Source organism: Oncorhynchus keta, chromosome 30, assembly GCF_023373465.1.
Source record: "Oncorhynchus keta strain PuntledgeMale-10-30-2019 chromosome 30, Oket_V2, whole genome shotgun sequence".
Taxonomy (NCBI): domain Eukaryota; kingdom Metazoa; phylum Chordata; class Actinopteri; order Salmoniformes; family Salmonidae; genus Oncorhynchus; species Oncorhynchus keta.
Window position 1 is genome coordinate 32810883 of NC_068450.1, and position 127784 is coordinate 32938666.

At 42.0% G+C, this 127784-nt stretch overlaps 7 protein-coding genes across 13 annotated transcripts; 3 read left to right on the forward strand and 4 right to left on the reverse strand.

Moving 5' to 3' along the window:
* Positions 1–7031: 7031 nt before the first annotated feature.
* LOC118363961 (diacylglycerol kinase theta-like) lies at positions 7032–38308 on the reverse strand. The gene is made up of 23 exons (XM_052488308.1): positions 37161–38308; positions 35485–35564; positions 35167–35266; positions 30476–30561; positions 24006–24131; positions 23772–23925; positions 19525–19599; positions 16700–16800; positions 15692–15906; positions 15422–15512; positions 15166–15220; positions 14959–15020; positions 14637–14787; positions 14407–14445; positions 13729–13844; positions 13445–13596; positions 12504–12652; positions 12224–12402; positions 11647–11747; positions 11103–11249; positions 10787–10898; positions 10432–10584; positions 7032–10293 (listed from the first exon to the last, which is right to left on the reverse strand). The coding sequence occupies exons 1-23, from the start codon at positions 37375–37377 to the stop codon at positions 10192–10194; spliced, it is 2763 nt and encodes a 920-aa protein (XP_052344268.1). The 5' UTR covers positions 37378–38308; the 3' UTR covers positions 7032–10191.
* A 6796-nt stretch (positions 38309–45104) lies between these two features.
* On the reverse strand, positions 45105–47844 carry LOC118363408 (tubulin beta-4B chain-like). Its single transcript, XM_035744236.2, has 4 exons — positions 47677–47844; positions 46818–46926; positions 46544–46654; positions 45105–46279 (listed from the first exon to the last, which is right to left on the reverse strand). Exons 1-4 carry the CDS (start codon positions 47731–47733, stop codon positions 45216–45218), a joined length of 1341 nt encoding a protein of 446 aa, XP_035600129.1. The 5' UTR covers positions 47734–47844; the 3' UTR covers positions 45105–45215.
* A 2741-nt stretch (positions 47845–50585) lies between these two features.
* LOC118363409 (lipid droplet-regulating VLDL assembly factor AUP1-like) lies at positions 50586–64570 on the reverse strand. Of its 3 annotated transcripts, XM_035744239.2 has the most exons (13): positions 63814–63902; positions 63609–63662; positions 63028–63165; positions 62403–62553; positions 62030–62214; positions 58508–58580; positions 57958–58031; positions 53793–53859; positions 53441–53546; positions 53173–53310; positions 51978–52126; positions 51215–51303; positions 50586–51070 (listed from the first exon to the last, which is right to left on the reverse strand). In XM_035744239.2, exons 2-13 carry the CDS (start codon positions 63647–63649, stop codon positions 51025–51027), a joined length of 1257 nt encoding a protein of 418 aa, XP_035600132.1. In that variant the 5' UTR covers positions 63650–63662; positions 63814–63902; the 3' UTR covers positions 50586–51024. The 3 variants fall into 3 exon arrangements, with proteins under 3 accessions (XP_035600132.1, XP_035600133.1, XP_035600131.1); XM_035744240.2 differs by lacking the exons at positions 63609–63662; positions 63814–63902 and adding an exon at positions 64481–64570; XM_035744238.2 differs by having other exon boundaries at positions 63609–63850.
* A 4467-nt stretch (positions 64571–69037) lies between these two features.
* trmt12 (tRNA methyltransferase 12 homolog) lies at positions 69038–78806 on the forward strand. The gene is given in 9 exon segments (XM_035745245.2): positions 69038–69148; positions 69151–69235; positions 69360–69463; positions 69465–69502; positions 69504–69516; positions 69598–69634; positions 69637–69895; positions 69897–69924; positions 78615–78806. Coding segments are annotated over 9 exon segments (867 nt in total).
* Positions 76476–94314, forward strand: sytl4 (synaptotagmin-like 4). 4 transcript variants are annotated; one of them, XM_035744241.2, is made up of 17 exons: positions 76476–76658; positions 86924–87097; positions 87385–87600; positions 87944–88053; positions 88361–88478; positions 88603–88749; positions 88851–88953; positions 89131–89236; positions 89374–89462; positions 89597–89689; positions 90107–90285; positions 91129–91231; positions 91607–91768; positions 91943–92045; positions 92152–92278; positions 92491–92699; positions 93303–94314. In XM_035744241.2, the coding sequence occupies exons 2-17, from the start codon at positions 86979–86981 to the stop codon at positions 93449–93451; spliced, it is 2133 nt and encodes a 710-aa protein (XP_035600134.1). In that variant the 5' UTR covers positions 76476–76658; positions 86924–86978; the 3' UTR covers positions 93452–94314. The 4 variants fall into 4 exon arrangements, with proteins under 4 accessions (XP_035600134.1, XP_035600136.1, XP_035600137.1 ...); XM_035744243.2 differs by having other exon boundaries at positions 88361–88475; XM_035744244.2 differs by having other exon boundaries at positions 76477–76658; positions 89131–89221.
* srpx2 (sushi-repeat containing protein X-linked 2) lies at positions 93725–102767 on the reverse strand. 2 transcript variants are annotated; one of them, XM_035744246.2, is made up of 10 exons: positions 101677–102767; positions 98224–98304; positions 97826–98017; positions 97518–97694; positions 96408–96531; positions 96192–96313; positions 95584–95763; positions 95339–95472; positions 94899–95017; positions 93725–94790 (listed from the first exon to the last, which is right to left on the reverse strand). In XM_035744246.2, the coding sequence occupies exons 1-10, from the start codon at positions 101744–101746 to the stop codon at positions 94610–94612; spliced, it is 1380 nt and encodes a 459-aa protein (XP_035600139.1). In that variant the 5' UTR covers positions 101747–102767; the 3' UTR covers positions 93725–94609. The 2 variants fall into 2 exon arrangements, with proteins under 2 accessions (XP_035600139.1, XP_035600138.1); XM_035744245.2 differs by having other exon boundaries at positions 94899–95020.
* A 135-nt stretch (positions 102768–102902) lies between these two features.
* LOC118363413 (tetraspanin-7-like) lies at positions 102903–110870 on the forward strand. The gene is made up of 8 exons (XM_035744247.2): positions 102903–103128; positions 105938–106126; positions 106225–106299; positions 106580–106675; positions 108764–108919; positions 109091–109174; positions 109391–109475; positions 110006–110870. The coding sequence occupies exons 1-7, from the start codon at positions 103042–103044 to the stop codon at positions 109457–109459; spliced, it is 756 nt and encodes a 251-aa protein (XP_035600140.1). The 5' UTR covers positions 102903–103041; the 3' UTR covers positions 109460–109475; positions 110006–110870.
* The last annotated feature ends 16914 nt before the right edge of the window (positions 110871–127784 follow it).

A 127784-nucleotide genomic window follows, 5' to 3' on the forward strand; every position in this document is an offset into this window, starting at 1 on the left:
TTGTTTTCAAGCTATAACATATATAATTTCATTAAATTAATAAAAAATCGTTACAAATATTTAAATTAAGTCAGTCAAAAATGATTATTGATCAACTAGTAGCACACGTGACAACATTTTTACCATCCATTTTTACTGTGTTACAGTTGAATTAGAATCCCTCAAAGTTCACGATAATAGGACAAAATAAGTATTTTCCCATCTTGGAACCGGCATAATATGAGCATGTTATGCTTTGCGATATTGATGACAATGGATTGATCCATTAGTGGCTCACATGTGACAAAACATCTTTAAACGGGCATAATATGGGCATCGTATGGTATGCAACAGTCATCACACTGGATTAATTATCTACTTGTGGCTCACATCTCAAAATATGTTTACCAGACATTTTGTGTGTGGAAAACTTGAGTTACATACCCTCAAAAGTTCACTTTAATATACTGAGTATACAAAACATTTCCATGACATAGACTGACCAGGTGAATCCAGGTGAAAACTATGATCCCTTATTGATGTCACGTGTTAAATCTACTTCACTCAGTGTAGATGAAGGGCAGGAGACAGGTTAAAGAAGGATGTTTGTGTATGTGTGCGGGGTGAATGGGCAAGACAAAAGATGTATGTGCCTTTGAACGGGATATGGTAGTAGGTGCCAGGCGCACCGGTTTCAGTGTATCAAGAACTGCAACGCTGTTGGGTTTTTCACTCTCAACAGTTTCCCGTGTGTATCAAGAATGGTCCACCACCCAAAGGACATCCAGCCGACTTGACACAACCGTGGGAAGCATTGGAGTCAACATTGGCCAGCATCCCTGTGGAACGCTTTCAACACCTTGTAGAGTCCATGCCACGACGAATGATTCTGAGGGCAAATGTGGGTGCATCAATATTAGGAAGGTGTTCCTAATGTTTTGTACACTCCGTGTAGAATAACCAATTATTTAACCAATATTTTAAACTTTCATAAAATGGTCATCACACTGGATTAATGATCTACTAGTGTCACACATAAAACATAATAAAAAAAGTATACCAGCCATTTTTACAGCTATTTTATATATATTTTTTACATAGGCGTCATCAAAGTTCACTGTAATATAACTATACTGAGCAAAAATATAAACACAACATGTAAAGTGTTGGTCCCATGTTTCATGAGCTGAAATAAAAGTTCCCAGAAATGTTCCAGACCTACAAAAATATTATTTATCTCAAATTAAGTGAAATGTATTTACATCCCTGTTAGTGAGCATTTCTCCACATCCCTGTTAGTGAGCATTTCTCCACATCCCTGTTAGTGAGCATTTCTCCACATCCCTGTTAGTGAGCATTTCTCCACATCCCTGTTAGTGAGCATTTCTCCACATCCCTGTTAGTGAGCATTTCTCCACATCCCTGTTAGTGAGCATTTCTCCACATCCCTGTTAGTGAGCATTTCTCCACATCCCTGTTAGTGAGCATTTCTCCACATCCCTGTTAGTGAGCATTTCTCCACATCCCTGTTAGTGAGCATTTCTCCACATCCCTGTTAGTGAGCATTTCTCCACATCTCTGTTAGTGAGCATTTCTCCTTTGCCAAGATGATCCATCCACCTGACAGGTGGAGCATATCAAGAAGCTGATTAAACAGCATGATCATTACACAGGTTCACCTTGTGCTGGGGACAATAAAAGGCCACTCTAAAAATCTGCAGTTGTGTCACACAACACAATGTCACAGCTGTCTCACCCGGACAGCTGATGAAACTGAGAAGTATTTCTGTCTGTAATAAAACTCTTTTGTGGGGAAAAACTCATTCTGATTGGCTGGATATGGCTCCTAAATTTTATTTAATTGTATTTAACCTTTATTTAACTAGGCAAATCAGTTAAGAACAAATTCTAAGTGGGTGGGCCTGTAACCTCCCCGGCCCACCCATGGCTGCACCCCTGCCCAGTCCTGTTAAATCCATTGATTAGGGCCTAATACATTTATTCCAATTGACTGATTTCCTTATATGAACTGTAACTCGGTAAAATCGTTGAAAATGCTGCATGTTGCATTTATATTTTTGTTCAATACTTAAAAAAAAGATAAAGATAAAATTTTTTAAAAAAAGATAAAGATAAAGAATGTGGGACAGATCAACTAAATGTAGTTAGTTAACACTAACAATAATTATATCATTTATAAAAAAGTAAATGCAAAGAAAACGTATTAAGCTCAAATAGATATTGCTCTGTGTGTGTGCGTGTTAGTGTGTGTGTATATTATGTCATGACTGTAAACACGTCTTGCTTTCACAATTGAACATTTGCTAAACAGCACCCTTGTTCGGCTACTGCAGCCTCTCGCTACCCGTGATATCAAAGTACATTTTCAAAAGGAGCCAAAATTAAATAAACGATTTGGTATAATTTCGATTATGGACGATTGAATATACCTGTGCTTCAAACTGTTATGATTGGAATGATTTGTAGCTATTGTCTGTCTATCTGCTCTATCCTTACAAGAAAATACGTGATGCCGTAAAGTGTTGTGTATTCACGCACCAAATTCAGGAGGAAGCTAAACGCATATAGTTTGACTGCTGCCGCGTTCAAAAAAACCTGGAGCTCGGAATTCAAGATAACTGGAACGCGAAAAAAAAACGAGCTCCGACTGGGGCAATTCGGTTTGAACGGTCATCCAACTCGAAATTCCAAGTCGGAAACTCGGGCCTCTTTCTAGAGCTCAGACTTTCCGACGTTGAGATCACTGACGTCATGATTTGACCTCGGTTTTCTTTCGAGTTCCCACTTGTGTTGAACGCACCATGCGTTTTTCGCGTGTCGGCTCATTTGACCGCAGTGAAATACCCAGTGACGGAGCAGTATATTCAACTTCTTCTTTGCAATCTATAATCATCTGTCCAAAACAGTTGCAACGAGAGTTTCCCTCCCGTTTCGTTCTGTTTAAGAAAGTTTTTGGCATAATGAATACGCCCCTGTTCTAATTTAAGGATAGGACTGTTATTTCAATTTTGCCCTGTTGATCAAGTGTTGGAAAAACTTGTCAATAATCAACTGACTGGCTTTCTTTTTTTTGTTGTTGAATTTTACCCATTTTTCTCCCCAATTTCGTGGTATCCAATTGTTTTTTCTTGTCTCATCACTACAACTCCCGTACGGGCTCAGGAGAGAGGGTTGAAGGTCATGCGTCCTCCGATACACAACCCAACCAAGCCGCACTGCTTCTTAACACAGCACGCATCCAACCCGGAAGTCAGCCACACCAATGTGTTGGAGGAAACACCATGCACCTGGCAACCTTGGAGTCGCTGGTGCGTGATGAGACAAGGACATCCCTACCGGCCAAGCCCTCCCCAACCCGGAGGACGCTATAGGCCAATTGTGCGTCTCCCCACAGATCTTCCGGTCACGGCCAGTTACGACAAAGCCTGGTTGTGAACCCAGTGTCTCTGATGGCACAGCTGGCACTGCAGTATAGCGCCCTTAACCACTGCGTCACCCGGGAGGCCCCTGACTGGCTTTCTTGATGTCTATAGTATTCTCTCGGGTATGCAATCTGGTTTCCGCTCAGGTTATGGATGGATGTGTCACTGCAACCTTAAAGGTCCTCAATGATGTCACCATTGCCCTTGATTCTAAGCAATGTTGTGCTGCTATTTTTATTGACTTGGCCAAAGCTTTTGATATGGTAGACCATTCCATTCTTGTGGGCCGGCTAAGGCGTATTGGTGTCTCTGAGGGGTCTTTGGCTTGGTTTGCTAACTACCTCTCTTAAATAGTGCAGTGTATAAAGTCAGAAAATCTGCTGTCTCAGCCACCTCCTGTCACCAAGGGAGTACCCCAAGGCTCAATCATAGGCCCCACGCTCTTCTCAATTTACATCAACAACAATTCTCAGGCAGTAGGCAACTCTCTCATCTATTTATATGCAGATGATAGTCTTATACTCAGCTGGCACCTCCCCGGATGTTGTGTTAAATGCTCTACAACAAAGCTTTCTTAGTGTCCAACAAGCTCTCTACCCTTAACCTTGTTCTGAACACCTCCAAAACAAAGGTCATGTGGTTTGGTAAGAAGAATGCCCCTCTCCCCACAGGTGTTTTTACTACCTCTGAGGGTTTAGAACTTGAGGTAGTCACCTCGTACAAGTACTTGAGTGTATGTGTAACCGATGTGAAATGGCTAGCTAGTTAGCGGTGGTGGTTCCTGGTTCGTGCCCGGGTATGGGCGAGGGGACGGTCTAAAGTTATACTGTTACATTGATGCTGTTGATCCGGATCACTGGTTGCTGCGGAAAAGGAGGACATCAAAAGGGGGGTGAGTGTAACTGAGGTGAAATGGCTAGCTAGTTAGTGGTGGTGCACGCTAAATAGTGTTTCAATTGGTGACGTCACTTGCTCTGAGACCTTGAAGTAGTGGTTCCCCTTGCTCTGCAAGGGCCGTGGCTTTTGTGGAGCGATGGGTAACGATACTTCGTGGGTGACTGTTGTTGATGTGAGCAGAGGGTCCCTGGTTCGTGCCCGGGTATGGGCGAGGGGACGGTCTAAAGTTATACTGTTACATATGGCTAGACGTTACACTGTCCTTCTCTCATCACATATCAAAGCTGCATGCTAAAGTTAAATCTAGACTTGGTTTCCTCTATCATAATCACTCCTCTTTCACCCCAGCTGCCATATTAACCCTGATTCAGATGACCGTCCTTCCCATGCTAGATTACAGAGACATCATTTATAGATGGGCAGGTAAAGGTGCTCCCGAGCGGCTAGATGTTCTTTACCATTCGGCCATCAGATTTGCCACCAATGCTCATTTTAAGACACATCACTGCACTCTATACTCCTCTGTAAAATGGTCATCTTTTTATACCCGTCACAAGACCCACTAGTTGATGCTTATTTATAAACCCCTCTTAGGCCTCACTCCCCCCTATCTGAGATATCTACTGCAGCCCTCATCATCCACATACAACACTTGTTCTGCCAGTCACATTCTGTTAAAGGTCACCGAAGCACACACATCCCTGGTTGCTCCTCTTTTCAGTTCAATGCAGATAGCGACTGAAACGAGCTGCAACAAACACTCAAACTGGACAGTTTTATCTCAATCTCTTCATTCAAAGACTCAATTGGGTCGGCAGGGTAGCCTAGTGGTTAGAGCGTTTGGACGAGTAACCGAAAGGTTGCAAGTTCGAATCCCCGAGCTGACAAGGTACAAAATCTGTCGTTCTGTCCCTGAACAGGCAGTTAACCCAGTGTTCCTAGGCCGTCATTGAAAATAAGAATCTGTTCTTAACTGACTTGCCTAGTAAAATAAAGGTAAAATTAAAAAATCATAGACACTCTTACTGCCAGTTGTGGCTGCTTTGTGTGATGTATTGTTGTCTCTACCTTCTTGACCTTTGTGCTGTTGTCTGTGCCCAATAATGTTTGTACTATGTTGTTTCTACCATGTTGTTGTTATGTTGTGTTGCTACCATGCTGTGTTGTCATGTGTTGCTGCCTTGCTATGTTGTTGTCTTAGGTCTCTCTTTATGTAGTGTTGTGTTGTTTCTTGTTGTGATGTGTGTTTTGTCCTATATTTATATTTTATTTCTTTTTAATCCCAGCCCCCGTAGGAGGCCTTTTGCCTTTTGGTAGGCCATCATTGTAAATAAGAATTTGTTCTTAACTGACTTGCCTAGTTAAATTAAGGTTAAATAAAAAATGTAATACATATATCTATGGTAGCACCTGCCCCCTGGTGACCATTACGTAGTATGGTAAAGCTGGGATGTTAACTAACAACATTTTACATTACATTTTAGTAATTTAGCAGACGCTCTTATCCAGAGCGACTTCCAGTAAGTAGTGAGTGCATATACAGTGGGGCAAAAACATATTTAGTCAGCCAGCAATTGTGCAAGTTCACTTAAAAAGATGAGAGAGGCCTGTAATTTTCATCATAGGTACACTTCAACTATGACAGACAAAATGAGAAAAAATACTTATTTTCCACCATAATTTGCAAATAAATTCATGAAAAATCCTACAATGTGAATTTCTGGATTCTTTTTCTAATTTTGTCTGTCATAGTTGAAGTGTACCTATGATGAAAATGACAGGCCTCTCTCATCTTTTTAAGTGGGAGAACTTGCCCAATTTGTGGCTGACTAAATACTTTTTTGCCCCACTGTACATTAGTGACAAAAAAACAAAACATTTTAGAATTCATTTCCTGCAATTCTACACATTTTGCCATGGGGCTTAGAGAATTTATTTAGCAATTTTGAAAACAAATTTCATGCAATTCTACTTATTTTGCCATGGGATGGAGAGAAATGTTTGCCATTTTTAATATATGAGTGAGAGTGACTAACAAAATCAATGGGAGCCCCCGGTTGATAATTGAAACATGATTACTACACATGTAGATAGATTGATAAAGTGGTCAAGCCAGCTAAACATTTCTAGCTGACCTGGCTAATTGAGTGACTGTCAGTGACTGACATAACAAGAAACAAACTGCTGATGCGCAACCACATTTTGAAATTGCACCTTGTGTACTGTTCTAACTCTCAAAGTTGAGACCCCGACTGAGTTTGAGTTTTATGGGGGCGAATTGATCTGCGCGCCTAGAAAAGGGGGCCTCGCCAGGCAGCCAGTTGCCCAACAAAGCCTGAGCCACACGACAAAGAAATGGCATTCACTTTCTAGCACTTACTACTATCTGGTACCAAATTATTTTCTACTTGATGCAATGTAAAATATCTGGTGACTTCAGTACCGTAAAAAAGTGCAACCCGTTTCTCCCTTGTAGTATTCGACACGGACATGACTTCCCAGACTTCCCGTATCCCAGATATGACTTCCCAGACTTCCCGTATCCCGGATATGACTTCCCAGACTTCCCGTATCCCAGAAATGACTTCCCAGGTTTCCCGTATCCCAGACATGACTTCCCAGACTTCCCGTATCCCAGACATGACTTCCCAGACTTCCCGTATCCCAGATATGACTTCCCAACTACAATAAAAACTCAGGTACAATAATACATAAGATGTCCCATTTCTTGATTTTATTTTAACTGGACACAATTGTTACACATAATCTTTTCATATATCTTTAGTTATTTTCACATATATCTTTAGATTTAGTTTTTTAAACATCAGAGTAACCAAACTTAACACCTAAAAGCATCTGTAAAACAATACCGTCAATACCGTCCGTCAATACCGTCACCCTGTAGTGCAATTTACAGTTCAAACTAAAAACAGCTTTTGTCTGCAAAAATATACATATTTATTCATTTAGCTTTTAACTGCTATTTAGACTTGGTAAAAACGTAAAATACCTTTATTACGGCAAACAAATAAAAACACAGAATTGACAACATAAGTCATCTATAGGCACATTAGCTCAAAATGGTCTAAAAATGCCTAGATGAAGATATTCAATCACTGCACCAGCAGGAGTGGACCACACATCATGTTAAACACTTTGACACACAGGTAATACCACCAAGGTTCTAGAAGCACTGGAATGAGGCACCACGTGGAGGTTAGGTCTAATGACAACACAGAACGACACTTTGGCCTGAAGGTTCATCGCACAGCAACAGGCACAAATGATGCAGAAGCTGTAAACTTACTACGATATACACATAAGCGACATTCAACACAAAACAGTACCTTGGGCATTGACGCAATGCTGTTATGGAGTTTTCAGTGCGGCAACATTGAGGAGAAATAAAAAGTGTATTAAAATAATGGCACTTTTTTAGGGCAAACACAAAAATGTTATGATTGATAGCCATCAAACTGTGTGCTGATGCATTTGCCAGCAATCAGTCATCACTTCTTCCATGTATATTCAAATCATCCCTTGGTGTGGACATTCTTCCGTCTTATAAGAGGGGTGAAAGGGGCATTCCTATTGGAGCATTATCTTTGGAGTGGATTGTTTTTGGTGATGGAGTTATGGTGTGACAAAACATCACAGCAATGGTTGTAAAAGACAGTCTATCCCAATGAGCACTGCAGAACAGAGCTGACCACTGACACCAAAGACAGATACCAAAGATACTTATTGATCTAAAACCAATCCTTGTCTTCACATACTGTATACACAGAAACACTTTATGCCTCTAAATGGAATACACATGGACATTCTCATATTAGAGCTAAACAGCTAAAAACATCACTATGTTTACTCCCGTTTTTCTTTTACACAGGCTGTTGACGGTACATGCATTTCACAACACAATAGCTGTGTCCCCTCAGTCTAAAATGGGTTCATGTCCTTGTCATAAGTCTCTATGGTATATGGTGAGTACCTATTCAAGCCCTTCATTTACTAGTGTTCAGGAAGGAGAAGAGACAAGGAAAGAAAGTAATTACGATGATTGGAACACAACCAATGAGGAACCACAGGTGAAATCACCACAGTGGGTGTCTTTACTGGGCCATGAGGACCCAACTGTCTAGGACCCTATTCATTCAAGCCCAGTTAGCTGTCAATGCAACTTGGAAATACTGTGCTTTCACAAATACTTTCAGACTGCATAAAAGGACTACAGATTCTGACTCAACCACAACACCAGCTTACCAGTTTTGATTGAATAGGGCCCGAAACGGCTAGTGGAGTGAAAGATTCAAACGTTTTGCTACACACTAGCACCAAGTCACAAAAGTGATTAAACTTAGAACCAATCAAATACTGTTCCGGCGACATCACATGAGCTGGAGTGTAAAAAATGAGATCCTCCTTCAAATGAAGGAGTCATTTCATGACTGCATTTCTTATAAATTCTACATCACCAGGAATGCGGACGAAGTGCTGACAACAAGAGAACAGGTACTCAGGCATACCATCTCTACTATGAATGAAACATGACCTCCAGGCCAAGCAACTGACTGGAGACATACAACACAAGTCTCTCTAGTTTATAATGCATATTTAGGATTGGCTGGTGGTCTCGTCCCTGCATTCATTCCATCAGCTACAAAAAAATGAGCAGCAACAGAGATATGTAGGACAACAAATGGAGTGCAACATTCAAGTCATGATTCCATTCAAACACAATGATACTTATGTTTGGAATACATTTGTGAGGCATTAAGTGAGGTGAATACTTATTCTGCAGCGAGGGTGACTGCTACAGAGAGAGGTTATAAACAATAGGAGGAACTTGGCAACAGACTTGAGTATGCACTAACTGAATATTAAGATGGGAGTGTGTTTGTCTGTGCGGATGTGCATATTTCTGAGGCTACTGTCGTAAGTCTCCACTTGGAATATCGATTTTCCTCAAAGTATTACAACTGAATGAAACATGTACGTATCAAATAACATGCAATGTCTCACATGCACTTCCTAGAATTGTTATTGAATGGCTAGTGGGGCTTTAGGCAAATAGTGAGTTTTTTTCACTCTAATATACTACACGTAAGCATTTTTACTTTGGTAAGTTGTGGTTTTACATTAATACTAGTACTTTGTCAAATCAAATACTAAACTATTTGTCAAGTACTAAACTATTTGTCAAGTAGTAAGAGACTATTTGTCAAGTGGTAGAATATATTTGCGGAGTACGAGCCTATTTGTCAAGTAGTAGCCTATTTGTCAAGTAGTAGGTCATTTGTCAAGTAGTAGACTATTTGACGTTAATCCAGCAAGCAGCTTGATGTCTGAACTTTAAAAAAGCAACAATTACACTTTATTTTACCGTCTGGTATTTACTTTGATATTACACGGTAACACAGTAATTACATGTTGTCCATAAACACCTCTCGGTTTCTTGGGGACTCATTGTAACCACCTGGTACCAAATGCTATAGTACCAGATAATACCACGGCCAATTGTTACAATGTATTTGTCTTCGATAAATGCCAGGCCATACCAACTCTGAAGGACTGCAAAAATAAAACAAACTAACAAATCAGACAGGAAGCTAATCTGAATAATCTTAACTGGGGCAACCGAACCCAACAGAGGTGAAATTGATCAGCAGTAAGATGAGAATGAGAGGGACTGCTAAATGCTTGTGATATCTCCTCCTTTATCAATGTAACACTCCAGGAGATGACAGTGCTAGCTACGCAAACCATCTGAGAGCCTATGGGGCACACGGGCCCCTGCCACAGCTGTTTAGAGCAGCCAACAGGCCACCATGCTCACATGGTGACACCAAGGAGCAGGTGTTGGGGGTGGGCATCAGTGTCCCCCATCGCTGGACGAAGGGCTTTCGGATCGCCTCTCTTTCAGGCTGGCAGGCTGCTTCTTCTGTTTGTGTTTGGACTTCCTCAGCATCCGTACCTGAACACAGCATCAAGGACACGATAACTTAACAGCGCTTTACTTTATAGATAGCTATGGGAGATTTGCATCCATGGTGAAGGACACCACAGTAAAGTTGTAACTATTTGCCCCATTATAGTAGGAAAAAGCTGTTACCTTTGGGCCTGCTGCAGATATGATGATATTTCCAGGGGCCTGGATCCAGGGCTCTCCATCCACCTGCACAGGGATGGGCTTGGTCACTGTGATACGCACGTAGTTGCCCTGGGCGAGACGGATCCCAGAACGCATGCCGCCCTGCACCTGGCCCTGGACCACACAACACAGATATATCTGTATACAAACCTCATTCGTGGTATCCTGATTTTAATGCTGTACACTGGAGAAAACATTCTGAAACACTGGGATCCTTTTTAGCACTGATGTCTCTCTTCTCTATGGTATCAGGACATACATGGTACTCAACAGAGTAAGGGAACAGGTATGTAAGGGCAGTAGGTGATGAACTCACCATGTGCACTACCCCGGTCACCCCCACCACCTCCAGCATGCCATCGTCAATGCGTGGTTTCCCGTAGCGCGAGTCACCCTCTGATCCCCACAGGTCTGCCCCAGAGCCCCAGCTGAACACACACACATGCAGTTGTAAGTACTGACTGTGTTTCAGATCGTCATGTAGTTTTAGGTTTGTGTGAGTAAGGGGACCGTGTGTGAGGCCATTCCTCTTCATGAGCATACATCTTGAAGTGAATGTCATACGTCATGAGTGTCTGACTGTCAGCCGCGTGTAGAGTTTAACCCTGTGTGTTTTTGTGTGTATTTCCTACCTGGGGATGTTTAGGAAGATGAGGCCTTCTATGCTGGGCAGTTCCACTTCTTGTTTGTCCACCTGCAGTTTAAGGTCCTTGTGAAGGTTCCGTGTGTGGCTCAGCTTCTGCAGACCCGCCTTCAGGTACACACCTTTGTTATGGAACCTACATACCACAGGAGGTTGGTCACACCTTAATTGGGAAGGATGGGCTAGTGGTAATGGCTGGAGCAGTATTAGTGGAATGGTATCAAATACATCAAACATGGTTTCCATGTGTTTAATGCTATTCCATTAGCTTCGTTCCAATCATTATTATAAACTGTCCTCCCTCAGCAGCCTCCACTGCCACACACACACACACACACACACACACACACACACACACACACACACACACACACACACACACACACACACACACACACACACACACACACACACACACACACACACACACACACACACACACACACACACACACAACAAGGATAAGTCGTTTTGGGGATGTTGTCTTTTTTGAGACATTTTAAAGCAGCTTCTTACTGGAGGTGGTCTCCTACCTGCTGTTGAACTTTCCTGGTTCTTCTTCACGGGCATGGTGGAAGTCCAAACTAAGCTCAGCATCGATGCCCAGACCAAAATAATTGTTCATCTGCACTATCTGCAACAAGGGAGACCACCAGTAAATGAATGACCAGGACGACCAGCGTGCCCATGCATCAACTGAATAGATTGAGTTGAGTTTATTTAATTTTCTACAGGGACAGTGCACATTAATCAACGTTTCAGTAAAAGTGTTGGTTTTAGCCAGCCGGCTAATTTTCAACCGCAGTCCCTGGGCAGGTTATTAAAAACAATTACAATATAGACAATAGCAACATAGGACAAGCAAGACATAGCATACAGACAGAGCAACATAGGACATGCAAGATGTAGCATACAGACAGAGCAACATAGAACAAAAAGCAGCAAGACAAAATTCATAAAAGCAACAAATTGTTTCCACACCTCACAAGTTACAGACAACAGACATGGAAAGCAGTAACACACAGCTAGGGACCAAGATCTCTTGGCATTATAGTTATGATTCAAATTATAACTATTGCCATTGTTATATCTGCATTCATCTGATTGTACCTTTGGTGGTTCCAGGAAGCCGTTCTCCTTGCCGTCCTCTGTGACTTCCTGTGCATCCAGCAGGATGGTCCAGCGGTCCATCTGCACCTCCTCCGCCTCATCTACAGACACAAGGATGTGGTGGGGGTCCTCTCCGCTGTAGCCCGCCCCCCAGCGCAGGATCCGTGCCAGGTCATTACCTGATGGAAGGCATTGGGGGGAGTTCAACTACTGATATATGCTGATTAAAGCTAACTTACGCACACTACAGTGATCAGAAGAGAAGGGTGTGTCCTCTCACCTGTGCCCAGTGGGACAATACCAATGGGGGGCTCAGGACAGACCAGCTTGTGTCGGATGGCCTCCAGGACCCCCAGGACCCAGCCCACCGTCCCATCTCCCCCACACACCAAAACCCGGAAGCGGGGTACCTCTCTAAACGTATGCAGTCTGTGGAGGATAGAAAAAAAGAACATAAAAAAGAGATAAGGTGCTTATTTCAATGGTTAAAATTATAGCCTAGTAAGCTAGTTAGATATATCTATCTATTTCAATGGTTAAAATTATAGCCTAGTAAGCTAGTTAGATATATCTATCTATTTCAATGGTTAAAATTATAGCCTAGTAAGCTAGTTAGATATATCTATCTATTTCATTGGTTAGAATTATAGCCTAGTAAGCTAGTTAGATATATCTCTCTATTTCATTGGTTAGAATTATAGCCTAGTAAGCTAGTTAGATATATCTATCTATTTCATTGGTTAGAATTATAGCCTAGTAAGCTAGTTAGATATATCTATCTATTTCATTGGTTAGAATTATAGCCTAGTAAGCTAGTTAGATATATCTATCTATTTCATTGGTTAGAATTATAGCCTAGTAAGCTAGTTAGATATATCTATCTATTTCATTGGTTAGAATTATAGCCTAGTAAGCTAGTTAGATATATCTATCTATTTCATTGGTTAGAATTATAGCCTAGTAAGCTAGTTAGATATATCTCTTACATAAATAACAATGTTTCTATTATTTTCTACAACATATATATTTAAAGTCAATCATGTATTCGCTGGTTGGCTAATTTCTTTGTGTCCGTGTCATGGCTAACAAACATACATAGTAGAAAAAAACTCCTTCCAAAGACCTTGTGGAAAAAACATTGCACAATACAGACCCCCCTTCTACAAACACAACAGCTCTCACATCACACTGCTGAATGAGGCTAACCACCACTTGTCTCACCCAGGCAACGGTCCCCCGTTGGTCATGTCAAACACTTGGTGGGGGTTGAGAAGCTTCCGGAAGCCGTAAAGAAGCTCTTGGCCCTTCAGCCCACCGCTCTTGGGGTTGACAAACACCAGTAGGGGCGAGCCACCTTTGGGCAACTTGTTGTGCTGCAGGGGAGTTACATCAGCAGCATAGTCAATGGAGTAAAGCAAGCCAGCTCCTTTAAAAAGGTCTGGTCATGTAAATGACACATTCAATTGGGATCTGGGATTGTTTACTTCACATTGATGCAGCATTACCATGATCTCTGGTATGACTAGGGAGGTCAGCTGTTGGTTGCTGACAGACGTGTCTTTGGCTAACATGTAGATCCTCTCAGCCTCAGAGAAGCACGATATCTGCACCACTACTGCACCTACAACTCAGACAGACAAGCAAACCTCAGGATGTGATGTTCTATAACAAGCACTGTAAATATGACCTCTCATATAGCCCAGACTGGCACACATTCAATGTTATAATGACATTTAGTACTTTGGATGTATTGCACCAAACATTCTCCACAAATAAATAGTTTATTATAATAAAGACATTGCAAGATAAATGGCTGTGGGCCATACAGCAGGCTTGATATAAATGGCCCATTTAGCTCTAGGGAAGTGGCAGCTGCAGTGGGACACTCAGTCAGTAAGAAAGAGGCTTATGTAACACTGAATGGGGCAGGACCCTGCTGCAGTGGCCTGCGGCAACAGAGGAGCGACTTGAGCAGTGTCAAGCAGGGACACACAGCCCAGAACAGACCGTCTGTTTCAGAGCCAACTAAAGCCTGTGTGTCCTGAATGGGGATTATGTGGAATGAGGGCACAGGGAGGGGGACAGGGAGGGGATTGTGGGGAGAAAAGAGTGAGATGAGATGGAGGGGGGGTGGAAAAGGGAAGGTGGTGCTCCACTGGCTGTTTCCATGGCGACATACCCACCTTGGCTCCCGTAAACATGTGTGATGGTGACCAAGTGACCTAAGGAGCAGATTCAAATCTAGTTAGTTAACAACAGTCTTAATCACATTTCAATCAACTATAGTCTATTTCAAGGGAAATGTTCAGGAGGATTTCTGGGGTAAAGCGGAACAACACTGAATACCGTGGGATTCCATCCGTTTTAATTATAGAAAAGGAGCAGCATGGTGATGCGATGTGTGTAGACTCACTTTTGATAGCTAAGTGCTCCTGTAGCAGGTTGGTATATTCCTCCTTGCTCAGTTGTACAGGAAGTCCCTCCAGCAGCAGGTTGACCTGCACAACTTGCTTCCTGCTCTCCACTATGTAGAAACGGGTCTGGTTCATCTGCCTTAGGGAGATCTGTCAGAAACAAAAAGACAAAGATAAACACACACGCCTGTTCATAAACACCTACACACACATACAGTGCATTAGGAAAGTATTCAGACCCCTTGACCTTTTCCACATTTTGTTACGTTATGCACACCCGATCGCCCATAAACTTAAATGTCAGGTTGAAGTTCCTCATACCTTCCTTATCTCCTGCAGTTTGTATAGTAGCAGCTCCTGGCCTGTCAGCCCTTGTCTCTGAACTGAATGTAGAGAGAGAAATAACACACCCCGTCAGTGAACTTTGATAAGATACAGTAATGAAGGCATATAATAAACAGAGTATGACACTTGCTATGTAAAAACCCAGCCTTGGTGTATAGGTCTGACACCTCCCTGTTTCCTGACCTTGCTTACTGCCCATGTAAACCTCCACAAGGCTGAAGCTTGATGGGTCTTCGTCCTGGAGAAAAGAGCATCACCAAACAACAGTATTGAACGAGAGTTGTCATTAACGGATACGTTTATACAGTCAGAGCAATGGAGTCTCTCGTACAACCATTAATTGCAATTTCTGTGAACAATACTAGTGCCAAGGTATGTGCCAAGCTGCAGTTAAGGTGGACTGGGTGTGTTATGTAGGAGACCTGCTGGTAAGCTGTACCTGTCTTCCCAGTTGAGCGAGGACCTCCTTAATGACAGAATCCACTGTGCTGTTCTTGGAGATGGAGATGGATATGTACGCCACACCAACCCTGTAAACAGAGCCAGGTTAGTAGAGATGGGAGATAGAGGTATGGTATTAGGGCAACTTTTACCATGGGAACAACTCATTAGGCATCAGCAAAGGATTGTTCAAAAAGGAATGCACTTTTAGGGAATAGTCATTTGAGATTTGCCCAATCACTAAGTATTGTCCCCCTGCAGTACTCACTTGAGCCAGCCCGCATAAACCTTGAGGACCTCTGTGTCCTGGGGTTTGGCCCTTAGAAGCCACGCCTCAGGCACATTCTCCTTAAAGATGGCCTTTTCGTCAGGGGTGCCGTTACGGTTGAGGATGTCATTGCTGTGTAGAGCCTGCTGGCCGTTGTCTTGGAGCTCGTAGTCCAGCGACTCATCTGGGATGTAGAAGGTCCTCAACGCTGACTCCTGCAGACAGGGATTAGATCAGTGATCATACTCCTGGAGAGACCTACTGGGAGTGCAGGCTTTGACACACCTGACCTGATTCTAACGACCAGTAGTACTTAAACAATTCGCATAGTCAGTGGTGGAAAAAGTACCCAATTGTCAGTAAAGTAAAGATACCTTAATAGAAAACAACTCAAGTAAAAGTGAAAGTCACCCATTAAAATACTACTTGAGTACAAGTCTAAAAGTATTTGGTATATACTTAAGTATCGAAAGCTAATTGCTAAAATATACTTAAGTATCAAAAGTAAAAGTAGAAATCATTTCAAATTAAGCAAACCAGACAACATCATTTTCTTGTTTTTAAAAATGTACAGATAGCCAGGGGCACATTCCAATACTCAGATCTCATTTACAAATGAAGATTTAGTGAGTCCGCCAGTTAAGAGGCCGTGGGGATGACCAGGGATGTTCTCTTGATACAGGCGTGAAAAGTACATTAATTTCATTTGGATTGTAGTGAAGTAAATGTTGTCAAAATTATAAATAGTAAAGTACAGATATGAAGAAAAAAACGACTTAAGTAATACTTGAATGTATTTTTACTTAACACCACTGCTGACCAGCTGAACATCAGGACCTTGAATCAGGTGTGACAGAGCAGGGCTAAAGGCTACATACACAGCAGATATCCAGGAAGGAGTGGTGGGAGAAAATAAATGCACTCTAAAAATAATGAATCACTTGATGCCAGAAAAAAGTGGAAATAATCCCATGTTAATCTAGTTTTAGGGAATGGGGAGAATCTCACCACCACTTCCTCATTCTTGGTTATCCGAGGAATGGAGACCAAGCGGAAGTGGCTGCGCTTGACTGCATCGTCCCCATCAAACACCTTGAGAACCTGCTTCCCTGAAGTTTGCAAAAAAAAACACTCTTTAGACAAACGTGGGAAATTCTACATGTATGGACCTGTATAATTAGGATTAGGATAGACTACTAAACATTAGCACCCGTTAGCTCAGTGTCATGCTCCAAATAGCACACACAGTTAAAGCAACACAAAATACAGTACCAGTCAAACATTTGGACACACCTACTCATTCAAGGGTTTTTCTTTATTTGTACTATTTTTACATTGTAGAATAATAGTGAAGACATTAAATACTATGAAATAATACATATGGAATCATGTAGTAAGCAAATCAGAATAGATTTTAGATTCTTCAAAGTAGCCACCCTTTGCCTTGATGACAGCTTTGCACACTCTTGGTATTCTCTCAACCAGCTTCACCTGGAATGCTTATACAACAAACTTGAAGGACTTCCGACATATGCTGAGCACTTGTTTGCTGCTTTTCCTTCGCTCTGCGGTCCAACTCATCCCAAACCATCTCAATTGGGTTGAGGTCGGGTGATTATGGAGACCAGGTAGTCTGATGCAGCAGTCCATCACTCTCCTTCTTGGTCAAATAGCCTTTACACAGCAGTTGGAACCAAAAATCTCAAATTTGGACTCATCAGACCAAAGGACAGATTTTTACTGGTCTAATGTCCATTGCTCATGTTTTTTGGCCCAAACAAGTCTCTTCTTATTATTGGTGTCCTTTAGTAGTGGTTTCTTTGCAGCAATTCGACCATGAAGGTCTGATTCACGCAGTCTCTGCTACTGTGTCTGCTACTTGAACTGCGTGAAACATTTATTTGGACTGTAATTTCTGAGGTTGGTAACTCTAATGAATGTCTCCTCTGCAGCAGAGGTAACTCTGGGTCTTCCTTTCCTGTGGCGGTCCTCATGAGAGCCAGTTTCATCATAGCACTTGATGGTTTTTGCGACTGCACTTGAAGAAACTTCATGTCTTAAAGTAATGATGGACTGTCATTTCTCTTTGCTTATTTGAGCTGAGCTGTTCTTGCCATAAAATAGACTTAGTATTTTACCAAATACAGCTATATACCATCCCTACCTTGACACAACACAACTGATTGGCTCAAACGCATTAAGAAGGAAAGAAATTCCACAAATTAACTTCTAACAAGGCACACATGTTAATTGAAATACATTCCAGGTGAATACCTCATGAAGCTGGTTGAGAGAATGCCAAGATGCCAAGAGTGTGCAAAGATGTTACCAAGGCAAAGGGTGGCAACTTCCAAGAATCTAAAATATATTTAGATTTGTTTAACACTTTTTTGCTTACTACATGTTTCCATATGTGTTATTTCATAGTTTTGATGTCTTCACTATTATTCTGCAATGTAGAAAATAGTAAAAATAAAGAAAAACCATGGAATGAGTACAGTTGAAGTCGGAAGTTTACATACACTTAGGTTGGAGTCATTGAATCTTGTTTTTCAACCACTCTACAAATTTCTTGTTAACAAACTATAGCTCTGGCAAGTCGGTTAAGACATCTAATTTGTGCATGACACAAGTAATTTTTCCAACAATTGTGTACAGACAGATTATTTCACTTATAATTCACTGTATTACAATTCCAGTGGGGCAGAAGTACACTAAGTTTACTGTGCCTTTAAACAGCTTGTAAAATTCAAGAAAATTATGTCATGGCTTTAGAAGCTTCTGTTAGGCTAATTGACATCATTTGAGTCAATTGGAGGTCGACCTGTGGATGTATTTCAAGGCCTACCTTCAAACTCAGCGCCTCTTTGCTTGACATCATGGAAAAATCAAAAGAAATCAGCCAAGACCTCAGAAAACAAATTGAAGACCTCCACAAGTCTGGTTCATCCATAAAAAAGCCAGACTACGTTTTGCAACTGCACATGGGGACAAAGATCGTACTTTTTTGAGAAATGTCCTCTGGTCCGATGAAACAAAAATAGAATTGTTTGGCCATAATGACCATCATTATGTTTAGAGGAAAAAGGGGGAGGCTTGCAAGCCGAAGAATATCTTCCCAACCGTGAAGCACAGGGGTGGCAGCATCATGGGTCTTCCAAATGGACAATGACCCCAAGCATACTTCCAAAAGTTGTGGCATAATGGCTTAAGGATAACAAAGTTGAGGTATTGGAGTGGCCATCACAAAGCCCTCAATCCTATAGACAATTAGTGGGCAGAACTGAAAAAGCATGTGCGAGCAAGGGGGCCTACAAACCTGACTCAGTTACACCAGCTCTGTTAGGAGGAGCGGGCCAAAATTCACCCAACCTATTGTGGGAAGCTTGTGGAAGGCTACCCGAAATGTTCGACCCAAGTTAAACACTTTAAAGGCAATGCTACCAAATACTAATTCAGTGTATGTAAACTTCTGACCCACTGGGAATGTGATGAAAGAAAGAAAAGCTGAAAGAAATAATTCTCTCCACTATTATTCTGACATTTCACATTCTTAAAATAAACTGGTGATCCTAACTGACCTAAGACAGGGAATTTCTACTTGGATTAAATGTCAGGAATTGTGAAAAACTGAGTTTAAATGTACTTGGCTCAGGTGTATGTAAACTTACGACTTCAACTGTAGTCCAAACTGTTGACTGGTACTGTAACTTCTTACAGAAACGTTAGTATAGTTGAAACATGGGAATAATTGTATCGGTTTTGATGTGACTTCACTGATCACAGGGAAACATTACTGGCCAAATACACGTGACAACTTATCCTCTCTCTACCTGAATCCGCTGTGGTTGCCGGCTGGCTCTCCTTTGTAGTTGCTGGAATCTGGGTGTCAACTTCGTCCAGGTTATCTGATGAAGCAAAAGTGTTAGGTAAGTGAAGGCAAACAATGAGGAAATAGAATGAACGTTGCATTTCTTTTCCCACATAGTTTACACACGTGTGAAACATGGAATGCTTTTTACATTTCAAAGTCAAGCACAGTTTATCGTTGCTCATCTTGCTTGACAAATGACATCTTGTCTGACCTAGAACAAGAGACAACGACAAGTTGACACTTGCTCATAGACAGACGTCATTCCTAACAGCCTAGAAGTCAGAATGTTTATAAAGGGACTGAAAAGTTGACTGTGTGGTATTGTCAGAGAATGAATTAGGCCTAGGTCTCACATTTTCAGAACGGAAACTCAGCCATTCAGTTACAGTGCCTTTGGAAAGTATTCAGACACCTTGACTTTTTCTACATTGTTACATTACAGCCTTATTCTAAAATTGATTAAATTGTTTTTTTTCTCCCCTCATCAATCTACACACACTACCCCATAATGACAAAGCAAACACAGAAATGGTTGCAAATTTACAACAACAAAAAATACAACTGAAATATCATTTACATAAGTGATCAGACCCTTTACTCAGATATATTTATTGAAGCATTTTTGGCAGAGATTACAGCCTCGGTCGAGTCTTGTTGGGTATGACACTACAAGCTTGGCAGACCTGTATTTGGAGATTCTTCTCTGCAGATCCTCTCAAGCTCTGTCAGGTTGGATGGGGATCGTTGCTGCACAGCAATTTTCAGGTCTCTCCAGAAATCGGGTTCAAGTCCGGGCTCTGGCTGGGCCTCTCAAACACATTCAGAGACTTGTTCCAAAGCCACTCCTACGTAATCTTGGCTTTGTTCTTTGGGTCGCTGTCCTGTTGGAAGGTGAACCCTAACCTGCTCAGACTGGGGATCTCTCTGTGCTTTGCTCCGTTCATCTTTCGCTCGATCCTGACTATTCTCCCAGTCCCAAAAACATCCCCACAGCAGGATGCTGCCACCACCATGCTTCACTGTAGGGATGGTGCCAGGTTTCCTCCAGACGTGATTCTTGGCATTCAGGCTAAAGAGTTCAAGCTTGGTTTTATCAGACCAGAGAATCTTGTTTTGCATGGTCTGAGAGTTTTTAGGTGCCAACCAAAAGGTTGCTGGATCGAATCCCAGAGCTGACAAGGTAAGAATATGTCATTCTGCCCCAGAGCAAGGCAGTTAACACACTGTTCCCCGGGCTCCGAAGACGTGGATGTCGATTATGGCAGCCCCCCGCACCTCTCTGATTCAGAGGAGTTGGGGTAAATGCAGAAGAAACATTCAACTGTACAACTGACTAGGTATCCCTTTGCACTTTTATTGATGCGTGGCTTCCGTCTGGCCACTCTAGCATAAAGGCCTGATTGGTGGAGTGCTGCAGAGATGGTTATCCTTCTGTAAGATTTTCCCATCTCCAAAGAGGAACTCTGGAGCTCAGTCAGAGTAACCATCGGTTTCTTGGTGACCTCCCTGACCAAGGCCCTTCTCCCTCGATTGCTCAGTTTGGCCGGGCAGCCAGCTCTTGGAAGAGTCTTGGGGATTCCCAACTTGTTTCATTTAAGAATGACGGAGGCCTATGTGTTCTTGGGGACCTTCAATGCTGCAGAAATGTTTTGGTACCCTTTGCCAGGTCTGTGCCTCAACACAATCCTGTCCCAGAGCTCTACAGATAATTCCTTCGACCTCATGGCTTGGTTTTTGCTCTGACATGCACTGTCAACTGTGGGACCTTATATAGACAAGTGTGTGCCTTTCCAAATCATGTCCAATCAATTGAATATACCACAGGTGGAATCCAAGTTGTAGAAACATCTCAAGGATGATCAATGGAAACAGGATTCAATTTTGAGTCTCATAGCAAATAGTCTGAATACTTATGTAAATAAGGTATCTGTTTTTATTTTTAATTAATTTTCAAAACCTTCGAAATACCTGTTTTTGCTTTGTTGTTATTGGGTATTGTGTGTAGATTGATGAGGAATTGTTTATTTATTTAATAAGGCTGTAATGTAACAACATGTGGAAAAAGTCAAGGGGTCTTAATACTTTCTAAATGCACTGTATATCTTATTACTTTCTTAATTTACTTTCCAATTTTGTGTGCACACTGTCAATATTCGTTTGAATGGTAATGTCTGAGTGTGAAACAGTTGCTTAGAGGATGTGGCTTTGGGTATGGGGGTGGGGATGGTTAATGGACGGTGGAGACCAATGTTCCCTCAAAAACAATTCAGCACTGAGCAAATTTCAGGTCTGCTGAGCTCAAAGTTGAATGTTGTGAAAATTCTGTGCAACTTCCAGCGCGCGTTTACTGTTAACACTGAGGCTGTACCTGCTTTAAGTTACAGTTTTAACAGTGGTTCAGTAGGCTACGGTGGCTATTTGGTCATAATGTAGGCCTACCAGAGTGGCCTACTATCGTAACAATAGAGAAAATGAGATGACTGAACATTTTGTTGTGTTGTGTGATGCAAGAAACCACTTTACAAAATAAAATGCTTCATTAATTCCCATACAATTATTACAGAGAATCAGACAAATGATGCTACCCTCTGCCTATTAACTCCTTTGCTTATTCAAGCCTGTCTGTCTTAAAAATACAACACTACCCCTTTAAGACAAACAAAAATCTCTTTACCTGACTCGCTTTCAAAGATGTCTAGAAATGTACACATTTTGTGCTCTTATAGAACTATGCAAAATGTCTTGCATAGTTTGTTTTGTTTCGGTATGTTGCATTGAAAGCTGCTAATATTGCGTTGAGTCGATCACAATTGCCACAATAAAGGAAAACGCTGATAGTGTCAGCAGGGAAAACTCTAGAACAGTGGCCACCAACCTTTTATGAGTCAAAACGCAAGCCGAGATCGACCACTCAGATTGTTTTTTAACATGACTTAAAAAATGTAAGCCTACGCAACATTAACCAATTAAAAACAGTACTGTAGCAACGAGGTTTGTGCAGTAAGCTATAGGCCTAATACATTAACACCACATATTGGCTTTGCCAATGCATTGTTTTTAAAAATATATATTAAACAATTTGAGGTAGGCTGTATGATCACACCGGTAATAGATCAGTTCTTGCATTACTTGTGAAGCACAGCTGAGTGAGCATACATTTAAATAATTAGCTTTTTATTTTACTGGGCTGATGGTGCCTGCATCTGATAGTCAGTCTCAGTGGAGGGAGAGAGCAGCAGACTGAGGTTCCTCCACTGACACTGACAGAAAAGGGACACCGAAACTCGAGTCGGACCGCATTATTTCTGCTTCATGCACAAATTCATGTTGTTGCTCTTATGAACAGAGAAAGTGAAATATTCCTTGATATTAAAAAACACCCAAGCCACGAATAATAATAACAATGCAAGACACTTTCCTCCTCATTCATTACTGCTGCAGTGCTTGTTGTAGCGCTGAGTGGAAATAGGAAGAACGTGCATGAATACAAAGTGTTGAATACAAAGTGTTGACAGTGCTGAGTAAGAACTTAAACATGAACTCAATCATAAAACCAGCAGCTCTTTGCTGTATTCATTGACAGTCTCTCTCTAGTCATGGTTTTAAACATTTTGAAATCTCACAGTATGAACTTTGCTGTAGCTTTTTAATTTTTATTTATTTATTTAACTAGGCAAGTCAGTTAAGAACAAATTCTTACTTACAATGACGGCCTACCAGGTTAACTGGGGCAGTGGGATAACTATCTTGTTCAGGGGCAAAACAACAGATTTTTACCTAATCAGCTCAGGGATTTGATCCAGCAACCTTTCGGTTACTGGTCCAACGCTCTAACCACTAGGCTACCTGCCACCCCAGCTATGCCTGCTACGTTACTGCAGACACAGTAATCTGAGCCATCCGATTGTCTAGCGGTAGGCCTGTAGAGTACTTGATTTGCTCTTCAGGCACGTCGGGAAGGCAGAATTTGTACCTTCAGACACACGAAAAGGTTCAAAATGGCAACAGTTCGCCTACCCGGAGCCCAGTGTAGCTGAATCACATGCACCTACCGCCAACAGCCTATCGTTGTTTTTTTTCTTCCACAGAAATGTTTTCCGATCAACTAGGAAGGCCTTGGAGATGGACCGGTTGGTGACCACTGATCTACAACGTTGAGTGAAGTTCGCAGCTTAGAGGGAACATTGGTGGAGACCACCAGCTTACCCAGGTCATTCTGGCAGCTCTCAGAGATGCGGTAGCAGTGCATCTTGCTGAAGTTCCGCGAGCATATTCGCACGCAAGCGGGGTGAAGGAGCATGCTACGTAGACGTCCTAGGCCACACTCTGGAGGCACAATGACATAACAGGCAGCGTGTGTCTGCAAAGGATGAAACAAACGCATTATTAACTATAGTTGTTCTTTAGTGGCGGTACATTTGGTGTCGTTTTGAGGCTTACCGTCATACCACACCACTCGCACCGCATCCCCGCCAGGACGTCCGAGGAGCCACAGGTGCGTCGGCAGACCTCACAGCGTGCACCTGAGGGGATGTTTCCCTCCCGCCAGTGGTGGTGAAGGGTATCCTAGGACAAGAAGAGAGAAAAGGAGACGGAGAGAGAGGTGGTTGAAAAAGCAATAAGTGAATTAGTCACAACATCGGAATACACTCATTATCCTGCTGGATTTGCTTTAATGTAGAACTGGCTGGACCAAACATTTGATATTGCTCAGCACAGCAGTAATTTCTCTCACATCGTTTCAGTGTGCTTGCTCATGGAACTCTTTGGCTCAAGATGATCCCTCCCCTGACCGAGGCAGGTTATCAGTGTTAAAGCTACAATCTGTAACTTAAATTCCGCCTCAAAAGTGCTACCCTTGCTCTAGTCTTCTGTTTTGCCTCTTTACCTACTGAGAATACTGTACCTTTCCAGCAAACTGTGAACATTCCCAGAACATTCCCTAAGTTTCCCATTAAGTTTTTACGAACATTAGAATGATAACATTCCCAAATATTTTTGCGAAGAAAATGCTTGAAATGAAATATCCTTGGAATGTTCTTCTAACATTCATTAAAATGTGTATTAATTACCATGTAACATTCACCGAAGGCTGTCATTAGGTTTCCAGGGATTGTATTAACACAATGTTCCGGTGAAAGCAATAGAAAAGGTTCTAAGAAAACATTACAGGAATATTCTGCTAATGTTGATGGAGATGTTATTAAAAACAAGCAAGGAATGCTCTCATGAAATTAGTGTGACGTTATGACACGATTGTTCCAATAACGTTTTCTAAACATTCTTCAGCAATGAGGCCTAGATTCAATTAAATTAGTTCTGAGAAAACATTACTGGAATGTACTGCTAACATGAATGGAGATGTCATCCAATACACCTACCAAGGTATAGGGTCTTAATTTGACCAGTTTCTCACAGCAGGAAAATAATCCTGCAGCACCAGGAAATTTGAATTGAAATGTGGATGATAATTAAGGGACATTTTTGTATGGGTTAATACGTTTTTCGTTAGAACAAATCAAGTCGGAAATTTTTAAGTGGAAATTACAAACTTTAAAAGCCTTGAATACACTACAAGTTGTCATTTCCTACAACAGGGTGGTCAAATTAAGATCCTGTATAGGCCTAACAATTAATGATGCGTATTGATAACAACAAACCACCCAGCAAACCGGAAACATTCCCAGAACATTAGCTCACATTCCCATTAAGTTCTAGTTAGAGTTTGAGCTAACATTAGGATGATAACGTCCCACAAACATTCAAAGAAGGTTTTTGACCACCACAACCTTTTTCTTAATAAAATGTTATAAATTAAATATTGGAATGTTCTTCTAACATTCATTAAAATGTGTATTAATTACCATGTAACATTCACCGAAGGCTGTCATTAGGTTTCCAGGGATTGTATTAACACAATGTTCCGGTGAAAGCAATAGAAAAGGTTCTAAGAAAACATTACAGGAATATTCTGCTAATGTTGATGGAGATGTTATTAAAAACAAGCAAGGAATGCTCTCATGAAATTAGTGTGACGTTATGACACGATTGTTCCAATAACGTTTTCTAAACATTCTTCAGCAATGAGGCCTAGATTCAATTAAATTAGTTCTGAGAAAACATTACTGGAATGTACTGCTAACATGAATGGAGATGTCATCCAATACACCTACCAAGGTATAGGGTCTTAATTTGACCAGTTTCTCACAGCAGGAAAATAATCCTGCAGCACCAGGAAATTTGAATTGAAATGTGGATGATAATTAAGGGACATTTTTGTATGGGTTAATACGTTTTCGTTAGAACAAATCAAGTCGGAAATTTTTAAGTGGAAATTACAAACTTTAAAAGCCTTGAATACACTACAAGTTGTCATTTCCTACAACAGGGTGGTCAAATTAAGATCCTGTATAGGCCTAACAATTAATGATGCGTATTGATAACAACAAACCACCCAGCAAACCGGAAACATTCCCAGAACATTAGCTCACATTCCCATTAAGTTCTAGTTAGAGTTTGAGCTAACATTAGGATGATAACGTCCCACAAACATTCAAAGAAGGTTTTTTGACCACCACAACCTTTTTCTTAATAAAATGTTATAAATTAAATATTGGAATGTTCTCCTAACATTCACTAAAATGTTGTTCACAACATCTGTAAAAACTATCACAGAACATTCTGGTAAGGTTCTCATTAGGTTGCCAGGGAATGTATTAACACAATGTTCCGGTAATGTTCTTAGAACATACTGCCGCAAACAAAATGTGGGCGCAACAGAAGTACAGGAATGTTCTGCTAATGTTGATGGATGTTATTTAAAACACCTATAAACAACAAGCAAGGAATATTCCTGAAATGGTCTCAAAAAGGTAGTGTGATGTTATGTCATGATGGTTCAAATAACGTTCCCTGAACATACTGAACTAAAATGTTGGAGCAATAGAATTTGTAAAAAAAGAAGACATGACGACACAAAATTGTTCTAAAAACCTACTTCAACAATAACGGAAGTAGTTCTGAAAACAATGCTGCAATGTTCTGCCTATATTGATGTGTAATGTGACATAATTACATGATGTTGCCAAACTTTTAAACAAATGGCATTTTAATATTCTTACATCATTATATTTTATTAAGGTATTGTCCAAACATAGTGCCTTCAGAAAGTATTCATACCCTTTGACTTACTCCACATTTTGTTGTGTCACAGCCGGAATTCAAAATGGATTAAATATATTTTTCCCCCCTCACCCATCTACACACAATCCCCCATAATGACAAAGTGAAAATGTGTTTTTAGACATTTTGGCAAATCTATTGAAAATGAAATACAGAAATATCTAATTAACATAAGTTTTCACACCTGGGTCTATACTTTGTAGAAGAGTGATTACAGCTGTAAGTCTTTCTGGGTAAGTCTCTAAGAGTGAATACAGCTGTAAGTGTTTCTGGGTAAGTCTCTAAGAGTGATTACAGCTGTAAGTGTTTCTGGGTAAGTCTCTAAGAGTGATTACAGCTGTAAGTCTTTCTGGGTAAGTCTCTAAGAGTGATTATAGCTGTAAGTGTTTCTGGGTAAGTCTCTAAGAGTGATTACAGCTGTAAGTCTTTCTGGGTAAGTCTCTAAGAGTGATTACAGCTGTAAGTCTTTCTGGGTAAGTCTCTAAGAGTGATTACAGCTGTAAGTGTTTCTGGGTAAGTCTCTAAGAGTGATTACAGCTGTAAGTCTTTCTGGGTAAGTCTCTAAGAGTGATTACAGCTGTAAGTCTTTCTGGGTAAGTCTCTAAGGGTGATTACAGCTGTAAGTGTTTCTGGGTAAGTCTCTAAGAGTGATTACAGCTGTAAGTCTTTCTGTGTAAGTCTCTAAGAGTGATTACAGCTGTAAGTCTTTCTGGGTAAGTCTCTAAGAGTGATTACAGCTGTAAGTGTTTCTGGGTAAGTCTCTAAGAGTGATTACAGCTGTAAGTCTTTCTGGGTAAGTCTCTAAGAGTGATTACAGCTGTAAGTGTTTCTGGGTAAGTCTCTAAGAGTGATTACAGCTGTAAGTGTTTCTGGGTAAGTCTCTAAGGGTGATTACAGCTGTAAGTCTTTCTGGGTAAGTCTCTAAGAGTGATTACAGCTGTAAGTGTTTCTGGGTAAGTCTCTAAGAGTGATTACAGCTGTAAGTGTTTCTGGGTAAGTCTCTAAGGGTGATTACAGCTGTAAGTCTTTCTGGGTAAGTCTCTAAGAGTGATTACAGCTGTAAGTGTTTCTGGGTAAGTCTCTAAGAGTGATTACAGCTGTAAGTCTTTCTGGGTAAGTCTCTAAGAGTGATTACAGCTGTAAGTGTTTCTGGGTAAGTCTCTAAGAGTGATTACAGCTGTAAGTGTTTCTGGGTAAGTCTCTAAGAGTGATTACAGCTGTAAGTGTTTCTGGGTAAGTCTCTAAGAGTGATTACAGCTGTAAGTGTTTCTGGGTAAGTCTCTAAGAGTGATTACAGCTGTAAGTGTTTCTGGGTAAGTCTCTAAGAGTGATTACAGCTGTAAGTGTTTCTGGGTAAGTCTCTAAGAGTGATTACAGCTGTAAGTGTTTCTGGGTAAGTCTCTAAGAGTGATTACAGCTGTAAGTGTTTCTGGGTAAGTCTCTAAGAGTGATTACAGCTGTAAGTGTTTCTGGGTAAGTCTCTAAGAGTGATTACAGCTGTAAGTGTTTCTGGGTAAGTCTCTAAGAGTGATTACAGCTGTAAGTGTTTCTGGGTAAGTCTCTAAGAGCTTTCCACTCCTGGATTGTGCAACGTTTGTCAAGCTCTGTCAAATTGGTTGTGAGCATTGCTAGACAGACATTTTCAGGTCTTGCCATAGATTTTCAATTATATTTAAGTCAAAACTATAACTCGGCCACTCAGGAACATTTACTGTCTTTTTGGTAATCAACTCCAGTGTAGATTTGGCCTTAGATTTAGGTTATTGTCCTGCTGAAAGGTGAATTAATCTCACAGAGTCAAGAGGAAAGCAGACTGAACCTGGTGTTCCTATTGGATTTTGCAGTATTACTTTAGTACCTTGTTGCAAACACGATGCACGTTTTGGAATATATAACAGTCATTGAACATTAAACTGTTAATGTGTAGCCTCATGGTGAAATCCCTGAGTGGTTTCCTTCCTCTCCGGCAACGGAGTTAGGAAGGACGCCTGTATCTTTGCAGTGACTGGGTGTATTGATACACCATCCAAAGTGTAATGAATAACTTCAGCACGCTCAAAGGGATATTCAATGTATGCTTTTTGAACATTTGGAAAGTATTCAGACCCCTTGACTTTTGTTACATTACAGCATTATTCTAAAGTGGATTAAATTGTTTTTTTCCTCAATCTACACACAAAACCCATAATGTAAAAGCAAAAACAGATTTTTGGCAAATTTACATAAGTATTCAGACCCTTTACTCTGTACTTTGTTGAAGCTCCTTTGGCAGCGATTACAGCCTTGAGTCTTCTTGGGTATGACGCTACAACCTTGGCACCCCTGTATTTGGGGAGTTTCTCCTATTCTTCTCTACAGATCCTCTCAACCTCTGTCAGGTTGGATGGGGGAGCATTGCTGCACAGCTATTTTCAGGTCTCTCCAGAGATGCTTGATCAGGTTCAAGTCTGGGCTCTGGCTGGGCCACTCAAGGACATTCAGAGACTTGTCCCGAAACCACTCCTGCGTTGTCTTGGCTGTGTGCTTAGGGTCCTTGTCCTGTTGGAAGACGAACCTTCACCCCAGTCTATTGTCCTGAGCGCTCTGGAGCAGGTTTTCATCAAGAATCGCTCTGTACTTTGCTCCGTTTATCTTTCCCTTGATCCTGGTCTCCCAGTCCTTGCCGCTGAAAAACATCCACACAGAATGATGCTGCCACCACCATGCTTCACTGTAGGGATGGTACCAGGATTCCTCCAGACGTGACGCTTTCAGGCCAAAGAGTTCAATCATCAGACCAGAGAATATTGTTTCTCTTGGTCTGAGAGTCCTTTAGGCAATCTCCAAGTGGGCTGTCTTGTGCCTTTTACAGAGGAGTGTCTTCCGTCTGGCCACTCTACCATAAAAGCTTGATTGGTGGAGTGTTGCAGAGATGGTGGTCCTTCTGAAAGGTTCTCCCATCTCCACAGAGGAACTCTGGAGCTCTGTCAGAATGACCATAGGGTTCTTGGTCACCTCCCTGACCAAGGCCCTTCTCCCTCGATTGCTCAGTTTGGCTGGGCGGCCAGCTCTAAGAAGAGTCTTGGTGGTTCCAAACTTCTTCCATTTAAGAATGAAGGGGGCCACTGTGTTCTTGGGGACCTTTAAAGAACTGAAAACGGCTGATCTGTTAACCTTCTTGCAACATCAAATGATGTTTTGTGCACCTTGACACAAACATATGAATGTCAGCACAACTGATCAGTTTTAGTGTTTTGGGAACCTCTCTCTTGTCATATCCCCACAATGTTCCCACAACCTAAAGACAATTGTAAACATACAAATGTATTTCTGGGAACATTCTTGCAACATCAGGCAAATGTTTTTTTAACCTATTAGTAACATTGCAATCATCAGCACAACTGGATAGCTGTTTGTGTTTTTGGAACATATATTTTGTGATGACCCCACAATGTTCCCACCAGACTGCTCCTACAACCTAATGAAACATTCTGGGAACATTTAAAGAATAGACAACATGTGTTCTGGGAATGTTCTTGCAACGTCAGGCGAATGTTTTATACAAACATTGTATAATCATCAGCACAATTGGACTGTTTTTGTGTTATGAGAACATTTGCCCCAACTTAATAAATGTTCTGGGAACTTTCAAAATAAGAAAATAACCAATTTTGGTTTGCTGGATTAACTTTAAATGAAAAAGGTGTGAACACAATGCACCTTTAAGACAGAAGGCGTGGAATACTTACAAAGTCCTGACTCCCATCCTGATGGCAGAGACGACAGTCACCACAGCTGAATGCAGCACATTCCGAGTGGGCATGCAGCTCACAAACTGAAACCGAAAACAGAGGTTACATTACTTCTGTCAAAGTCACTACTATGACTGATGGACCAGTTAGATTTCCCCCAAGGAAGTTTAAATACAGTGTGAATCTCATTATTCGAAAATGTATGCACTCACTACTGTAAGTTTCCCTGGATAAGAGTGTCTGCTAAATTACTAAAATGTAAAAGTACACTCCCCTACTACTGCAGTTTCGATTTGAGATAACATGTTTCATATGAGGTGACAGTAGAGAATGTTACCTTTTATTTTAGGGTCTTTTCATACATATCTGATTTACTGTTTAGAAATTAAAGCACTTTATATATCTTTATAGACAAATTAACTTAATGTATTAAAGTAATCAAAAGTTGAGTATTTAGTCCCATATTTCTAGCATGCAATTACTACATTAAGCGTGTGACTTTACAAACTCATTGGATGCATTTGCAGATTGTTTTGGATGTATTTTGGGTTATGTTTTGCCCCATAGGAACGGAATGGTGATGGCTGGAGTCATTTTCTTTCTAAGTGGGTAGATAAGTTGTTTCTGAACACTTTTAAATCAATCCTGATATTTACCATGATTAAGAAAAATCATGAATAATGATGAGCGAGAAAGTTACAGAGGCTACAACAAAGCATGCTATCCTCTCACCATTACCAATGATGGGGGAGATAAAACATTTTTGGGAGGTATATGACCTTCGTCCCTCTAACTTTCTCACTCAGGCCTTCGGAGTGGCGCAGTGGTCTAAAGGCACTGATTCGTAGTGCTTGAGGTGTCACAGCCCCAGGTTTGATCCCAGGCTGTCTTTAGAGACGGCCGTGACTGGGAGACCCATGCTGCGGCGCACAATTGTCCCAGCGTCGCTCGGGTTAGGGGAGGGTTTGGCCGGCCGGGATTTCCTCGTCTCATCACGCTCTAGCGACTCCTTGTGGCGGGCCGGGCGCCTGCAAGCTGACTTCGATCGCCAGGTGAACGGTGTTTCCTCCAACACATTGGTGTGGCTGGCTTCTGGGTTAAGCAAACAGTGTGTCAAGAAGCAGTGCGGTTTGGCAGGGTCGTGTTTTGGAGGACGCATGGCTCTCGACCTTCGCCTGTTGTGGAGTTGCAGCAATGGGACAAGACTGTAACTACCAATTTGATATCATGAGAATGGGTTTTGAGCCCAAACAGTTCAGATTAGTATTTTTTTGTTGCCTGTTTTGCATTTTATTTTGGCATTCATTGATGTCACATATCAGCTTGCAAATAATGTAAAAATAAATAATAATAGACTTAATAAAGCCGCATACAAACACGGTCTCTTTCTTGAGTAAGGCAGCTCCAAAATGTAGGTGTTTCAGCCCAGCTCAATGCTTTCTGTGGTGGTGGGGAAGCCAGCGAAAATACAGAGCGTAGGGGTTGGTAATCTTCTCTAGTTGCGGCGTGATTAGCTCAGTGTTCTGTCACTCATGAGGACACTACTTCACCGGAGAATCTACAGGTAGAGCTAGGCAGTTCAAGCCCCCTTGGGTGCTGCCATAGATTTACATTAGAAGTCCCTGTCCAAGAATGCTTAAGGCCATTGGCCAGAGATTAAATGACGTCAAATCACATTATATCTACCATAGCTTTGATTGTACTGATCATGTCAACATCATACTTTCACAATCTTACCTAGCTAGCTAGACAACCAGTCATCATCATGAATCACATTGACAATTTACAGGCAAATCCTTTTCAATACTTGTCATATGAAGAGAAATTATAGATAAATCGTATCGGTGCTCATTGGCCATAAACATTACACAACAAGTCGGAAATCGGAAATTCAACAATGAGTGGTTTGGAAGGAATCAAAGGCTAACTGCAAGTGTTGCAAAACAATCACTATTTAGCTTCCCCTGCCAGCTATTTGGTGGAGAGGATGTGTGGTCCAAGTCTGGGTATGAGGATTTAAAACATCTCTCTGAAAGGGTCTCTTTTCCACGCTTAAAATGATAAACATTCACATTGGTCATGCTGTCAGTCCAGCATGACTTATACCGCGTTCAAAACAACTGGAAACTTGGAAATCTCATACTCCATTGCTTCACTCTGAAAAAAAAACAAGCTCTGACTGGGAAAACACATTTTGAACGGTCATCCAACTCTGAATTCCATGTAGGGAACTCGGGCCTCTTTGTAGAGCTCCGACCTGAAAAATCACTGATATCATGATTCAACCTTGTTTTTTTCCAGAGTTCTCAGTTGTCTTGAAAGCACCATGAATCCAGAAAATGCCAGACTGTGACAAAGTTTGATAACAAAGTTTGCCCACAAGAAGGACGTTCAAGTGAGCACAGCACAACAACGGTGAGTCCAAAAATATCTTGTATGCTGCTGCATAAATGATGTAAAATGCCAGGGAGATATGTATACTGTAGATAAGAATGTAATACTCATGACCAATGATGTTACATGCTGACCAGACCAAACACGTCGCATGCGTGAGCATCGCAAAATAAATGTAGAAATCCATGTTATTCAATTATTGCACCCACACTGCTCGCACGCGCCAACGAGCGTCTGCGATGCCAAGGGATAAAATAGAACTCCTTTCTATTTCTGACACAGATCGCGCTGAAAGTCCTGCCTCTCCCATCTCCTCATTGGTTTATAGAAGCAGGTACCCACGTGCCATTTCCTCATTGGTTATACCCACGTGGGTGATTGAAAGACTAAATGTCAGACGGTTTGGGTTGCGTGTAAGTGTATGTTGTGTAGTAAGCTGTTAGTAGCGCATGTTACTCAGCCTATATAATTTGGTCCCTTTTCCCTTCATAATTTAGCCTACTGTTCTGATTTGGTGATGCACCTGTAGCCTATAGCCTGTTTTAGAGAAATGTCACCATCAAATATGGTCAGAGCTTTCTTTGTCAGCTCATATGCCCCCGTTATTTATCCTACGTTCTTAGGGTGCACAGGGAGAATGCTGTAAGACCGGCCCATGTTCTGAATTCTGTCGCGAAATGTGCTGAACAAATAGTTATATCGACTACTCGCTCATTAATGTCTTAATCGAAATGACGGCTTGCCTCTTATCCGGTCATCGTGCCCTTATGCATTAGATTGTACATCTCAATTGTTTTATTGCTTATATAGGTCTATCTCATTAGTATCTTATTCATCATTTTAGGCCATGTTGGAATTAGTTCATTGTTTTGCTTACTTTGTGTATTATAATTATCTCATGTGCTTTTCTTAAGGAGGAGGGGATACTATGTAATGTTGTTGGGTCTGTAACCATGAGGAGGGGATACTATGTAATGTTGTTGGGTCTGTAAACATGAGGAGGGGATACTATGTAATGTTGTTGGGTCTGTAACCATGAGGAGGGGATACTATGTAATGTTGTTGGGTCTGTAACCATGAGGAGGGGATACTATGTAATGTTGTTGGGTCTGTAACCATGAGGAGGGGATACTATGTAATGTTGTTGGGTCTGTAAACATGAGGAGGGGATACTATGTAATGTTGTTGGGTCTGTAAACATGAGGAGGGGATACTATGTAATGTTGTTGGGTCTGTAACCATGAGGAGGGGATACTATGTAATGTTGTTGGGTCTGTAACCATGAGGAGGGGATACTATGTAATGTTGTTGGGTCTGTAACCATGTTTGCCAGTGACAGTCTCTTCCCATTCAAATATCGTTTTTTTTTCAACAAAAAGTTCAGTAATATACCCATGTAATTCCAGTTGATTTTGCGAGGGTTGTTTTGTTTGCGCAATGTGCTGTCATTGCGTCAGTATATTGTCTATAAATGTGGATCCTCATGATTGTATTTCCCTTTCTTTTTAAACCACATAGGCCTATTCAAATAATACAATGTTGTGTAGTGGCTTTGTTGGCATGCATCAAAAAAAACATTTTTAAAAAAAGAAGAAAGTTGAATTTGCCCCAAGATTTACATGCTAAAATCACCCCTGGGTAGCATCCACATTCATGTAGATGTGTTCACAAACATATATTCTTACTAGCAATCAAAATGACACAATACATTATTCTCCATTCACTTCCTATTGGACCAAACAATGTGAAACACAACCAAACAAGCTGTAAATGCATTCAACCACTTTATAGCGTTACAAGCTTGATACAGACATTGTGTGCAAGGTACATGTGACCAAATACTAAACCTTTGACTACTTTAAATCCACTATAAGTGAAATGTGTCCAAATATATATGACATCTTCAAATAGTGGACTAAATATATTAAGTGCTTTAATTTCTAAACTGTAAATCAGATATGTATGAAGGGGACCTTCTGTACTGTCGCCTCAAAAGAAACATTTGATTTCAAATCCAAAATGCTGGAGTATAGAGCCATATGTAATATTTTAGCATCACTCTCTAAACACATATGGAGGGGAGTGTATAGAACATCTACTTTGGGTGTGTACACGTGTGTTTACTGTCCAATGTGGCCTATGTACACGTACCTTGAGGTTTAGCTTCCATATGCAACATCATGACCTGCACACTTCTACTAAGTAAACATGCAACACTTTGGCCATACGTTGCAAGTACATTGTGCCATTGGTCGCATATACACTGTCTGTTGCGAAAGCTCTTGAAAACGAACCTTCACAGCGAATGGCTGTGTTTCCCTCCAGATGTTTTCGACACACACAGCAGAATCTCTTTTTCTGCCCTGCTGGACCAAAGCAATGGGCCACAGGGATCTGGAGTTCACAAATGGACAAAAAAGGAATATGCACACTTCTACGAAGTAAACATGCAACACTTTGGCCATTCGTTGCAAGTACATTGTGCCATTGGTGGCATATACACGGTCTGTTGTGAAAGCTCTTGAAACCATGCCGAAGGATTGTCGGGCTAGCATGCACTAACCACAATCACAAGCAGCGATAGAGCAGTTTAACTTTGTGCTGTCACTCACCCGCACCAGCGTCGGGGCCATACATGAACACGCAGTCCTCACAGTCTTCAGGCACTTCTCATGGCACATAAAGTTACATACTAGGGGTGGGAGGAGACACCAGAGTCAGTCAACTAGTCAATTCATCCTTGGAGCATCAGTAACAAGGCTATCTAAAGTCCCATTCATTTCTTGTAATGAGATTTTGGTGTTACACTGTCTATAAACTACCTTTGTATTGGCTAATGTCTTGTAAATGCTTTAGTAATGCATTCACCCAATAATGCATTATAATATTTGCTAAGCATTCGTAATAATCTTCATAGATTGGCAATTCTACGGTAACCAAGTGACTCTGAGACTCAATGTTTTACTTTAAATTGTATGCCAAACAAAAACCAATAATTGCTCAATTTAAAAAAATAAGTAAATGTGTTTTTGTATAGTGTTCTATGAAAATTGTTAAAAGTGGTCCTTGTGTATAGAGTTGTATTCTTTGTTTAACTTTGCAATCATTGTTGTTGTTTTTAAGTGAAAATCTGATTCTCGGTGTCACCCAGATGCACACAGTTGTGGCAGTCATGATGCATTAGAATAGACCTACTCTAGAAAGTGCTACCGAAACTGGTTCCTGACAAGGTTACGGCTCAGGGTCTATATGTTGAAAGGAGCAGTGGTTCGTCACAACCCACTGGGCACACACTGCTTGAGTCAGGCCATAAGCAGCCATATAGACCTACTGAGATATTATGGGCTTCTGCTAGATGGCACAGTAACAAGTGTTCTAATAAGACAAGCTGTCTAACAACAAGAGTGCATGATCGCATCCACCTTCACGGAGGCGACATACAGTCTATGCTTCACATTTGACACATTAGCAAATAGGCTGTCACAGCATATAAGAAGGCACATAAGTCTATAATCTAGCACCACTGTAGCATTATAAAAATTTCTTATGCCATGTCTAGGGTGTTTAGTTTTTTGTTGTTGCTCTCGAGCATCCAGTCCCCTGTTGCCATGCCGACCAGTTAAAGTGTATCACGATTTGACTGCAGCTAATTGCGCACCAGAGACTTTGCATTTCCCCTTGTTCGCTCTGCCTGGTAACACTGGGTGCCGTCCATCAGTCTTATGCTGTTATGCAGTGCTGCTGTGCTGTCCCCAGTGTAAGGCTAGGCATTGCTTTATTTCCTATATGTTTTTACACATGTTCATGGGAGGTACATTTTCAGATGGAGTAAAGGAGAGGGACTTTACTGAATTGACATTAATCGATAGCATCCTAATGTCAGTCTGTGCATGATAATGGCATTGGTCTACAGGCTGCAGTTTAACATTTTTACACACACAAATGTATTGGACACAACGACAAGGCCTCTTTCACACACACATACACAATGTTACTACACACATACAGCTCTTCCTCTCGCCTACGACACGCACACAAACTGCCATCTGGGTAAGTACTGCTCTAGGAACATGCCATACTGTACACGGCGACAATATTTAGACAAGTTTAGAACCTATACGCATTACGTCAACCAAAATGCTTCAGTTTGAGAATTCAACAATTCAAGGAAAATTCCCCAACGTCAAGCACATTTTACATTTCAGTTGAGCCGTTTCGTTTCAACTCAACTGGTCTGGTCAAGTGAAGAAACAAAAACAAATGTCACGTCTCATGTAAACCAACCTACCTTCACAAATGAATCCGATAAGACCCCATATGAAATCACTGCAGTTGTGGCAGAACGTTGGCTTGGTGAGAGTCACTTTCCTAAAACAATGTCCGGGTGCACTGACAGGGTACCTTGAGCGAGACCCAGGGGATTGTTCTACCTTTTTCCTCCCGGACAGGGGGCTTGCGCTTTCCATGATGGAATTCTCATTCTTCGTTCGAGTGCTGTTTGCCATCGTATCTATGCACCACAAGAGTCGTGTATAATGAAAACGTAGCTAGGGTGTTTGAGTGAAAATATGTTTCCGCTGCCAAGCGGCAAAATCAGCGAGCTCCAGCTACGTTATGCCCAACCGCCGTGTCATTACACTTTGGAGCCAGTGGTGCCAGCTGCTGCTGGAGCTATAGCGGTCATGAAGTTAGCTAACAATAGACATGGCAGTTAGCTACCAGCCTTGCAAATAAATTAAAAACATAAGTCTTGAATGATCCAGAAATATGGTTAATTGACAAAACACTCAGTCTAGTGGCTCGTCACCAGGAAACATGAAAAAGAAGCTTACTGGCTAACTTAACGTTAGCAAAACGCTAAATTTACTCGCAAAAAAATTAAAGGCAAGCAAGTTCAAAGAAAATCCATCAAAGCAACAAGTGACAATCTAACTAATTAACGGCTTAAATTGCTAACTAAATTGGTTGTTTTTATCCTGCTCCGTTTTTCTTTTGCAGCTTTTACACATCAGCTGCTAGCTACTTCCGCCCGCAGTTTTCATAGTTGTGCAGCGGTTTTCATCCGCCCTGACATGGTTGGCCCTCACAGCGCCTAGACATGAGTGAGTGACCAGCATCACAGAATTTTCAAAGCAAATGAAGCACAGCACAAACAGATAAGTCATTGCGGGGCTCCAGCAGCCATCTCGACCATAACGCGCAAGCGACCCTATTGCCCTAACAACTCATTGGGTTCTCTAGATTATAAAAAATATATATTTTTACAATGCAACAAACTCTTGGTTTTTATTCACTAGCCTACTTGTATTTCCCATAATCTTTTGGCATGCGGCATTTCACCTACCACCGGTCACCAGTATTGTAATGACTTGACTAGATTAAAAAGGAACAATTGTCCAGACAGAGGCTTGAGTTTACGAATTTACGGTGTATTAACCCAACTTCACACAGGCTACTGTTTGGCCGTAGCCCACGCCAAATGAATGAAGGATACCCAATAAAACAACCGTGACCTTCTCTCGTGAAGGCCCGCCATAATAGAGAGAACAATAGCTAAACCTGGTCTAAACTTCCAATGCTCCACCCCCCTGCCCGAACCCCTCTACGCCACCCCGCCAACCACCAGGATGCCCGGCATCAGAACATTCCAGGCATTCCCATGATTGGAAAGATAGCAGGTTGATTGGCATGTCGGACCCCGCGAACACTGGGTAATGGTAAGTACAAAACAACCAACTAATAGCATAACACATAACACACAGCTGTCAGTGCGGGTTGTTATAGTATTATACTTATCCGTGGTCAAACGAATTGGTGGAAACCTGTCAATACTTATAACCTATCAACTCAAAAGTAAAGTGATAAACCCCAATGGGCCTCTTTCTGCCTTTCTTATCATCCCTGGCATTCAATTCATCAGTCAACCAACTCTTGGATATAGGCCGGTTATTATTTATTTTTTAAATCTTTATTTAACTAGACAGTTTAACAGTCAAGAACAAATTCTTATTTTCAATGACGGCCTATGAACAGTGGATGAACTGTCTTGTTCAGGGGCAGAACGAAAGATTTTACCTTGTCAGCTCGGGGATTCGACCTTTCGGTTACAAATCCAACGCTCTAACCACTAGGCTACCTGCTGCCACCTAGTGGTATTTAGGTGAAAATACATGTGACAACTCACATTACATGAACACAGTGAAATGTATTAACCTTGGCCTGAAACTTATGTCACAGTGGATAGCTAAGATCATGCAGATCAAGAAGTAGATCAAAATGATTATGTGGTGTTAGATTCTGCTCCTTTAGATGTAGTCCCTCATTTTTGGATGTCGTTTTTATGAATCAAATCTCTTAATATATAACATATGCTACAACAAATACACTTTTATATGATCCCATGACATATTTCTAAAGTGAAGAGTAACACAATTGAATGAGGGCTCAGGATTAAGACTAAGCCGTTCTGCCAGTCACATTCTGTTAAAGGTCTCCAAAGCACACACATCCCTGGGTCGCTCCTCTTTTCAGTTTGCTGCAGCTAGCGACTGGAACGAGCTGCAACAAACACTCAAACTGGACAGTTTTATCTCAATCTCTTCATTCAAAGACTCAATCATGGACACGCTTACTGACCGTTGTGGCTGCTTTGTGTGATGTATTGTTTTGTCGTCTCTACCTTCCTGACCTTTGTGCTGTTGACTTTGCCCAATAATGTTTGTACCATGTCTTTGTGCTGCTACTATATTTATATTGTATTTATTTTTTAAATCCCAGGCCCCCATCCCCACAGGCCTTTTGGTAGGCCGTCATTGTAAATAAGAATTTGTTCTTAACTGGCTTGCCCAGTTAAATAAAGGCTAAATAAAATAAATAAAAAAGACACATGGTCATTTTAATCTGGATTAAATGGGCCCTGGTGACCAGCTTTGAGAGGAATATGAAAACATGTGTATTCTATTGTAGGCCTACCTCTACTAAACAAAACTATAAACACAACATGTAAAGTGTTGGTTCCATGTTTCATGAGCTGAAATAAAACGTCACAGAAATGTTCTAAATACGCACAAAAAGCTTTTGTGCACAAAATGTATTTACATCCCTGTTAGTGAGCATTTCTCCTTTGCAAAAAGAATCCATCCACCTGACAGGTGTGGCATTTCAAGAAGCTGATTAAACAGCATGATCATTACACAGGTGCACCTTGTGCTGTGGACAATAAAAGGCCACTCTGAAATGTGCAGTTTTATCACACAACATCCGCTACGGAGCCGCAGTCAAACGACCACCCCTCATCACTGTCAAACGCTCCCTAAAACACTTCTGTGAGCAGGCCTTTCTAATCGACCTGGCCCGGGTATCCTGGAAGGACGTTGACCTCATCCCGTCAGTTGAGGATGCCTGGTCATTCTTTAAAAGTAACTTCCTCACCATTTTAGATAAGCATGCTCCGTTCAAAAAATGCAGAACTAAGAACAGATACAGCCCTTGGTTCACTCCAGACCTGACTGCCCTCGACCAGCACAAAAACATCCTGTGGCGGACTGCAATAGCATCGAATAGTCCCCGTGATATGCAACTGTTCAGGGAAGTCAGGAACCGATACACGCAGTCAGTCAGGAAAGCTACGGCCAGCTTCTTCAGGCAGAAGTTTGCATCCTGTAGCTCCAACTCCAAAATGTTCTGGGACACTGTGAAGTCCATGGAGAACAAGAGCACCTCCTCCCAGCTGCCCACTGCACTGAGGCTAGGTAACACGGTCACCACCGATAAATCCATGATTATCGAAAACTTCAATAAGCATTTCTCAACGGCTGGCCATGCCTTCCGCCTGGCTACTCCAACCTCGCTACAACAGCTCTGCCCCCCCCGCAGCTCCTCGCCCAAGCATCTCCAGGTTCTCCTTTACCCAAATCCAGATAGCAGATGTTCTGAAAGAGCTGCAAAACCTGGACCCGTACAAATCAGTTGGGCTTGACAATCTGGACCCTCTATTTCTGAAACTATCCGCCGCCATTGTCGCAACCCCTATTACCTGCCTGTTCAACCTCTCATATCGTCTGAGATCCCCAAGGATTGCCGCAGTCATCCCCCTCTTCAAAGGGGGAGACACCCTGGACCCAAACTGTTACAGACCTATATCCATCCTGCCCTGCCTACCTAAGGTCTTCGAAAGCCAAGTCAACAAACAGGTCACTGACCATCTCGAATCCCACCGTACCTTCTCCGCTGTGCAATCTGGTTTCTGAGCCGGTCACGGGTGCACCTCAGCCACACTCAAGGTACTAAACGATATCATAACCGCCATCGATAAAAGACAGTACTGTGCAGCCATCTTCATCGACCTTTCGACTCTGTCAATCACCATATTCTTATCGGCAGACTCAGTAGCCTCTGTTTTTCGGATGACTGCCTTGCCTGGTTCACCAATTACTTTGCAGACAGAGTTCAGTGTGTCAAATCGGAGGGCATGCTGTCTGGTCCTCTGGCAGTCTCTATGGGGGTGCCACAGGGTTCAATTCTCGGGCCGACTCTTTTCTCTGTATATATCAATAATGTTGCTCTTGCTGCGGGCGATTCCCTGATCCACCTCTACGCAGACGACACCATTCTATATACTTTCGGCCCGTCATTGGACACTGTGCTATCCAACCTCCAAACGAGCTTCAATGCCATACAACACTCCTTCTGTGGCCTCCAACTGCTCTTAAACGCTAGTAAAACCAAATGCATGCTTTTCAACCGATTGCTGCCTGCACCCGCATGCCCGACTAGCATCACCACCCTGGATGGTTCCGACCTTGAATATGTGGACATCTATAAGTACCTAGGTGTCTGGCTAGACTGCAAACTCTCCTTCCAGACTCATGTCAAACATCTCCAATCGAAAATCAAATCAAGAGTCGGCTTTCTATTCCGCTACAAAGCCTCCTTCACTCACGCCGCCAAGCTTACCCTAGTAAAACTGACTATCCTACCGATCCTCGACTTCGGCGATGTCATCTACAAAATGGCTTCCAACACTCTACTCAGCAAACTGGATGCAGTTTATCACAGTGCCATCCGTTTTGTCACTAAAGCACCTTATACCACCCACCACTGCGACTTGTATGCTCTAGTCGGCTGGCCCTCGCTACATATTCGTCGCCAGACCCACTGGCTCCAGGTCATCTACAAGTCCATGCTAGGTAAAGCTCCGCCTTATCTCAGTTCACTGGTCACGATGGCAACACCCATCCGTAGCACGCGCTCCAGCAGGTGTATCACACTGATCATCCCTAAAGCCAACACCTCATTTGGCCACCTTTCGTTCCAGTACTCTGCTGCCTGTGACTGGAACGATTGCAAAATCGCTGAAGTTGGAGACTTTTATCTCCCTCACCAACTTCAAACATCAGCTATCTGAGCAGCTAACCAATCGCTGCAGCTGTACATAGTCTATTGGTAAATAGCCCACCCATTTTCACCTACCTTATCCCCATACTGTTTTTATTTATTTACTTTTCTGCTCTTTTGCACACCAATATCTCTACCTGTACATGACCATCTGATCATTTATCACTCCAGTGTTAATCTGGAAAATGGTAATTATTCACCTACCTCCTCATGCCTTTTGCACACATTGTATATAGACTCCCCCCTTTTTTTCTACTGTGTTATTGACTTGTTAATCGTTTACTCCATGTGTAAGTAACTCTGTTGTCTGTTCACACTGCTATGCTTTATCTTGGCCAGGTCGCAGTTGCAAATGAGAACTTGTTCTCAACTAGCCTACCTGGTTAAATAAAGGTGAAATAAAACAAATTGCCACAGATGTCTCATGTTTTGAGGGAGCATGCAATTGGCATACTGACTGCAGGAATGCCCACCAAAGCTGTTGCCAGAGAATTTGTTTATTTCTCTACCATAAACTGCCTACGTTGTTTTAGAGAATTTGGCAGTACATCCAACTGGCCTCACAACCACAGACCATGTGTAATCACACCAGTCCAGAACCTCCACATCCGGCTTCTTCACCTGTGGAATTGTCTGAGATCAGCCACCCGGACAGCTGACGAAACTGAGATGTATTTCTGTCTGTAATAAAGCCATTCTGTGGGGAAAAACACATGGGTGGCTCAGGCCCACGCATGACTGCGCCCCTGCCCATTTGTGAAATCCATAGAGTAGTGCCTAATGAATTTATTTCCTTATATGAACTGCAATTCAGTAAAATCGTTGAAATTGTTGCAGGTTTTTGTCCAGTATACATACGGTTATACCAAACTGAGAAAATAGGTGAGGCACAGACCCAACAGGTCTCGACCAATGATTTATACTGTATACACAGTGCATTTGGAAAGTATTCAGACCCCTTCCATCCACATTGTTACCTTACAGCCGTATTCTAAAATGGATTAAAAATACCCCCCATCTACACACAATACCCCATAACTATGAAGCAAAAACAGGTTGACATTTTTGCATTTTTAAAAAAAATAAACAAGTACCTTAATTACATAAGTATTCAGTCCCTTTGCTATAAAACTCAAAATTGAGCTCAGGTGCATCCTGTTTCCATTGATCATCCTTTATGTTTGTACAACTTCAGACTCCACCTGTGGTAAATTTAATTGATCGGACATTATTTGTAAAGGCACACACGTGTCTAAAGTCCCACAGTTGACAGTGCATGTCAGAGCAGAAAGCCATGAGGTCGAAGGAATTGTCTGTAGAGCGCAGACAGGATTTTGTCGAGGCACAGATCTAGGGAAGGGTACCCAAACAATTTCTGAAGCATTTAAGGTCCAACAACAACAGTGGCCTCAATCGTTCTTAAATGGAAGAAGTTGGGCACCACCAAGACTCTTCGTAGAGCTGTCTGCCAGGAACATTATTGCAATCAGGGGAGAAGGGCCTTGTTCAGGGAGGTGACCAAGAACCTGATTGTCACCAACAGAGCTTCTCTGTGGAGATGGGAAAATCATCAATAAGGACAACCATCTCTGCAGCACTCCACCAATCAGGCCTTTATGGTATAGTGGCCAGACGGAAGCCACTCCTCAGTAAAAGGCATGAACAGCCCGTTTGAAGTTTGCCAAAAGGAACCTAAAGACCTCTCAGAACATGAAACAAGATTCTCTGGTCTGACAAAACCAAGACTTAACTCCTTGCCCTGAATGCCAAGTGTCACATCTGGAGGAAACCTGGCACCCTACAGTGAAGCATGGTGGCAAGATCATGCTGTGAGGATGTTTTTCAGCAGCAGGGACTGGGAAACTAGTGAAGATCAAAGGAAAAATGAATAGAGCAAAGTACAGAGATATCCTTGATATCAAGACCTGACTGGGGACAAAAGGTCACCTTCCAACAGAACAAACCTAAGCACACAGACAAGACAGGCTTTGGGACAAGTGAATGTCCTTGAGTGGCCCAACTAGAGCCCAAGCTCCCCATCCAGTCTGACAGAGCATGGGACAAACTCCCCAAACACAGCTGTGCCAAGCTTGTAGCGTCATAATCTATGCTCAAGGCTGTAATCATTGCCAAAGGTGCATCAAAGCACTCAGTCAAGGGTATGAATACGTAAATGTTTCTGAAAGACATTAAACCAGTTTTTGCTTTGGGGTATTGTGCATTTTTTACAATTCAATTTTAGGACAAGGCTGTAAAGCAAGATGTAAATACAGTCAAGGGGTCTGAATACTTGTGCACATACCATTTGACCTCTAATCACAATTTTTAGTGATCAAAGCATGGCCTTGTGCTTAAAGGTAATAATTGTGTGAGTAGCATTTCGCTACACCCGCATTAACATCTGCTAACCATGTGTATGTGACAAATACAATTTGATTTGAACACCTCTTATTTGGATCCATTGTGTTATAGCTTACGTTTAACTTAATGCAGTCACATTTAAATAATTATCCATTGAACAAGCTTATGTCACCTTACACTCCCACAAAATTAAATGTTAATGAAATTAAACATATCCATTAAAATACTAACTGCTTATCTTAAATCCCATATATTATTTTTATTCAACTACGGAAGTCAGTCAAAAACTCATTCTTAATTACAGTGACGGCCTACCTGGGAACAATGGGTAAACTGCCTTGTTCAGGGCATAGGGACCGATTTTTACCTTGTCAGCTCGGGGGTTCGATCTAGCAACCTTATGGTTACTGGCCCAATGCTCTAACCACTAGGCTACCTGTAACCCTGTTTACATTATCCATTTCACACAAATAAATAGGTTTCTCTACTTTTTTTATTGCAAGTGAACCAAACAAACAGGTACAGCTGAAGGTTGCCAGAGACAGGAAATGTGAAGAAAGTAAAGATATTTGAAAAAGAAAACAATTTAAGCCAACTCCTCTTCGCCCTCCTCCTCTTCAAACTCTCCCTCCTCCTCTGCAGTGGCATCTTGGTACTGCTGGTACTCAGACACCAGATCATTCATGTTGCTCTCTGCCTCGGTGAACTCCATCTCATCCATGCCCTCTCCGGTGTACCAATGGAGGAAAGCTTTACGGCGGAACATAGCTGTGAACTGCTCAGAGATGCGCTTGAACAGCTCCTGGATGGCAGTGCTGTTGCCGATGAAGGTGGCGGCCATCTTGAGGCCACGGGGAGGAATGTCACAGACTGCAGTCTTGACGTTGTTTGGGATCCATTCAACGAAGTAGCTGCTGTTCTTGTTCTGTACGTTTAGCATCTGCTCGTCCACCTCTTTCATGGACATGCGGCCGCGGAAGACTGCGGCCACGGTGAGATAGCGTCCGTGGCGGGGATCACAGGCTGCCATCATGTTCTTAGAGTCAAACATCTGCTGAGTGAGCTCTGGAACCGTCAGGGCTCTGTACTGCTGGCTTCCCCTGCTAGTAAGAGGTGCAAAGCCAGGCATGAAGAAGTGGAGACGGGGGAAAGGCACCATGTTAACTGCCAGTTTGCGCAGGTCAGCATTGAGCTGGCCAGGGAAGCGGAGACAGGTGGTGACTCCACTCATGGTGGCAGACACCAGGTGGTTGAGGTCTCCGTAGGTGGGTGTGGTGAGTTTAAGGGTACGGAAGCAGATGTCATAGAGAGCCTCATTGTCGATGCAGTAGGTCTCGTCTGTGTTCTCTACCAGCTGGTGGACTGAGAGGGTGGCGTTGTAGGGCTCCACCACAGTGTCTGACACTTTAGGAGAGGGCACCACGCTGAAAGTGTTCATGATGCGGTCAGGATATTCTTCACGGATCTTGCTGATAAGCAGGGTGCCCATGCCAGAGCCAGTACCACCTCCCAGGGAGTGGGTGAGCTGGAAGCCCTGGAGGCAGTCACAGCTCTCAGCTTCCTTCCTCACTACATCCAAGACGGAGTCAACTAGCTCTGCACCCTCGGTGTAGTGGCCCTTGGCCCAGTTGTTACCAGCGCCACTCTGACCTGGAATGGACAAAAGTAGGACATCAATGCAAATATAATGAGATGTTATGGAAAAACTGGGCCCTTGGTGATTGTGCAAACACTAAAGTCAGGGATGACAAAGCAAATTAAGCGACATGGAAACCCTTTGTTTTACGTAACCAATGCCAACAGTTTGTCTCTGGTGACTGTAGTCAGGTAATTAAGGTGTACTGTAGTAACATGCAACGAATCCAGGCACAGACAACTTCCAAGTTAATCAAACTGCCAAAGACAGTTTCTTACCAAAGACAAAGTTGTCAGGCCTGAAGATCTGACCAAATGGTCCAGATCTCACAGAGTCCATGGTCCCAGGCTCCAAGTCCACAAGTACCGCACGTGGCACATACTTTCCACCTGAAATAACACAAGAGCACTTAAAATAAATTAACATCCTTTCAAAACCCATTCTACCACACTTACAATAGTAACTAGGACATCAACTTTGTTTGGCCAGAGCTGGACAAAGGCCAGATTAAAAGACCAAATGTCGATCATGACATCACACAACCTAACTCACCTGAAGCTTCATTGTAGTATACATTAATCCTTTCCAACTGAAGATCACTGTCCCCATGGTAACTTCCAGTGGGGTCAATGCCATGCTCGTCACTGATCACCTCCCAGAACTAAAGACAAAGAATGCATTTTGATAAGTCTGAAAATGTATTATAAATGTATAGACAATTCAGTTAAGATGTTCACCATTGAATTAAATAAAAAGCAAACAAAACATTTGAATTAAAAGAGTAATCGGCTTTTTTGCGTCATTCAAGTGCTACTTCTAAAAACAAAATGGTTTCCAAAGTTGGCACCATTTTAAAATAGTATCATTTTTGCATTGTCCTTGGTTAAAATGGACAAATAACAGGGGAAATTGTGCTCGATGTATTAGGACAGACAAATATGCATATGTAAACTGAAACATAAGACTATAATAGTTGCAGTGAGCAGGTTTTGGCGCACCCGGCTGAACAAGACAACCAGCCATATTACAACTGCGCGCGCTGAATCAACGCGGGGCGGCCAACACCCTTGAATTAGACTCATTGCGTCGACCATCTGAAGGTTTGCCCGGTTGAAAACAAGTTGATGCCTCTTCAAAATCATTGAACTTGTTGGAACAAACGGGAAGGAAAATAATCAAGGGGATGTGATATATTCCGCCAAACAAATTTTACCAACTAAGAACGGGGCCACAGTGTTTTCAATCCAATACATAACATTTTAAAATTTCCCAAAAGTTATTTTCTCGGGCACAATTTTAAATATAATTAAATACAATATAGCTGGGTCATATAGCGTGGTTTATTTTTAAACAAATCATACTTCTAAACCTAATCAAAAGTCAAGGATTTAAAAGCCTAAAGTGTACCAACCTTAGCGCCAATTTGATTACCGCACTGCCCAGCTTGTAAATGAACAATCTCCCTCATTTTGTTAGTAGAGTAAACTTAGTCAAGTTTCAATGAGTTCCTTCTTTGAGCGGCTACAATCGTCAAACTGTTGCTCCAAAATAAATTTGTTAAGTCATGCTCCAAAATCGCGTCAATTTATAGCAATCCTATTGGTTCATTTGGTCGCAGTACCCGCATTGTAAGCGACGTGATTGGTGTAATTCTGATCAGAAACGCTACGATATCACGTGTCGTAATAGGATGAATAATATAGGACCATAAAAATGAAGTGGGAATAAAAACACTGGCTACAGTAGCCTACATCTCGGCCTCCAGATTGTAAATCGAATTAGGTTGAGCATGTTATCAAAAGTCTAGCATGTCATCTCGACAGAATTCATTCGTTTAAATTTGTAGCATTCAATGCCTTCAATCTGAATTTTTGCATCCTGAAACATATCTCCACTAATAAGGGAGAAATAATCAATAGCCATATTTATATAATTTCACCTTTGATTTGGTCAATTTTCGTGGAGGCATAACGCAGGGAACGAGTTAAGGTTATTTTATATTTTTGGACTCTTGCTGAAGTCTTTACATGCAATCTTCAAGACAGTCTTCTAATTTATAAGAGTTATACATCACTTCTCATTGTTCACGTTAAAAGGTTCCACATCATGTCAGTTATTTTTTTTAAAGTCTGCAACATTAACCTAACCATTGTCATGGTGAAATCTCAGATAGACCAACTTGAATAACACTTTTATTTGTATCATGAAATCCTCCCTTCTCTCTACCTTGATTATGAGATACATACAGTACCAGTGAAAAGATTGGACACCTACTCATTCAAAGGTTTTTCTTTATTTGTACTATTTTCTACATAGAACAATAGTGAAGACATCAAAACTATGAAATAACACATACAAAAATGTTAAACAAAATATATTTTATATTCATGAAAGTTGCCGCTCTTTGCCTTGGCATTCTCTCAACCAGCTTCGCCTGGAATGCTTTTCCAACAGTCTTGAAGAGTTCAAAAAAATGCTGAGCACTTGTTGGCTGCTTTTCCTTCACTTTGCACCCGACTCATCGCAAACCATCTCAATTGGGTTGAGGTCAGGTGATCATGGAGGCCGGGTCATCTGATGCAGCACTCCATCACTCTCCTTCTTGGTCAAATAGCCTTTACACAGCCTGGAGGTGTGTTGGGTCATTGTCCTGTTGAAAATCAAATTATACTCCCACTAAGTGAAAACCAGATGGGATGGTGTATCTCTGCAGAATGCTGTGGTAGCCATGCTGGTTAAGTGTGCTGACTGTCACCAGCAAAGCACCCCCAAAGCATTCTTCAGGGTGGGAACTACACATGTGGAGATCCTCCGTTCACCTACTCGAGTCTCACAAAGACACAGCAGTTGGAACTAAAAATCTAAAATTTGGACTCATATTAGAACAAAGGACAGATTTCCACCGGTCTAATGTCCATTGCTCGTGTTTCTTGACTCAAACAAACCTTTTCTTATTGGTGTCCATTAGTAGTTTTTTCTTTGCAGCAAATCGACCATGAAAGCCTGATTCACGCAGTCTCCTCTGAACAGTTGATTTTGAGATGTGTCTGTTACTTGAACTCTGAAGCATTAATTTGGGCTGCAATTTCTGAGGCTGGTAACTCTAATGAACTTCTCCTCTGCAACAGAAGTAACTCTGGGTATTCCTTTCCTGTGGCGGTCCTCATGAGAGCCAGTTTCATCATAGCGCTTGATGGTTTTTGCGACTGCACTTTCAAAGTTACTGACATTTTCCGCATTGACTGACCTTCACGTCTTAAAGTAATGGACTGTCATTTCTCATTGCTTATTTTAGCTGTTCTTGCCATAATATGGACTTGGTCTTCTACCAAATAGGGCTATCTTCTGTTTCCCACCCCTACCTTGTCACAATACAATTGATTGGCTCAAATGCATTAAGGAAAGAAATCCCACACATGAACAAGGAACAAGAAGCTGGTTGAGTAGAATGCCAAGTGTGCAAAGCTGTTATCAAGGCAAAGGGTGGCTACTTTAAATCTCAAATATATTTGGATTTGTTTAACACTTTTTTGGTTACTACACGATTCCAAATGTGTTATTTCATAGTTTTGACATCTTCACAATTATTCTACAACACAGAAAAAAGTAAAAAATAAAGAAAATACCTTGAATGAGTAGGTGTCCAAACTTTTGACTGGTACTGTACATATGACATGATACTGCCACGGTGCCAGGCCCATAACGGAGCAGATGGGCTTGTTTATGGTGTACTCCATGTGTAACTCTGTGTTGTTGTCTGTGTCACACTGCTTTGCTTTATCTTGGCCATGTCGCAGTTGCAAATGAGAACTTGTTCTCAACTAGCCTACCTGGTTAAATAAAGGTGAAATAAAAAAATACATTACAAAGATGTGTCGGTGACTTATTGTGTTAGTGGCCTACTTCCCAAAGAACTGTAGGAGAGCAACAGCTGAAGGGGGTCTCGGCCCTATGATCTTGCTTTACAGATGCTAATAACTCCTCATTCTCATCATCTCTTATTGTTTCATCTGACTATTAAACATTTGTCAGAAACCCTTTATTTGTAGATGCTCAACAGACTATGAGTAACATTTCAACTATTCACTTACTCTAGCTCTAATCTTAAACCTTACCCTAAGCTTAGCAAGCAGTTGCTTAACAACATATAGTTTGTAATAGTTGGGTTTCTGACTTGACAATCCCCAACAGTTATACACATGTATTTACTGTCTCGTAGCATTTGATTTTATGACTTAATGCTGCTTAGCACTAATTGAGTCATGCCAGGGTAAATCCAAAGAGGAATAGTGGAATTGTGATTCTAGCCAAAACAATCTCTTACATTTATAAATTATGAACTTTATTAACTTTAAAAGGTTCATACTGCAGAAACAAGTACTGTCAAATTATAATGAACCTAAGAGCTGATGTGGCTTCTCTGAAAGCAGAGCAAGATCGACTTTGTTTCATCATTACCTCTGCCATTATAAAAAATAATGAGATGTTTTATGGTCACTGGATCTTAATACAAATTGTTATCAAAATAATATTTTTGCTGGGAGAAAGAATTAAAAATACACATGCATGATTTCCATGCAAGCAAATAAAAAATAAAAAAAATCCATTGAAGTCTTCAGAAGGTTTTCCTCCGGTACGTGTGTATCAACAAAAACCCTCTGTTCAACTCTCCATACACTCCTGTACAATTATTGTCTGTACAATTATTTGATTTTAACAACCATAATTCCTAACACATTTCCCAGCGATCAGATCTTGTTCAGAGGTTGTCGTCCTGCTCCAGTCCATGCTTCTCGATGTAGCGTCTAGAGGAAAGGAAGGTGGGAACAACTAACAGAGTTGACAGGTGGACAACAACGATGAGTGTAAAACGTAGGGCCAAATGTGTCAATTCTATGGGTGGGTGAAATTAAAATCAACCCAAGACTGAATTGCAGCTTTGATCTCACCTTCTTGCAAACTCATACAAGGCATCCTTCCTCTCTTGTAGGGACATGTGTCGGTCTACTGGCGATTTCCCAAAAGACTTGGCAGCAGGCTATGGGTCAAAATCAACAAAATCTGACTATACAGCAAGCTCCTGATAAATAGAATAGTGTCGCAAGATGGTACCTCAATTACTTTGCTGGCAAGGTAATATACACTGAATGTACAAAAACATTAGGAACACCTTCCCAATATTGAGTTGCACCCCCTTTTGTCCTCAGAACAGCCTCAATTCATCAGGGCATGGACTCTACTTGGTGTTGAAAGCATTCCACAGGGATGCTGGCCCATGTTGACTCCAATGCTTCCCACGGTTGTGTCAAGTTGGCTGGATGTCCTTTGGGTGGTGGACCATTCTTGATACACACAGGAAATTGTTGAGCGTGAAAAACCCAGGAGTTTTGCAGTTCTTGACACACTCAAACCGGTGCGCCTGGCACCTACAACCATACCCCATTTAAATGCACTTAAATATTTTGTCATGCCCATTCACCCTCTAAATGGCACACATACACAATCAACGTCTCGAGGCTTAAAAACCCTTCTTTAACCTGTCTCCTTCCCTTCATCTACACTGATTGAAGTGGATTTAACAGGGGACATCAATAAGGGATCATAGCTTTCACCTGTTCAGTCTGTCATGGAAAGAACAGGTGTTCCTAATGTTTTATACACTCAGTGTAGACTACCAGCAGACTTAAGACATCATTTAGATGATTGGCAAACCTTAATGGTGGGAGCAGGTGCATCTGAAAAGGAGAGGGACCTCCAGGATGGGCCTGGTGCAGATGTGGAGCCGCCTGTGGCCTCCAATGGAAACTCCTCAGTGCTCTCCAGCAGGTTAGTGATCGTCGTGTCCACGCAGTTGGTTTGCACTGTAAATGTAAAAAGGGTAAGGGAAAAGGTTTGGGAAACACTGCATGCTACTGTGCCTTTTTCTCCCATTGATCCTAATGCAAACTCCATTGGTAACACTTTACTTGAAACCCTGTGTCATAACACGTTACGATAGTAATAACTATGTCATAACAGCTGACAGCCTGTCAATATGGTCATAACACTGTCATAACCCATATATTTACACCCTTTGTGACATATATTGCACTATTTTATGTCTGGTTATGACACCTACATAAGAATGTTAAATTTGAATAAAGCTTTCGGTTCAAAGTTTGTTTCTTAAATCCTTTGATGTAATGAACTATTTACAGTCATGTTTTTTCATTCGATTTTAAATAACTTGTAGAAAACACATTTTGACACTGTCAAGAAGCATTATGACCATCATAACTATATAAGCCAGATAGGCCTTCCACATACATGCCCTTATATCAGTCATCAGTCAAAAAGAGGATGTTTTGTCCTGCTCCTGAAATATGCTCCTGTATTCGTCCCAGTCATCAGCAACAGAGCATTGGGGTAGGCGCATGTCTGACATCAACGTGTGCACAGTTACAATGATCATTTAATATGGTTAATTTTTTAAAGCATATAACGTAAACATAATGTTGAAAGGAGGCTATAGTGTAATGGAATGTTTTGCCTTCTGTAGGTTTTTACACACTTATCTACTGACTTGCCTAGTTAAAGGTTAAATAAAAAATAATAAAATGTAGGTGTCATAACCAGCCATAAAATAACTAGTGGTAGGTTTTGTGGGTATTTACACTGATTTAGGTGTCATAACAGCCATAAAATAACACAATATATGTCACAACACGTCTAAATATGCGTCCTGATAGTGTTATGATCATATTTTAAACAGGTTGACCTTGTCATAATGTGTTATGGCACTGGTTTCATGTCAAGTATTACCACCATTTCAATGAAATGCACAAGCGACTTGAATTGGTGCACTGCTCATTTCAAATTCTGTGTCACTGCACTGGAAATGCAAAGCAGAAATGAAGGATTTGCGTACCCAGGTCTCTGGTGATGATGCCGAGGGGGATGTCAGGCAGAACCTCCTTCACCTGCTGGGCCATCCTGCTGATCCTGAGCTCCTCCACCCCAGAGCTGCGAACCATGAAGCCCAGAGGACGTGGTCTGGCACCCAAATCTGGACACAGACAACAGCAAATACACACCATCACTGACGGTCCCAACCACCTCCAAGTGAGCATAACTTGCACCAAGACCATGCTGTAAGAGAGGCTTTGTCAGGGAAGGTTTCTCCAGGGCTCTCTTACTTGAGGTTGTGGTGTGCGGTGCAACGTGCAGTTTCCTTTTCACGTGCTCGGCTTTGTCTGCTTTGGTAATCTGTGTTGAGACCACGCCGAGCTCGGTGGCTAGGAGCTAAAAATGGACGGCACAAAGACCAATCAGAGGACAATTGAATAACCACTCGCTCAGGTGTTCCATATCATTAAGAATTTTGTAATATCACAAGCTCAGAGCCTGGAATTGGGTGCTTTACGGCAGTCAATGTGATAACTTGCAATATGCACCATTTTTCAATAAGATACATACGGGTTTTGTTTGAGACAATGTGGGCATTAGGGAACAGAAGGCGTTGCAGAACAAGTGTGTAAGGTTTAATACCCCTTGGATTTTGTTGGCAAACTCTTGAAGGGATTCTTCATCTTGCCTCGACACAGCGGGGAGCCATCTGTGAAAGTAAACGAAACAGGATCTCTACAAGCTTTGTAAGCAGTGATAGTAAACTTAAACTTGCCTCTTGATGTAAACTTGCTTCTAGCTCTAATCAAGCTGGTTGAAAAGTTATGACAACAGTCGCTAGTAAAAGTCTACATTCCGCTTGCATAGTCTTCACCTTTTGTTCACTTAAAATTAAATAAGAGTCAATTGGATTTCTTTCCTACGATCTACACAACCTACTCCACGTTTTTAAAGTGAAAGAAAAATTATAGAAAATGTTCCTAATTAATAAAAAAAAATATATATATATATATATATTGATTGCGTTCATCTTCACCCGCTCCAGAGTTAATACTTGGTGGAAGCACCAATACAGCTGTGAATCATTTTGAAACAGATTCTACCAACCTTGCACCACCTTTGGGCAACATAAAGCTATTGTTTTTGTCAAAATTGCTAAAGCTAAGTAAATAAGGTTGGGAATCATTGATGGACAGTAATATTCTAACCTTGTCTCTGACTTTCAAGCAGATTTAAGTCAGGACTGAGAATGGACCATTCAGGAAAACTGAACACATATTGGTCTATACCAGGGTTATGTTTTCAGAAGACTAAGACAGGGTTTCCTTTAACTTTTTATTTGGCCTTTGTCCCTTTCATATTTATTTTGATCCTGACAAACTCCCCAGTCCCTGCCGGTGACAAGCATACCCATAACATGATGCTGCCAATACGTTAAAATACAGAAGATTGCATTCACCCCACATTAGTGGCCTTTTAAAAAAATCCACTCCAAATCATCCATTCTTTTTGCAACACCATTAAGTAATACTGCAAGACAACACGGCAAAGCAATTGGCCACTTAGGGACTGGGGAGTTTGTCAGGATCAAAATAAATATGAAAGAGCATACCCAGGAGCAAAGCAGTTTTATTTTTCAGTGGGACAAGACGCACTTTGGTCAAATCTCAGTCGTCTTAAATGTGCATGCAAATCAGAGACAAGCTTTGAAAATTGCTTTCTATCAAAGACTCCCAACCAAACAGAGCTCGAGACATTTTGACCAAAGTTTTCATACCCCTTGACTTATTCCACATTTTGTTGTGTTACAGCCTGAATTCAAAATGGATACATTTATTTTTTTTCTGAACCATCTCCACACAATACCCCATGACAGTGAAAGCATATGTTTTTAGAAATGTTAGCGAATTTATTGAAAATTAAATACAGGAATTCACACCTCTGAGTCAATACATGTTAGAATCACCTTTGGCAGCGATTCCAGCTGCGAGTCTTTCTGGGTAAGTCTCTAAGAGCTTTGCACACCTGGATTGTATAATATTGGCACATTATTATTATTTCTGTCAAATTGGTTATTGATCATTGCCGGACAACCATTTTCAGGTCTTGCCATAGCTTTTCAAGGTGATTTAAGTCAAAACTATCACTGTCTTCTTGGTAAGCAACTCCAGTGTAGAGTTGGAGTTGTGTTTTAGGTTATTGTCCTGCGGAAAGGTAAATTAAATATCCCAGTGTCTGGTGGAAAGCAGACTGAAGTAGGTTTTCATCTAGGATTTTGCCTGTGCGTAGCTCCATTCCGTTTTTTTTTTTTAACCAGAAAAACTACCTGGTCCATTACGATTACAAGCATACCCATAACATACCATTATGCTTAAATATGGAGAGTGGTACTTTTTTTATTGGATTTTCACTAAACATAACACTTTGAATTCCAGACAGAAAGTTATTTGCTTTGCCACATTTTAAGACAAAATTAGTTTAGTGCCTTGTTGCAAACAACTTCCTTCTTTTCACTCTGTCAATTAGGCAAGTATTGTAGAGTAACTACAATGTTGTTGATCCATCCTCAGTTCTCCTATCAAAGCTTAAAGTGTGTAACCGTTTAGTTACCATCGGCCTCCCTGAGGGGTTTCCTTCGTCTCCGGAAACTGAGTTAGGAAGGACGCCTGTATCTTTGTAGTGACTGGGTGTACAGATCAATAAGAATGTGTTCTTTATTTAACTAGGCAAGTCAGTTAAGGTTAAAAAATAATGTATTTTTTATTTTAAATACACCATCCAAAGTGTAATTAATAACTTCACAATGGTCAAAGGGATATTCAATGTGTGCTTTTTTAAAATTGTACCCATCTACCAATACATGCTCTTCCTTGATCTTTGTGGTCGAATCTGTGTTTGAAATTCACTTCTTAACTGAGGGACCTTACAGATAACTGTATGTTTAGGGTACAGAGATGAGGTACTCATTCAAAAATCAAGTTAAAATTCATTTATTGCACACAGAATGAGTCCATGCAACTTATGTGACTTGTTATGCACAGTTTTACTCCTGAACTTATGTAGGCTTACTATAACAAAGGGGTTGAATTCTTATTGACGCAAGCTAATTTATTTTATACCCATCTACCAATAGGTGTCCTTTTTTGCGAGGCACACCTTGGTGTTTGTGGTTGAATCCGTGTTTGAAATTCACTGTTTGTCTGAGGGACCTTACAGATAATTGTATGTGTGTGGGTACAGAGATGAGGTAGTCATTCAAAAACTGTACTGTATGTTGACCTAAGGGTTGGGCAAAGTTGGTAGAATCTGATTGAATATGATTCACAGCTATAATGAATGTCCAAGGTGTTTCCACCAAGTATTAACTCTGGGGGGTAAAGACATTTTTATTTTTTAATATTCATTAGGAAAATGTTCTATCATTCCATTTGGGAAATGTTCCATTATTTCATTTGTGAAATGTGGTGTAGGATGTTTAGATCTGTAGGAAAAAACACAATGTAATCCCTTAAAACTTTTTGTGACTAGGGGGCAGTATTTTAATTTATGGAAAAATAACGTTCCTGTAGTAAACGGGATATTTTGTCAGGACAAGATGCTAGAATATGCATACAATTGACAGCTTAGGATAGAAAACTCTAAAGTTTCCAAAACTGTAAAAATATTGTCTGTGAGTATAACAGAACTGATATTGCAGGCGAAAGCCTGAGAAAAATCCAATCCGGAAGTGCCTCATGTTTTGAAAGCGCTGCGTTCCAATGCGTCCCGATTGAGCAGTGAATGGGCTATTAACCAGATTACTTTTTCTCCGTATTCCCCAAAGTGTCTACAGCATTGTGACGTAGTTTTACGCATTTATGTTGAAGAATACCCGTAAGAGGCTACATTGCACAAGTGGTCACCTGATGGCTCTCAGAGTGATTCTCGCGTAAAATACAGAGGTAGACATTATTCCAATCGGTCCTACTGAAAAACCAATTGTCCCGGTGGATATATTATCGAATAGATATTTGAAAAACACCTTGAGGATTGATTATAAACAACGTTTGCCTTGTTTCTGTCGATATTATGGAGCAAATTAGGTATATTTTTCTGCGTTTTCGTGACTGCAATTTCCAGTCAATTTCTCAGCCAAACGTGAAGAACAAACAGAGCTATTTCGCCTACAAAAATAATATGTTTGGAAAAAAGGAACATTGGCTATCTAACGGGAAGTCTCGCGAGTGAAAACATCCGAAGCTCATCAAAGGTAAACAATTTAATTTGTTTGCTTTTCTGATTTCCGTGACCAAGTTACCTGCGCTAGCTGGACAAAATTCTATGCTAGGCTATCGATAAACTTACACAAATGCTTGTCTAGCTTTGGCTGTAAAGCATATTTTGAAAATCTGAGACGACAGGGTGATTAACAAAAGGCTAAGCTGTGTCTCAATATATTTCACTTGTGATTTTCATGAATAGGAATATTTATGTCCGTTGCGTTATGCTAATTAGTGTCAGTCGATGATTACACTCCTGGACCCGGGATGGGGAGTCACTAGTTAAGATTGAATTTTAAGGCAGCAAAATGTGAAGTGTGTAGACTTTCACTAGGAACTGTACTGCTGACGCTGACTAAACATTAACTCTGAAATGGCAAGATCGTCACATATCTAGGACAAACCACTGCTAATTCTAAGGGAATTTTCCAATGAGTAATGGAGTGAACTTCAAGGACAAACAAAAGTTGTCAAATATCAATTCTATTACGAGGTCCAACCAGAACCCGGACAATGACAAATAGTAAGATACAGTAATTATTTAGTACCTTACATGGTACACTGTACACGGGACGAAAAAGGTCCACAACAGTTCTGTCAGCCAGAAGGAGTCTGGCGTGCTCTGGAGAAAGAGGAACAAACTACATTAGCGCTTTCATTACAGGAAATCCTCTGCATGTGTCTGACAGAAATATGTTAAGACTAACAGTGATAAATCAAGTGCACAAAAACATATTTAGTCTACCAGCGGTGTGCAAAACAATTTTACAGGTCTTCCTAAGGACTGTTGGACGAAATGATGGCTTGATCAACTAATATACGAGTGGTGTCTCAAAACAAACAAAGGAAATAATGTCACAACTTCTTAGAATTTCTATAAAAATGTCATGTTTAGTGTGGAACTTGCTCCTCCCATTTAAATGCACACCCACTTATCTACCATATATTACGAGTCTACTCAACAAGACTGAAGAAACAACAGCTGTCGTCCCTTGAAAGCCCAACTCTTTAAACAAAAACTTTCACCAAATGTATATTGCTAAATATACCACATTGCTTTTATATGAGAAAGAGGCAGTTTAGTTTTGATTGTATTACCAGAGCTAGAAATGGTCTCTTCACTTGCAAGGCCACAGGCTGAATGGAATCAGTCAAGGAGAAAGGCCAGGAGCTGAGGGAGAGAAAACAGGTTGAGCACCAGCTCTTAGCACCAGTAATACACGGGCAGTACAGGGGCAGCCTATAGCAGTGTTGGCATTCTGCTCAGGTCAGATTCTCCTCTAATCACCTGCTAATAAATCACTAACCATTTAAGTTGCTAATAGCAATAGTTCTCTGTCCTACCGGTGAAAACTAGGAAATGTATTTGTGAAGGCGAGAGTGGGGTAAGTAATATAAATATATATATATATTTTTTTTAAACATTCAGCATCACTATGTCAAGGAAAATGTAGTATTCTTTGTAACAAAGATATCCACAAATATTTCAGGATGTGGTATCCCTGGAAATAATCAGAATTAATGTAAACATAAGTTTACAAAAAAAAGTGATTCTCTTGGCACAACTTAGGGTAAGCTGAGCATATGGACAGGGTATGTTGAGCCGCCTTGGGGTAAGTGGGTGATTGTGTCCAGTGACAATGGGTGATGGTGCTGGTTGGTCAAAGTTGAATTCATGGAATGGGGGTGTGGTATATTGTATATCTTAAATGTATGCCGACATTCAGATATAGAGCTCTCTGTTCAATCACTTACCCTTACATTTCTTGACCAGTTGCCTGGGACAGGTATGTTGTTTCGATGTGCCAATTTGTAGGCTAGTTCGTTGCATTTGAAGCTACTAAGACCATGAAACTGATCTGCAAGATTCTTGATATGTTTATCAAGCTGACTCCATGTCATCAGATAAGACCTTGTGTTCCTCTGCTACTCTGTCATAGCCTCTCTTTCACACAGGTACATGTTTGTTTTCTTTTTTTTCAATGCATCTCTTTACTGTCAATTCAGTCTATTTGTTCATCCTTTGCTGCTGCTTGAATGGACTTCTTCCCTTCTCTCACTTCCTTGGCTGCTCTCTCAAGAACCTCAAGAGGGGCTAGACTCCTGCTTGTTTTACATTTGTATACACGGGGCATGATGATGTCTGCTCTGTAACAATAAAAATAGAATATCTTGAGTTCATATGCATGACACATTGCAAAAATATTATGCATATAACTGACAAAACGTAATCATAATTTTTATGGGGTATGGTAGCCATTGGCTCACCGTACCCAAAGGCAAAAATGTTGACTATATCAGCCCACAAAAAGGTACAAGGATGTATTTTCATGCTAGGTTTAGGACCTCATATTGTAGCTTATAGAGACCCTAGGCCTTGATGATGACTCTCAGTTCCATTACATAACACAGATAAGTAATTGGACGAAGGCGTCTTCTGCACGGGGGATTTTTGTTAAGAGCCCCGGCGCTCGGTCTGAACATGCATTGCTTGTGGTACGGTTTAAAAAGCATAAGGACTATATCTTTCATATAAGTGAAAACTCATTTTCTAAAAACAAAAAGGTTCAAATTGATGCACACCTTTATAGGGTTAGTGTTTCCGCAAGGCCATATTACAGTGCTTGTTTACGAAAACAGAGGAGACCACCTGCGTTAATTAGCTATCTAGCGTTCTCCAAACGCCTGTGTGTAAGCATATCTCTGGAAGTGTAGTGGAAGTGTAGTTGTCTGATGGAGGAACCCATAGCTGTATGGATCAGTGCAAAACTGCTACAGTAAATGTATATTTCTTATTTGAAGGATCCTTCCTCACTGATGAAAGATGAGGGTCATATGTTAAGAAAACTGTTTCGCAAGCGATGATTATTGACATTTCTAAAAGTTAAAACACAGCGTGGGGATTGTAGTTTACATGAGCCAGTAGTGGGCGAAGCTAACCGCTGAGAACTGTAGGGAGAAGGAAGAATGCAGAAGGCCACCTAAAGTTTGAATGCATATTCGACCCTCATTAAACGGCCAAATAACAGTAAATAAAAATTCCTAAACAGTAAAATTGCGTGACCAACAGAAATGATTATGTATGCATACAAGGAATTAACATGTTTCATTAAGAGCACACCTTATGCGAGTGGTTCCATGTGACAGATTAAAACCTTGGCTACAAATTTAGAAAGTAGGGGAATCTAATAGCAACAACTAGGATGAGTTGCTAATATGACTAGGACTGTTCCTTTGGTTCCGGAGAATGAAGGAAAGTTGATAAGAAAACCAACAGGAGAGAAAGGAGGAGAGAAATGCTGGTTAATGGGATGAGGAATTCTATTAAATAATTGCCTCCACATACCTCATTTACAGTAAAGTAAAACGTTCAGTAAAACGTTTTAAACAATTGTACTGCCTCAAGCTCACAATACACTGTACTGCCTCAAGCTCACAATACACTGTACTGCCTCAAGCTCACAATACACTGTACTGCCTCAAGCTCACAATACAAAGTGGTGGCTGACACACTGATAGCCTGCCTACTGTTGACTATAGCCTTTGCACTCGAATGGCAAATGGGAGACATGCTTTTAATTAAGAGTTGAGATTGAGAAATAAAAAAAAAGCTCTTTAAATCGTGACCATCAAAACAGTTAACATGCGATTGCGTTTAGAATAGTTATTTGTTGCACAATGACTGGGCTTCTAAAAGCACGTTTCACTCCAGTAGTTTACAGGATTTATGAGGAGCTACTCTCGTGCTGTCTGACAGATGGTAGGCTATTCCGCTCTTCAAACTAGGCTCTGTATGCGTGATAAATAACATACATGACGCCTAACGAAAACACAAAAGCCAATGTAATTCCACCAATGAAAATACACACGCCCATTTAATTCCACTAAATAATGCAAATGAACCTATAGACCGATAAGCATGACCGGTCAAATGTATTTTCGGCGGCTAACCAATTAACACAGCGTTTCCCAAACTTGATCTTTGGGACCCCATGGGGTTTATGTTTAGTTGTTTGTGCTAACACTACACAGCTGATTCACATCAAAGCTTGATGATTAGTTGATTATTTGAATCAGCTGTGTAGTGGTAGGGCAAAAAACAAAATGTGCACCCCTTGGGGTCCCGAGGACCGAGTTTGGGAAACCCTGAATTAACAGTTAACATCAATCACTTAAACACAAGCATCATGAAACGTATAACTTAAATTAATTGGACTTTAAGAAAATCTGTTTTTTAGACCAAACTTGCTTACCACTTTTCCCATGTGGCTTCATCCTTCACAGACTCAATGAAATGATGACCCCTTCCTAAATATTTTGGTAACATTATTCATTTTGTGTATGTTTCCTAGAAACAAAAGGTGGCTCAACTAACCCTTAGGCTCAACTTACCCCACTCTCCCCTATACAAAGAGGGCAGATATAATCAAATACAAAAAATCTTTGTCTTTATGCATAGGATAAACCCCATAGAAAGCACTGATATGCACATGATGCTTTAAGCAGCGTGTGGGGCAGTGATACTCTTGGTTTGAAGTAACCAACTTCAAAAACAAATAGAGTGACAGACAGAACTCAATACTCTTGAGGTCAGGAAAAATGCAGTGTATTGTGGCTCACCTGAACTTGAGCAGGCCAGCGCGCCCATTGGTTGTGTCCTCCTCAGGGAAGAGGAGCAGGGGCAGAGTTCCTGGAGAGGAGCAGTATCTCCTGAGGGACTCCATCTCATCCTGGCCCGATATGGCACCCAGCTCCATGAAGCCTCTGGCCCAACACACGAAGCCCGCAGAGTCCTCCAGCATGGGCTGAGCAGAGGAGCAGACAGGTCACATGACATGGTCAAAATAAATAAACACTGGTTGATGGCCAACGGTTGAGTCAATGCAGCTGTATCTCTAAACAAAGAGATCTTTGTTCAGTTGTGCAAGCACAACTCCAGGAGCTCAAAATGCAACACTATAAAGATTGTCACTTCATCAACCAAAATACTCACTGTATTACACGAGGTTAGAAGATTGACAATGTTGTGGTCAAACTGGGTCACGTGATTGCAAATGTACAGTTTTGTGCTTTTGTCTCTTAAACGTGGGCTGTTCTGTCTCACGTGCATACCAAGGACTGAGGACATTACTCTCACAATGAATCTGGAACAGGAAGAAAGCTTTGAGTTAGATTCTGTAAGCACAAAACAGGAGAATATGTTTTGAAACTGAGAAATACTACATGAACTCTAGCGCGGCAGGTAGCCTAGTGGTTAGAGTGTTGGACCAGCAACTAAAGGCTGCTGGATCAAATCCCCGCGCTGACATCTGTCGTTCTGCCCCTGAACAAGGCAGTTAACCCACTGTTTCCCGGTAGGCCCGTCATTGTAAATACGATTTTTTCTTAACTGACTTGCCTAGGTTACATTTTTTTAAACTATTCCAAATCTGCCAAGACTTCCCACAATTGGCTCTTCCAAATTTGCACTCTTCTTCCCATATTGGGAGAAGCCAATTGTTGCAGTCTAGTCAGATGTTGGTTTTATTATAAGGAGGAAGTCAGCCCAAGGTGTATGATGACGTTATATTGCTGAGTCAACCTTCAACTGCTTGTCAATAATGCAAAACGACCCTTACCTTCTAGCAAGACTGTCTGGGAGTGCACAGCTCACCAAAAACACATGTGCACCTACGAAGATTCGTAGTAACATCAAACACAGGCCAACTGGAGAGTAAAGCAATACCAGCAACAGGACCAGTCCATCGTTTGGCAACCTGTTTAAGACACAGATTTTCAGTGTGGTCATTGTCAAGCAGAATATTCCGAGTCCAATCGGACAGATTAAAAATGAGCAAGATTATAAAACTGCTAACGTTAGTTGGCTAAACGTGTTAAGAATAACAGCTGCATCATGTTGCTTAGATGGCTACTAGCTAGCAAACGAATGTTACTTATTGATACTAATCAAGATAACAGCTAACTAGTTAGCTAAAGTGGTTCATAACAATACTGATATATTTTGGGCAAATTTTGCTACCTAATAAACTAAATGGAAGGCAAGAAGACTGTGACCTAGCTAGCTACTAGCCAGAGCAGATTATGATCAGCCAAGACTATGGAAAATGTTTGCTATGGGAGTACTGATAAGCTACTTTAGCAAGCTGCTAGTTAGCTAACGTTAGATACTTGTCTTGACAACAACACATCTTGTTCTTACCGCTGGAAGTCAAACATCTGTTCTATTCCTTGAGTTTCCATTATTTCACCTTATCTGTCGGTTGGGTAATTATTTACACGGGTTACATTCATGCATACTAGCTTGCTAATCAAACGTAAACACTAATTTCAAACGATAAAAAGGTAAAACTGGCAACAGCTCGTTAGCTCATGTTGTAGCTGGCTAACGTGTCCAGTTAGTCTACCTTGGGCGCCATGTTGAACAGTAGAACGAGCAGAAGTGTGACGTTTTCCCACCACTTCCGGTTCCTTCTTTTTCGTTAGCGTTTGACACTCCAAAAATGGTCACCACAAGCTAGAAAGGGCTAAGGAAAACAGTCACCATATTCAACTTGCTCCTGCATCGTTATTTTCATGTTTTGTGATATCTCTGGGGAGAATTTGAAATTGTAATATTTTACTTTTGATACTTAAGTATATTTGAGCAATTACAGTTACTTTTGATACTTAAGTGTATTTAAAACCAAACACTTTAAATACTTTTACTCAAGTAGTATTTTACTGGGTGACTCACTTTTACTTGAGTCATTTTCTATTAAGGTATCTGAACTTTTACTCAAGTATGACAATTGGGTACTTTTTCCACCAGTGCTACAACGTCATGCACAACAGTGCAGTTAGCTACCTAGCTATTCCCAATTTCTGGAAGCTAGCTAGCTAGCCTACTTTCTATTTGTATGTCTTGACTGGATGGCTTGTTTTTCTGTCTCTTCTGTTGATAACTATGCATTTCCTTTGTAATGACCTTTACAAAAGAAACATTTGCAGGCACAAGGTGTTCTGAACCTTAGGTTCTGCATGCAAAAAAAACTGCTGGGACAGTGACCCTGCCAATCATACCATTCTACCTACCCCAGCTTGATCTCCAAAGTCTCCAAAACAGAGTGTATCACTGGCAGCACATGGGAAACTGAGGATCCAGGTAATGGCAGCTATGAGGAGGATGCACAATGTCAAATATTAGAGCAAGGATGGGCAACTGGGCATTTGGCCCCCTTTTGTAGGACAGCGGACCAAAAAATAAAAGTGTTTTATTTTTTTTAGGAACTCAGTTGAGTATCAACTTACTATTGAGAGTTAGAATAATAGAATATACAAGGTGTAATTTTGAAATTTGGTTGCGCATCAGCAGTCACTCAATTAGCTCATGTTAGTGGTACTCAGACCCACGAGCCACTGCGGCCCCTAATGAGTTTCGTTTTTTGTGGTCCCCACACACATCTAAGTTTCCCATCCCTGTATTAGAGTGACCGCTCTAACAATGGAAGTACATGTCCTCAAAGATGGAATGCAGGTGGGAGGAGGCAAAATCAGGTGGGACCATTCTAGCCAAAGAGAGGTCATATTTATGCCAGCCATACATACATACAAAGATGAGTTCTCTCTCTCTCTCTGTATCTGTACAATTATAGTGTCTGTGACAGCATGGGCAGAGCCATTGAGGCTGTCTCTATTTTAAAGTAGTACATTTTCTTCTTCATTGGCTGATTGCTCCCAGTTCAGTAGTTGACTACCTTAAAATGGTGGAAGCCCTTGATGACAATGTCCATCCTGAAATGTCTTATTGGATAATCATGATGAGATCTCTATGACAACAGGCAAAACTCCAATATCAAGTCGTTTTCAGGTAAGTTGCCAAAATGCCACGTGCGTCCACTTATGTCTGCATTTGTAACAACCTAACCATTACAAAACTTATATTCAATCAAATAAGCCTCACGTAGAAAATTAGAAAGCTTTTTTCTTGTTGACCAAATTCGTCAGTCTCATTAGCTAGGTAGCTAGGTAACAGTGTCTAGGTTTCCATCCATTTGGCGACAGATTTTCATGCAAATATTCTAAAATCTGCATAAAAACAATATATATATATATGCCATTTTTATCCAAAGTCATGTGTGCATACATTCTACGTATGGGTGGTCCCGGGGATCGAACCCACTACCCTGGTGTTACAAGCGCCATGCTCTACCAACTGAGCTACAGAAGGACCACACCAGAGGGGTGTTTGCATCAGACTGACATGTATTGCTAAAAAAGGCTTTGGTTGGTGACGTAGTGTACATTACAACAATCGTTGCTGTTAAATTCCCATGTACCGAATAAAATAGAAGTTAAATGGGTTTCCATCGCATTTTCAACTCTACTGATGTTTTTTTCAGTATACAGTGCAGTTGTAGCTCATATGCACAAAAAGCTTATGTCTCTCAAATTGTGTGCAATTGTGTTTACATCCCTGTTAGTGAGCATTTCTTCTTTGCCAAGATAATCCATCCACCTGACAGGCTGTGGCATATCAACATGCTGATTAAAGAGCATGATTATTACACAGGTGCACCTTGCGCTTGAGACAATAAAAGGTCACTCTAAAGTGTGCAGTTTAGTCACACAAATGTGCCAGGAGTACCCTGGGGGCAGAGCATACAGACAGGGGTTGAGTTTATGTTCATCTGGAAAAGTTGTTTAGGAGTCCCATAACTCATGTGGCAAAATTGTAGTGAGTCATTTGGGTTCCTGATGAGAATATGATGTTGGACCAGACAGTACTCCAGTTAATATCTACTGCTAGTATATCTTTGTTCCATTGTTAATAGATTGGTAATATGTTGGTTTGAATAGGAATATATACCATGCTGGTTCGGGACAAGGTAGCGCGTCCTGTTCACCGGATGTGCTACCTTGTCTCGAACATGCTGTTTTCGACTCTCTCTCTCTCTCTCTCTCTCTCTCGCTACCGCACCTGCTGTCTCTAACTCTAAATAATTGACTATGAAAAGCCAACTGAACATTTACTCCTGAGGTGCTGACCTGTTGCACCCTCTACAGCCACTGTGATTATTATTATTTGACCATGCTGGTCATCTATGAACGTTTGAACATCTTGGTCATGTACTGTTATAATCTCCACCCGACACAGCCAAAAGAGGACTGGCCTCCCCTCAGAGCCTGGTTCCTCTCTAGGTTTCTTCCTAGGTTCCTGCTTTTCTAGGGAGTTTTTCATAGCCACCGTGCTTCTACATCTGTATATTGCTTGCTGTTTGGGGTTTAGGCTGTGTTTCTGTACAGCACTTTGTGACATCGGCTGATGTAAAAATGGCTTTATAAATACGTTTGATTGATATATATATAATTTGGAGACTGCAGCCAAGCGTCGATCATAATAACACCAGAATAAGACACTCGATATTTATTGAAAAGATGCATCAAGCTCATCACAACATATTTCATCTGAAGCCTAATAAACTGCATGCTTTCCTGAGTTCCTGGGAGGACCGCACAACATATCATTCATTGGTAACTCCCAAGTTTACTTCGATATTATTGTTGTGATATAAATAGTTGTGCATAAAGGCTTTCCACCGCCATTTCCCGCATACCTCATTTTACCGACAAAAAATATCCCAGCTTGTCTAGAATATTTTTTTATCTACATTTGGAAAGTTAACTGACAAATTCGTTGTTTCTATCCGGATTGTCGTGACATTTTGTTTCCGACATGTTACTTTTACTCTCAGATTTTGGGCGGAGTAATCAAATCAAATTATATTGGTCACATACACATGGTTACCAGATGTTAATGCGAGTGTAGTGAAATGCTTGTGCTTCTGGTTCCAGCAGTGCAGAAATATCTAACAAGTAATCAAACAATTCCCCAACAACTACCTAATACACACAAATCTAAAAGGGGTCAATGAGAATATGTACATTTAAATATATGGATAAGCGATGACCGAGCGGCATAGGAAAGGTGCAACTAGATATCATATGCATATACTGTATTATATACTTTGAGTAATGTAAGATATGTAAACATGATTAAAGTGGCATTGTTAAAGTGACTAGTGATCAATTTGTTAAAGTGGCCAGTGATTGGGTCTCTATGTAGGCAGCAGCCACTCTGCTGAGTTAAGTGATTGCTGTTTAGCAGTCTGATGGCCTTGATAGAAGCTATTCTCCAGTCTCTCGGTCAAGGCTTTGATGCGCCTGTACTGACCTCACCTTTTGGATGGTAGTGGTGTGAATTGGCAGTGGCTCCAGTGGTTGTTGTTTTTGATGATATTTTTTGCCTTCCTGTGACATCGGGTGCTATAGGTGTCATGGAGGTCAGATAGTTTGCCCCCGGTGATGCGTTGTGCAGACCACAACCTTGCGGTTGAGGGCAGAGCAGTTGCCATACCAGGCTATGATACAGGATGCTCTCTCGACAGGATGTGGATCTGTAGAAGTTAGTCAGGGTTTTGGGTGACAAGCCAAATTTCTTCAGCCTCCTGAGGTTGAAGAGGTGCTGTTGCGCCTTCTTCACCACACTGTCTGTGGGTGGACCATTTAAGTTTGTCGTTGATGTGTACACTGAGGAACTTGAAACTTTCTCCACTGCTGTCCCTTCGATGTAGATAGGGGGGTGCTCCCTTTGCTGTTTCCGGAAATCCACGATCATCTCCTTTGTTTTGTTGACGTTGAGTGAGAGGTTATTTTTCTGACACCACACTCCGAGTGCCCTCACCTCCTTGTAGGCTGTCTCGTCGTTGTTGGTAATCAAGCCCACTACTGTTGTGTCGTCTGCAAACTTGATGATTGAGTTGGAGGTGTGCATGGCCATGAAGTCGTGGGTGAACAGGGAGTACAGGAGGGGCCTGAGCACCTTGTGGGGCCCCAGTGTTGACGGTCAGCGAGGGGGAGATGTTGTTTCCTACCTTCACCACCTGGTGGCAGCCTGTCAGAAAGACCTGGACCCAATTGCTCAAGGTGAGGTTGAGACCCAGGGCCTCCAGCTTGATGATGAGCTTGGAGGGTACTATGGTGTTGAATACTGAGCTGTAGTTAGTGAACAGCATTCTTACATAGGTATTCCTCTTATCCAGATGGGATAGGGCAGTGTGATGGAGATTGCATCGTCTGTGGACCTGTTAGGGCGGTATGCAAACTGAAGTGGGTCTAGGGTGGCCAGTAAGGTGGAGGTGATATGATATTTTATTAGTCTCTCAAAGCACTTCATGATGACAGAAGTGAGTGCTACGGGGCGGTAGTCATTTACAGTTGAAGTCGGAAATTTACACACACTTAGGTTGGAGTCATTAAAATTTGTTTTTTCAACCACTCCACAAATTTCCTGTTGACAAACTGTAGTTTTGGCAAGTCGGTTAGGACATATACTTTGTGCATGACACAAGTAATTTTTCCAACAATTGTTTACATATAGATTATTTCACTGTATCACAATTCCAGTGGGTCAGAAGTTTACATACACTAAGTTGACTGTGCCATTAAACAGCTTGGGAAATTCCAGAAAATGACATCATGGCTTTAGAAGCTTCTGATAGGCTAATTTATATAATTTGAGTCAATTGGAGGTGTACCTGTGGATGCATTTCAAGGCCTACCTTCAAACTCAGTGCCTCTTTGCTTGACATCATGGGAAAATCTAAAGAAATCAGCCAAGACCACAGAAAACAAATTATAGACCTCCACAAGTCTGGTTCATCCTTGGGAGAAATGAGGGATGAGTTTGATGTGACCAGGTGCGCATGTTCTCTACTGGCAACATCACAGAGAAGCTCAGGGTTGCCTCATTCAACTGCAGTGGGGAGACTGTGGTGGATTTATATGCAGGTAAGAAAATACATCTTGTATATATCTGTGTATATTATCCATGAATTACAGAAAATATTAATCTATGCATAATTTAGCACTATAGGATTATATTGTTATTCCTTATATTGTTATTCTTTATTAGGTATTGGCTACTTAACTATCCCATTCTTGGTGCATGCGGGGGCCAGCCATGTTCATGCTTGTGAGTGGAACCCAGATGCCGTGGAAGCCCTGCAAAGAAACTTGGGAGTTAAATGGAGTGTGGCATCACTGCACCGACCACAAGAGACAACCGGCAAGTAAGGAACATCTTTATACTGGAGATCAGAACTCAACCAGTTTATGTGATCTGAGAATAATCGTTTTGGGTGTTTTTCCAGCTCCCATTGTGTAACCTGGCTGACCGGGTGAATTTGGGTCCAGCTCTGCAGGTGGCTGGCCTGTTGCCTGTCGACTACTGAGGAAAAGAACCAGTGGCATGTTGCATATTCACCAGAATGTTACCGCACCACTTCATATTACAGACTGTGACACTTCCTCTGTTCCTGTCATGGAGAGAGTGGACATTTCTGGAGGAGACCAAGAAGAGGTGTCTCCTAAGGGGAGTGACAGAGAAGTTTGGGGTGCCTGGACAAAGGACACAGCCATCCACATTGCCTCTCTACTGCAGGACATCACTCTGGACTGGCGTCCAGCACATTGAGCATGTCAAGTCATACGCACATTTACATTTAAGTCATTTAGCAGACGCTCTTATCCAGAGCGACTTACAAGTTGGTGCATACACCTTATGACATCCAGTGGAACAGCCACTTGTATCTAAATCTTTTTTTGGGGGGGTGAGAAGGATTACTTACCCTTACTTACCCTATCCTAGGTATTCCTTGAAGAGGTGGGGTTTCAGGTGTCTCCGGAAGGTGGTGATTGACTCCGCTGTCCTGGCGTCGTGAGGGAGTTTGTTCCACCATTGGGGGGCCAGAGCAGCGAACAGTTTTGACTGGGCTGAGCGGGAACTGTACTTCCTCAGTGGTAGGGAGGCGAGCAGGCCAGAGGTGGATGAACGCAGTGCCCTTGTTTGGGTGTAGGGCCTGATCAGAGCCTGGAGGTACTGAGGTGCCGTTCCCCTCACAGCTCCGTAGGCAAGCACCATGGTCTTGTAGCGGATGCGAGCTTCAACTGGAAGCCAGTGGAGAGAGCGGAGGAGCGGGGTGACGTGAGAGAACTTGGGAAGGTTGAACACCAGACGGGCTGCGGCGTTCTGGATGAGTTGTAGGGGTTTAATGGCACAGGCAGGGAGCCCAGCCAACAGCGAGTTGCAGTAATCAAGACGGGAGATGACAAGTGCCTGGATTAGGACCTGCGCCGCTTCCTGTGTGAGGCAGGGTCGTACTCTGCGGATGTTGTAGAGCATGAACCTACAGGAACGGGACACCGCCTTGATGTTAGTTGAGAACGTCAGGGTGTTGTCCAGGATCACGCCAAGGTTCTTAGCGCTCTGGGAGGAGGACACAATGGAGTTGTCAACCGTGATGGCGAGATCATGGAACGGGCAGTCCTTCCCCGGGAGGAAGAGGAGCTCCATCTTGCTGAGGTTCAGCTTGAGGTGGTGATCCGTCATCCACACTGATATGTCTGCCAGACATGCAGAGATGCGATTCGCCACCTGGTCATCAGAAGGGGGAAAGGAGAAGATTAATTGTGTGTCGTCTGCATAGCAATGATAGGAGAGACCATGTGAGGTTATGACAGAGCCAAGTGACTTGGTGTATAGCGAGAATAAGAGAGGGCCTAGAACAGAGCCCTGGGGGACACCAGTGGTGTCCCCCAGATTCACCACATTCACCATGTAGTACTATTCTTAGAATGCAGGCCACTCTGAGGAGACAAAAGACAGGACTGTAGCATGACTCTTATTTGTGTAGTCGTACCAGTGGCGGACTGGGACCAAAAATTGCCCTTTTCTAACACACCGGCCCATTTTTTTCACCGTGAGGCCCCCATTATTAGCAAGATAATGAGAATTTTGCGCTAAAAACCCAAATTAGACAGGCCCACTAGGCTAAAAATGGACCAGTCCATCTGGCGTACTCTGCCATTTGTGGCTATTAATAAATTGTTGCACACTAATTTAAGTTAATCATAATAGAGTTATTTTTAAAGAAAAACATGGTTTATAGGTTTATACAATGTGAAAATTAAACTGTTCTTTACCGGTTGTTGTACAACTGATTTTACAAATGTTTATACATGCAATGACTCTGGCTGCTTTGTGTGATGTACACTGCTCAAAAAAATAAAGGGAACACTTAAACAACACAATGTAACTCCCACGTCAATCACACTTCTACGAAATCAAACTGTCCACTTAGGAAGCAACACTGATCGACAATAAATTTCACATGCTGTTGTGCATATGGAATAGACAACAGGTGGAAATTATAGGCAATTAGCAAGACTACCCCCAATAAAGGAGTGGTTCTGCAGGTGGGGACCACAGACCACCTCTCAGTTCCTATGCTTCCTGGCTGATGTTTTGGTCCCTTTTGAATGCTGGCGGTGCTTTCACTCTAGTGGTAGCATGAGACAGAGTCTACAACCCACACAAGTGGCTCAGGTAGTGCAGCTCATCCAGGATAGCACATCAATGTGAGCTGTGGCAAGAAGGTTTGCTGTGTCTGTCAGCGTAGTGTCCAGAGCATGGAGGCACTACCAGGAGACAGGCCAGTACATCAGGAGACGTGGAGGAGGCAGTAGGAGGGCAACAACCCAGCAGCAGGACCGCTACCTCTGCCTTTGTGCAAGGAGGAGCACTGCCAGAGCTCTGCAAAATGACCTCCAGCAAGCCACAAACGTGTCTGCTCAAACGGTCAGAAACCGACTACATGAGGGTGGTATGAGGGCCCGACATCCACAGGTAGGGGTTGTGCTTACAGCCCAACACCATGCAGGACGTTTGGCATTTGCCAGAGAACACCAAGATTGGCAAATTCGCCACTGGTGCCCTGTGCTCTTCACAGATGAAAGCAGGTTCACACTGAGCACACGTGACAGACGTGACAGAGTCTGGAGACGCTGTGTAGAACGTTCTGCTGCCTGCAACATCCTCCAGCATGACCGGTTTGGCAGTGGGTCAGTCATGGTGTGGGGTGGCATTTCTTTGGGGGGCCGCACAGCCCTCCATGTGCTCGCCAGAGGTAGCCTGACTGCCATTAGGTACCGAGATGAGATTCTCAAACCCCTTGTGAGTCCATATGCTGGTGCGGTTGGCCCTGGGTTCCTCCTAATGCAAGACAATGCTAGACCTCATGTGGCTGGAGTGTGTCAGCAGTTCCTGCAAGAGGAAGGCATTAATGCTATGGACTGGCCCGCCCGTTCCCCAGACCTGAATCCAATTGAGCACATCTGGGACATCATGTCTCGCTCCATCCACCAATGCCACGTTGCACCACAGACTGTCCAGGATTTGGCGGATGCTTTAGTCCAGGTCTGGGAGGAGATCCCTCAGGAGACCATCCACCACCTCATCAGGAGCATGCCTAGGCATTGTAGAGAGGTCATACAGGCACGTGGAGGCCACACACACTACTGAGCCTCATTTTGACTTGTTTTAAGGACATTACATCAAAGTTGGATCAGCCTGTAGTGTGGTTTTCCACTTTTAATTTTGAGTGTGACTCCAAATCCAGACCTCCATGGGTTGATAAATTTGATTTCCATTGATAATTTGTGTGTGATTTTGTTGTCAGCACATTCAACTATGTAAAGAAAAAAGTATTTAATAAGAATATTTCATTCATTCAGATCTAGGATGTGTTATTTTAGTGTTCCATTGATTTTTTTGGGCTGTGTATTTTTGTCTCTACCTTCTTGCACGTTGTGCTGTTGTCTGTGCCCAGTAATGTTTGTTCCATGTTTTGTGCTGCTGCCATGTTGTGTTGCTAACATGCTGTGTTGTCATGTGTTGCTGCCATGCTATGTTGTTGTCTTAGGTCTCTCTTTAAGTAGTGTTGTGTTGTCACTCTTGTGTGTTTTGTCCTATATTTGCATTTCTTACAAAAAAATGTTATCCCAGCCTCATCGCCGCAGGAGGCTTTTTGCCTTTTGGTAGGCTGTCATTGTAAATAAAAATGTGTTCTTAACTGACTTGCCAAGTATAGTAGCCTGTATGATGCCTCTCTGGGGACACATTTGTAAAATGTCTTTATAAATATTGTAACCATAGGAATAAATATTTGCATAAAATAAGGGCTACTAAGCCTACTGTATAATCACACACATTTTTTTTTTCTTCTTCAATAGCTAACTTAATTATCTTGATTTACCAAAGCCAAACATTTTGAATTGGTTGCAGTTAAAGTGAACTTATATAAAGACTCCCACATCACTGTACTAGGCTGCTACAGACCGCCCTCGGCTGCTACAGACCGCCCTCGGCTGCTACAGACCGCCCTCGGCTGCTACAAACCGCCCTCGGCTTTGGGAGACGCGCTTAACTCTCTTTCTGATGTCCTGCACAAGTTAAATGACTCTGAATTCATTATTTTAGATTTGAACTGAGACATGCTTATATCTGTATCGGACTCTTTTAAAGATCTGTGTAACTCTGAATCTCGCTCATTTAATTAATGTGCCTACAAGACCGAATCCCAGAGCACCTAACAAATCAACACTATTGGACATTATTCTAACGAATACTCCTCACAAATACACATCGACTGGGATATTCTGTAATGATGTCAGTGATCACTGTGCAATTGCTTGTGTTAAAAATACAAAAATGACCAAAGCCAAACCCCGTTATATTTTTAAAATACATTTTAGACAGTTTGATGAGCAAGTGTTCCTACATGATCTGTACCACAATATTGACAGAGTATGTCTGATTCCCAATCTTGACACTTTCCTGGGACTATTTTTATATGAAATTTGTGTCGATTTGTAATAAGCATCCATCCCCCTGTGAAGAAATATAGATTCAGTGGAAGGGACAATCCCTGCTTTTCAGATAACTGAATTCATTAGAAAGAGAAATATCTCTTGGGCTCAAGCTAGACATACAAATTCTCCTGTTGACTGGGCCTCCTTCAGAGTGCTAAGAAACATATGCACAGGATTGATCAGGAAGTCCAAATCAGATGACTATTTAAATGCAGTCACAGAGAACCTAAACAAACCTACCATGTTCTGGAAGCGAATCAAATCAGTGTCAGGTTCTAATGTATCCTCTGGCCTTCCTGACCATTTAATGATGGATTCTAATGAAGTGAAGGATAAAGCAGATATTGTAGGGGTTTTTAACACGCACTTCATATCTGCTGGTTCAGTTTTTGATAATGGTGGGGCCCAGGCCTCTAATGTAAGCTCTGTTACAGTCAACTATGATATAGGCCCTCATGTGAACCATTTTAACTTTGAGCCTGTTTCTTATACTGAGGTCTATAAAGCACTAAAGGCAATAGACACTAAAAAGTCTGCAGGTCCAGACAATCTGGATCCCTACCTCTTAAAGATACCAGCTGGTACTATTACTGAGCCTGTGGCTCATATTTTCAACGTGAGTCTCTTGACCAATTCCATACCCAGCATTTGGAAATCAGCTTATGTTCTCCCACTGCTAAAGGGTGGAGATCCCTCAGATGCTATTAATTATCGTCCTATCTCTAAACTCCCTATCCTGGCCAAAGTCTATGACTCCCTAGTGAACTCAGTTACAAAACTTCTTAATTAAAAATAACATACTGAGCGGGGTTCAGTCTGGCTTTAGATCTGGGCACATCACCACAACTGCAGCTATTGCAGTGGCAAATGACATCATTCATGGATTTGATAAAAAGCAACATTGTGCTGCTCTGTTTGTGTATTTATCAAAGGCCTTTGATTCAGTTGTCCATGAATTGTTGCTAGCTAGACTCAGAAACATTGGTCAGAGTGAAGGGGCAGAAAATAGTTTTTGGAACTATCTTTCTGACAGAACACAATGTGTATATACTGACAATCACAAGTCTAGCTTTCTTGAGATTAATAGAGGTGTGCCCCAGGGTTCCATTTTAGCTCCTGTATTGTTCTCAATTTTTATTAATGATTTGGGAAATGGGATGCAACCAGCAAAGTTACATCTATATGCAGATGATACATATATCCATGTGCTCCTTCTCTGGTTCGGGCTGTTGAAGAGCTCCAGACTGCTTTTCAGTCACTATCGTCTCAAACTGGTCTTGAATGTACAAAAAACTAAATGAATGACCTTTACCAGAGCTAGAACTCTGCCAGAGAACGTTAGCATTGTCACATCAGGTGGCTTATCCATTGAAAAAGTATCATCCTACAAAAACCTAGGTATTTGGTTGGATGACAAGTTGTCCTTTAATGTTCATGTGGATAATCTTGTGACAAATCTTAAATTGAAATTGGGTTTTTATTTTCGTAATAAGGTTTGCTTCCCGCTTATGGCTAGAAAGAAGCTTGTTCAGGCAACTTTTCTCTCTGTAATTGATTATGGTGACTTGTTGTATATGCATGCAACCTCCGTCTTACAGAGACTGGACTCTGTTTATCAGGGATCCTTGTGCTTTATTACAAATGCCAAGTCACTCATCCCCCATCGCACATGGTACCAAATGGTAGGTTGGACCTCACTTTATATGCGCATAAAGATACATTTGTATGTGTTTATCTACAAAGCCCTTTTGGGTCAACTCCCTCTTTACCTCTGTAGTCTGGTCTCCTTCACCACCAGCAGTTACCATACCCGGTCTGCCAGGTGGTTTCTACTTAAAGTCCCCAGGACATTCACAGTATTAGGCAAGACTGCCTTCTCCTCTTGTGCACCAGAGGCATGGAATAATCTACAATCCATGCTTCATCTAGATATGTTAGTGCCACTAAATGAATTTAAAATGTTGATGGGAGACTGTTACAGAGGAGTGTAAATGTTTTTTTTTAGGCTGGATCATGTTGTATTGTAGTATGTTTTAATGATGTAATGTATTGATTGTTGCTGCCTTCAAGGTCTCCCTTTGAAAAAGAGACTATGTGTCTCAATGGGCTTTACCTGGTTAAATAAAGGTTAAATAAATCAAATTAAATGCATTTTTGCTGCTCATTATTTCCATAATCTAATAGAACTCGACAGAATGTATTATTTACACAATTATTTGAACTGGGTTTGATTATTTACTTGTGGAAACTATTGGTAATAATGAATTGGCACTGCTTCTGCCGTTCACAGAGTATTGGGGAAATAGAGCTGAGGAAATGCACCTGTTGCGGAAAAATTGTGTACCTCTGCCGCACCACCGCTGTCACAACCGTTCCATATCTTCCGGGATTTTAGGTTTCTAACCACCAACGCTGAAAGTCAAGTTTCAGAATGCAGGAAGGAGAGACAGGGAGTTAGACTGGGAAGGAGTCAAGACGATACATTGCAGCAAAGGGTAGAGAGGTACGTTGAGTTTGTCGTGATTCATTCTGATCTATAACATGCATTCAAACGGTTATATTTAATTACAGTTTAAATGAAAGTTATTTTACGCACAACAGTTAATTGCTGAAGACGTCTTCCTGACACGGGAAACCTCTCTTTGTTATTCTTTACTTTACTATACTCCATTCATCGACATGGCGCAGAAACTATATGCCACTTGTTTTACCCGCTATCAGTCTGCTCTAAAACGCGCCTATTCTGATCTCTTTTTTTTACGTCCTCCCTTCCTGGATTGTGGAAATAAAGTGAATTGATTCGGATCACAGTCGGAGTAAAGTTTACGTTTTTTTTCAAGGTAATTAAACAATCTGGACTGTTGCTAAAATACCTTTAATCTAACATGAACTATATGTGCGTTCACTCATTCAAAAGCAGTTCTTATGTCGGGTTGTCTTCAGATCATGTGTGATGATAACTCTGCTTTTTTCCAAACTGGATGTGTTGCCAACATTAAATCCATCGCGTACATTGTTTAAGCTACATTTTGTTTTGTTGTAGCCTATAGCCCTACGTTATTTTGAGATATATTACAAGCCGAGGCAAATAACTATTTGCCCAATAAGGTGACATATTTTGTTATACATTCCATGTTGAGTAACTGTCCAGGAAATTGCACATACTATGCTATTCTCATGGATTGTTCAATTGGAATTATCATTATTTTATATAGCCTATAAACACAATGCCCCGGAAAAGCACTTTTTGTGGAGGTTTTCCTACAACCACATAATTCCTACTAACGTTGCTATTCATGCAATTTCCTTGAGATGAACAGCCTTCTTCTGAACTGAGCTGCCCTACATATATTGTACACTACTCAAGCGTGAGTCGATTAGCCTCAAGCGTTCAAACAATGACGACGTTTCCTCCCCCACGAGTGACATAGCATAGCACAACAACCTTGTGCTCGTGACCTTTTGAATGCAAATGATTGAAATCAAAAAGTGTGTTTTTCCTGTTTCTTCAACTCATTCTCAACATTATTCAACGTCTTCTGAGGCGATGGACTCAACTGGAGCTTGAAGCTCATGACTGGAACATGGCCGATGACAGGCTTGATGTCAGGATTAAACAAATGGTTTAACCAGTGCTTTCCACCCGCCGTTCTGTGTCCTTAGAGGGTGGGACCCTGCGATAATGCTGAGCTCGTGTTGTTTTTTCCTTTCCTGTTCCCATTCCTCCAAGCAACCTTTCACCCGGACAGAGAGGTTCTCTATGGGGTTTAAAAACACAAGGATCCGATTAGTCCTACTTTATCATTCCCAATACTGTATATGTGTGTGCCAGTGTCTGTCAAAATAAGATTAGCTGGAGACTATTTTCCCATGTCCTTTCCTATTTTACCATAGGATGACATGCTGAAATTAAAAATGCTATCTTTATGTAAAACATGTTGATTTATGTTTGTGTCAGACTCTAAAAGCACAAGATCTACTTTGAGAAATATGTCAGACTGTTTTCTTTCCCTGCAAAGGATTTTCTACATGATGTAATTTTTTATTTATTTAACCTGTAGTAAACTAGGCAAGTTAGTTAAGAACAAATTCTTATTTACAATGACTGCCAAACCCGAACACTGCTGAGCCAATTGTGCACCGTCCTATGGGCCGGATAAGATCTAGCCTGGATTCAAACCAGGGACTGTAGTGACACCTCTTGCACTGAGATGCAGTGCCTTAAACCACTGCGCCACTTAGGCATAGTAAAAAGTTAGAGGCTTAGTTTGTTGTAGTTAGGCGGTATAGTTTGGTGTTTAATCCAGTGGGATTGACACAGTACTGTACTTCCTAGTGTGAAATGCTAGGGAGATTGATATCCTCCACTAGTCCACCTCTACTCTGTTCTGTCTGTCGCACAGTCATCTCAGGGTGTTGGCTCTAAGCTAGATCACTGTGCTGTCTGTCTGCTTGTCAGCTCCATCTCCCTTATTACCCAGCCAACTTTAGCAAGGCAGAGTCAGAGGCTTCTGACGGGCTGGCATTGTGTCAGCAGCAGCCTCTGCATGGAGGCTCGCTAGAGGATCCACTAACATTCTCGTCCATCCGTCCTGTACTCAGAGGTGGGGACACTTTCTTTCTCCTGATAGTAACCAGGGAAAAATCCTGAACCAAGTTGTAGCAGGGACCTTAAGGATTGCCTGCTCCGTGGTTGTCCCATTAGGCAGGGGATTTTAAAAAATAAACTGAAAACAACCAAACTACAAAAAGTTCCAATAGGGGCGTCACAAAATAAGTCACTTATTTTTTATTTTTTACCTGCTACTCTAGAAGCGTACATTTTGGCCACGGCTAGCAAAGCGTGAGCCACTTTATCCTATTGCCTGGTATGGCAACTGCTCGGCATCTGACCGTAAGGTGCTACAGAGGGTAGTGAGTACGGCACAGTACATCACCTGGGCCAAGCTTCCTGCCATTCAGGACCTCTATACTGGGCGGGGTCAGAATAAGGCCCCAAAAATCGTCAGAGACTCCAGTCACTCAAGTCATAGATTGTTTTCTCTGATACCGCACGGCAACCAGTACTGGAGCACCAAGTCTATGACCAAAAGACTCCTTAACAGCTTCTACCCCCAAAACCTAAGACTGCTGAACAATTAATCAAACGGCCACAGGATTATTTGTTTTGTACACTGCTGCTGCTGCTATTTATCTATACATAGTCACTTCACCCCTACCTCCATGTACAAATTACACCAGGTACCGGTACCCCCATTATATAGCCTCTTTATTGTTACTTTTTATAATGTTTCACTTTAGTTTATTTGGTACATATTTTCTTAACTCTTTCTTGAACTGCACTGTTGGTTAAGGGCTTGTAAGTAAGCATTTCACGGTAAGGTCTGCACTTGTTGTATTCTGCGCATGTGATAAAGTTTGATTTGAGATACACTATATAGCTCTAACTCACCTAGTGGTTCTAGCTTCGCTATGTATGTATCAGCAACCATTGTCAGCCAATCTAGTGGGGGTTGGAAGCTATGGTGAGCTTTGATTGGTTACTCGTGCAGCAATGTCGGAGAAGATTTGCGTAAAGTTCATGTTCCCGAACTTTAGTCCCGCCCTATTCAGTTCCCTTGCCCATACTTGCATCGCCCAACGGTCCATGCCCACTCCGATTCTCACCACTTTCCTTCCATTGAAAATAATTTGTGAAGCCGTTGTTTTACTGTGCGATTGTGTCTCTAGTGTCACGTCCCGTAAGACGTGAGCGTCATGTCGAAATCTTGAAAATAGAACCATATAGAAAATCATATTTTTTATGCTCGAGTAGAGCATGCCTTTCGTGGAGCCAGCGGGCTCATGCTCTGCAAAAGTTGCGTGTCTGATGTAGCAGGCCAGTAAAACATAATTTCCTGCATGTTTTTAAGTTCTGCGTGTAAACAACTATTTTTCCCATTTTTTTCAGGCAACCAAAAAATACTGTTGACTTGGCCAATGAGAAAGTGCCTTTCAGACTTTAAAGTCAATTTCTGTGCAGGGTATCATATTAGTGATTAATCAGTTGCAAAAAAACTGTTTTAAATTGTCTATGATTACGAGAGTTTTTCTAATCGGGTCACACAGTTTTAACTCCTGGAAAAATGTATTGCCCTGTAGGGAGGATGAATTGCTGCTATTTAATTACTTGTTACTTTTATTTCTATTTATCTGTATTTTTTTTAAACTGCATTGTTGGTTACGGGCTCGTAAGTAAGCATTTCACTCTAAGGTCTACACTTGTTGTATTCGGTGCATGTGACTAATAACATTTGATTTGAACTGCAGCAACATTGTATTTGTTCATATGTATTCTATTTTAAAACTAGACTAACAGGGGAAACACAGAGACAGCTGTGATTGGACAATATAACTAACAGGGCAATGCTTGCTATATACAGGGTTGCATCACGTAGGCCCAGCCCATTCCCAATATTTTAAAATTATAACCCTGTGTAAGCCTATAATTAAAATGTTACACAGGCTAGACTGTATTAATGCACATGTCATCACTATTTTGTTCATTTTGATTAATTCCAGTCACAAATTGTCGGATTAAAAAGGTCTAGGTAGCTTAGCCGACAGAAGTTTTGAATATTCAAACGTTCTCTTAACAGAAATAAATTGGCTTAGGTTATACCACTTTGTTTCCCTGGCCAGATGGGACCAGGCACATAGGCCTCCAGCTGATCAGACTGATGCAGCATATCAGATCGCTTATGTTTAGGTGTAGGCTCATACTGTAGAGAGTGTTTGCTTGTGTCTATCTGTCTGTTAAACGGAAGGAAAGTGCTCTGCTTTCTGTAGACATGCACCAAGCCTGACCTTTGATTACTTTGAATCTGATTAGTCAAGACACACACACACACATATCCAAGATGGCATAGCAGTCTGACATCTTTTGTCTTCGTCTTGTCGTGTCCCGGGTATATATCTTTATGTAACTTTTTTCTTTGCATATATTTTTTAAATATTTTTCTTAACTTCAACATACTCTCCTGCAACCAACCTCATCCGAAGTGCTCTGAACCTCGTCACCTGGATCATCGTAGCTAGCTAGCTGTTATCCGATTGGCTTCTCCTGGCTAACGTCCCTGTCCCGAAGCAAGCACCAGTTAGCCTGGAGCTAGCCTATGCTAGGCCCATCTCCCGGCTAGCTGAAGAGGACCATCAGCCACTCATTGGGCTACAATACCTATTTTGCCAATTGGCCTGGACCCATTTTATTGCCGATCCGGAGCCCCGCCGATCCATCACGACTGGACTACCAACAAAATCTGACTGAGGATATTTTTCAAGTGAAGCTATTGAAGCTATTCTACGGCGCCCAGAAACCTGCTCCTGTTACTCTCTGTCCCGAACGTACTAGACGACCAGTTCTTATAGCCCTTAGCCGTACCCTTATCCAAATACTTCTTTGGTGATGTAGAGGTTCATCCAGGCCCTGCAGTGCCTAGCTCCACTCCCATTCCCCAGGCCCTCTCATTTGTTGACTTCTGTAACCGTAAAAGCATTGGTTTCATGCATGTTAGCATTAGAAGCGTCCTCCCTAAGTTTGTTTTATTCACTGCTTTAGCACACTCTGCCAACCCGGATGTCCTAGCTGTGTCTGAATCCTGGTTTAGGAAGGCCACCTAAAACCCTGAAATGTTCATCCCTAACTATAACATTTTCTGACAAGATAGAATTGACAAAGGGGGCTGAGTTAGCCTGCAGAGTTCTGTCTTACTATCCAGGTCTGTGCCAAACAACTTGAGCTTCTACTTTTAAAAATCCCCCTTTCCAGAAACACGTCTCTCACCGTTGCCGCTAGCTATATACCACCTTCTGCCCCCAGCTGTGCGCTGGACACCATATTTGAATTGATTGCCCCCCGTCTATCTTCAGAGCTCATGCTGCTAGGTGACCTAAACTGGGGCATGCTTAACACCCCAACCATCCTACAATCTAAGCTTGATACCCTCAATCTCACACAAATTATCAATGAACCTACCAGGAACTACCCCAAATCCCTAAACACAGGTACCCTCATAGATATAATACTAACCAACCTGCCCTCCAAATACACCTCTGCTGTCTTCAACCAGGATCTCAGCGATCACTGCCTCATTGCTTGCGTCTGTAATGGGTCTGCGGTCAAACGACCACCCCTCATCACTGTCAAACGCTCCCTAAAACACTTCAGCAAGCAGGCCTTTCTAATCGACCTGGCCCGGGTTTCCTGGAAGGATATTGACCTCATGCCGTCAGTAGAGGATGCCTGGATATTCTTTAAAAGTGCCTTCCTCACCATCTTAAATAAGCATGCCCCATTCAAAAAATGTTGAACCAGGAACAGATATAGCCCATGGTTCACTCCAGACCTTATTGCCCTTGACCAGCACAAAACATCCTGTGACGTACTGCATTAGCATCAAATAGCCCCCGCGATATGCAACTTTTCAGGGAAGTTAGGAACCAATATACACAGGCAGTTAGGAAAGCAAAGGCTAGCATTTTCAAACAGAAATTATCATCCTGCAGCACAAACTCCAAAAGGTTCTGGGACACTGTAAAGTCCATGGAGAATAAGAGCGCCTCCTCCCAGATGTCCACTGCACTGAGGCTAGGAAACACTGTCACCACCGATAAATCCATGATAATTGAGAATTTCAATAAGCATTTTTCTACGGCTGGTCATGCTTTTTAGCTGGCCAACCCTACCCTGGTCAACAGCCCTGTACCCCCCATAGCAACTTGCCCAAGCCTCCCCCATTTCTCCAGATAACTGATGTACTGAAAGAGCTGCAAAATCTGGACCCCTACAAATTAGCAGGGTAAGACAATCTGGACCCTCTCTTTCTAAAATTATCAGCCAAAATTGTTGCAACCCCTATTACTAGCCTGTTCAACCTCTTTTTCGTATTGCCTGAGATCCAGCTGTATTCGTCGACCTGGCCGAGGCTTTCGACTCTGTCAATCACCACATTCTTATCGGCAGACTCAACAACCTTGGTTTCTCAAATGACTGCCCCGCCTGGTTTACCAACTACTTCTCTGATAGAGTTCAGTGGGTCAAATTGGAGGGCCTGTTGTCCGGACCTCTGGCAGTCCCTATGTGGGTGCCACAGGGTTCAATTCTCGGGCCGACTCTTTTCTCTGTATACATTAATGATGTCGCTCTTGCTGCTGGTTATTCTCTGATCCACCTGTACACGCAGACGACACAATTCTGTATACTTCTGGCCCTTCTTTGGACACTGTGTTAGCTAAACTCCAGACGAGCTTCAATGCCATACAACTCTCCTTCCGTGGCCTCCAACTGCTCTTAAATGCCCTGCCAGCTGTCCAGCATCACTACTCTGGACGGTTCTGACTTAGAATATGTGGACAACTACAAATACCTAGGTGTCTGGCTAGACTTTAAACTCTCCTTCCAGACTCACATTAAGCATCGCCAATGCAAAATTAAATCTAGACCCGGCTTCTATTTCTCAAGAGTATCCTTCACTCATGCTGCCAAACATACCCTCGTAAAACTGACTGTCCCACAGATCCTTGACTTCGGCGATGTCATTTACAAAATAGCCTCCAACACTCTACTCAGACTGCATCCAATTTGCTATCAAAGTGCCATCCGTTTTGTCCCCAAACCCCATACACTACCTAACACTGCGACCTCTATGCTCAGGTTGGCTGGCCCTCGCTTCATATTCATCGCCAAACCCATTGGCTCCAGGTCATCTATAAGTCTTTGCTGGGTAAAGCCCCACCTTATCTCAGCTCACTGGTCACCATAGCAGCACCCACCCGTAGCAACTGCTCCAGCAGGTATATTTCACTGGTCACCCCCAAAGCCAACATTTCCTTCGGCCGCCTTTCCTTTCAGTTCTCTGCTGCCAATGACCGGAACGAATTGCAAAAGTCACTGAAGCTGGACACATCTCCCTCACTAACTTTAAGCACCAGCTGTCAGAGCAGATCACTGCACCTGTACATAGCCCATCTGTAAATAGCCCATCCAACTACCTCATCCCCATACTGTTATTTCAATGTTATTTTTGCTCCTTTGCACCCCAGTATCTCTGCTTGCACATTCATCTTCTGCACATTTATCACTCCAGTGTTTAATTGCTAAATTCTAATTATATCACAATTAATGAATTATATCACATATATCACAGCAAGCCCTCCGCTCATGGGTTCTCTACCTGTCTCCGTCCTCTCCCCTGACAGCAAGCCCTCCACTCATGGGTTCTCTACCTGTCTCCGTCCTCTCCCCTGACAGCAAGCCCTCCGCTCATGGGTTCTCTACCTGTCTCCGTCCTCTCCCCTGACAGCAAGCCCTCCACTCATGGGTTCTCTACCTGTCTCCGTCCTCTCCCCTCACAGCAACTCTTCCGCTCATGGGCTCTTTACCTGTTCCCCGGCCTCTCCCCTCACAGCAAGCCCTCCGCTCATGGACTCTTTACCTGTTCCCCGGCCTCTCCCCTCACAGCAAGCCCTCCGCTCATGGGTTCTCTACCTGTCTCTGTCCTCTCCCCTGACAGCAAGCCCTCCGCTCATGGGTTCTCTACCTGTCTCCATCCTCTCCCCTGACAGCAAGCCCTCCGCTCATGGGTTCTCTACCTGTCTCCGTCCTCTCCCCTCACAGCAAGCCCTCCGCTCATGGGTTCTCTACCGGTCTCAGTCCTCTCCCCTCACAGCAAGCCCTCCACTGTTTGAACACACTCTCTCTCCTGCAGGGGTCCACTGTCATGCTGTGCTCTGTCTGAGCAGCCTGCACCTTATGTGAGGTCGGTGCTTATGTACTGAAAGTGGCTCCTCCATCAAATGGACTTTAGCTGGGGATAAAGAAGCCTCTGTCAGTTTTACTCCATCTTCAGTGCTGCTGATGTTTGGGATTAGATGGGATTTACACTGGTTTTCGCTGTGATCAAATCAAATCCAATTTTATTGGTCACATACTGTAACAAATGACACAACATATACCCAATACACACAAATCTAAGTAGGAATGAATTAAGACTATATACAGTTGAATTCAGAAGTTTACATACACTTAGGTTGGAGTCATTAAAACTAAATTTTCAAACACTCCACAAATGTCTTGTTAACAAACTATAGTTTTGGCAAGTCGGTAAGGACATCTACTTTGTGCATGACACAAGTAATTTTTCCAACAATTGTTTACAGACAGATTATTTTACTTATAATTCACTGATCACAATTCCAGTGCGTCAGAAATTGACATACTGTGACTGTGCCTTTAAACAGCTTGGAATATTCCAGAAAATTATGTCATGGCTTTAGAAGCTTCTGATAGGCTAATTGACATAATTTGAGTCAATTGGAGATGTATCTGTGGATGTTTTTCAAGGCCTACCTTCAAATTTAGTGCCTCTTTGCTTGACATCATGAGAAAATCTAAAGAAATCAGCCAAGACCTCAGAAAAAAAATTGTAGACCTCCACAAGTCTGGTTCATCCTTGGGAGCAATTTCCAAATGCTTGGAGGTACCAAGTTCATCTGTACAAACAATAGTACGCAAGTATAAACACCATGGCACAATGCAGCCATCATACCGCTCAGGAAGGAGACTCATTCTGTCTCCAAGAGATTAATGTACTTTGGTGCGAAAAGTGCAAATCAATCCCAGAAAACAACAAAGGACCTTGTGAAGATGCTGGAGGAAACGGGTACAAAAGTATCTATATCCACAGTAAAACGAGTCCTATATTGCCATAACCTGAAAGGCCACTCAGCAAGGAAGAAGCCACTGCTCCAAAACCGCCATAAAAAAGCCAGACTATGGTTTGCAACTGCACATGGAGACAAAGACAGTACTTTTTTGAGATATGTGAATAATAATGGCATATATTATTATATGTGAATATGTTGAAGCAACATCTCAAGACATCAGTCAGGAAGTTAAAGCTTGGGTCTTCCAAACGGACAATGACCCCAAGCATACTTCCAAAGTTGTGGCAAAATGGCTCAAGGACAAAGTCAAGGTATTGGAGTGACCATCACAAAGCCCTGACCTCATCCTCTAGAAAATGTGTGGACAGAACTGAAAAAGAATGTGCGAGCAAGGAGGCCTTCAAACCTGACTCAGTTACTCCAGCTCGGTCAGGAGGAATGGGCCAAAATTCACCCAACTTATTGTGGGAAGCTTGTGGAAGGCTACCTGACACGTTTGACCCAAGATAAACCATTTTAAAGGCAATGCTACCAAATACGAATTGAGTCTATGTAAACTTCTGACCCACTGGGAATTTGATGAAAGAAATACAAGCAGAAATAAATAATTCTCTCTACTATTTTTCGGACATTTAACATTCCTAAAATAGTGGTGATCCTAACTGACTTTAAGACAGGGAATATTTACAAGGATTAAATGTCAGGAATTGTGAAAAACAGAGTTTACATACACCTTAGCCAAATACATTTAAACTTCTTGACTTCATATGGATGAGCAATGTCAGAGCGAAACGGACTAAGCTATAGTATAGAAATTAACAGTATATACATATGAGATGAGTAATGCAAGATATGTAAGTATTAAGTGAACGAGATACTGTAGAATAATATAGAATTCTACAGTATCTAGTATGACATCATGAGAGTGATTTTTAAATGGTAGCTACAGTGCTTGGTAAAGCAGGAGAAAATAATTTTCAAGCAGAAAGGACAACTTATAGAGATAAAATCATATGTTCCCATTTCATGCCTTCTGGACTCAGCCCTGGTCTGCTCTTTGCTTAGCCTGTCTGGTCTAGGCTGACTATCCCCGAGGAGGTTAGTCTGGGACGGAGGTGCCATGCCACAGGCTGCAGACATGATCAACATGGCCTTCCTGACCGACTCGGAGCGGGAGCTGATCCTGGAGGTGTTGCGGCGGGACGAGGAGCTAAGGCAGGCCGAGGAGCAGCGTGTCCGGTGAGAACTCTCCTTCCCGGCTGCATCTCAATAGTCCTAAAGTGGCTTCCTCCTCACCGTGTCCCATTTCCTTTTTTCTGCACAGATCTGAAAAAACAGGACAGGTGGAAGCAATACAGTGGATGCTGGTGGGAATTTAGCTTTCACCTCATCGGCTCAGTATTTCACATCAGTGCAGATGAAGGAGGAAGTCACTTTTAGACTTTCAACATCCAGTTAGGCAAAGATTTCAACACAGACACCAACAGGAGAGGGTCTAACCAACGTCTTCCTTCCCTGTGTTTCAGCAAGCTGAAGACAGAGCTGCTGGACATAAAGAGGAAGGGGGCCAAGCGCAGCAGTGGGAGGTACAGTGAGCGCAGCTGCGGTCGCTGCCAGGAACCACTGGGTCGACTGTCTGCCAGCTCCAGCCAATGTAGGGCATGTAAACACCAAGTGTGCCGCAACTGCCGCGCAGTGCGCCCCAATGGATCCTGGGTGTGCAGTGTGTGTGCCAAAGAGGCGTAAGAGTCCCATTTCTCTGTACTGTATGTTACCCCACCCTATCCTTTAGCATAACCAGTATCCCTGTGTTTGCTGTATCTATATGCAAAGCATGATATCATATGTTTTAAAGCATCTCGCTGTAGAACGCCGCTCGAGGAGAGGACAAGGATTTAAGCGGGTTTACATGATGTGGATCCGCTATGCATATCTGTTGCATTCTAAACTGGTGTCGAATTTTGTCTATTTTGACAACAGTGCAGTTTTTGCAATGTCAGCATGTTACTCTTCGGGTTTGGTCCATATATTTAATCCATGATGTGTTAACGCGGTGGTAACAACGTGTGGTGTGACTTTCTCCAGTGATCTAAAGAAGTGCACTGGAGACTGGTTTTATGACCAGCGAGTCAACCGCTTCACCACCACCCCTGGACACGACATAGTGAGAGCTTCCCTCAAAAAGAGGTCCCCATGTGAGTCCAGGAAACTGATGTGGGCATTGCTCTGTTCAGTTGGAAACTTAAAAACTCTCACTTCTGGTGCAGAATGAAATGTTAATGTTGTGACAGCATAGGAATTTGTCCTAATTCCTCTACTTAGTTTCATTATTGATACGTGGGAAGCTCCATTACTGCATAGCTTTTGTTCATGTACTTTTTGAATTGCACTTCCTACAAATGCCATCAAAAGTTATTTATTCCCTGACTGAATGAATGAATGACGCCACTGACAGCATGTTACCAGTTGTCTGTTATGCTAAAGCTCTGTGTTCTGTTCTAGTGAGGAAGAGGGAGACCATGGGAGAGCAACTGTTGAAGAGTACAGAGTTGAAACCTGGCCAGCCGACCATCCCTGTTCCCCGACCCAGACTGATGGACCTAGCGGCCTCCAACAAGTAGTGAGCCCTCTTTATATCTGGGGGGACAACACAGGCTTCATGATCATTAGAGTGTGACGCAGTTACTGTAATATGTGGTTGGAGTTTCAACTCAGAACTTTGACACTCATTGTTATTTTCACAGTCCGCCAGACAAAGTTTCTGAAGAACCAGTGGCAGCTGAGAAGAAGCAACAGCACCAGCGCAGTGACACTAAATCTGCAGAGAAAGCCAGCTTGAACACTGTCAGGACAGAGACGGAGGCCTCTCTTGGGACTCCTTTCTTACCAATGTAAGTCTACATCCCCAAAAAATAGGCCTATGGCACTAGCGCTACATGCTAACGAGACTCATTGGGATGGCTCCTCATTATGAATGGTGTTTATGACCCAGGAAGAAGAAGAGCTCAGGTCGGTCCAGTCCAGCAGGTTCCAGTGTCTCCAGTATTCCAGTCAAAGTAGAAAGCACAGGTATCCACAGCGCCAATTTAGACACGGTGAGTTTACACATCCATCAGGTGTTGGGATTAGTTACATTTCAGCACAGTCAAATTGGGAAGTAAAAAGTCAACTTGGTAAAATATGGAATTGAACCTAACCCTGTCATCTTCATGTATCCAGCCAATACATATTATACTGTCACACCTGACTGTAACCCCTGTGTCTTTCCATAGTCCTCCGTAGTGAATCGTCGTAGTGTAAGTCCCTGCACAGGGTCTGTCTTATTGGAAGACGACGGGCTGTTCAAGAAGAGCGTCAGACAAGGTCAGAAACCCTTCGGTGAGACTCTTGTGTGTCGGTCGTCTCAGTAGTTCTGATTCCCAAGCTATAATTAAATAAGGTTCTTTTTAAGGGCTTCAGGCCTGCTTGAGTAAATGAAGGCATGCTCATTTAATGTCTTCATGTGTTTCAATCAGAATTTACATCTGTGCTGGACCTGCGTAAGGAAGTATCGGAGGGCTCTATGGGTGACAGAAGCAAGTCTGTGCCTGGCCTCAATGTGCCGGTGAGCAGAAGCCCACTTCCTCATAATACACTGAGGCATAATAGTTCTGAGGCATAAAATACTTCTTAGTATTGATGACAAATGCAGTTGCGTTGTCTTTTGCATGAGTTCAGATTTGCTTGTTGTCATTGCAGGATGACGAGGAGGATGATGAGGACATTGATAACTTGGTGAGCATCCATAGAAAGACAGTGGGCTCAAGTACCTCAAATCTTCGCGGCTCCAAGGTAAATGCATGTGATTCTCACTTATCTTATTTTCATAGGTTCTAGTTAGTGTGTGTGATGCCAGTTTTAGTCCCTGAAGATATTTTTAGAAACAGAATTGATAAGTCAACGACACAACGTTTTGGAGACAATTCAGGATATCCTGGTCCGTGTGTTGAGCTGCTGCCTAATTAAGTTACCATGGCAACAAAGGCTCAAGCTCAAAATTGCTTCAGGGCAGGAAAATTTGACTGTGACCTGACTTTCATTGTCACAGTTTCGGCCTCGTTTGTGCGCCTTTCCAGGAACAAGTTTGTTTCTTGATTGGATACGATACGTTTACCTTTTTCGTCCAGGTTGTAGAATTGTATCCAAAATCAATGCAGTTGAACTAACTACTAACAGCTACTTGGTGAATTGTGAATGTGTCCACCACAGAGTACACTGGGGAGTCTGATGAGTATTTACAGTGAGGCAGGAGATTATGACTGCGTGGAGGTGAGCGGGGACATCGTGTTCTCTCTCAGCTACGATGACACCACCCATAGCCTGGCCGTCCTCGTCAAGGAGTGCCACTCGCTGGCCCACGGGGACGCCACACGCCAGCGTTCCAACCCGTGAGTGTCCTCTCGGGACTAGGGTCTAATAGTTGTCTCAGTAGGAATTGATGGGTGCATCTCAATAGTGTGAAGATGCTTCTTCCTTTTGTATCCTCTCCTTCATATCCCCCTCATCTGAAAACACAGGATGGATCAAAGTAATGGTTGACGCCTATCTGGAATTGTTTTTCAACTAAGCTGTTGTTCGGATGCATTATATCATGTCATTGCCAACAGTGAGAGTACACCCCCACTCCTTAAAGTGAGACAAACACCCTTCCGTGGGTTTCCTGTCTTCTTTTCACGATGACAGTAGATGAGCGTTGCTGTAGAAAATGATTCCCAGTAATCCTGTTGTTTACTCTAAACACACACTTCAGTGTTATTACTGTATGACATAACGTAGATCATCTTAGATGTTCTGTTTACAACATTTTTGATGTACCCAGAGGTCATTTATCAGAGTTCCAAAGGGAAGATTTTCCATTTAATTCAGAATAAAATTATAATTTGTATTCTGGAAATGTAGGTACACATTTTTTGTGATTGATTATAATACACCAATTGCTGTTCATCTGGGTAAGGGGGTGGGCTCTAGACATATCAGCCAATCAGGGCTTTGAATGTAAATGCATTCAAATTTTGTTCCTCACGCTTACATGATCAGAGTGAGAATTTCAAGGGCCAAAGGAGGCTCAGGGAAATAAGTGATAAAACATATATCTTGGAGTTATTTTCATTAAATAAACACGCACACAGTGATTTGACATGCAGTGATGATTTAAAAAATACAATTACCAAGATTGCATGGGAGCTTTAATGTCTTGAAAAATATTATTCTCATGTCGTTTTGTCCTGCAGGTATGTCAAGTGCTATCTTCTCCCTGACAAGTCTCGCACTGGTAAAAAGAAAACCAGCATCAAACGAAACACAGTGGACCCCACCTACAATGAGATCCTAAAGGTGATGGACTCTCGGGAACTGCAGTAGAATTAGATGGACACTGATGAACCTGGGCTGTGGACAAATCCCTTATTATTTGTCTCTCAATGGCTGGTCATTAAGTCGATAATGCCTCCACCTTCACTAGGCAGTAAGATTGATGTTGACCTTGAAGATAAAGAGTTTATTGCTTCTAGTAAACGGAAAACAAATATTGATTTTGTTTCTGCCCTTTTTTAATTCACTGAGTATACAGAACAGGGAACTCTGATGTGAAGGCCAGAGAGGGTGGAAGGAGAAACTCTAAAGATGTCGTTTCACAGATCAGTGAGGGAAGGGTTTGATGTTGACGTTGTCCTGCCACTCCCTCACACTTTTTCCCTTCTTCTCCTCCAGTTCTCCATCAGCCGCTCCCAGGTGCTCACTCGTTCCCTCCAGCTCTCTGTCTGGCACCATGACCGCTTGGGCCGTAATGCCTTCCTGGGAGAGGTAGAGGTGCCTCTGGACTGCAGGGACCTCGACCTCCAACACGAGGAGTGTGTGGCGCTCATGGGAAAAGTAAGCCTGAGTAGGCGCCATCATCAGGCCTCAGAGTTGTTCTTGATCAGGTTTCATGGTTGGAACAAACTCCAGGCCCTACACATCAATCATTTTACATGTATTTCTAATCTACAGTATACATTATTAACCTGTAGTATAGTGGTTTTACCTCAGCTGTTCTTCTCTTCATAGGCATCACCACTGCAGTCCTCTGCCTTTTCTCAGTACAAAGGAGAACTGGTGATTTCCCTGAAGTACGTCTCGACTAAGAAACCACCCACCGAGAAGACTAAAGGTAGGACTGCCAGTGTCGACAGAACAGAGGAACAGAAAAGCTCAGTCGACACTGTATGTGTTTCAAATCCTTACCAGTGGCTGTCTGACACCATTATCCCCCCTAGGCAAGACTCTTTCTCTAGGCAACAAGTCAAAGACGGAGGAGGGAGGGGAATTGCACGTCTTGATCAAAGAGGCCAAGAACCTGACGGCAATGAAAGCAGGGGACACGTCGGATTCCTTTGTGAAAGGGTTCGCTTTTGGCATGATATCACTTTAAATCTTCACATTCACTCGGAGATTATGCATTTCTTCTGTTTCATCATTCTCACTCAGGAGATGGTGCAACTCCCACTAATTTTAATAAAAATACATACTTTATTGATTACTAGAATTAAAAACATTGTTGCCACCTAGCCTTCATCAAAATGTAATAGTTTTCACTCATTATGCTTTAACCCTAGATACTTGTTGCCATCGAAGTCCAAGTCCACTAAGAGGAAGACTCCGGTGGTGAAGAAGACTCTGTACCCTCACTACGACCACACATTTGTGTACAAAGACCTGACCCTGGACCAGCTGAGTAAGATGTGTCTGGAGCTGACCGTGTGGGACCGGGAGGCCATCTCCAGTAATGACTTCCTGGGTGGGGTTCGACTCAGCACAGGCACAGGTAATGAATGACACAACACCTTGTTGCTTTATGGAGGGGAAGTGTTATGGTAGGGAAGCATCCATCGGCAGTATTCCTCTTCCGTTTTTTAAATGTTTGATTCAATATTTATCATTCCGTTGCAGGTCACCTATTTTGCCGATGTTAAAGTTGGTAGTAAAGAAAAGCTACCTCAGAGGTCAAACATCTAAAAGGGAAAGGGGGATACCTAGTCAGTAGTACAACAATGCATTCAACTGAAATGTGTTTCTGCATTTACCCAACCCCTCTGAATCAGAGAGGTGCAGGGGGCTGCCTTAATTGACATCCACGTCTTTGGCACCCGGGGAACAGTGGGTTAACTGCCTTGCTCAGGGGCAGAAAGACAGATTTTTACCTTGTCAGCTCAGGGATTTGATTCAGCAGGTTACTGGCCCAACTCTCCTGCCCAACAGGCGACCTCCTCTGGTGTTACCCCCTCTGGTGATAGGCAGTCGGCCCATTGTTTAAATCGCTTCAAAAGCAGTGAACTCCCAAATGTCACACTATGCTTAGGGCTCCTGTATTGTGTGGACAGGTCAGACCTACTTTAGTTCACTGCATTTCTGTTGCCCTACTTTTCAGCCACACTGAAGGTTGGAAAGGAGGAAGTGGAGGCGGACTCAACAGGGGAGGAGGTGTCTCTGTGGCAGAAGATGATGCAATACCCTGACTCATGGGCAGAGGGCTCTCTTCCATTACGCTCCTCTATGGGCAAGAACAAGAGCAAGTGAGGACCCCATCTCATAACCTGAGAGAAGAGCAATTGACAAAGGGCAATCCCTCAACTTTTTATCACCATTATTATCTGTAACCAAAAGACTATCACAGCTGTGTTTAACTGCAAGCACCAAAATAAGTGCTTTTGAAAGCATATATAGTAAATTCATCTGAGGTCTTCAGGTATTTGCTAGCCGAGGTATAATTTCATATGTTTGAATGCAAGGTTGTGTGTTTAATATGCAAATGCTTTTTAAAATCATAAACAGCACTAACCAAAGAGTTGATCAAATTCAACAACTCATGTTTAATTGACTTTTTTCCCCACATATTTCTTCAAGCTAAATTCCATCCATGATCAGCAAACCATTCATTATTAACTAGTGTGCTTCATGGGGGTTGCCGGGTGTTCAGTTTCAGGCTGAATCTCTGTTGCACTCATTTTTGGTCCATATCATATCTTGTGTGGTGCTTCATGGCAATCGAATGAAAACTACTGTACCTGTGATAGGGATGTCAAGCATGTGGTACATTGAAATATATATGTAAATATGATCAGTTGCACTAAAAGTGACCAATTTTATTTCTCAACCTCTATCCTTTGAAAGTAAATGTCATTATCTTTCATACTGTAACTTGAGTCAAGTTTGCTTTTACTATGGCTCACAGGAGGTTGGTGGCACCTTAGTTGGGGAGGACAGGATCGTGGTAATGACTGGAGCGAAATAAGTGGAATGGTATCAAACGCATGGTTTGATGCCATTCCACTCTCTCAGTTCCAGACGTTATTATGAGCTGTCCTCCCGTCAGCAGCCTCCACTGCTATGGCTGTATCAAATTTTATTCATTCACCTAATAAATATGTGAAATGCCTAAACCTGTAATCATCCGCCTTTGTTACAGTGCAGTATGGGTAGTGAAGTAAAAAAAGATGCGTACATATGTTTCTATACTTTTAGACCTGTAAAAACAGGCTACCTCTATCTCTAAATCTATCAGATCATTATCTATCAGCCAGTGGAAACATTTCACTACCAGAGCTGTTACCTGCGTGTTTCCTTGTTTCTCTCTCTATTCTGGGCCACCCTGGTGTCCATGATTGTATCTCTACATAGCGCAGAGGAAAAAGCGTTGCTATCTACATGAGTGTCTGACCTCCCCAAACCACTGCCTTAGTCACAGTAGTCTCTGTGCAACTCCAGCCGATGTCGTTCTTCTTCATCCAACAGGTTATCGTCGATGTATGAGAAGAGCTCATCGGATGTGGTGGGAGTGATGAATCTCTCGTGGTCCAAACCATCCTTATCCAACAGCACCATGTTGAAGTAGGATCTGGAGATCCTGAAAGCCTGCCTGTACAACACACAGCACCAGATAACCATTTAGTGTCGAGACAGTGATGGTGTATTTGATTGCCTGAAGATGGAGTGCAGCCAACATGATTATGCGAGATCCCCTTACCTCAGACCCTCGATGACCTCAGTGTCCAGGTGACGTCCCTTGATGCGGCCCACTTCTCGAGGGGGGGAGCCTAGCAGCTCGATCACCGTCACTTGTCGTAGGTCCAGACCACAATCTGCCTTCTAGGCATGAAAACACCCCAAGAATGATCACAATCATAAAAACAAGCTGCTTATATTTCATTTGTATTAAATCCCGTAGTAGCTAGCAGTGGCGCTCTCTTGTGGAAGTAAGTTGAGTGCAAAATTTCCCCAGACTAGCAGATAATGCCCTAACCATCCAGCTGTCTTTCTGGGCGTGTATGACATTGCAAAGGACTTTAAAGGTGAGTCGAGACTAACAGATCTATAGATCACCTTGCCTCCTAAATAACTACTCAATATAGATCAGTCGGTCCATTTACCAATGGCACATTACGGTTCTGGCGTCTCTTGACTCACCTGCACCATAAGGTTCTGGAGCTTGTAGTCTCCATGGGCTACGTTAGGTGCCGACACGATCAGAAGCCTCCTCTTGTCATAGAACTGGTCCAGGAGGGCAGATGCTGTGTTCACATCTGTTTTAAACTCCATTGCTACATGCGCAATAAAAAAACAGTGTATTGTTGGTGTAATCACTTTACATGTATGGGTTAAATTATGAACACAACAAACCAGATTCTCTGTCATTGGCTCTCAATACTAACTGACACACTCGGCGGGGGCCTCAGTCCAGCTGCGGTCGAACTGGCAGACTCGGCGGGAGGTCCCCCGCCTCTCGTGGCCCCCATCACAGTGGTACTCGCACACCGCCCCGTAGTTGTTCCCGTCAGAGTCACAGGTGAGGTAACCATGGAGAGGGGTCTTGAGGACTGGACACCTCCTGACTGGAGGGAGAGACAGCAGAGCCTGATTTCACAAACCAATTGCTGATCTATGTTCAGTTGTTTAGATCATAATAAATAAAATCATATGGACAGGGGGGACCTGATCCTAGATCAGCACTCCTACTCTGAGATGCTATATGAATACGGGGCCCAAAGCAGCCATCTTCGAACAGTACTGAAATATGATGACTCTTGGATGTCTATAAAGGATTTATAGAAGTTCTCTACAAGGAAAATATGATTGTTGTTTGTCACTGAAGGAATTAGATTTATACTCAGTAAAAAAATCCAGTATTTAGTTGCGTGATGAAATGTATCAATTGAACGTTGAATGTTTATTTGTATAATGTGTTTGTCCTGTAAAGTATGGGTTTTGCTCTAGTCCAAATGTCAGATCATTGCGTCTGACATTGACAGTGATGTCTTACCCTCAACCCGAACAATGAACTTGCAGGCAGCCCTGTTCCTGGCTTGGTCGTGTGCTGTGTACCGGATAATGTTTATCCCCTCTTTAAAGTTGCTATCTGGGCGCTGGCCTATCAGCGTTACACTGCAAACAGACACAACAAACACATGTTTCACCTCCAGATAAAGCAAAGGGGAAGAAGAGGAGGGGAAAAGGCAGTAAATAAGGACTGACATACTCTAATGTTTTATCAGCAGTATCCGTGGCAACCGGCGGGTCCCAGGACACTCTGGCGGTTAGTTTCCCAGGCTCTGCGACCTTCACCCGAGACAGGGGACACTTTATTTTGGGAGGATCATGATCTGAAACAACATCAGTTTGGTAAACCAGTGAAGAACAATAATATACTTTTTTTTGTTAAATGTTAACATCTGTTGGTCTTGGTCAACTGAATCAGTTCCTCTTGAGGGAAGGGAACTTTGAAGATTAGAAATATGTCTTGGTCTTGAGTCAAAGACAAAAGAAGGAAATGAAACATGTGGAAAGAGAGGCACTAGATGAGTATCTATCTGTGTTGTGTTTGTGTTGTGGGAGACATGCCCATTGGGAGCTGCCCAGGCCTATGAAAGAAACAAACAAACATATGCTTGCAATCATTAAGGACTGGGGAGTTTTTCAGGATAACATTTTTTATGGAATAGAGCTAAGCGAAGGCAAAATCCAAGAGGAAAACCTAGTTCAGTCTGCTTTCCAACAAACACTGGGAGATGAATTCACCTTTCATCAGGACAATAACCTAAAACACCAAGGCCAAATCTACACTAGTGTTACTTACAAAGAAGACAGTGAATGCTGCCGAGTTACAGTCTTGACTTTAATATTTTGTAAGTCGCTCTGGATAAGAGCGTCTGCTAAATGACTTAAATGTAATGTTAAATGTAATATGATTGAAAATATATGGAAAGACTTAAGTGGTTGTCTAGCAATGATCCACAACCAATTTGACAGAGCTTGAAGAATTTAAAAAATAATATTGTACAATCCAGGTGTGCAAAGCTCTTAGAGACTTACCCAGAAAGACTCACAGCTGTAATCGCTGCCAAAGCTGATTCTAACATGTATTGACTCGGGTGTGAATGCTTATGTAAATGAGAAATTTCTGTATTTTATTTTCAATACATTTTCCAACATTTCTAAAGATGTGTTTACACTTTGTCATTATGGGGTACTGTATGTATATTGGTGAGAAAAAAATTGATATCTATTTTGAAATCAGGCTGCAACACAACAAAATACGGAATAAGTCAAGGAGTGTGAACACTTTCTGGAGGCACTGTGTAGGCTGTACCTTCACAGATGGGCTCTGCCCCACTCCAGGACCCCCCAACCAGACAGGTGCGAGAGTGGTCCCCCTCGATCCGGTACCCCGGCTCACAGATGTAATCACACCTAGAGTCCACCATGTATCCCTGGGTGCAGTGGTACGTGCCGTGCCAGATCAGGTGCAGCGTGTTGCAACGAACCTCTGTGGAGTCAACACACCATAGTCAAAAAGAGATACAAATTACTCCTATGGAGGTTTTTCTAAAGAAAACGTAGGTCCTTTTTCATTAACAATAGATGACATGTATCTGTCTGTATTCAGCCTGTACTCACGGCGGCAGTGACTGGTTCCAGACCAACGTCGGTTGGGCATGCACTGCACAGAGGTTCTGCCCAGCAGCTTGTAGCCGCGGTCACAGGTCATCTCGCAGAGGGTGCCCAGGGTGCTGCGGTAGTTCCCTCCACGGGGGGAGTGGCAGGTCACATCCCCATTGGCCAGGCTCAAAATGTGACACCATCTTGGATCTGCATCGAAACAACACTGTTTAATCACACACTGGAACACAGCGCCAAGACCAGTGTGCTACAGACCCAATTGATATCAAGAGATAATGATTTCAAAACAGTGATGTGGGGTACGTAGATTTCCAATTCAGTGTAAGTGTCCACTTACATTATGATAAGCTTATTCCTAATGTTAGTGTTGTGACTGTGTGGTTCTCCTTACTTACTCCTGTAGTCCAGTCTGGGAGTATAGTACTCCTCCTCTGGGACAACATCATTGTAGCTGCTGTACAGTGTGGTTCCAGAGTCTGAAACCAATGTCAGACTTATTAGCTCTGATCAGTCATAGCAAAAAGGAATAAAACAAAATCAAACCATTTGTTAGCCACTAATGTAGTTATGGACTATACTTATGGCTATACTCGGCCTCGTCTCAGGATGGTAAGTTGGTGGTTGAAGATATCCCTCTAGTGGTGTGGGGGCTGTGCTTTGGCAAAGTGTGTGGGGTTATATCCTGCCTGTTTGGCCCTGTCCGGGGGTATCATCGGATGGGGCCACAGTGTCTCCTGACCCCTCCTGTATCAGCCTCCAGTATTTATGTAGCAGTAGTTTATGTGTCGGGGGGCTTGGGTCAGTCTGTTATATCTGGACTATTTCTCCTGTCTTATCCGGTGTCCTGTATGAATTTAAGTATGCTCTCTCTAGTTCTCTCTCTCGGAGAACCTGAGCCCTAGGACCATGCCTCAGGACTACCTGGCATGATGACTCCTTGCTGTCCCCAGTCCACCTGGCCGTGCTGCTGCTCCAGTTTCAACTGTGCTGCCTGCGGCTATGGAACCCTGACCTGTTAAACGGACGTGCTACCTGTCCTAGACCTGCGGTTTTCAAATCTCTAGAGACAGCAGGAGCGGTAGAGATGCTCTAAATGATCGGCTATAAAAAGCCATCTGACATTTACTCCTGATGTGCTGACACGTTGCACCCTCGACAACTACTGTGATTATTATTATTTGACCACGCTGGTCATTTATGAACATTTGAACATCTTGGCCATGTTCTGTTATAATCTGCACCCGGCACAGCTAGAAGAGAACTGGCCACCCCTCATAGCCTGGTTCCTCTCTAGGTTTCATCCTAGGTTTTGTCCTTTCTAGGGAGTTTTTCCTAGCCACCATGCTTCTACAACTGCATTCCTTGCTGTTTGGGGTTTTAGGCTGTGTTTCTGTACAGCACTTTGAGATATCAGCTGATGTAAGAAGGGCTATATAAATACATTTGATTTGATTTTATGGACGATATGTACTGTTTTTTTCGCACTCATAAACCTACTTTTGTATTTATTTGCTTATTTGTGATGAATATCAAATGATTTTGATGTAGAACATGAAGAGTGGAATATAGGTCACGTAGAGAAAGTATTTTGGCATGCTAATGGTTTTTTCCACAAAGTCTCAGTTCCACACAACCTGGTTTCTGGTCCCTTCCTGAGCCAGCTTCCTATTTAACACCTGGATTTCCAATAAGAGAAATCTAAAAAAAAATAAAAAAACCTCTCCAGGGGTTTGGATCCAAAACCGAAGTCCAGTCAAACCAGTATGCCTCTGACAAAAGACTGACTTTCTAGTTGGCTGACGTTTCATTTATCGCAACGTAAAAGTGTTTTAGCATCACATGGATGTAAAAGGTAATGGTAAAGACTTAACTGGGCACACATTGCTGAATGTGCACTGAAATCATGACACATGAAACAGATGAAGCTGGCGAGCAGAAGTCCCCTACTCCATTTTGAATGTAATTACTAGTTAGTACTGGGTCTAAAGCTGTTAACATCTCTTTTTGCCTACTTAGCATTACACTGTATCTTTAAACCTAGGAGCTGAATCTAACTTTCCATACAGTAGGTCTCCCTTAACACCCTCATTCTTTCCCCTCACTTGTGGTCTCGCCTATTTCAGGAACATAATCCCTGGAAGGATATTTATAAGGGACTCTACTGTTTAGAAAGAGGGCTGCCAGATTTGAGGGTTTTTTGAGCTGAGTATTATCCCTGAGTATTTGTAAAAACATTGTTCAGATATTAGATTAGCTTGCCCAGCCTACAGGGGAAGTTAATGAGTCATTACTTTTAATTTAGACCGATGAAAATTAAATTCATGGTGACACAACTCAATAAAGTTTCTAATGTTAGTAATTTGGGCACTTGCAATAAACTGCTAAACTTCCACTGGAAGAAGTTACAATGATGTTACAACACTTTTCATCAAATGTCTTGTTTCTAGTCTGACTCTGACTAACATAAAAACATGCCAGTAGATTTCTATCAACCGAGTCTCCCTCATGTTAGCAAATCCAAGTGAGGATAATCTTTCATTTACTGTCTATAAACAGACTCTCCGCTATTCAAGATAGTTTACATTTCAGCAGCAGTTGTACAATAAAATATAAACATCAACTTTATAGTTAAACATGTTCCAACCATTCTACAATCAACACTCATTCTGCAGTGATTGAAATCCTTTGCAACATGTCTCAACATGGTGGACATTAGTAGTCAAACACCTCTTCATCCTAACAGCCTATTTTCCATTAAATCAGTAATGCAGGCTGCTGCTGTGGCCGCCTGATGACGGTGAGGTTGTAAAAAGGCAGACTGACACAACGTGCATCACAGTGAGACCAGCCTGGCACACGTCCAACAGCTCCCATTGAGACGGTTACTTTACCAGGAAGACATGCAATGACCACTGCAGGGAGAACATCCAGCTAGGAGAAATGAGTCACATTGGAGGGGGTGGATTTCACAAGCCCACTATTCACTGCAGTCCAACTGTACTTCAATGGACATATTCTTATGCTGAGGTTTAGAAAGGCCATTCCCAATTAGCAACCGTTGTATTTCAGTTGGAGAAGTGGTAAAGGACGAGAACCTGTGATAACAGCAATGGCGAGACAAAGCCAGAATCAATCCATTAGCCGACTAGATTTTTTGCTTTGTTATCAACTGGCAGTAGGTATGAGTTTGGGTGGATCTGAGGTGACTCAAATCACTGTCTTGTAGGGGTTAAATTAGGGCCTTGACACAGCTGGTCCATGCACACTCAGTCATTTGTCTGTGATTGGAGTTGTAATTACAGGGGTCTGAAAAGGGGTGACATACCCAACATCAGATAACAAACACAGGTAACTATAGTGAGGACTTCTATTCACCCGCAAAACATATCTATTCATGACAAAATGCATAGATGGCATATTTGGGCTTCTTTGCTCTCTCCTTAACTGAAAAAGAATGTTACAAGAGTGGATGAGTTTCTTTTCAGGAAATACCCCATGCTCTCTTTGTATTCTGTCAGTTGCCTCTAAAGATGCCACTGCAGCTGCTTTCCATTACCTGTCCTATAACTGTGGTGATGGAGGTATGTCCTCACTCCCCATTGCATGGACTGTATCATGGACCATAGATGAGATTAACAAGGAAAGCATTTGTCTCTCCTGGCATTAATGATTTTATAATAGTTTACAAAAGTATAGTTTGAGAGTGTCCAAATCATAACTGCTTATGCAACATCAGGTATAGAATAACATGTGCATACATGTTGTACATCAAGGCTAATGCAAAGTTTAAACTGTGAGTAAAGAAACATTAATAGTCTAAGTCAAAGTGTAGTATATCTAAATCTTACCTTCATTGTGTCCCAGCAGCTCTCTAATAAAGGTCAGCGTGAAGAGGAAAAGGATGTGGAATCGTGACATGCCAACACGGTCTTGAAACGCAAATATTCAGATTAAAAGTGGTTCCACTGGGCATCTACTGTAGCCAAGGTGGAGACCATTGACTAACATACAGCGCAGAATATTTGAAAGCAACAATGAAACCGTTAATTCATTTAATCGTTTTTTTGTTTACTGACAAAATCATTAGCGTTGTTTTTGTTATATCTCTCTAAATCAAGAATAATCCCACCAACGCTCCAGACAAACCAGCCTTGCGCCAATTTTTACTTGACAAAGTCCTCCTCGTTTATCACATTTACTGTTCGAGAAGTTACCGCTGGGAGGCGATATTGGACTACATATAAGGGCTACCATAAAGGACTACGATACCGACTGGTTGGGCTAACTGCGCACGCAAGAGGGGTAAATAAATTATACATTAGAGCGCCAATCAGCGATTGAAACCAGCGTTCAACCAGTTCGCAGCAAGTCGCACGTGCTAGTTCCGGCAAAAGTCACAATAACTACATTTCTATTAAAAAGCCACAGGCTGCTGATGCCGAAAGCTCACTCGTGTCTGCCTTGGTTTTACGAGACAAAGACCTGAGTTTTCACCCTGATGACTGTACGCATTTTTTGTGTGTTTATAGGGGCAATCTGCAGTTGCTTCATCAATTTTTGGACTTCTAAATTAATGACATTTGCCCATTTGATTCTTGAAGAATATAACGTCTGACCCAATGAGCCAAATTAAACTGTCGCACCCAATCAATATAAGCTTGTTTCACTCCAATGTTTGTAAACAAATTAATAAAAACAAAAACTATACCACCTCAAAACTATAACTTTGATATCATGGTCAGTCCTTGCATCCATAGTTATATATATGAATTTGAGAGTGGTTGCAATTCTCCAGCCCCATCCCTCAGCTTTTTACCGAAACGGTTGAGAAGAACGCTTTGTTATTGCTGCACGTGTATAGCGGCATTACTCTTGTATCTTGTAGCGTTTTGTATTTGTCATGTGTATACTGTCTCATCCGATTAGCCACAACTGACGTTTCCTCTATGAAAAATTAAGTTATTATATTCTGTTCTATTATATTATTTTGGAACATCATAAATACAAGCGAAATAAAACTTCCCATAAATCCTAGGAATTAATTTATTCTTCACAGGAAAGTGAATTGGGATTAGTGACGACACTTCCCTTCTCCTTGGATTCTGTGATTTGTCGACAAAAGTTTTCCAGCAAGACGTTGTGGAAGTGTTTTTTTTTCTCTCACTTTGTAGCAACGATACTTTTTGATTGCCAATTTCTGCGAAATAGCCATAATGTCTCCCCCATCAAGAAGGCTCCAAACTAAGCCAGTGATTACATGTCTCAAGACCTTTCTTATTTCTTACAGTCTCATATTTTGGGTAAGTGTTCACTTGTAAATAACTGATGCAAGCAAGCTACGGTAACAATGGGCTAAATTAGCGGCGATCCCTAAATTCCAAAAGGAATTTCCAAACGAATAACGTAATGCTTTGGCTGAAACGTAAGAACTCGAGTTATTGAAAATAAAACATCATTTCCCTGAAATAGTTAGAAAACACTGTTGGAAAATAATCACTTAATTGTTGGATATAGCGAAGCCTCGAGCTACTTTACATTATTTATGCGCATATGTTTGTCTGTGAAAGTTGTGCGTTTATCCAACCGCGACAACGTTGCAAAGCCACGTTACATTGTTTCTTTTTTGTTTTGAGCGTTGCGGCTCGCGAGTGGCGCAGCGTTCTAAGGCACTGCATTTCAGCGCTAGAGGCGTCACTACAGACCCTGGTTCGATCACGGGCTGTATCACAACCTGCCATGATCGGGAGTCCTATAGGGCGGCGCACAATTGGCCCAGCGTCGTTAAGGTTTGGCCGGGGTAGGCGGTTATTGTAAAATAGGAATTTGTTCTTAAGTCACTTGTCTGCTTAAATAAAGGTCAAATAAAATAAATAAAACATTTTAAAGGTTTGATTGCGGGGATCGTGGTGACATTCGTAGACAAACTGTCAGATGTTGTGAACGACTTTTCGAAGTTGGGCCTGGTTGTTGATTGTATCTCAATCTCAGACAGCCGGCACTCTTACTAAATAACTATTATGATCTCAAATGGTGTTTCTTCACAGTGTATATTATTCTATCTATGACATTAATCAAACGTGGCTTTTATGGGTTCAAAGTTCATGACAACACATCTCTGTCATTTATTGCTATATGGAGGGTGATTTGTATAATTCAAGGTCCAATTGACTGATGACTGCAGTCCGTGAGTATATGACTGGTTAAAGTAAGGGATATTATACAAAGGAAGATGCTGAGCTCACTGATGTGAGACCATGGGCTATTATTGGTTGTGTCGGTGAGGGGGGCTGGGTTGAATCAAATTTTATTGGTCACATACACTAGTTTAGCAGATGTTACTGCGAGTGTAGCGAAATGCTTGTGCTTCTAGATCTGACAGTGCAGTAATATATCTAACAATTCCTCAACAAAACCTAATACACACAATCTAGTAAAGGAATGGGATGAGAATATATAAGTATAAAATATATGGATGAGCAGTGACCGAGCAGCTACGATGCAATAGATGGTGAAGGATACAGTATACATCATATACATATGAGATGAGTAATGTGAGATATGTAAACATTATTAAAGTGGCCAATGATATCAAGTCTGTAGCTAAGCAGCCGCCTGTCTGTGCTAGTGGTGACTGTTTAACAATCTGATGGCCTTGAGATAGAAGCTGTTTTTCAATCTCTCTGCCCCAGCTTTGATGCACCTGTACTGACCTCGCCTTCTGGATGGAAGTGGGGTGAACGGGTAGTGATTCGGGTGGTTATTGTCCTTGAATATCGTTTTTGCCTTCCTGTGACATCGGGTGTTTGTAGGTGTCCTGGAGGGCAGGTAGTTTGCCTCCGGTGATGCGTTGTGCAGACCACACCACCCTCTGGAGAGCCCTGCGGTTGTGGGCAGTGCAGTTGCCGTACCAGGCGGCGATACAGCCCAACAGGATGCTCTCAATTGTGCACCTGTAAAAGGTAGTGAGGGTTTTCGGTGACAAGCCAAATAAAATTCTGCATCCTGTTGCGCCTTCACCACACTATCAGTGTGCGTGGACCATTTCAATTTGTCGGTGATATGTACACAGAGGAACTTAAATGCTCCACTTTCTCCACTACTGTCCTGTCGATGTGGATAGGGGTGTGCTCCCTTTGCTGTTTCCTGTAGTCCACAATCATCTTTTTTTGTTTTGCTGACATTGAGTGAGGGGTTATTTTCCTGACACCACACTCCGAGGACCCTCACCTCCTCCCTGTAGGCCGTCTCGTTGTTGTTGGTAATCAAGCTTACCACTGTAGTGTCTGCAAACTTAATGATTGAGTTGGAGGCGTGCATGGCCATGCAGTCATGGGTGAACAGAGAGTACAGGAGAGGGCTGAGAATGCACCCTTGTGAGGCCACAGTGTTGAGGGTCAACGGAGTGGAGATGTTGTTTCCTACCTTCACCAACTGGGGTGGCCAGTCAGGAAGTCCTGTACCCAGTTTCACAGGGTGGGTTCGAGACCCAGGGTCTTAAGCTTATTGATTAGTTTGGAGGGTACTATGGTGTTGAATGCTGAGCTGTAGTCAATGAACAGCATTCTTACGTAGGTATTCCTCTTGTCCAGGTGGGTTAGGGCAGCGTGATGGCGATTGCATCGTCTGGACCTATTGGGGCGGTAAGCAAATTGGAGGTGGTCTAGGGTGACTGGTAAGGTGGAGGTGATATGGTCCTTGACTAGTCTCTCAAAGCACTTAATGATGACAGAGATGAGTGCTACAGGGCGGTAGTCATTTAGTTCAACCTTTCTTGGGAACAGGAACAGTGGTGGCCATCTTGAAGCATGTGGGGACCGCAGACTGGGTTCGATTGAATATCAATCCCTTTTGATATTCCATGTAAGCTCCATGCTGGCTTTCCCTTCTTGTTGTAGGCATTTATACCAACTTCAAAGCTGTTTCAGATGTGTACTGTCCCCTGATATCACACTGAGCTGAATATAATTGTGAGGTGTTCAAGGTGTATAATAAAGGTTTTTTTTTTCTCGCTTTAAATCTTGAGTTTGTGTCAGAACTAGGTCAAATCTCTGAAACATCCCCTGGGGACATTACCTGAGATTGGAGCTGACTGTCTGTGCTTTCTCCCAGTTTACAGGGGTTATCCTTCTGGCTGTTGGAGTATGGGGGAAGGTGAGCCTGGAAGCTTATTTCCAGCTGGCCTCTGAGAAGAGCACCAATGCACCATATGTCCTCATCGGGACTGGAGCCATCATCATCATTTTTGGCCTGTTTGGTTGCTTCGCTACATGCCGCGGTAGCCCATGGATGCTGAAGCTGGTCAGTTACACTGATGTGCAAATACAAAATGTAACACATTCTCCTCAAATGTTTGTCTTTGTTGTATGTAAATTAATGAGTTGTTTCTCTCCCCTCAGTATGCCATGTTCCTGGTGCTGGTGTTCATAGCTGAGTTTGTGGCAGGCATCTCTGGCTTCTTATTCAGACATGAGGTATTAGTTCAAAAGTAGTGTTCCCACATCTAACAATTTACCAGGTGCTGGGTACCAAAACGGTTATATATAAAGAATGGACATATATGTGCACTGAGGGATGTTCCAATATAGTTTACTGCAACGTCTGGAAGACGTTCTGGTCGAAATGTTGCGGTGAACTATAGATGAGCATACACCAATGTGCAGGTACTTCTGAGGTGACTTACAATACACTTGACATTACTATAGGGTTCAGTTGGCCCCAAATCAAACTCAGTTCATGTTTGGTTTCTTGCAGATAAAGGCTGTATTAGGTGATGCCTATAAAGACGCTGTGACGAACTACAATACCACTGACCCCAAAAGCTCTGCGGTTGACAACATCCAGAAGACTGTAAGTGGTATCCTGTTATTCAATGCGAAGCCTAACTGTGTTTGGTTCCTTTGCAAATAACACAAAACATGCTGTTTAGAGAAATGGCAGCTGAATTTGGTCAAAGACCCTGTAGAAGTGTTACTATAAACAACTTCTATAGTACAGATTTTTACGCTTCACTATCTGTTTTCAGAGTTGCATAGAGCTTGTTGGTATACTAATGTATTAGGTTATGATCCTCCATCACCATTATTGAATAACTCATTGATGTACAATAGAACCACCTTTTAACATAATCTGATTTAGTATGATAGTTTAGTATGATTTAGTGTCCCTGCACATTGTAAATATGGCATTTGCACTGACCCTGAAACTGACACTTTAAAAAAATATATATAACCACTGAGCCTCTATATAGCCACTGAGCCTGCTACTGAGCCTGTATATAGCCACTCAGCCTGTATATAGCCACTCAGCCTGTATATAGCCACTCAGCCTGTATATAGCCACTCAGCCTGTATATAGCCACTCAGCCTGTATATAGCCACTCAGCCTGTATATAGCCACTCAGCCTGTATATAGCCACTCAGCCTGTATATAGCCACTCAGCCTGTATATAGCCACTGAGCCTGCCATTGAGCCTGCTACTGAGCCTGTAAATAGCCACTGAGCCTGGATATAGCCACTGAGCCTGCCATTGAGCCTGCCACTGAGCCTGTAAATAGCCACTGAGCCTGTAAATAGCCACTGAGCCTGTAAATAGCCACTGAGCCTGGATATAGCCACTGAGCCTGGATATAGCCACTGAGCCTGGATATAGCCACTGAGCCTGGATATAGCCACTGAGCCTGCTACTGAGCCTGGATATAGCCACTGAGCCTGCTACTGAGCCTGGATATAGCCACTGAGCCTGTATATAGCCACTGAGCCTGTATATAGCCACTGAGCCTGCTACTGAGCCTGGATATAGCCACTGAGCCTGGATATAGCCACTGAGCCTGTATATAGCCACTGAGCCTGCTACTGAGCCTGTATATAGCCACTGAGCCTGTATATAGCCACTGAGCCTGCTACTGAGCCTGTATGTAGCCACTGAGCCTGTATGTAGCCACTGAGCCTGTATGTAGCCACTGGGCCTGTATGTAGCCACTAAGCCTGTATATACAGTGGGAGAACAAGTATTTGATAACCTGCAAAATTGACAGTGTTTCCTACTTACAAAGCATGTAGAGGTCTGTCATTTGTATCATAGGTTGAGCCTGCTACTGAGCCTGTAAATAGCTACTGAGCCTGTAAATAGCCACTGAGCCTGGATATAGCCACTGAGCCTGGATATAGCCACTGAGCCTGGATATAGCCACTGAGCCTGGATATAGCCACTGAGCCTGGATATAGACACTGAGCCTGGATATAGACACTGAGCCTGGATATAGACACTGAGCCTGGATATAGACACTGAGCCTGGATATAGACACTGAGCCTGGATATAGACACTGAGCCTGGATATAGACACTGAGCCTGGATATAGACACTGAGCCTGGATATAGACACTGAGCCTGGATATAGACACTGAGCCTGGATATAGCCACTGAGCCTGGATATAGCCACTGAGCCTGGATATAGCCACTGAGCCTGGATATAGCCACTGAGCCTGGATATAGCCACTGAGCCTGGATATAGCCACTGAGCCTGGATATAGCCACTGAGCCTGGATATAGCCACTGAGCCTGGATATAGCCACTGAGCCTGGATATAGCCACTGAGCCTGGATATAGCCACTGAGCCTGGATATAGCCACTGAGCCTGGATATAGCCACTGAGCCTGGATATAGCCACTGAGCCTGTATGTAGCTACTGACCCTGTATGTAGCTTACTTAATTTCTCATGTTCTACTTGACTTTTTAAAATAAAAACATGAATAGTACTACCAACATTAATTACTGAATTGTTGAGAAAGAGCAAGCAAGCAAAGAAATTTCACTGTACTTGTGCACGTGACATTGAAACTTGATTTTTCCACATGGCTAAGTCAACCATAGAATTAGGAATTGGAAGTTAAAATTGTTATTTCCTTTTGATAATTAGTAAATGTGTGTTTTGTGCAGTTGCATTGCTGTGGAGTGGAAAGTTACACGGACTGGAACACAACAAAGTACTTCAAAGACCAAGGCATCCCTGACAGCTGTTGCAAAGAGAACACTGTCTGCGCTGTCGAGGACCTCAAGAACCTTGACAGGGCTCGCGACTTGGTGTATAACACGGTGAGAGCACTGCCGCATGTCATTATCAATCAGATCATACAGAATTATGTCAGAGCTGTGGTTCATAGTTTACCAGTCTTTTAGGCTAAGTATTGCCAGTCCAGTATGCACAATGAACAGCTATAACCTTGTGAAACCATATTTATTTTCCTTCTGCATAACATGTTTCAGGGCTGCTTCTCGAAGGTGACCACTTTGATGGAGTCTAACCTGGGAATCATTGCCGGAATGTCTTTTGGAATTGCATTCTTCCAGGTACATCCATTGAAGAGCCTTTATTTGATATTGGCCTGTAGGCATAATAATCTCTAGGGGAGAAAATATACAATGTTATTACCAGAAGCATAAATCTTGAAATGTTGTTAGATCATCAAGAAAATTATAGATTTCCCTTTTTCTTTTAATACATGAAGTGAGTGCATGTCAATTTTGTCTTCACATCCTAATGGAAACTCTTAACTTTCTGCCTAGCTCATTGGGGTGTTCTTGGCCTGCTGCTTGTCTCGATACATCACCAACAACCAGTACGAGATGGTCTAGCAGTGTCCTTTCACAGGTAGTACCCTACATGGACTAGTACTGGGGGATTCCATGCCTCATATTGTAATTGAAGTCATGTCTCTAGAGTGCCCAAAATGTACATGTTATTGTCATATAGTACACTATACTGGAACCCCTGCACTTGGTTTGGTCACTTAAGTTGCTGTGTAACAGCTTCTTGATTCTCCCTCTATGGACGAGAGCATTTTCATGTAAGGAAATGCCACATCAGATATAGTATTCATTACCTAGGAAGGTGATCATGTTGAAATGTAGTACAGTGTATCAGTAATATGCTGAACAGTTGAGTAAGACCAGTGGCTGAAATCCCCAACCTGATGTAACATTGATTATTGTTATATCAGGTTAATTTCATATTTTTTTAAACAGCCACTGCATTGTTGGTTAAAAGGGCTTGTTGTATTTGTCACATGTGACAATACAATTATATTGTTGATGCACCAATCAAACTCATAGGAATGTTAATGACTACAACCCTTCTAACATGTCATTTGTCTTTTAAATTTGTTTTACATTTTTTTGCAGGTCACTAACGGGCAGGTCATGACGCACACCGACTCAAAGGGAACGCGCGTAGTTTTAATCCTTGGTCTATGTGTAATGGTTCTGTCATTTCAGAATTCACTCTCGCTGACACTCACTTTTCAATGGCAACCAGACTGAAGGGAAAAAGTTATTGGAAACCATAAGGGATCGATTTCTGCAGTTCTCCATCGTTTTGATTAAGCTTTGTCTTGCTAAGGCTAGTGGAATACAGTTTGTGCTTGAATGTTCATTTGGGATTCACAGACTTTATACATGTAATATTTTTCATTCATTGTCTGTTTTAATGTTATTATAAATGACATATGTATTGCAATTTCTTTGGTGAGCTTAGCAAAAATATTCATGTTTGTTATGTCCATATTAATTTCATTTTTATCATAAATGCTGCCATCATATTCTAGTTATATAGCATCTTGTGGTTAAAGTGATCTTACTGTAGTCTGCTATTTTCATGTTCTGCATTACAGTGACTAGTAGTGACTAAGGCCATCTGTAACACCACAGTAACTTCCATCCATCTCTTCTGTGGAGACGGGGAGAAAAGTATTGGAAGTTGTGTAGTAGCCTTTGCGGGTAGAGGGATGGATTGCATGCTGTGGACACTTAGTTAATAGAGAAGAGAACAATTATACACCACCATGATTCTCGTGGGAACGTAAAGGTGTTTTATAAGCCTTTCATGTGATTTACTGTAACTTTGGTGTGCAAGTGTTATGTTCACGGTTTCAAAAAATATGCATTTCCTCAGATGAAAATAATTGTCAGTGTTAATGGTTGTTGATTTGTGGAAACCGCATGTAAAATACTTGAAAAATAATAAAGGTACCTAAACTCTTTAAAACAACTGGGTCGCATTCAAATGAGTTTTTTTTTATTGAAGGAAAAGGCGTGAACTGAATATACCTGGGGTGTTTTCACTAGGAACAGAATGATATGGATAGGGGCCTACCTGACCTCGTCAAATAGAAAGTCGTTTGTGTTGAAAAATGGTTTCCAGTGACTCCCATATGGACACAGTTGAGTTGTGTGACAGACATACTGTTGGAATGGCGAGGATTTAAACGGTATCTACAGCTGCCCTCAGTGCAGAAATACATTTACCCCAATGTCTGTGCTGAAGAAAAAATGTATGATAGTGGGGGTTATGGAGAAACTAATGATCAGTCTCCCAAGTATCTTTGAAAGGTAACTGTTATGCTAGACCCGGACGACGACGAGTGGGATTTCTGCCTCGTGAAGAAACAAAAAGTTGTCTAGTCCTGCCTAATTTGATTTGCCTCGTTTCGTGAAACTCATCTCAAGCATCAACAAGTTCCCGGCTTGAAGCATAGGCCGACCCTGTTCCCCCCGCCGGTGAAATTAAGAACATTTGCCCTCATTACAATTAAGTGCTTGAAATGTATGTCATTGTGATCACTGCATCTGTTCTCTGTGAGTCAACACCACGGTCATATGGTTGTTTCAGCAGCAGCAGAGGGCTGGGCAACAGGTAAGGGTAGAACTGATTTGAGATGCTAAATCTTTCTATCATGACTTCTGTGCTAGTCATCCCTGTTACCTTGTTGGTTTTTCAAAATATATGGATACCATAAAATGCTGACTGGTTTTATCATTCAGAAAACTTTGAGGGAGATGGACTACATACCAGCAGAGGGCACAGGAAGGCAAGAGAATGAAGTAAAATAACTGAGACCTGCCTTGGGAGTGTCTCAAGGTGAGTTCTGACCTGGGCCTGTATTCACAATTGTGTCTCAGAGTATGAGTGCTGATCTAGGACCAGGCTCCCCTGTTATATATTCTATAGACTAAATCTGATTGATTGCTATTTTGTTTTTGTGACCACTGGTCCTCTGTAGCTCATTTGGTAGAGCATGGTGCAATGCCAGGATAGTAGGTTCGTTTCTAGGACCACCCATACTTAAAATGTAAGCATGACTAAGTCGCTTGCTCAATAACATATAAAACAGATCTTTGTTATAAGGCGTGAGGTAATAGTTGACTCTCCTTCACAGTGACAGATGTCCAGGTTGTTCAGTTCCCAAGACCAGAGAGGAGTTCTGGACATAATACATGTTTTGGCGCACACACCCAGTCTCCCTCAGATAAACTTTGTGCAATATTAAACACCCATGAACAAACACACCTATAGGCCCCAAGCTCTCCTTATCCCTTAACTTAAACATCCTGAGTTAATGCCTGAACTTAACCTGAAACACTTTGAAATTTGACGTTTGAGAAACATGGATGAACATCTAATTCGGACGTGAGACTGTGAGAGCTGGTAGGGCTTAACGTTGGCCTTCAAGAGGTGAATTAAATTGACTTATTAGATGATATGTTGTATATATTTTGTCAATATGAATATAATTCGAATGCCACGACATTATCTTTCTCCCTGAACAGATTTCATCCAGCTGACAGTGGATGCCAGCACAGCAAATAGGCATCTCATTCTGTCTGGGGACAAGAAGGAAGTGTCATTCGGCTCATATGGTTCACCTAAGCCTTCCACAGAGCTTTTCATCTCCTAAAGCTCTGTGCAGAGAGGGCCTCCAATGACGTTATTACTGGGAGGCTAACTGGGAAGGCTGTGTCGTACTTAGGCATTAGTAGGGTGTCTTGAAGGTTGGACTACTCTAGGTCCAGCTATGAGTTCTACAGGTATAGCTTTGGTTACACTTTCATGCACAATTAAAATATATATATATATATTTCTTATTTCACTTTATTTAACCAGGTAGGTCAGTTGAGGACAAGTTCTCATTTATAACTGTGACCTGGCCAAGATTAAGCAAAGCAGTGCGACACAAACAACAATGCGAAGTTACACATTTCGAAGACCTTAGAAAGGCAGGGTAGGATAGATATAGGTCTGTAACAGTTTGGGTCTAGGGTGTCTTCCCCTTTGAAGAGGGGGATGACCGCGACAGCTTTCCAATCTTTGGGGATCTCAGACGATACGAGAGGTTGAACAGGCTAGTAATAGGGGTTGCAACAATTGCGGCGGATAATTTTAGAGAGGGTCCAGATTGTCTAGCCCAGCTGATTTTATAGGGGTCCAGCTCTTTCAGAACATCAGCTATCTGGATTTGGGTGAAGGAGAAATAGGGGAGGCTTGGGAAAGTTGCTATGGGGAGTGCAGAGCTGTTGACCGGGGTAGGGGTGGCCAGGTGGAAAGCATGGCCAGCCGTAGAAAAATGCTTTTTTAAATTCTCAATTATCGTGGATTTATAGGTGGTGACAGTGTTTTACTAGCCTCAGTGCAGTGGGCAGCTGGAACGAGGTGCTGTTATTCTCCATGGACAATACCGTGTCCCGAAACTCTTTGTAGTTTGTGCTACAGGATGCAAATTTCTGTATGAAAATGCTAGCCTTTGCTTTCCTAACTGCCTGTGTATATTGGTTCCTAACTTCCCCGAAAAGTTTCATTTCGCGGGGGCTATTCAATGCTAATGCAGTACGCCACAGGAGGTTTTTGTGCTGCTCAAGAGCAGTCAGGTCTGGAGTGAACCAAGGGCTATATCTGTTCCTGGTTCTCGTTTTGATTGGGGCATGCTTATTTAAGATGGTGAGGAAAGCACTTTTAAAGAATAACCAGGCATCTAGTTTAGATTGTAGGACAGCCGGGGTGTTAAGCATATCCCAGTTTAGGTCACCTTAACAGTACAAACTCTGAAGATAAATGGGGAGGCAATTAATTCACATATGGTGTCCAGAGCACAGCTGGGGGCTGAGGAGGGTCTGTAACAAGCGACAACAGGGAGAGATTTATTTCTGTAAAGGTGGATTTTTAAAAGTAGAAGCTTGAACTGTTTTGGCACAGACCTAGATAGTATGACAGAACTCTGCAGGCTGTCTCTGCAGTAGATTGCAACTCCAGCCCCTTTGGCAGTTTTATCTTGGTGGAAAATGTTGTAGTTGGGGATGGAAATTTCAGAATTTTTGGTGGCCTTCCTAAGTCAGGATTCAGACATCATAGGTAGTACATCAGGGTTGGTTGGAGTGTGCTAGAGCAGTGAAAAAAATAATTTAGGGAGGAGGCTTCTGATGTTAACGTGCATGAAACCAAGGATTTTACTGTTACAGAAGTCAACTGAAGGTTGACTTCAGTTCTAGCACAAAATCTCCTGGCCTCAGCCCCCCCCAATCACGAAAATAAAGGCAAATCGGACTGTATCTTGATCACAAGGCTGGGACTCCATGGCCCTTCTCCACAAAGTCCAAACTACCTTTACCCAGCCACTCTTACCTGGATTTAGTGTAATCTGAAACAACTTTTAAAGATAGAATCCTTAATTGAAACAAACAATACATTTGTTTATTATTTAGCTGAGGGATGGGGCTGGAGAAATGTAACCACTCTCAAATTCATAGACAGTTATGGAAGGACTGGCCATCCATGGTAGCAAAATTATTGTTTTAACCATGTTTTAAAAACAGGAAGAATAAGATTGACAAGCATCAGTTTGGTAAAAGAAAAACATATTTACCCTGTCATGTGTATATTGATTAATTATTACTGGGTGTTGTTTACATTGTCTACAAACTTTGGAGTAAAACATGCTTATATTTTGGGGTTTGATGGGGTACGAACTGTCAAGGCTCAGGAGAAATCCCAGATGCGGACAGTAGTAACAAAAGTTTATTACAAAAACGGGGGCAGGCAAACGACAGTAGTCCAGATCAGAGTCCAAAAGGTACAGAGTGGCAGACATGGTCAGGGCAGGCAGAGGTCAGTAATCCAGGTTGTGTGACAAGGTACAGAACGACAGGCAGGGTCAGGGCAGGCAGAGGTCAGTAATCCAGGTTGTGTGACAAGGTACAGAACGACAGGCAGGGTCAGGGCAGGCAGAGGTCAGTAATCCAGGTTGTGTGACAAGGTACAGAACGACAGGCAGGGTCAGGGCAGGCAGAGGTCAGTAATCCAGGTTGTGTGACAAGGTACAGAACGACAGGCAGGGTCAGGGCAGGCAGAGGTCAGTAATCCAGGTTGTGTGACAAGGTACAGAACGACAGGCAGGGTCAGGGCAGGCAGAGGTCAGTAATCCAGGTTGTGTGACAAGGTACAGAACGACAGGCAGGGTCAGGGCAGGCAGAGGTCAGTAATCCAGGTTGTGTGACAAGGTACAGAACGACAGGCAGGGTCAGGGCAGGCAGAATGGTCAAAAACCAGGAAAGACAGAAAATAGGAACCTGAGACAAAAAGAGGAGCATGGGAAAAAATGCTGGTAGGCTTGACGAAACAAAACGAACTGGCAACAGACAAACAGAGAATACAGGTATAAATACACTGGGGATAATGAGGAAGATGGGCGACACCTGGAGGGGGGTGGAGACAAGCACAAAGACAGGTGAAACAGATCAGGGTGTGACACAAGGCATTTATAAGTTATATTGTTTAAAAATAAATGGATGTATATAATTAATTTATATGTTCAAAAATGCACACCGAGTGTACAAAACATTAAGGACAACATCCTAATATTCGCTGTGGAAAAACAAGGAGAAAACGTGGATGTAAATTTGTAAAGTAGTTACTGTGTTGAATAAAAAATACTATTTACATCCTGTATCCCAGAGAGATTGAGGGCTTGTGTTGTGTAAGAGTTATGTTAATAAAGGAAGAAGCACACAGCAAAGAGGGAGTGTGAAGGTACAGTATATTTGACTGTTTGTGGAAGGTAGCCAGTGCAAGTACTGTTTACACCAAAAATATATAGCAGACATTCTGTTCTTTTTTCATTTGGTTTTGTGTTGGGCATGTAGCCTCATTTGTCTAAATCTTTTTTCAATATATAAAGGTTGATTAATACGCTACTACTGTATATTAATAAGCTACTATGTTTTCATTGTCAATTAACTCAAGACACCCTGGATCTATACTGAACAAAAATCTAAACACAATATGCAACAACTTCAAAGATTTTACTGAGTTACAGTTCATATCAGGAAAAAAGGACATTTCGATAAATGAATTCGGCCATAATCTATGGATTTCACATGACTGGGAATACAGATATACATCTGTTGGTCACAGATACCTTAAAAAAGAAGTAGGGGCGTGAATCAGAAAACCAGTCAGTATCTGGTGTGACCACCATTTGTCTCATACAGCTCGACACGTCTCCTTCACATAGAGTTGATCAGGCTGTTGATTGTGGCCTGTGGAATGATGTCCCACTCCTCTTCAAAGGCTGCGCGAAGTTGCTGGATATTGGCGGGAACTGGAACAGAGATTCCCAAATGTGCTCAATGGGGGACATCTGGTGAGTATGCAGACCATGGAAGAACTGGGACATTTTCAGCTTCCAGGAATTGTGTACAGATCCTTGCAACAGGGGGCCATTCATTATCATGCTGAAACATGGTGATGATGGCGGCGGATGAATGGCACGACAATGGGCCTCAGGATCTTGTTACGGTATATCTGTACATTGAAATTGCTATTGATAAATTGCAATTGTGTTCGTTGTCCTTAGCTTATGCCTGCCAATACCATATCCCCACCGCCACCATGGGGCACACTGTTCACAATGTTGACATCAGAAAACTGCTCTTCCACACGATGCCATACATGTGGTCTGGTTGGACATACTGCCAAATTCTCTAAAAATTATGTTGGATGTGGCTTATGGTAGTGAAATAAACATTCAATTCTCTGGCAACAGCTCTGGTGGACATTCCTGCAGTGAGCTTGCCAATTGCACGCTCCCTCAAAACATTGTGTTACAAAACTGTAAATTATAGTGACCTTTTATTGTCCCCAGCACAAGGTGCACCTGTGCAATGATCATGCTGTTTAATCAGCTTCTTGATTTGCCACACCTGTCAGGTGGAAGGATTATCTTGGCGAAGGAGAAATGCTCACTAACAGGGATGTAACCAAATTTGTGCACAAAATTTGAGAGAAATAAGCTTTTTGTGCGTATGGAACATTTCTGGGATCTTTTATTTCAGGGCATGAAACATGGCACCAACACTTTACATGTTGCGTTTTTGTTCAGTGTATGTATTGGTATTTCTGTCTCAGCCATGTGAACCCATGTCCTGTTCCTGTTTGTGTTCCCTACCCATCTTCTTTGCACACTTGTGTGTATATGGTGTAGATCTGAAATGGTCAGTAGTAAAAAAATTTAAAAAAAACGGTACACTTAGAATCCCCAACGTTAAAAAAAAATTCTAATGCAAAGGGAACTGAAAGCATGCATAGTTAATGAACAGATTTGTAATCTCTTCGTTGTGAGTCTTTTGTCAGGTTAACTTGTAATTAATATGCAATCAGTTCCCTTAAAGAGGGCTGAATGTGAACGAACACATTGTCTGCTTAGGTTCCCTCTTTCACTTCTGTTTTGATTGTAATTCCCCAAGCTACAGTACAGTATAAATACATGGTTTGAGGGAGGCTTATTCAGAGCAACTACAATATCTTGGTGATTTATGTATTCAATCCCTTTCTGACCGCATCCCTTTTGATTTGAACAAAACCTTCCATACATGTTTGCCCATAGTAGAAGTGGTCAGAAAGTGACTTTTTGGACCTGAATGCAAAAACATTCAGGAGATAGATGTGCTCAAAGTTTACCCATATTGCATACCCCACCCTACCATGAGACATGTCTTCATCTGTCACGCCCTGACCATAGAGAGCTGTTTATTCTCTATGTTGGTTACGTCAGGGTGTGATTAAGAGTGGGTTATCTAGGGGAATTATATGTCTGTTGGACTGGTATGGTTTCCAATCAGAGGCAGCTGTTTATCGTTGTCTCTGATTGGGGATCATATTTAGGCAGCCATTTCCCCATTGTGCTTTGTGGGATCTTGTTTAGGTATAGTTGCCTGTGAGCACTACTCAGCGGCACGTTTCGTTTGTTCGCGTTTTTGTTAAGTTTCTCTTCCAAATAAAAGGATGGAAACATTCCACGCTGCATCTTGGTCCACTCCTTATAACGATCGTGATATCATCACTGAAAAAGATAAACTGTTTCAAATGATATCAAACTCTTCAAACAGGGTTGTCAAATTACTTTTTCATTCTTTAAAAAAACAAAAACGAATCATTTAATTTTGACCAGACAGCATCAGATAGATGGGCTACATATACAGAGACAGATGGGCACTATTTTGCTCGCTTGGATGCATTATCCATTGAGATACTTCAGTTTAGTTTATTCATTCGACCATTTAAAAAACAAGCACACATGAAACTTGAAACGCCATACATGCACATTAGTAAAATCATTGAGGATAACACACAATACATTCTGGGACTTATTTCTGTTGTGGTCCTCAGCATTTTGCGAATTGAAGGAAAATTCTGAAACACAGAGACGAAATATTATTATAATTTTTGTATTGGTCAAATTTTGGGGGGAATCCTGGCTTCCCTTGTCATCAATGAATACACATCACTGCTACCTCTTAGAAAGCCATTCTGGTTGCATGAAGATTTGTGTAATTGTCCTGCTGAAAAATACAACACTATCCCAGGAGTAAGTATTACATCTTTGATCTGGGCTTTGCTCCTTTAATATTTATTTTGATTCTGACAAACTTCCCAGTCCCTGCTGGTGACAAGCATACCCATACCAATACCTATTCCTAATATTGCTTGAAAATCAGAGAACAGGTTTGAATATTGCTGTCCATCAATGACTCCCAGCCAAATTGAATGAGCTTGAGCATTTTTGACAAAAACAATGGATAAATGTTGCCCTAAGAATCTTATTCTAAATGATTCACAGCTGTAATGACTGCCAAAGGTGTTTCCACCAAGAATTAACTCTGAGGTGTGAAGACACGCAATCAAGACATATTTGATTTAGAAGGCCTCATCTTCCTAAACATCCCCAGGTAGGAAATACACACAAAAACACACAGGGTTAAACTCTACACGCGGCTGACAGTCAGACACTCATGACGTATGACATTCACTTCAAGATGTATGCTCATGAAGAGGAATGGCCTCACACACGGTCCCCTTACTCACACAAACCTAAAACTACATGACGATCTGAAACACAGTCAGTACTTACAACTGCATGTGTGTGTGTTCAGCTGGGGCTCTGGGGCAGACCTGTGGGGATCAGAGGGTGACTCGCGCTACGGGAAACCACGCATTGACGATGGCATGCTGGAGGTGGTGGGGGTGACCGGGGTAGTGCACATGGTGAGTTCATCACCTACTGCCCTTACATACCTGTTCCCTTACTCTGTTGAGTACCATGTATGTCCTGATACCATAGAGAAGAGAGACATCAGTGCTAAAAATGATCCCAGTGTTTCAGAACCTTTGCTTTTTCTAAGTTCAGACATTAATCTGCTTGACAGTCACTTGTGTCAAATACTGGATTAACATGTAAAAATAGTTTAGTACTTGGTTTTACAAAGTGCTAATTTAAACAAACAAATCAAAATGCTTACATGTAGTAGATTAGAGAGAAAAACACTCACTATTTGCCTAAAACCCCACAATGGCCATTCAATAACAATTCTATGAAGGGAATGTGAGACATTGCATGTCTAGGACCCGATTCATGACATATATTATGTCATACAATACGTAAATCTTTCATTCTATTGTTTGAGGAGGCTAGATATTCCAAGTGGAGACTTACGACAGTAGCCTCAGAAATATGCACATCCGCACAGACAAACACACTCCCATCTTAATATTCAGTTAGTGCATACTCAAGTCTGTTGCCAAGTTCCTCCTATTGTTTATAACCTCTCTCTGTAGCAGTCACCCTCGCTGCAGAATAAGTATTCACCTCACTTAATGCCTCACAAATGTATTCCAAACATAAGTATCATTGGGTTTGAATGGAATCATGACTTGAATGTTGCACTCCATTTGTTGTCCTACATATCTCTGTTGCTGCTCATTTTTTTGTAGCTGATGGAATGAATGCAGGGACGAGACCACCAGCCAATCCTAAATATGCATTATAAACTAGAGAGACTTGTGTTGTATTTCTCCAGTCAGTTGCTTGGCCTGGAGGTCATGTTTCATTCATAGTAGAGATGGTATGCCTGAGTACCTGTTCTCTTGTTGTCAGCACTTCGTCCGCATTCCTGGTGATGTAGAATTTACAAGAAATGCAGTCATGAAATGACTCCTTCATTTGATGGAGGATCTCATTTTTTACACTCCAGCTCATGTGATGTCGCCGGAACAGTATTTGATTGGTTCTAAGTTTAATCACTTTTGTGACTTGGTGCTAGTGTGTAGCAAAACGTTTGAATCTTTCACTCCATTAGCCGTTTCGGGCCCTATTCAATCAAAACTGGTAAGCTGGTGTTGTGGTTGAGTCAGAATCTGTAGTCCTTTTATGCAGTCTGAAAGCATTTGAATTGACATGCAGTTGATGTTCTTGATTTTGAATACAATATTTCCAAGGTGGATTGACAGCTAACTGGGCTTGAATGAATCGGGTCCTAGACAGTAGGGTCCCCATTAGACACACAAACTGTGGTGATTTCACCTGTGGTTTCTCATTGGCTGTGTTCCAATCCTCATAATGGCTTCCTTTCCTTGTCTCCTCTCCTTCCTGACCACTAGGAAATGAAAGGATTGGATAGGTACTCGCCATAAAGCATAGAGACTTATGACAAGGACATTAACCCATTTTAGACTGAAGGGACACAGCTATTGTGTTGTGAAATGCATGTACAGTCAACAGCCTGTGTAAAAGAAAAATGTGAGTAAACATGGTGATGTTTTTAGCTGTTTAGCTGTAATATGAGATTGTCTATTCCAATTAGAAACAAAGTGTTTCTGTGTATACAGTATGTGAAGACAAGGATTGGTTTTAGATCAATAAGTATCTTTGGTATCTGTCTTTGGTGTCAATAGTCAGCTCTGGTCTGCAGTGCTCATTGGAATTTTAGAACAATTACTGTGACGCTTTAGTCACGAGAGAATACAGTAGACGGCATGTGTCAAAAAGGGATTGATGAGGTATTTTATGGGTCACGTGTTTATGCCCATATATGTGCATCCTATCCAGAAGTTCTCATGGTATCGAGTGAGTGTTTATGTAACCTGATAGTGCAGCTGTTCCTTTGAAGTAAAGCCTGTGTTTACATTAAAGCTGTCAAGGTGATTGATGGGTAGTGACCTCGTTGAACTGTGGAATGTGTTTGAAGCAATGTTTTTTTCTAATCAATTCAGCAGTAGGGGGCTATATGTACATAAGGAAAGCCATAAACAGTTGTTTTTCCCGAGGATGTCATGACCTCTGTCTATTCCCCCTGTGAGGGGTGTGTGTGTGTGTGTGTGTGTGTGTGTGTGTGTGTGTGTGTGTGTGTGTGTGTGTGTGTGTGTGTGTGTGTGTGTGGTGAGTGAGTGAGTGGTGGTGGTGAGTGAGTGTGGTGGTGAGTGGTGAGTGAGTGAGTGAGGTGAGTGAGTGAGTGGTGGTGGTGGTGAGTGGTGGTGGTGGTGAGTGAGTGAGTGAGTGAGTGAGTGGTGAGTGAGTGGTGAGTGGTGGTGAGTGGTGAGTGAGTGAGTGAGTGTGTGTGTGTGTGAGTGAGTGTGTGTGTGTGTGTGTGTGTGTGTGTGTGTGTGTGTGTGTGAGTGAGTGAGTGAGTGTGTGTGTGGCTCTGCAGGGGTGTTTGAAACAATATTTTTTTCTAAACAATTCAACAATAGGAGGGCATATATACATAACGATACCCAAACAGGTGATTTTTCCTAGGGTGGGGATCAACAAAAAAAGGTTTATACCCCTTACACCCCAAGGAGAGCTGCTCTCCAAGGGGTGGCTGTCACAGTCAATCATGCCATCCTCTTTTTGAAAGGGTAATTGTACTCTTTAAGTTGGGTTCTTTACTTATGACTTAAACAGATTCATTTTTACCCCCTTAATAATTAATGCAGTGGGTTAAATCAGGTGTTTCTTGGTCTTAAACAAATCTACTGTGAAACAAAAGCGTACACTTTACACACATGGTTATTGACTTTAAAAAACACACCAGTAACATGTCAGATATAGTTTAAATGTATTCATTTTTGAGTTTGGAACCCAATATGCCACTTTAAATACATCACAGAAGACTGAAATGTAACAAAATAGAACAAGTATTTGATTTGATTTGATACACTGCTGATTTTGCAGGTTTTCCTACTTACAAAGCATGTAGAGGTTTGTATTATTATTTTTTAAATATGTACACTTCAACTGTGAGAGACGGAATCTAAAACAAAAATCCAGAAAATCACATTGTATGATTTTTAAGTAATTAATTAGCATTTTATTGCATGACATAACTATTTGATACATCATAAAAGCAGAACTTAATATTTGGTACAGAAACCTTTGTTTGCAATTACAGAGATCATACGTTTCCTGTAGTTCTTGACCAGGTTTGCACACACTGCAGCAGGGATTTTGGCCCACTCCTCCATACAGGCCTTCTCCAGATCCTTCAGGTTTCCGGGCTGTCGCTGGGCAATACGGACTTTCAGCTCCCTCCAAAGATGTTCTATTGGGTTCAGGTCTGGAGACTGGCTAGGCCAGGACCTTGAAATGCTTCTCACGGAGCGACTCCTTAGTTGCCCTGGCTGTGTGTTTCGGGTCGTTGTCATGCTGGAAGACCCAGCCACGACCCATCTTCAATGCTCTTACTGAGGGAAGAAGGTTGTTGGCCAAGATCTCGCGATACATGACCCCATCCATCCTCCCCTCAAGACGGTGCAGTTGTCCTGTCCCCTTTGCAGAAAAGCATCTCCAAAGAATGATGTTTCCACCTCCATGCTTCACGGTTGGGATGGTGTTCTTGGGGTTGTACTCATCCTTCTTCTTCCTCCAAACACGATGAGTAGAGTTTAGACCAAAAGCTCTATTTTTGTCTCATCAGACCACATTGCCTTCTCCCATTCCTCCTCTGGATCATCCAGATGGTCATTGGCAAACTTTAGATGGGCCTGGACATGCGCTGACTTGAGCAGGGGGACCTTGCGTGCGCTGCAGGTTTTTATTCCATGACTGCGTAATGTGTAACTAATGGTTTTCTTTGAGGCTGTGGTCCCAGCCCTCTTCAGGTCATTGACCAGTTCCTGCCGTGTTGTTTTGGGCTGATCCTTCACCTTCTTCATGATCATTGATGCCCCACGAGGGGAGATCTTGCATGGAGCCCCAGACCGAGGCTGATTGACAGTCTTCCATTTTCTAATAATTGCGCAAACAGTTGTTTCCTTCTCACCAAGCTGCTTGCCTATTGTCCTGTAGCCCATCCCAGCCTTGTGCAGGTCTTTTGTATCCCTGATGTCCTTACACCCTCTCTGGTCTTGGCCATTGTGGAGAGGTTGGTGTCTGTTTGATTGAGTGAGTGGACAGGGGTCTTTTATACAGGTAATGAGTTCAAACAGGTGCAGTTAATACAGGTAATGAGTGGAGAACAGGAGGGCTTCTTAAAGAAAAACTGTCTGTGAGAGCCGGAATTCTTACTGGTTGATAGGTGATCAAATACTTATGTCATGCAATAAAATGCAAATTAATTACTTAAAAATCATACAATGTGATTTTCTGGATACACACACACACACACACACACACACACACACACACACACACACACACACACACACACACACACACACACACACACACACACACACACACACACACACACACACACACACACACACACACACACATGGGGTATAGACAGAGGTCATGACATCCTCGGGAAAAACAACTGTTTATGGCTTTCCTTATGTACATATAGCCCCCTACTGCTGAATTGATTAGAAAAAAACATTGCTTCAAACACATTCCACAGTTCAACGAGGTCACTACCCATCTGTCACACCTTGGCCATAGAGAGGCTTTTATTCTCTATTTTGGTTTGGCCAGGGTGTGACTTGGGTGGGCATTCTATATTCATTTTCTATGTTTTGTATTTCTTTGTTGTTTGGCCGTGTGGTTCTCAAATCAGAGGCAGCTGTCTATCGTTGTCTCTGATTGAGAACCATACTTAGGTAGCTTTTTCCCACATGGATTTTGTGGGTAGTTGTTTTCTGTTTTTGTGTCAGCTGCACCAGACAGAACTGTTTCGGTTTCGTTCGTTCTCTTTGTTGTTTTTGTTATTCAGTGTTCACTTCAAATAAAAAAGATGAACACGTACCATGCTGTGCTTTGGTCCACACCTTCTTCATACGACAACCGTTACACCATCAATCACCTTGACAGCTTTAATGTAAACACATGCTTTACTTCAAATGAACAGCTGCACTATCAGGTTACATAAACACTCACTTGATACCGTGAGAACTTTCGGACAGGATGTACATATATGGGCATAAACACGTGACCCATAAAATACCTCATCAATCACTTTTTTGATATACATGCCGTCTACTGTATTCTCTCTGTCACACCATAACTCCATCACCAAAAGCAATCCACTCCAAAGATAATACTCCAATAGGAATGCCCCTTTCACCCCTCTCATAAGACGGAAGAATGTCCACACCAAGGGATGATTTGAAAAGACATGGAAGAAGTGATGACTGATTGCTGGCAAATGTTTGGTCTACGCCAAACCCAGATTCGTCTGTCGGACTGCCAAATGGTGAAGCAGGATTCATCACTCCAGAGAACACATTTTTACTGCACCAAAGTCCAATGGCAGCAAGCTTTAAACCACTCCAGCTGACGCGTGGCAATACATATGGTGATCTTGGGCTTGTGTGCCGCTGCTCGGCCATGGAAACCTATTTCCCGACTAACAGTTATTGTACTGACTTTGCTTCCAGAGGCAGTTTGGAACTCGGTAGTGAGTGTTGCAACCAAGGACAGATGACTTTTAGCGCTACGTGCTTCAGCACTCAGCTATCCTGTTCTGTGAACGTTTGTGGCCTACCACTTTGCAACTGAATTGTTTCCACTTCACAATAACAGCACTTACAGTTGACTGGGGCATCTCTACCACGACAGATATTGACGAACTGATTTGTTGGAAAGGTGCCACGTTGAAAGTCACTGAGCTCTTTAGTAAGGCAATTGTACTGCCATTGTTTGTCTATGGAGATTGCATCACTGTGTGCTCTATTTTAGGTTCCCACTTTCACTTCTGTTTTGACTGAAGAGTATATAGTAAGTGCATGGTTTGCGGGAGGCTTATTCAGAGAAACTTTTTTGACACAGATAACCAGCCTTGCTGCTTAAAATGCTCAACCTCCATATGAGTATGAGGGAGGAGTTTAAGGACAATTCTTACAAGCTTGTTTTGGCTGGTTTGTCGTTTATTCTTTAGATGTTTGGGGCTGCTGGTGAACCATGATGTGCAGGCATAATCAAAGTGACACTGGACTAGCACACTTGTCAGAGTCTTTAGGTTGTCTATAGCTAGGTTTCCATCCAATTGGCGACAGATTATTTTTAGGTGAATATTTTAAAATCTGCATGAAAAAAAGGTGCAATTTCCCGTCAGCGTTCTGTTTCTATCTAACTGACTTGTTCAGGATAAAGTACGTGCGTAAGTATGTAGTGCACATAAAAATCATCTTTGAGGTTAAATTCCCATGTAACGAATAAATAATGGGTTTTAAATGGGTTTCCATCACACTTTCAACTAAGCCTACTGATTGTTGTCACAACAATGTTGCATAGGTACCCACTCTGCTACTGGAATGTGCACTTTAGCCAACAGCTTGCAGATACAGTACAGTGCGGGAATAGCCTACTTTATGATGAGATTATTATGCACAAAAGTGCGAGATTGTTTTTATTTGTCAAACGGCGGCCAATAATCAATCATCACGTCACCAAAATAAGACCCTTCATATTTATTGAAAGGAGCATCAAGCTCATTCATCCCTGTGCGTTTTCACCACCCTGTGAAGTTAACTATAACTTATTTAATCTGTAGCCTAATAAACTGCATGCTTTCCTGAGTCGTAGTGGAAGGACCATTCCAAGTTTACTTCAATATGATGGTTGTTATATCAATATTTGTGCCTAAAATAATTTCCACCGCCATTTCACACATAATTAATTTTACAGAGACAAAAAGATCGCACCTTGTCTTGCGTATTTTGTAGTGTTGACAATTTGGTCTATGTTTTTTATCCGACTTTACTCGCATAAAAAGGTTGGATGAAAAGGTTGGATGGAAACCTGGTTAATGTCAAGCCATATTGAGGATGGTTATTACAAAAGCAGCAGCTACTCTTCCTGGGGTCCACACAAAACATGAAACATGACATAATACAGAACATTAATAGATAAGAACAACTCAAGGACAGAACTATATGAATAAAAATATAAATTAAAAAAGCCTACATAGCCTATATAGCAATACATGCACACAAACTCTCTAGGTCAAATTGGGGAGAGGAGTTGTGCCATGTGGTGTTGCTTTATCTGTTTTTTGAAACCAGGTTTGCTGAAAATTTGAGCAATATGAGATAGAACGGAGTTCCATGCAGTAAGGGCTCAATATAATACTGTGCGCTTTCTTGAATTTGTTCTGGATTTGGGGACTGCGAAAAGACCCCTGGTGACATGTCTGGTGGGGTAAGTGTGTGTGTCAGAGCTGTGTGTAAGTTGACTTTGTGAACAATTTGGGATTTCAACATATTAATGTTTCTTATAAAAAGAAGAAGTGATGCAGTAAGTCTCTCCTCAACTCTTAACCAATAAAGACTGGCATGCCTAGTATTTATATCAGCCCTCTGATTACAATGAAGATCAAGACGTGTCGCTCTGTTCTGGGCCAGCTGCAGCTTTACTATGTCTTTCCTTGCAGCACCCGACCACACGACAGGACAATAATCAAGATAAGACAAAACTAGAGCCTGCAAGTCTTGCCTTTTGGAATGTGGTGTCAAAAAAGCAGAGCATCTCTTTATTACGGACAGACCTCTCCCCATATTTACAACCATTGAATTTATATGTTTTGACCATGACATTTTACAATCTAAGGTAATGTCAAGTAATTTAGTCACACCATTCATTACCAGATTCAGCTGAAGTTTAGAACTAAGAGAATGATTTGTACCAAATACAATGCTCTTAGTTTTAGAGATGTTCAAGACCAGTTTATTACTGGCCACCCATTCCAAAACAGACTGCAATGCTTTGTTAAGGGTTTCAGTGACTTCATAAGCTGTGTTTGCTGATGCGTATATGGTCGAATCATCAGCATACATGGACACCCATGTTTTGTTTAATGCCCGTGGCAGGTCATTGGTAAAAATATAAAAGAGTAGAGGGCCTAGAGAGCTGCCCTGCAGTACACCCCATTTTGCATGTTTGACATTAGAGAAGTTTCTATTAAATAAAACCCTTTGAGTTCTGTTAGATACAGTTGAAGTCAGAAGTTTATATACACTTAGGTTGGAGCCATTAAAACTTGTTTTTCAACTACTCCACAAATTTCTTATTAAAACAAACTATAGTTTTGGCAAGTCGGTTAGGATATCTACCTTGTGCATGACACAAGTAATTTTTCTAACAATTGTTTACATACAGATTATTTCACTTATAATTCACTGTCACAATTCCAGTGGGTCAGAAGTTTTTATACACTAAGTTGGCTGTGCCTTCAAACAGCTAGGAAAATTCCAGAAAATGGTGTCATGGCTTTAGAAGCTTCTGATAGGCTAATTGACATAATTTGAGTCAATTGGAAGTGTACCTGTGGATGTATTTCAAGGCCTACATTCAAACTCAGTTGCTTGACATCATGGGAAAATCAAAAGAAATGAGCCAAGACCGCAGAAAACAAATTGTAGACCTCCACAAGTCTGGTTCAT

Bases quoted from the DNA above. Each gene is read 5' to 3' on its own strand.
- LOC118363961 (XM_052488308.1), bottom strand. From the start codon at position 37,377: ATGGCAAACAGCACTCGAACGAAGAATGAGAATTCCATCATGGAAAGC. The intron at 35,565-37,160 runs GTAGGTTGGTTT...TCCCACCCCTAG, and splicing joins TATCGGATTCATTTGTGAAG to TATGTAACTTTATGTGCCAT. The intron at 15,021-15,165 runs GTCAGGAAACAG...CTCTACATTCAG, and splicing joins TTACATGGGCAGTAAGCAAG to TTCAGAGACAAGGGCTGACA.
- LOC118363409 (XM_035744239.2), bottom strand. From the start codon at position 63,649: ATGGAAACTCAAGGAATAGAACAGATGTTTGACTTCCAGCG. The intron at 53,547-53,792 runs GTATTAAACCTT...GTCCATTTTTAG, and splicing joins TTGCCAACAAAATCCAAGGG to CTCCTAGCCACCGAGCTCGG. The intron at 53,311-53,440 runs GTAAGAGAGCCC...GTCTGTGTCCAG, and splicing joins ACCGCACACCACAACCTCAA to ATTTGGGTGCCAGACCACGT.
- srpx2 (XM_035744245.2), bottom strand. From the start codon at position 101,746: ATGTCACGATTCCACATCCTTTTCCTCTTCACGCTGACCTTTATTAGA. The intron at 97,695-97,825 runs GTGAGTACAGGC...TTGACTCCACAG, and splicing joins TGGAACCAGTCACTGCCGCC to AGGTTCGTTGCAACACGCTG. The intron at 95,764-96,191 runs GTAAGACATCAC...CTCTCCCTCCAG, and splicing joins GTTCATTGTTCGGGTTGAGG to TCAGGAGGTGTCCAGTCCTC.
- LOC118363408 (XM_035744236.2), bottom strand. From the start codon at position 47,733: ATGAGGGAGATTGTTCATTTACAAGCTGGGCAGTGCGGTAATCAAATT. The intron at 46,655-46,817 runs GTGAGTTAGGTT...GTGTTATTTCAG, and splicing joins ATACTACAATGAAGCTTCAG to GTGGAAAGTATGTGCCACGT. The intron at 46,280-46,543 runs GTAAGAAACTGT...TGTCCATTCCAG, and splicing joins GCCTGACAACTTTGTCTTTG to GTCAGAGTGGCGCTGGTAAC.
- LOC118363413 (XM_035744247.2), top strand. From the start codon at position 103,042: ATGTCTCCCCCATCAAGAAGGCTCCAAACTAAGCCAGTGATTACATGT. The intron at 106,300-106,579 runs GTATTAGTTCAA...GGTTTCTTGCAG, and splicing joins GCTTCTTATTCAGACATGAG to ATAAAGGCTGTATTAGGTGA. The intron at 108,920-109,090 runs GTGAGAGCACTG...AACATGTTTCAG, and splicing joins GCGACTTGGTGTATAACACG to GGCTGCTTCTCGAAGGTGAC.
- sytl4 (XM_035744241.2), top strand. From the start codon at position 86,979: ATGCCACAGGCTGCAGACATGATCAACATGGCCTTCCTGACCGACTCG. The intron at 88,479-88,602 runs GTGAGCCCTCTT...TTATTTTCACAG, and splicing joins CTAGCGGCCTCCAACAAGTA to TCCGCCAGACAAAGTTTCTG. The intron at 89,463-89,596 runs GTGAGCAGAAGC...TTGTCATTGCAG, and splicing joins TGCCTGGCCTCAATGTGCCG to GATGACGAGGAGGATGATGA.